The 124,994-nt window shown below is 42.4% G+C and overlaps 2 protein-coding genes across 4 annotated transcripts; both read right to left on the bottom strand.

Annotated features, from left to right (window-relative positions):
- Positions 1-26,897: 26,897 nt before the first annotated feature.
- Positions 26,898-81,912, bottom strand: LOC127584383 (scavenger receptor cysteine-rich type 1 protein M130-like). 3 transcript variants are annotated; one of them, XM_052041159.1, is made up of 6 exons: positions 81,508-81,912; positions 56,331-56,363; positions 55,357-55,671; positions 38,263-38,573; positions 37,028-37,345; positions 36,409-36,907 (listed from the first exon to the last, which is right to left on the bottom strand). In XM_052041159.1, exons 1-4 carry the CDS (start codon positions 81,512-81,514, stop codon positions 38,503-38,505), a joined length of 426 nt encoding a protein of 141 aa, XP_051897119.1. In that variant the 5' UTR covers positions 81,515-81,912; the 3' UTR covers positions 36,409-36,907; positions 37,028-37,345; positions 38,263-38,502. The 3 variants fall into 3 exon arrangements, with proteins under 3 accessions (XP_051897120.1, XP_051897119.1, XP_051897121.1); XM_052041160.1 differs by lacking the exons at positions 36,409-36,907; positions 37,028-37,345 and adding an exon at positions 26,898-27,011; XM_052041161.1 differs by lacking the exon at positions 37,028-37,345.
- Positions 81,913-97,656: 15,744 nt separating this feature from the next.
- LOC127584181 (deleted in malignant brain tumors 1 protein-like) lies at positions 97,657-107,845 on the bottom strand. The gene is made up of 3 exons (XM_052040762.1): positions 107,476-107,845; positions 104,901-105,218; positions 97,657-97,838 (listed from the first exon to the last, which is right to left on the bottom strand). The coding sequence occupies exons 1-3, from the start codon at positions 107,843-107,845 to the stop codon at positions 97,657-97,659; spliced, it is 870 nt and encodes a 289-aa protein (XP_051896722.1).
- Between the last annotated feature and the right edge of the window lie 17,149 nt (positions 107,846-124,994).

Genomic DNA, 124,994 nt, shown 5'->3' with positions numbered 1-124,994 from the left:
GAGGTCATGGTACTGAAAGCAGTTTATTAACCGAGTCAACAAATTGGATGAGCGCCAATGGCATCGAGAACAATAACCAGGTGTTGAACTTGGCAGAATTTTCACCGGAGTTTGATCTGGTCCACAGGCATTGCTTGTTCGAATTTATCGCTTTCAAGTTTAAAGACGATGGTACAAACAACATGTGCAAATTGATTTAAATACATGCAGCCTTGATTTCTCCTTCGATCTATTTAGAAATTAGTTTTCTTTCTCTGAATATTCAATGTAAAATTATTAGTTTTTCTGATCAACAAGTTGCATGGCATACAGATTTACATTGTAGGGCAGAGACCACATATAGAGTGTTTGAAATCCTTAGAGTGGAGGAGGATTTTCAGGAAACTGCTTAATGCAGAAACAATGCGTGAAAATACATATATTAACCAAAAGGAGAGCATTTTCCCCATAGTCGAGGTACCTGAACCGAGATGACAAAGTTTTCCGTAAAGAACTAAAAATAAAGCAGATATTTCTTGTCGAGAATTCTGTTGAGTTCTCCAGCCCGCGGGTGGGCGATGATTGACCTGAGTAGGTGAAGCAGAGGGAAATCAATTTTTGGGAGATCGAGGAAATTCGGGGTATGGAGATACGAGACAGAAATGTAGTTGAGAACTGCAGAGATATCAGCCACCGTCATATTAGATGGCGGGGTAGGCTGAGGAGCCTAATGGCCTTCTCCTGCTCCTGTTTCTTTAAATTTCTTGTGTTAAGAGGGTCAGAGAGCATCCGAACAAGATTCTATTTTCACAAAAGGCATGGATCGAACCTGGAACGCATTTCCTGAGTGGGACGTGTAGGCAGAAGTGTGAAGAGAAGCACTTCAATCACCAAGGCACAGAAAGCTACGGACCAAGTGCTGGTAAATGGGATCAGTGCGGATGAGTACTTGAGTGTCAGCCTATTCAGGGAGGACGAAGGTTCTGCTTCAGTGCGGTGTGATCTCTGAGTAAAATATTGTACTTATGTTTCTTCATTGCAGCAAATGTATTGACAATTGCCATCCTGTGCCGGGGAATGTGCGGGCTCTCCAGGTGTGTCACAAGTTACCTGGTGGCCATGGCAGCGGCGGATCTCCTCGTCGTCGTTCTCGACTTGATATTGCGGCACATTCCCATTGTTCATTGGGGAATATTTATTTTCCTGGAGTACATTCCCGTGTGTAATATCCACGCTGCGCTGCTTTTTGCAGCCACCGACTGCTCTGTCTGGTTCACAGTCACATTCACCTTTGACCGATTCGTCATTTGTCGAAAGAACATTAAAAAAAACAAATATTGCTTCGTGAGGACGGCGGTTGTCGTTCTGGGAACAGTGACTGTACTGAGCTGTTTAAAGAACATCACCTGGTATTTTATGTTCACGGTGGAGTATAGGTTTGGAAATGAACCTTGGTTCTGTGAAACGACAGCTGAGGTTCGGGGTTCTGAATTATGGGGGGCAGTTGAGCTTCTCCATTATATCCTCACCCCCACTACCCCGTTTCTTCTAATCTTACTTCTCAATGCATTAACTGTCAGACACACTTTAGCAGCCAGCCGAGCCCGCATGAGACTCCGCGGCAGAGCAGCGGGGAGAGGCCGAGGGACCCAGAGATGGAGAGCCGAAGGAAGTCCATCATTCTACTCTTCGTTATTTCGGGTAACTTCGTGTTCTTATGGGCACTGTTTATGATAGATTCAATAAGACAACGATTGTGGTATTTTAAAGTTGTTGGAAACTTTCCCCTTTTTCTCCAAGAAATTGGATTCATTCTCCAGTTACTGACCTACTGCACAAACACTTGTATTATGCCGTCACCCAAACTAAGTTCCGAGAGCAGATGAAGATTCTGATCAAATATCCCTTTACGGTAATTGCAAACATCATTCAATTATGAGTGTGACGGATCTTTCTGTATCTGTAAATAAAGCAGTGTTATGTTCTCGTGAAGCCTTTTGTGAGGTAACTTCAACAATGTGCCAACGCTATAACTGGTTACCCCATGTTGACCAAAATTCTAACCAACAGGTAATGAAGGAACCTTAATGAAGGTAATTTCCGTAATGAAGCCATCGCTTTCCGTCGGATTCTCTGATTCCGCCGCATCTGTTCTCAAGTTAAGGCTTTCTGATACAGGACCTCAGTCATGTCTTCCTTTGTCAGAATATGGGTCCTCCCCTGTGCTGCAGTTGATGGAGTACACATTCGCATTTTGTTCCTCTCTGGACGTCCGCTCTCACATCTCCCTAGAGAGATGAGACATAAACTTCCCTTTGTCCTTACCTTTCACAACACGAGCCTCCATGTTCAGCATCTGCTCTTTCGCCAACATGATCCCACTGCCGGTCACATCTCGCCCCTCCCTCCTAATCCGCCCCTTCTGCTCTCCACAGGGACCTCCCTCTCCTCCCTCCGTTTCCCGCACACCCGTTCACCTCCTTAAACTCCGCCACCTCTCCTCTCAACCACTCTCTTCTGCTCACAACGCGTCCCTCCTCCTCTCGTCCAGTCTGCTCATCACTCACCCTTCTACTCCAATGGCTTTGTCGGCCCTCACCTCTAACGCCAATCTCCTCCCAAAGCTCTGCACTCCTGCTTCTCCTCATTGCAATCCCTCCTCTCCGAGCCCCTCCTCTCAAAACACACTCCTCTCGGCACAACTCCTCCCGCTCCTCTCTGGATCCCTCTTCCCTGACCCCTCCCTCTCTTCTCGCTCTTCTCACCCACTCTCCTCTCTGCACCCCTTCCCTCTTGCCCCACTCCCTGACCCTTACTCTTTGTCCCAACTCTCCGGCAGTTGTCCAATCATCTGACACCCACTTTCCGTCTTGCTGTTCTCTGCTGCCCCTCTCTGCCACCCTCTCTGTGTTCACCCCTTCCATACCTCCCCCTCTTAAACAGCCACTATCCCGCACCTCGCCACTTCTCAACAACCTCCTGACCACCTCCATTCTGCGTATTCCTATTAATCCCCTTCTGTTCGTCTCTTCTTCTCAACTCCTCCTCTCTTCCGCTATCCTCTCGACCCACTGCTATCTGTCGCTTCTCTCGCCCCTCTCTCAGTTGAGACCTCTCCGTTTTACCTCACCCCCTCATCCCCAGCCATCTCCTCTTTCGGCATCTCTCTCCTCTTTTGATACCTTCTGCTCGCCTCTCTCAAACTCATCCGCAGTTCTTCGTCCTCTCTCAGGCCACTCTCACAAGGAACTCCCCGGCCCTCCTCTCTCGCCCCCTTTATGCCCACTCCTCTCATCTCAATACCACCCTCCCTTCTGCTCCCATCTCTCTCATCCGTTTCCTCTCCCACATCCCTTCCGCACAAGAGGGAATGTAAGTCAGGGAACATGGGAAACAGTGAAATATTTAGAATTGATCCAGGTGGATTGTTTTCTTCAAACAGCGTTCAATCTTCGGAATTCTCTGTCAGGGAAGTAGGTGAATTCCCAGAATTATATTCAGGAAGGTGGTATTTAGATTTGTGGACACAAAAGGGCTGCAAGTGGTAGAGGATCAGGGCTTGATCATGCATCAGTCACAAAACTTACAAATATCAGAACATTCTCCAAAGGCCAAATGGCCTTCAATATCCTGTGTTTCTAAGAGCTGCTCTCGCACTATTTATGTTAATGTAACAAGTTGTCCACCGGTGGCCGGTTGTACAGAGATGCCATCAGAGATATTAGTTTGTTTATTAAGTATTCCTGATCGATGGCGTTCCTTAATCACGTTCCACCAACCGTAAATTAACATATGCAAAGCTATTATTAACACACGAGAGCAGCGACAATGACATTCTTTCCTTCAGTGAAATTAGATGCCTTGTTTCACTAGAACAGAGATACACAGCTGTTTAGGAGGTATTACTGCAAGGCTTCAACGATCAACCTCCTTTGATTGTAAGTTATTCACCTGGGTGGAACTCCTGATTCTGTTCCAGTTATCACAGTGGGACATGTCAAATGAGGCTTTTTGTTCTGACCCGTTTGCTGGGAGTGTCAGTTACTGTGCAATTGCATTGATATGTGTCACACATGGTAGTGGATAAGCTGAACCAATGGCTGTATTACCAGGAGTGTGCGTCACTGTGTTATTGTACATACAATGATCATCTCAGATCACCCAAAACAGACAAGGTGCATTCCAGGAAATTCTCATCATTACGAACTTGAACAAGGTTTTGATCAATATCCAGAGTGGATGAACAATTCCATTGACCCTTCAGGACAAGGATTGATACACATAATACAATGGTACTTGTGTACAATACTCATGGTTGTTTTGCCAGTTTCTGCTCTAACTCTATCTACAAGTTTGCAGATGATACCACCGCAGTGGGCCGTATCTCAAACAGCGAAGTCTCGGAGTACAGGAAGTAGAGAGAGAGAGCTTTGTGACACGGAGTCATGACAACAACATTTCCCTCAACGTCACCAGAACAAAAGAGCTAGTCATTAACTTCAGGAAAGGGGGCGGTATACATGTACTGGTCTACATCAATGATGCTCAAGTCGAGAGGTTTGGGAGCTTCAAGTTCCCTGAACATCGCCAACAACACCTCTTCTGGTCCAACCACTTTGACGCCACGGCCAAGAAAGCTTACCAGCGCCTCTGCTTCCTCAGAAGGCTGAAGAAATGTGGTATGTCCCATCTGACACTTACCAACTTCTATTGATGCACCACAGAAAGCATCCTATGTGGATGCATCCCGGTTTCGTATGGCAAGTACTCTGCCCGGGACCGTAAGAAACCGGAGAAGTTGTGGAAACAACCTAGCACATCATGGAAACCATCCTACCCTCCATGGACTATGTATATACCTCTCGCTGTCATAGTGACGCAGCCAGCATAGTCAAACACCCCACCCACCCGGGTCATTATCTCTTCTCTCCGCTCCCATTAGGTAGAAGATCCAAACGACTTAGGGCACATACAACCAGGCTCAAGGACAGATCTATTCCACTGACAGTTTAACTGTTCCTTAAGACGATGATATGGACTCTAAATCTCACAATTAACCTTGTTTTGACCTTACACCTTATTATCTACCTGTACTGCACTTCCCTGAAGCAGTGCACTTTACCTTGTATTCTGTTACTGTTTTTACCCTGTACTACCTCAATGCACTGTTGAATGAATTGATCTGTACGAACTGTATGCACGACAAGTTTATCACTGTGCCTCGGTACAAGTGGCAATAATGAACCAACACCAATACCAATACTTCTGTGTTTGTCACTACCTACGTTGAATGGGCTGAACCACTAGACTTTTATAACTGGACTGTCGGTCACAGAATAATTGCCCTGTGTGTGTGTTACAAACAGCAACGAATAGAGTGAAACACTGGCTGCGAATTATTGGATTGGCCAAAACTTTTCGGCAACTTCTGACCCAACTGGAATGAGTCATGAAAGGTTGGATATTTTTCTCAAAGAGGGTCTGCTATAGCTAAAATTTTCTGTTTGTTTGTGACTAATTACAGGGGATGACCAAGGAGGTTGCCTTTCTTTCACTGGATTATCTCTCACTGCAGAATTATACTCGATGCTGTGGCGAAGTTGTGTGAGTCACCACAGCAAGAGTACGTGTATCACGGGGAGTGCATGTTCCGGTAACGTTCTCCTCAGTGTGGAACAGTAATGTAAGCAGAGAAACGGAGCCAGCGGCCGTACACTGCTGGTAGAACCTAACACTGTAGAATTGTACTCCGGAGGGTGCAGAAACTGGTGTGGAACATCGGGGCAAATGACCGTGCATTATGGGAAGAAACTATCACCGTAGAATTCTACTCGTTCGGGGTTAGAATGGGGTGGAACCAGCTGCCAGATGAAGTGGTTGAGACAGGTACACAGTGTCATTTAAGAAGCACTTGGACAGGTTCGTGCAGGGGCGGGGCTTGGAGGGTATCGGCCTTAAGCAGGACACTGGGACAAGATGGGTGGGCAGCATTGTCAGCATGGACTGGAACATAGAACAAAGACCATAGAACATTACAGCACATTATGGGCCCTTCTTAAATATCCCTAATAATTCTGCCCCACAACCTCAGCAGGCAGTGCGTTTCACGAAGCCACCATTCACTGTCTAAAAAAAACTTACCCCTGACATCCCTCTGATATCATTCTCCAATCACCTTAAAACTATGCCCCCTCGTGTTCGACGTTGTCGCTAAAACAGGCTCTGACTGTTCACTCGATCTATGCCTTTTATCATCTTGTACAACTCTATCGTCACATCTCGTCCTCCAGCTCACTCAACCTATCCTCATAAAACTTTCTCTCCAATCCAGACAGCATCCTGGTAAATCTCCTCTGCACTCTCTCTAAAGCATCTACATCCTTCCTATAATGAGGAGGCCAGAACGTAGCACTATACACCAAGTGTGGTCAAACCAGAGTACTATAGAACTGCAACATCACCTCTGGAGTCTTGAATTCAATACCACGAGTAATGATGGCCAACACACCAGGCGTCTTCTTAACTACGCCTTTCACCTGCGCGGCCACCTTGAGGGATCTATGGACGTGGACGCCAACATCCCTCTGTTCCTTCACACTGCTAAGAGTCCTGCCATTAACCTCGTATTCTGCCTTCAATTTCGATCTCCCGAAGTGTATCACTTCACACTTTTCGGGGATGAACTCCATCTGCCACTTCTCAGCCCTCCTCTGCATACTATCAATATCCTGTTGTAATCTACAACAACCTTCCGTACTATCCACAACACCACAAGCATTTGTATCATCAGCAAACTTACCAAACCAGTCTTCCACATCCTCATTCAAGTCATTTCTAAAAATCACAAAAACAGGGGTCCCAGAACAGATCCCTGCGGAACACCACTGGTCACCGACCTCCAGGCTGAAAAGGCTCCATATACCACCACCCTCTTCTGTAAGCGAGCCAATTCTGAATTCACACAGCGAAGTTTTCCTGGATTCCATGCCCCCTTAATTTCTGAATGAGCCTTCGATGAGGAACCTTATTAAACGCCTTAATAAAATTTATATGCACAACATCCACTGCACTACCTTCATCAATGTGCTTTCTCACATCCTCAAAGAATTCAATCATGCTCGTGAGGCATGACCTTCCCTCACAAAGCCATGCTGACTGCCCCAAATCAGCCTATGCTTCTCCAAAATGCCCATAAATCCTGTCTCGATGAATATTTTTCCAGCAATTTGCCCACCTCTGAAGTAAACCTCACTGGTCTTTAATTCCCAGGTTTATCCCTACTCCCTTTCTTAAACGAAGGAACATTTGTCAGCCTCCAATCATCAGGTGCTACTCCTGCGGCAGCGAGGGCGTAAGGATCATCGCCAAAAGCGCAGCAATCTCTTCCGTCTCTTCTCCGCAATAAACTTAAATAAATCCTTTCTGTCCCCGGTGGCTTATCTATCCAAATGTTTTAAAAACTTCCAAAACATCCTCTTTCCTGACGTCGACATGCCCTAACGCATCAACGTGTTGTACTCCATCATCACAGCTGTCAAGGTCTCTCTCTCCGGTGAATACTGAAGAAAAGTATTCATTGAAGACCTCATCTTCCTCTTCCGACTCCAGGCACATGTTTCCTCTTTAATCTCTGTTCATTCCTACCCTCACTCAAGTCATCCTCCTATTCTGCACATACGTGCAGAACGCCTTGGGGTTTTCCTTGATCCTACTCGCCAACGACTTCTCATGCCCCATTCTAGTTCTCCTGAGTCCATTTTTAAGCTCCCTCCTGGATACCTTGTAACTCTGCAGAACCCTGTCTGATCCCTGCTTTCGAAACCTCAGGTAAGCTTCTTTCTTCGTTATGACAAGATATTCTACATCTCGTGTCAACCGCGGTTCCTTCACTCTACCAATATTACCCTGCCTCAATGGGACAAAAAAATCGTTTGCCCCATGCAGGTGTTTCATAAACAACCTGCACATTCCCGGTGTGCACATCCCCAGGAACATCTGTTCCCAATTTACGTTCCCAAGTTCCTGCCTGATTTTTATCATAATTCCCCCTCCCCCGGAAAATACTTTCCCATCTCGTCTGCTCCTATTGGGCATTCTATAGTGAGGGGAACGGATATAAAATTCTGCGATACTGACAATGAGTCTCGGATGGTGTGTTGCCTCCCTGGTGCCAGGGTACGGGATAGCACGGACCGGGTCCAGAATATTCTGAGGGGAGAGGGTGAGCAGCCAGAAGTCTTGGTACATGTAGGTACCAATGACATAGGTAGAAAAAGAGAAGAGGCCCTGGAGGAGGAATACAAGGCATTAGGGAGAAGGTTGAGAAGTAGGACCTCAAGGGTAGTAATCTCAGGATTACTACCAGTGCCACGTGCCAATGATAGGAAGAATAGAAATCTCTGGCAGATGAATGCGTGGCTGAGTGACTGGTGCAGGGGGCAGGGCTTCAGATTTTTGGATAATTGGGACATTTTTTGGGCGAGACATGACCTATTCGCTAAGGATGGGTTGCATCTAAACTTCAAACGGACCAATATCCTGGCGGGAATGTTTAATTTAGTTGTAGGGGAGGGTTTAAACTGATCTGGAAGGGGGATGGAAACCAGGATGTTAGGTTAAAAGATGCTAAGGTAAGGGAGGAAGTTTATAGAAACAAGACCAATGAGGATGGCAAGAAGGACAGGCAGGTGAGAAGTCAGGATAATTTGCTGAATAATAGAAGTACAACAAATCAGGATGTTAGGATACAGAATGTTAGGATAGGGGATGAGGTATATAGGAACATGTCTAAGGTAGTATGTAGTGAAGATGGTAAGAAGGATAGACAGGTGGAAAGTCACGATAATCTGCTGAACAATAGAAGTACAACAAAATCAATAGCAGATACCGGACTAAACGTACTATATTTAAATGCACGTAGCATTAGGAATAAAGCAGATGACCTAGTGGCACAACTACAGGTTAATAAATACGACATTGTGGCAATCACCGTGTCATGACTTTATGATGGATGTGATTGGGAACTTAATGTCCAGGGGTACACAGTGTATTGGAAGGATGGGCGGGTAGGCAGAGGGGGAGGTGTGGCCATGATGGTTAGTAGTGATAGAAATCAATAGAAAGGAAGGACATTGGGTCAGAGGAGGTGGAATCCTTATGGGTGGAGCTAAGAAATAGCAAGAGTAAAAGGAAAATAGTAGCAGTCATATATAGGCCCCCTAATAGCAGTCAGGCAGTGGACGATAAGTTGCAGTTTGAGATAGAAAAAGCATGCCAAAATGACAATGTGAAGATAATCATGGGGGATTTTAACATGAAGGTGGACTGGGAAATCCAGCAAGGCGGTAGAACTCAGGAGAGTGAGTTTGTGGAATGTCTAAGGGACGTTCTTCTAGAGCAACTTGTTGAAGAGCCCACCAGGGGATCGGCTGTTTTGGATTGGGTGCTGTGCAATGAACCGGAGGTGATTAGGGAACTAAAGGTAAAGGAACCACTGGGAACCAGTCATCACAATATGATTGAGTTCAGTTTCAAGTTTGAGAAGGAGAAGCTGATAACTGGTGTATCAATATTTCAGTGGAACAAAGGAAATTACAACGGTATGAGAGAGGAGTTGGCCCAAATTGATTGGAAGAGAAAGCTAGCTTTGAGGGACGGCGGAGTAGAAATGGAAGGAATTTCTACAGGAAATAAGGAAAATGCAGGATAGATATGTTCCCAGAAAAAAGATGGTTTTGAATGGATAAAAGGCACAAATGTGGATAACGAGAGAGGTGAAAGCTAAAATAAAAGCAAAAGGGGTGGCGTACAAAGAAGCAAAAATTAGTCGGAAAACAGAAAGCTGTGAAGTTTTTAAAAACCTGCGGAGAGAAACTAAAAAGGCCATTAGGAAAGAAAAGATGAATTATGAAAGGAAGTTGGCGGATAACATTCGAAAGTATACTAAGAGTTTTTTTTAAATACATAAGGAGTAAAAGAGAGATACGGGTTGATATAGGAGCAATTGATAACGGTGCAGGAGCTATTATAATGGACGATAGAGAGATGGCAGAGGAATTGAATGAATATTTTGCATCGGTCTTCACCGTGGAGGACATCAGCAATGTGCCGGTTAGTCAGGAGTCTCACGAAATGGAACTGAGTTCAGTTAAGATTACTAGGGAGAAGGTGCTAGGAAAACTAAATGGGCTAAAGACTGATAAGTATCCCTGACCGGATGAGGTGCATCCCCGGTTTCTGAAGGAGGTGGCTTTAGAGATAGCGGAGGCATTGGTGATAATTTTCCAGGAATCGATATATTCTGGCATGGTTCTGGAGGACTGGAGGGTCGCAAATGTAGTTCCGTTGTATAAGAAAGGTGGGAGGCAGCATAAAGAAAATTGCAGACCTATTAGTCTGACGTCAGTGGTGGGAAAGTTATTGGAATCTATCCTCAAGAATGGGGTGACGGAATACCTAGAGGCGCAAGGCAAGATAGGTCCTAGCCAACATGGTTTTGTGAAGGGAAGATCCTGCCTGACCAACCTATTGGAGTTTTTTTGAAGAAACCACAGGTATGGTGGATAAGGGAGAGGCGGTAGATGTTGTGTATTTAGACTTTCAAAAGGCCTTAGATAAGGTGCCTCACAAGAGACTGATTAATAAGATGAGAGGTCTTGGAATTACGGGTAGGATAACAGAATGGGTGGAGCATTGGCTGGTTGACAGGAAGCAAAGAGTGGAAATAAAAGGATCTCGTTCTGGTTGGTTACCGGTTACTAGTGGTGTGCCGCAGGGGTCGTTTTTGGGGCCGCTCCTTTTTACCTTGGACCGTAACGATTTGGATGATGGAATAAATGGTTTCATGGCTAAGTTTGCGGATGACACCAAGATAGGTGGAGGAGTAGGGAGTATTGAGGAGAGAGGATGTTTGCAGAGAGACCTAGACAGTTGAGGAGAATGGGCAAGGAAATGGCAGATGAGATTCAATGTTGAGAAATGTGCAGTTGTGCACTTTGGAAGCAGAAATAAGCGGGCAGATTATTATCTAGAAGGAGAGAAAATTCAAAGTACGGAAGTACAAAGGAAGTTGGGGGTACTCGTGCAGGATACCTTAAAGGTTAACCACCAGGTCGGATCGTTGGTAAAGAAAGCGAATGCTATGTTGGCATTCCTTTCGAGAGGTATAGCGTATAAAAGTAAGGAAGTGTTGATGAGGCTCTACGGGGCACTAGTGAGGCCTCATTTGGAATATTGTGCGCAGTTTTGGGCCCCACATCTTAGGAGGGATGTGCTGACGTTGGAGAGGGTTCAGAGGAGATTTACGAGGATGATTCCAGGAATGAAAGGGCTTACGTATGAGGAGCGTTTGTCGGCTCTTGGACTGTACTCACTGGAGTACAGAAGAATGAGAGGTGACCTCATAGCGACATTTAAAATGTTGATAGGAAAGGGCAGAGTAGATGTGGCTTGGCTGTTTTACCTTGGTGGGTGAGTCCAGGACCAGAAGGCACAATCTTAGAATTAGAGGGTACAGTTTCGAAACAGAGATGAGGAGAAATTTCTTTAGCCAGAAGGTGGTGAATTTGTGGAACTCCTTGTCACGTACATCAGTGGAGGCCAGATCAGTGGGGGCGTTAAAGGAGGAGATAGATAGATATCTAAATAGTCAGGGTATCAAGGGATATGGGGATAAGTCCGGAAATTGGGATTAGAATAGGTTGTTTTTGTTTCCCCCATCCATTCCACATTTCTCATTTCTTTTTTACCTTTTCCTTGGAGCAGACTCGATTGGCCGAATGGCCTGCTTCTGCTCCCTTGTCTTGTAATCTTGTGGTATGGTGAGGGTCAAGGCGTCATGGTGACTATCTCCAAAATGCTCTCCCACCGAGAGTTCTGAAACCTGATCAAACTCATTGCCTGGTACCAGGTCGAGTATGGCCTCTCCTCTAGTCGGCCTTTCCACACACTGTATCAGGAATCCTTCCTGTACACATCGAACAAACACCGTACCATCTGTCCCCTTTACACTTAAGAGGTGCGAATCAATATTAGGGAAGCTGAAATCACCCGTGACAACAGCCCTGTTATTTTTGCACCTCTCCAAAATCTGTCTCCCGGTCTGCTGCTCAGCGTCTCCGCTGCATTTGGAGGTCTCTGCAATCCTGCTAATGGAGTGATCGCTCCCTTCCTGTTTCTGACTTCCACCTAAAGTGACTCAGTGGACGATTACTCCAGGACATCGTCCCTTTCTAGAGCTGTGAGACTGTTCCTGATCAGCAAAGCCACTCCCCCACCTCATTTACCTCCGCCCCTGCCACTTCTGAAACATCTAAACCCCGGAATATCCAACAGCCATTCCAGTTCTTGCGACATTCAAGTGTCTATAAGGGTCACCACGTCATAGTTCCACGTACTTACCCGCGCTCTTAGCACATCAGCCTTGTTCCTGATACTTCTCACATTAAAGTACACATTTCAGCCCATCCAACTGACAGAAATTTCGACCTTTCCTTCCTCGCAGTCTTTCTACACCCTACATCTACTTATACAATAAATTAACCCAGCTCTGACCTATCACTGTGTTTCGAAGACCACTTCCAAACTATTTAAAACCCTCCCCAACAGTTCTAACAAACCTGACCGCAAGAATGTTGGTCCCCCTCCAGTTCAGGTGTAACCCGTCCCTTTTGTACAAGTCGTATCTTCCCCAGAAAAGATCCCAATTATAAACAAATCTGAAACCCTGTCCCTGCACCAATTTCTCAGCCACGCACTCATCTGCCAAATCATCCCATTCTTACGCTCACTTCCACTTAGCACAGGAAGCAATCCAGAGATTACTACCCTTGAGGCCGTGTTGTTCAGCTTCCTACGCAACTCCCTATATTCCCTCTTCAGGACCTCATCTCTTTTCCGACCTATGTCATTAATAGCAGTATGTACCACGACTTCTGACAGTTCAACCTCCCCGTTCAGAATTCTGTGGACCCGATCCGAAACTTCCCTGACCCTGGCACCAGGGAGGCAACACACCATCCTGGAGTCTCTTTCACATCCACAGAATCTCCTGTCTGTTCCCTTAATATTGAATCCCCTAACACTACTGCTTTCCTCTTCTCCCCCCTTCCCTTCTGCACCACACGACCAGGCTCAGTGCTAGAGACCTGGTCACTGCGGCTTTCCCTGATAAGTCGACCCCAGCAGTATGCAAAGCTGTATACTTGTTGTGGAGAGGAACAGCCACAGTGGTCCTCTGCACTACCTGTCTATTCCCCGTCCGTATCCTGAGGGTCACTCAGCTACCTGCCTCCTGAAGCTTCAGAGTGACTTGCTCCCCGTACTCCTCAGTATGTACTCCTCAGTTGCCCGTAGGAGCCTAAGGTCATCCAGCTGCAGCTCCAGTTCCCTAACACGGTCGGTAAGGAGCTGCAACTGGATTCACCTCTTGCAGGTGCAGTTATCATGGAGACTTGATATCTCCCTGAATTGCACATCTCACAAGCTGAACACACCACTGACCCTCGATCCATTCTCACTACTCTGCACTACAGGGAACACCTAATAAAAGAAAAAAAAGAAATTTACCGGTGAGCTACCTTCGCCTCTTCTCCACGAAGCCTTTTGAACCAAAGCCTCAACTCTCCGCTCTGGCACTGGTCCATTTACACAATGGCCGCTCCCAAAATGGCCGTTGCACTTATTCCTGCTTTACCTTTATTTGCTGCTGTTAATAAGCCAATCAGCAGGAAACAATTTGCAAATATGCCTCGTTCAGACTCTTGCAAGGTGAAACTCACAACCTCAGGCACAGAGACTCACCTCTTTTCGAAGGTCCCACGACAAATGTCGCTCCAGTTCCCGACTCTCAATCTCCGACTCCAGGCTCTCTGTTCCAATACTTTTGATCTACACTTCGAATTCTATATTACCGTGCACCATGTGAGGAGGAAGGAAAAGTGGTGGGTGTTTTCTGCTTAGATTTTCAGAAAGCATTTGATTGGATTCCATCTCAGAACAGAGTGGGTAAATTAAACGATGAATATGGAAGAGGCACAATATTAGCGTGGATATTAGACCATTTGACTAAGAGAAACCAAAGAGAAGGGCTTTTATCAGGTTGCCAAGACGAGGCAAGTGTTATGCCACAAGCATAAGTGGCGGAATCTCCGCTTTCGCTCTTTCTGCAAACGAGTTGGATGAACGCATCTAATGTATGGTTGCTGCGCTTGCTACTGCAAAGATATGAGGAAAGACAGTTTTGTAGAATACGTTACAGCCACTAGATATACGACATAGAAACAGCACGTTAGTTGGTAAAGGTCTGGCAAATGGAAAGAATGTGGAGTGATATGAAAATGTCCATTTTGACAAAAAGCTTAAAAATGCACGTTACATTTGAAAGCTCGAAATTGCAGGATGCTCTATGTGTTATCGTGCTTTATTCGCAACAATTTGGTCTTCAAATAGTGAAAATAATAAAGAAACCTAAGAAAATATTATTAGGTGTTGGGCAGGGAAACAAATACACAGGTGTGCAGCACATACTTCACTTCCAGGGAATGACAACGTGTGGACAGTGCCTCCAGTACTGATCTCCTCCTTTGAGAAATGCTGTTGATGTGTTTTAATGTAATTCAGAAAAGGCTTCGAGGCAAACTCTTGAAATGCGAGGTGAGATTGAACAGGGTTATTGGATTTACAGAAGTACGAAAAGGACCTTTGTCATCAATAAGATATCGAGGACTATTGAGCGGGTGAATCTGAAGAGGTGTTTCTTCGTGTGGGAGAATTCGAAAATGGGGCAAGGTTTTTGGAAAGATAAACGCTTGTACATTTAATACAAATCTTTCACGGAAATGTTGCTTTACTGGGAGCGGTGCGAGGATTTGGAGCTTTCATTTTCAAAGATGATTAAGGCAGATGACTTTATTATCCCAGGTCAAAGTTAAACACATCCCACGGAAGCAAGGTGCACATGATTAGCGGGGTTGCCCAAAGTGTGGGTTTGAAATTGCATTTAGAGGAGGCGCAATCTCACTGAGTTGTAATGTGGCGATGACGGGCCGTTTTAATATGGGACAATCTACCAAACTAATGCCTCAATCAATGCACAAAAATCGCCCAGTCCGTCTTCCAACCAGCTAGCGAAGAGCTCCAAAGATGTCCCTGTCATTTGGGATTACCTCGCTGACTAAAGCAAAACTGCCAAACAGTGTGAAGTTCAGAGATGGGACTGATGGTGTTTTAAACTATGTCTTCTTTGTTGGAAGAATGCCGATCCCCATTTACATCCCTCAGCATCCTCACAATTTCTCGTCCTTGGTGTTTCTCAGTCACGTCCCTTAATTAAATCAAATCTGTCACAGCGGCGATTTCACTTGGCTGATGTAATCGTTTTGTTAGTAATTTTAACATCTCTATTTTTAACTGTCGAAACGTCATTTTCCCCAGGGAGAGCTAAATGGTATAAATCTTCAGCTTCAATATTTTTCCCAGGAATTACCTACAACAAAAGGGAACCCTCGCTCTCAGAAAAAATGCTGGATAGATATTACAGTGTTGAAGGAGTATTGTACGTGATAATTGCAGCCATTGGAATTCCTGGTAAGTGGACAGAATGTACAAGTTTTGTAACTCCATGTGCAATACAGCTTTGACCTTTGACATCATGTCGTAAAACTGCATTTTATTCGCTGAGCAAAATCATAAAGAAGTGGGATTGGTATTGGTTTATTATTGTCACTTGTACTGAGGTACAGTGAAAAACTTGTCTTACAAACCGATCTTACAGGTCAATTCATTACACAGTGCAGTTAGATCAAGTTAGTACAGAGTGCATTGACGTAGTACAGGTAAAAAAAAACAATAACAGTACAGAGTAAAGTGTCACAGCTACAGAGAAAGTGCAGTGCAACCAGGTGCAAGGTCACAACAAGGTGGATCGTGAGGTCACGAGGTTATAGGTCATAGTCTATCTCATTGTATAAGGGAACTGTTCAATAGTCTTATCACAGTGGGGTTTACAGTGAATTCACACTTCAATGTTATTATTTTTAGCCAGCGGAAAATCAGCCTGCATTTATTTTTTGAAATCTCGGGATCCACCAAAATGTTTTTTTTTTGCTTTTGCTGCCTTGCCCAAAGTTTTACTACCGCTCGGAGCAGGCAGCTCTCTGGTAAAAAGTTACCGGGAGGGTTTGACATTGTGGTTTTCCCTGTTTCTGAGTTATGGATCAGAGTGGTGCTGTGGATGCGTCTCACTGTGGAGGCTGTCACAGTGGGATTCCACTACCTGTTGGTCAATAATTGGAACCGATCACCTGAAACAGTTTTCACAGATCTGCTACCGCGTGTTATTATCGAATGGAACTCACTGTGTAATCAATCCATTGATGTAGCAACTCGACCGCCGGATAACAAGATGTCCCTTCCTTCCGCCGAAAAGTCTGCTTGGCTTAATCAGATGCCGAGTTTCCAGAGTCCTGGTCGACCACGGATGATCACTGTTAAGTCTGTGAAACCGGCTCCATCAGAGACTGTGAGCAGGATTACTTGTTTGAAAAGGGCATCCCAAGTGGATGGCTGATCCTTTCATTCCCTACGTTTACCCAACCAATCGCCTTATACCTTCGTCATTGAAGCAGACTCGTTGTGCACAGATGTATCTGTGTCCGAAACTGATAAATTTGCAACCACGTACTGACTCCAACACTCCCGACTTTTAGCTGAAACCCGAGACTCTGTTCGGACCTGGTGAGAGTGTTCAATAATGCCCAGTGTCTGTTCTCTTCTCTTTCTCCAGTTAATTTAATAGCGATCATGATCCTGTCCCGGAGCAAGTGCGGCCTCTCCACCTGCACCACTCGCTACCTGGTGGCCATGGCAGCGGCAGATCTACTGGTTATTATCACCGAAGTCATTTTCTATCAGATCAATTACCTGTACTTTCCGATGAACTTCCTGGACATCACCCATGTGTGCAGCCTTAACATTGTACTGACGTTTACATCTACCGGCTGTTCCGTCTGGTTCACTGTGACCTTCACCTTTGATCGATATGTGGCCATTTGTTGCCAGAATCTGAAAACAAAATATTGCACCGGGAAAACTGCGGCTGTGGTTCTCACAACATCCGCTATTCTGCTCTTTCTGGAAAACATTCCCATGTACTTCACGTATGAACCAACTTCGATCATCGACAACGTACCGTGGTTCTGTGCACTGATGGACAGTTTTTACACTGACCCCCTGTGGGTGGCATTTGGCTGGTTCAATACTGTTTTAACTCCGTTAGTCCCTTTCGCTGTAATTCTGCTGCTCAACGCTCTGACAGTCAGGCACATTATAGTAGCCAGTCGGGTCCGCAAGGGGCTAAGGGGTCAGAGCAAGTGTGAGAACCGCAGTGACCCGGGGATGGAGAGCAGAAGGAGGTCTGTGGTTTTACTCTTCACCCTCTCCGGCAGCTTCATCCTCCTCTGGCTGACATATGTAGTTGAATTCGTCTGTTATCAGATCACAGGAACTGAAACAGATCGTAATGTGTCTGAATGGATCTTTCACAACGTTAAATATTTGCTGAGGAATTTCAGCTGCTGCACGAACACGTTTATTTACACGGTGACTCAGTCCAAGTTCAGGGAGCAGGTGAAGAGCGTTGTGAAATACCCGGTCAACTCAGTGCTTCAGTTGATTAATAAAGTCGCGTCCTGCGCGCAACCAAGCGGCTTTTTAAATGGTCTAAAATGTGCAGACACAACTACTTTGTGCTCCATTGACAGGCGGGCATTAACCAGATAGGTCTGAATAATCAGGCCCTGCGGTTATCGCTCATGATTGGGATCTTCACAACTCTTTATTTGATGCTCCTTGAAACCACCCCATCTGTTTTCCTGTGGAAATTGGCAGTTTCATCCTGAGTGAAGACTGGTTAATAAACGGCCGAGCGCATCTGTTTGTATCCCTTCTTTCCTGATATGAATTTCCCGGCCTGTTTCTCCACAGGCTCTGCATTTATCTGAGGCACGGTCTACCTCTTCTGTAGATTGTAGAACTTCCCACTCTTCATTTTGATTTTTAACGCAAATTTCTACTCGGAACCCACGTTCTCCCTTTGAATGAGCCAGTCGGTCTTGCACAGCTCATTCCTGAAGTATTTCCTTCCCCGGTCTTCCACCAGCCCTTGCCACATCTTATGACACACTTTTCAGTGTCACGTTATCCTTGACCTCCTTTGTCAACCGCGGAGTTTTATTCTTTTTCACCGGATCCCTCTTTCCAGGTGAGATAAACTTCCGTTCAGTGCTGTGAACTATTTTGTGAAATATCTGCCACTGTTCATCATGTGATCATCTCTTTCGTTCTTTATACAGTCCACTATGGCAAACTCCACCTTCATGCCATTGCAGTAGTCCTTATGCAAGTTGGAGAGACTGGTTTTGGACCAGCGATGCCAACTCTCATTCTGCACATGGAATCCGTCAGTGCTATGCATTTCCCTGAGGATTTTTAACCACAAGATTTCTTACTAATTCTTCCTGCTGACCACACCCAAGACACCCTGATCCCGGGTACGTTCTGCAATGCACTGCTTGAAACGCAATCAATGAGGTACAACGCAAATTCTTCTTCTGCGATACCTTTACCGTACTGCTTCTCCAGTTAACAAGTAGAATAAAAGTTCCTTCATGCATGTTTCTGATAGTTCCCCATTCATTCTTTGCCCTATCGAGCAGCCGCATTTGAGTTTGTATTTGTGAATCCCATCAGTACCCCCTTGTTACTTACTTTTAATCATTTTCACCCAGACGCATTCCACATCACTCTCCACTGCATCATATCGCGGCTCAGCAACACTCCGACTCTTTCTTCAACAAAGCGACCCTTCCCCATTTCTTTTGGCCGATTCGAATGGAACACCGTACAATGGGGGCACTGAGCACCAGTCCGGCTCACCCTGCAACTAGAGCTATTCCATCATACTCATGTCATTCAAAAATAGAGTTAAAAACTCCCGAGTTAAAGCTGAAAATCGAGCCCTGTTCAAACCCACAGAAGGTGTTCAGTCATGCCCAGTGTCTGTTCGCTCATCGTTCTCCAGTGAATTTAGCGGCGATTGTGATGCTGTCCCGGGCAAATGCGGCCTCTCAACCTGCAACACTTGCTACCTGGTGGCCATGGCGGCGGCGGATCTGCTGGTCGTTCTCACTGACGTCATTTCGTATCGTATCAACAATCCGTACTCTCCCGTCAATTTCCTAGACATCCCCCATGTGTGCAGGGATATCCATGCAATGAAGGGCGTCGCTACACACTGTTCCGTCTGGTTGATATACAGCTGCGCATCGCACCTTCACTTTCACCTTTGATCGATTTGTCGCCATTTGTTAGCCAGAAGCTGAGAACAAAATATTGCACCGGGAAAACTTGCGGCTGCGATTCCAGCATGAACCGGCGTTCTGCTCTGTCTGAAAAAAGTTCTCCCGCTACTTCACACGGGAGCACAGAGTGATCATCGAAAACGGAACGTGGTTCTGTCGATAAAGGAGAAGTTGTGACACTGGCACCAGGTGGGTGGCATTGGACTGGTCGGAAACTGTTTTAACTCCATTGCTCTCTATCGCTGTAGTTCTGCTACTCAAAGCTCTGGCAGTCAGGCACGTCTCAGTGGCCAGTTGAGTCCTTCAGGGGCTTAGGGGTCAAAGCAAGGAAGGGAGCTCAGTGACCCGGAGATGAAGAGCAGGAGGAGGTCTGCAGTTTTATTCTTCACTATTACCGGCAGTTTCGAACTCCTGTGGCTGACGTATGTTGTAGATCTCTATTCTCAGAAAATAAGTGCAGCAGGTAATATTTATTTTAAACTGATTTTTAAAGACATTGGGTATTTTCTGAGTAATTTCAGCTGCTACGCGAACACACTTCTTTACCCGAATTTTATGATTCCCAGTGTTGAGAAAGGGTCCATTATTGGTTACATGACTAAAAATGTGTACGCCATTCCCCAAAAAGTTTAAAACACAGTCTAAGAGCAGTCGCAGAACACGCAAAATCAGCATGTCACTTGGTTCACATTGTACTTTCGAATGAGTCCCAGAGCGAACAGAACCGCAGAGGCACCACTTTCCCAGAATGTATGTTTTGTTTTAGGAAACGAAATGCTGAAAGCAAAATGTAAAAAGGAACATGAAGCACAATCCAGGTAATAATTCGATTTACAGACAATAAGTTCCTACGGGTATGGCAAAGATTAATATCACAAATAGCGTTGAGATAACCGCAGAAAACTGCGAGTATCAGATCATCAGGGCTTCCGCCCATCACGAACTGACAGTCTTGAGAGTTAATGGTTTTACTCTCAGCACCGTCCATATCTGTAGAATATGAAGCAGAAATTTTCTTTGACAAGACAGAATTATATTCCTGCAAATCAATAATTGCCTAGCGAGCTTCGCAGGATGAAATACTTTGTTGTTCTTGTGATGTCCATTTGGACAGAAGAAGGATCTTGAACCTTGCCGTGGTATGAACTACTGAACGGCACACTTGGCCTGCTCACTCATTTCATATTTCAAAGCCCAGAATGCGCTGAGAACAAACAAACAATGGCAAATGTTTTGATTAAATGCACAGATGGCTGCAGTCGAGAGATTAGTTGCTTTTTCACATTCAAACTAGTTCATAGTTTCTTTTAACGTAAATCACTTACAAAACATTAGGCTCAGTTCTCTGTGATTTACGACGTGCATTTTCAGATAGATTCTGAGTAAAGCAGAATAAAATAATAAAAAAATGTAAAGCAAAAAATTCAGCAAACCAGGAATTCTGGGAAAGTGTTCTTTAGAAGTTTCTTGTCCAAAAATCGTGCCATCCAAAGGGTTGGTGATGTAATATTCTACCTGATTGATGGAATCAATTGAACCAGCGACTAGAAGTAAATACAACTGAACGTTAATGAAGAGATTACTTTGTACAGTGGAACAGAATTCATAAATCCTGCATGAAAACAGTGAAAGTATCATGGTACATCACACAATACAATTGCGGAATAGCACATAGGTACTGAGATTTAGCCATGTTGCACATCAGGCAAATTCCTGATCTATGCTCGTGTTCCGTCAATATGTTGACCAAAGATAAAACCCAATATTGGTAGAAATGTCAACGGGTCAGGTGGCATTTGTTGAGATGTAAACAGAGTTAAATGTGCAGATCGAACGTCTTTCATCAGAAACGAAAATGTTCGGAATCAAGGCTGGTTGAACTTGAGGGGAACAGGTACGATGGATGGACGAGAGAGCAAGGGGGATGTCTGTATCAGGGTGCAGCAACATGACGAGTAATGAAACAAGCTTAGAGAGAGGAGTGAAATTTCATAAATAGCAAGCAAACTCTGCTCCCAGCAATATCTATGTCATTCATTCTCTTCCTCTCCACTGTGGCACAACCATCTTAGTTCTATCAGTCCTTCCAATTCTATATCCTTTAAATCATCTATTTTCTCTCGGTTCTTATCAAATATAACTAATATGAGACTTTCTTAATCTTTTTACCGTCGTTGTCTGACCTCCCACTTCTCCCTCTGTCTGTCTGTCTGTCTGTTTCTATCTTTCGCTTTTATTTCAGCTTTTTAGTATGTTCTTTCCTTCTTCTTACACATTGTTGATTAATACAGTTTTTAGACTGGAGACGATAATTATCATTTAAAGGGGTGATTTCAAATACAGATACGCACCTGACCCATGCTAATCACTGAAAGTATTGCTTAGGAGTGTATTCTCAATCTCTTCATAAATTGCTGGTGAAAGCCAACTGGTGAGCACTTGCCACACATCCTTGCACTTGCTGAAGAGAGAGTTGAAAAAGACATTCTTATTTGTATGATTCAACATTAACAGATAATCCTTTGCGCATAAAATGCAAGATTGAGGATTGTCGATGCTAAATATCAGTGAACAGGAACATCGAAGAGTTCGACTGCACAGATAAATGTCTTCCAGTCTGCACAGGAAATGTATATCAACATCAGGAAGATCGAAAGCGTGATGTATTAGTGAACATCAATTCCAGCTTTTCGCTCCGTCATAGTGACATGCCACACTTCAACTGAGAAGGTGGGTAACATGACTAGATACGTGGGATAGGATCAGTATGGAAGCAGATAACGAGGAAATGAGACTTCGCCAGGCTTGTCAATTTTGGAAGTGGCAGAGAAGCATTGTGTTGCATCAAGCAATTGTAAAGAGGACGTAGAATAACTAATTCCTATTTTATAAAACGTGACGAAAGTGTTTACTTTCAACATGATGGACAGAATGTGATCAGAATGCTCGAGGTTGTGCCACGGCTCCAGGATATTGAAATAATCAATGTATTCAATGGATAGCTGAATCACAGTCAAACGAACAATCAAGTGGGCATCCAACAACCTAGAATTGAACATTTCCGTTTCACTATCACAAGTGGCAAATTCTCGTGTGTCGGCTTAGCAGCGACAGAGGAAGTCAACATTCTAAATATGTTCGCGAATTCAAGTCCATGACCACGTGATAAACAACATTGCTTAATATTCATTCTTGTTAATGCAAACAGATTTTCGAAGTGTGCTGTTAACAAGAATCTCGCCAAGTTATGACATATCCGAGGTAATCCTCCAGCCTATGATATGAACCTTACCTCTTCTTGTAGATCTACGCCACATAGTCACATCAGTGCTAGTAACTCACCGATAAGGATGATACCAAGGGTTATGCAGACGACAACCATCATGGAGGGGTTCTTATATCCCAAACCTTAAACAGAAGTACAGAAATATTCAAAACAGACTCTGCAGGTCCAGTGTGTAAATGTTTGTGGCGAGCTTTTATGATATTGAAGCACTGCTCGAGTATCTTCATCCGTGAGGAATTTTGCAAGCACCAGGCGTATGCATTGCACGAGGTGAATAGCTGAGTGGATACCGATACGAATGCTGTTTTCCAACCAGGCACCATCCCTGTCAGTGTTCAGGATTCTCTCCAAGCCACATGATATATCGTGAGGCCGAATGAATTTGTTGTTGAATGTCATTCCATGTCGCCGCATAATCCTGCATTTCGGACTGTTCCTTCACAGGAATACTTGAACATATCCAAAGAGGCAAGGCCTGCAAACATGCTGGGAACATTCAATTATCGTGGCCAAATGTGGCGTGACATTTTAGAAATATATAAATGTAAGACCAGGTCTGGGACTTGATTGAAGAGAACAACATGAGGCAAAAGACTCACATTCATGTTTCCAACAGGTTTTGTTATTTTTTTGTCTGCCCATGACCACCGTTTTAATTGACCGACCGTGAAGCCAGAACATATGAATTACCACCTCCAAGTTTTCTCGAGGGCTCACATTATATTGATTCGAAGAAATGCTACCATTCTGCAATTACCGCTTTCTATAAATTCGGGAATCTCCACTCAAAGCTCCATAGATGTTCTGCCATTTTATGGAAAACCATATTTCATTAAAGACGCTTATCAACATCCTCTCGATAATGTTAATAGAAAGGCAATAATCTGCTGTAACCCCCTCAATAACCTCACCCCGTAACGCCACGGAGATATTTGGGTTGAGTTGGAGAACGTAGTTTTAGGAATATTAATAGTGCTGGTAAACACGTGGCAAGGCAAAAAGCAAGAAGCCAAATTGAAAATGAACCAGCTTGTCCTCAATAACAAACGAACATCAAATCTATCAATATTGATTCATACTCAGTCAAAAGCCCATTTGTAATTCATACTCGAATACGTGGAGAGAATGGGTGGCAAAAATGGGCCTGCGGATATTATTGCACAGACAGTTTAGCAACTTCATTTATTTAGGATTCCACTTCAAAATAAAACGATTAGGAAATGAAATAAAATAATTACGAAATGAACGGATCGTTTGGACGGATCGTGGAAACTTCCAAATGACACGTACCGGAACAAATGACAATTACATCTTCCTTGTGATCACAGTCATTTTGACCTCGTGTCGAGGAACGACAGCTGAATAGAAAAGATTCTCGTCCGGTGCATTTCACTTCATCCAGCCAGATAGCAACGTCGCTATGAGCAAAAGTAGGCGTTCTTGGTGTCCAACGAGCCGAGCCACAGCCTGCAGATCACATTGGCATCGGCCATATCCCAGGAGTCATCACATTCCGTGCCCCAGCTGTTATTGTACAGTATCTCCAACTTTCCGGAGCAATTGTTGCTACCCCCAGCCAGATGCAACGGTAGTTCTGAGTATAGCAGAAAATAAAATCAGTGACTATGAATTCATTACAAGCCGGAAATTGGCGTCGTGAAGTCATTGTGGCATTTCCTACAATGAATGACCTTCTAAACTGGCAGCTTCCGATTCAGTTTCATCGTCACAGACCTTTACCGTTTCGAATGTCTGCGGTCCGTTGACATCTGTTAACAAGTGAAACAGGCTGACGTTATGATATATGCAAGTTTAGTTAAGTTCAAAATAATGGTCGCTATTCAATGGCTCCCTTGTATTACCTGTACAAGCAATACCTGCATCTTCCCAATGGACACAGTCATATTCTCCCCATGGGGAAGATTGGCACTGCCAAAGCGTTGACTCGTGCGAAACACATTCCACATCATCGAACCATATGTGGCCAGTACCTTTTCCATATTTTCTGGTGTCAAGTTCAAATGATCTGTAGGATCCACATTTTAGTTGCTTACAAATCACGTCTGCATCGAATCTATCCAGTTTGTCGGAGCACACTGTTCCCCATGTCCCATTGTACAATACTTCCACTCTCCCTTCACATCGATGCGGACCATTCACCAAACGCAGTTCTTTGTGCTCTGTAAATGAAGCATGTGAGACACAGTTCATGGCAGCATATTCATAACACAGAAAGGAAATACACATTTCGAAAATTATTAAAAAGTAAACATGCTATATATCTAAAACATAAACAGATTTTGGAAACACATCAAGGAAAGGTTGGTAAAGTGGAGAGACGGCGAGGGAATAGAGTCGTGCTGAAAATGGATTGGGGGACAATGTTTTAGGTGGCGGACTCACGTTTCATCTCCGTAAAATTGCCAAGGATCACACGTTGAATGGGGAGACTGGTGGGGTGGAATGTAAAGAATAGGCATCAATCTGTCTGCGAGAGCAGAGATGTAGGACATAAATGAGATGCGGAAGGGCTCTTTCACTCATAGGAAAGTATAACTCACAGTTGAACATAGAGTGCTCTGTTCTTTGGATCCCACCTACCATTCTGACTTATGCTACTCCACCACACAGCTGCAGGATATGCGCCGCAATTCCTTTCCCCTACTTTCTTCCTATGGTCTAGAGATACAAATAGCCTTTCTAGGTGTAGCAGCGATTGATTTGCTCTTTGTTTGCCCCTCCCCCCATTTTTTCCATTGCATTCTCTTTTCACAATGCAGTCAACATGACATTGCGTTATTGCTTTGTCGAACACTTGAGTTCAGTCTGCAAGAGTGCAATTCACCTGATCGTCCAGTTGCCTACCACTTCTTGTGTTCATTGGGACTCAAGATCAAATTCTTCGGTTTAAGGGAATTCAACCTTTTTGTATCTCTGGATCAGAACAGGCCATTGATGCTTGTCATCATTTTCGTTCAGTTTTCGTTTTCTGTTGCTACAGTCTGGCCGGTTGGTCATTACCCACAGCTTTATATTAGCAGCACATTAGAAAAACACAAAATAATCTGATCAGAAATATTCGTCAAATGGCCACATGAACTCATTTACTGCCACCGCATGAGAAATCTTCCCTTTGTTCCCCATCCCAGCCCACCTTCTCTGCTCCTGACAAAAAAACAGGGCGTCCCCTCTTTCCTAGCTCTCATACCCGAAAATAAAAATGATTTTCTTTCCAGAGATTGTTTTGACAATGCTTCTTTTTCACTACTTGCCAGCAGCCAGCAACACGGTCAGGAAAGGATTTCGAAGCCAACAACGGGGATGTGGCGGACATCAATATGTCTTTAAAAACAGCAATAATAATGCTTGGAATCCTAACTGAATTTCGTGCATACATGGTGAGCGAGGTTAACTTTAAGTTTTATTCGGAGAAATGTTAATGAACCGTTTTGGATGAGCTGCAACACATGGAATCATGACTGAAGCCAGAGAAATGTCAGAACATTAGCGGGGGCGGGCGGAATAGATGAGTCGTAAGGAAGAATAAAATAAAATAGTCTCAGATTGGCGGAACATGGGAAGAGATTTGAAATTTCTGGTATCTCTGATGGAAATTGAACTTTAAAATAATGGGACCTAAAATGGGAGTTTAAAATAGTTAGAGAGAAATGGAGAGACCCCCAATATCTCCCCGATAAGAACAACATTATGATACTGAGCCAAGAGAGTACTTTATATTTTCCAGAGCATTTGATTGGGTTTCAGCGTGGGTTTTCGTTCTGTAGACCGTTCACTTGCTTGTTGCAGATGTTTGAGAGGCAGTCATCAATGCAACCGGGAGATTTACGGTAAGCGACATCACAAATATATTTTCCGTGAAAGTAAGGAATTAGCAAGGGAGAAATGAACAAGGAAACGTATGTTTTTTTTATTGGGCGAAAGCTCACGCACGGCGAAAACTTTGCATAGCTCATACAACGTTCTTCTTGTTTGCGGTAAATTCTTTCTATAATCTTCTGAACGAAACCTCCTTTTACATAACGTAGTAAATGAGCAGATTGAAAGTATCCTTACCAGAAGATGTTACTGTCACATCTTTCTTATGACTGCAGTCGTGTTCGCGCCACGGTGCTGAGGGACATTCCCAGAGATATGATTCGTTACACGAACATCTCACTTCATCCAACAAAACTGGGCCAGTACTTCGTCCACAGTAACCAGGATGTTTATCTTCCAAAGCATATCCGCAAACTAGTTGCCTGCATATCACGTTAGCGTCAACCAGATCCCAGGAGTTATCAAAAACCGTGCCGCAAGACCACGGTAATAAATCTCCAGTCGTCCAGCATATGCATCTCCACCCCCGGACAAACGTAACTGCAAGTGGTCTGTCGAACAACAATACATAAGTTTAATCATTTTATTGCAACTTGAACTCGTCACCCAGTTAGAGTTTACAGGGCTGTTTCTAGAATTATGTTTTGCAAAGAATTGCACAATGCTGTCATCGAAATTCTGAAGATGCTGATGTTCCAAATCTAAAAACAAAACTGAAAAGGCTGGAGGGATACAACATGCTATGCAGCATGTTTCTGCGTCTCCCATTGAGGGTGGCGGTCAGTAATTGGTGTCCATCTGAACCCAGGTGCGGGCATTCTACCTTAGAGCCGTGCAGAAATATCTGTACGTTGAATATCTTCGTAAGTGCGATGCAGTGATGCCGTACTTTTTTGGCCGTGCCGCTGCTTTCATGTCCACATACGGTTCACAGTGGAAAGCGTTGCCATGCCTCTCTGAAGGAGTTGCGTCATTTACCGGGACATTGTCACCTCTAGCTGTAGGGGGTGGGTGGGTGTCTCGGCTCCTATGGTAGCTGAACTAAGAGATGGGCCAGATGTTGGGGAAGCTTGCAGCATGCACTTGTGGCTCGTGCCCAAAGATTCCGCCTGTCTGGTCACAAGCGGTTTCCCTGCTGGGAAGTTCAAGGCAATCCCCCGGATGTGACCACCAGCTCGGCTGCAGTTGCTTATTGGTCGCAGGCCCTGAAGTCCTCAGGAGCCAGTCGCGCAAAACATGCAGCATCTCTTGGAAGTCCACAGATGCGTTTCATGTACGGGCTGCTCCTGCACAATCTCCACTGCTCACCCTCGTCTGTCATCTGTACATGGCGTGGTGGTCCATTCTGACAACTGGAACTGAGGGGGTCCACAGTCGAAGTCCCTATAGGAAGTCGCCCGCCCATTTACATCGGGCTCCTGGGCCGGAGAGTGCTACACAAGTGTTGCAATGCAAAGGTTGATTGACGGATTCCCAGGACGATTGCCAGTTTTGTGGATAGGAGGAGTTCGTGTTTCATGTATATATTTAATGTGGGAAGTTTCACACTCTATTTGCTTCATTGAAATGGCTTTCCTCAAGTTACTGTTGCACTTCAGCCCTACTCTTTGAGTAGCAGATGCACTGGACGAACGAGTTGGTGCGGAATGTCCCAGTTTGTCTGCTCTCCAGCTTGGCCAATTTGGCCAGTCAACGGGTTCGAAATGATTCCACCCGGTCCAACTGTCTGGCCCTTTCTCAAGGATATGACCATGTCTGTGTGTTCCTAAAGAAGGATAATGTTTTGTCCATTGGCTCTGTGGAGGCCTTCTATGACCGACAGCTGTTGCAAGGGCTGGACGGCATCCTGGACAAGGATGGGTATTTTTAGTTTGCTCTATGTTGTGTGAATACTGAATTGAAAACTTTGAAACCATTTTAAGAATGTTAATAAACTGTTTGTAAAGCATTGACTGGGTGGCTTTACATAGGAATAAGCAAAATCTGTCAATTTTAGCAGGTTACAAGGATGGGATAATGAGTAGAGATTAAAAAAAAGGAACGTCTGTGATCAGAAAGATGTAAAATGGCACAACATTTGCTGTGAAAAAGCATGGTTAAGACATTCCTTAACTGCAGATGATCCATGAAGACTCCACGTATATATACGTAGATGAATGGGACAAAGGTAAAAGAAAGAGCAATTCCGGATTCGCTTACCCTCTCCACAAACGCCTTGCGTTACTCTGCCTTCTCACCCAGCGGCTGCAGTGCCATTCCATATCTTTCCTCAGAATGCGTAGGAAATTTGGCATGTCCCTTTTGATTTGCATGATTTTTAGGAGATGCACCATAGAAGGCATCCAATAAGGATATATTACAACTTGGATGGCAAATGCATTGCACAAGACTGCTAAATTGTGGAGCGTTGTGGACACAGCTCAGTGCATTACAAAAACATGACCTCCCTCAATGGACTCAGTCCATACTTTTTGCGGCCTCAGAAAAGGAACAAACATAATCAAAGACATTCCCACTTCCATCGGACAGAAGATACAAACGCTTGAAAACACACACCAGGCGCCACTTGACCATAAGATATAGGAGCAGAATTAGGCCATTCGGCCCATTAAGTCTAATTCCCCCATTCTATCATGTCTGATTTTTCTTCAATACCATTCTCACATCTTCTCCCCGTAACCCTCAACCCCCTTACTAATCATGGCCCTATAAATCTCTGCTTTAATTATACCTAATGACTTGGCCTCAACAGCCCTATATGGCAAAGAATTACACGGATTCCCCACCTTCCAGCTGAAGAAATTCCTCGTGTTCTCAGTCTTAAAGTATGTCCCTTTCTTCGGAGACTGTACCCTCGGATCTTCGACTCTCTTACTAATGGAAACATCCTCTCGACGTCCACTTCCTACAGGCCGCTCAGTATCCGGTAGGTTTCAATGAGATACCCCCCCCCCCCTTTTTGCTTCTGAACCCCATCCAGTACAGTCCCAGAGACATCAAACGCTTCTCATATGTTAAGCTTTTCATTCCTGGTATCATCCTTGTGAACAGGTTCTGGACTCCCTCCAGGGCCAGCACATCCGTCCTTCGATACTGGACCCAAATATGCTCGCCATATTCCAAATGCGGTCTGACCAACGCCTTATAAAGCCAAAGCAGTACGTCCTTGCTTTTATTTTCTGGTCCTCTCGAAATGTATGTAAACACTGCATTTGCCTTCTTGACTAGCGACTTAACCTGCAAATTAACCGAGAGGAAATCCTGAACTAGGACTTGCAAGTCCCTTTTCCCCTCAGATTTCTGATTTATCTCCCAAGTTGTCAAGTGGTCTACGCCTTTATTATTTCTTTCAAAGTGTATAACCCCACACTTCCCAACGCAGTATTACACCTGCCACTTCATGACCGCTCTGCCAAACTGTCCAAGTCATTTTATAGAGTTCCTGCCTCTGCGAAACTTCCTGGGTCTCCATCTACTTTGGTATCATCTGCAAAATTCGATCAGCAAACAATGCCATTAGTTTCTTCATCCAGATCATTGATGTATAAAATGAAATGTTGCAGTCCCAATGTTGACCACTGAGGATCTCCACTAGTCACCGGCAACCATCCTGAAAAGGACCCCTTTGTCCCCACTCTCACTTCTGTCAGTCAGCCAATCTTCTGTCCATACTCGTACCTTGCCTCTAACTTCATGGACGCGTTTCTTGTTAAGCGGCCTCGTATGTGGCACCTTGTCAAAGGCTTTCTGAAAATCCAACTAAATAACGTTCACTGACTTCCTTTTACCAAACCTGTTTGTGACCTCCTCCAAGACTTCTAAAAGGTTTCTCAGGGAAGATCTCGTCCTAACGAAATCGTGCTGACTTCGTCCCATTTTATCATATATTTCCAACGACTCCGAAATTTCATCCTTAATAATGGACTCTAAAATGTTAGCAACCACCGAGGTCAGGCTATCCGGCCTATAATTTCCCGTCTTTTGCATCCATCGCTTCAAAAGAGCAGTATCGCATTCGCGATTTTCCAGTCCTCTGGCACCCTCGCTGACTCCAGTGATTCTTGAAAGATCATTACGAATACCTCCACGATCTCTTAAGCTACCTCTTTCAGAACTCTGGGATGTAGTCCATCTGGTCCAGCTGATATATCCACCTTTAGGGCATTCAGCTTCCCAGCACCTTCTTCTGAATAATGACCAATGCCCACACCTATGCCCCCTGACTCTCTTGAATTCCTGGCATGTTCCTGGTGTCTTCCACTGTGAAGATTTACACAAAGTACTAAGTTATTTCTGTATTTCTGCAGCGTTAATTTCAAGTGGTCCAATGCCCACTCTTGCCGCTCTTACGCTCATATGTATATACTATATATATTATGATTATAATGTGTGTGTGTGTGTGTGTGTGTGTGTGTGTGTGTGTGTGTGTGTGTGTGTGTGTGTGTGTGTGTGTGTGTGTGTGTGTGTGTGTGTCTATATATATATACTCCCCCTCGTATTTCATCTGTTCCTCCCTTCTAGATTTAGTTGTCCTATGTTGGCTTTTATAGGCTTCCCGATCCTATGACTTTCCACCAATCCTTTCCATATTGTGTGGCTTCACTGTTGCTTGCATGCTGCCCGTGACTTCCAGTGTCAGCCATGGTTGCCTCGTCCTCTCTTTAGTATGCTTCTTCTTCTTTGGGATGAAATTCAGTTACCTCCCGAATTATTCCCAGACATCTCCGCCAGTGCACCATCTTCCCTGCTGGGGTTCCCTTCCAATCAACTGTGGCCAGCAACTCTCTCATACGTCTACTGTTACCTTTTCTCAACTGTAATGCCGTACATCACATGTCACCTTATCACTCTCAAACTGCGGGGTGAATTCTATCATATTATGGTCACTGCCTGCAAAGGATTCCTTCACCTTAAGATTCTGATCAAGTCCTCCTCATTACAGAATACTAAATACAGAGTTGCCTGTTCCTTAATGAGCTGCACAACAAGGTACTCTTGAAAGCTGTCTCGTAGACATCGTACCCGCCAATTTCGATCTGCGCTGTAAACTCATTTACCTTGTTACATATAGTGCGTGCATTCAAATATAACACCCTCAGTCCTGTATTCAATATCTCCCTCTCAAAGTTATCCCTGAGTTGACTTTATAAACTATGTCCTATTTTCTTTTAATTCAATATACTTTAATATCTTCTCCTGCGCTCTCCTTCCCTTTAAACTTTTCTTCAATTTTCCATGCCGTTGAACCCACCCTCCGAACTGTTTAGTTTAAAGTACTACCTGTAGTCCTAGTTATGCGAATCCCCAGGACTCTGGGCCCAGCATGATTTAGGTAAAGCCCGTCCCATCGACGCATCACCCTCCTTCGCCATTGCTGGTGCCAGTGTCCTCCGAATTCAAACCCACTTTTCCCACACTAATCTTTGAGTCTCGCGCTTACCACTTTAATCTTGTTAACTGTGCGTAGCTCAGGTAGTAATCCACAGATAATTATCATTTTGCTTCTGCCTTTTAATTAGTCCCTCGCTGCTCATGTTCCTTCAGCAGAACGTCTGTCCTTGTTCTACCTAAATCGTTAGTGCCCACGTGGACCAGGACAACTGCACTTTACCCTCCCTTCAAGTTCCCCTGCAGGCAAGATGATACCGCCTGAACCTGACACCAGGAAGGCAACACAGCCGTCGGCACTGTCGATCTTGGCGATAGAGAACAGTGTCTATCCTCTTGACTATACTATCTCCAGTAGAAACTGCATTTCTATTCTGTCCACCGTCTTTAATGCTACCCTACAACACTACTATGGATAGATTGTTCATCCTTATTACAAGCGTACATTCCTTTCCACATAGGCAGCTATAATATCAAACCTGTTGGCCAAGTTCAAGGGCTGAGCCTCCTTCAACACCACCTCCTAGATTCCTCCACCTGCCTCACTCAAAGGCACACCCTCTTATCCCTGTCCACTGACCGAATTTGATGTTCTTAATCTGATGGTTGACTACCTCCTGAATCACAGCGTCCAGGTAATTCTCTCCCTCCCTGATGTGTCTCAGTGGATGAACCTCAGATTTCTGCTCATCGATTTTGAGTCAGAATTCCTCAAACAGCCAACACTTGCTTACAAATATGGTTAGCAGAAACAACAAGGGGGCACAACTGCTGCCTAATCATGCTGCAACAACTAATCAACTGATCCTGTATCTCCACTTCATTTAATTCGTAATAATGTGTTTTTATATGTGTCTAAATACTTGCTATTATCAAATTGGTATTGCTTGAACTGCACTTCTCGGACTAATAAGCAATTTTAGGAAAGTAACGTTAAAATACCTTACCAAATTTTACCTGGGCTACGTACTCAGCGTCTTCACGCCAACGCGTCGCCAATTACGCACGAGCTTCTTTCAACAATGGCCGCTCTGCTATAGCCTGCCTCCTTTGCATTGGCTGTTTGGGCTCCCAGTTATTCAAGACAACTGCTTCAATACTCTGCTCCTCCTCTTGCCTTGGAATTTGCACCAGTCAGCTAAGCTGGTGTACTAATAGCGCTCTTTTGAGGCTCAAGGACAGTTTCTATCCAGTGGTTATACAAATCTTGAACTGAGCTCCTGCTCATTAAAGACGAACTCTTGTTTATGCAATCTACCTCTTCATGGCATCGCACCTTAATGTCTACTTGCACTGCACATTCTCTGTAACTATAACACTATATTCGGCAGTATGTTTTTGCTTTTCTCTTGAACTCTCCAAGTGCATTTTTGTTTTGAAATGATCTGCATGGAAGGCATGCAGAACTAAGTTTTTCCTCGGTATCTCGGTGCATATGACAATAATAAACCAATTACAATTCCAAATGCTGCTTGGCTTGCGATGCATTTCTCTAATTTTTCATCTTATTTTGGATTTCGAATGTATGGAATTATGGAATGTTCCAAAGTTTCGAAGTTCTGATGAATATTCAGAGGCCGAAAACATTTCTCCTTCCAGAAGTACTTCCTGACCTAATGCTCATATCTAAAATGCTCTTGGAACCGTGTCATATGTTCTTTCAGCTCCAGAGCCCTATGTTATTTTACACAGGCGTTCTACTTTGCACTGCATTTAATTCATCTGAGGTGGCTATATTCAGTAGTTTGCCAGTTTTTCCAGGAATGAAAAGTATATTAAAGTACATACGCTTTTGTCTCAATTTATATTCACATTCCGTTAATATGAATCAGGAGTCCCATCTGAATATACTCAAAATGTCACAGCATTTTTGGATGCAGATGCGGCAATGACATCTCTTTTTATCTATCAATAAACAATAAGGGATTGTTTCATTGAGGTGACACATAGGGTATTACAACAATGTTTATTTAACGGTGAACACACAAGGAAACTTGAGAAAAGACACTCTTAAGGAAATAAACTTACGAACGCATCAGAGCAACAATAAGAGCTGGAGGACGAGTGTTAGAAGCTGCTGCTGGGGAGACACGCCGAACTGTTGAACACCCAACTTGGAAACTGGCTGAGCTGTGAATGTTCCTCTTTGGTTAATTAATAGTGGCTATCTATTTCACCTGCGTCTTCTTCTCATACATCATTTCTTTTTAGGAGGAGGTACAGTAAAGCAGAAGTTTCTTTACTGATGAATTGCGCAAAGAATTGAGTTCTTGCAGTTTAGCAGTGAAATTGATGCACATTCTGGACACTTAAACCCATTACCACACTCTCACTTGGTGATATATTTCCGTAAGTTATGGGACAACTAATGTAACAGGAATCCCTTCACAAAAATACAGATTCTGCAGCAGCTGACTGACTGGCAAACACAGAAAACACGTTACTACATTCTCATTGGTCGATCAGAAATTCCGACTTCAACGTGTTTAGTTCGTATCTGTGGGTGTTTTGCTCTTTTTCAAAATCATACAGCATGGGAAATGGGCTTTCAGCCTGCAGCATCATGCTGACAGAAACGAATCCACCTATACTCATCTTATTCTAACGCAACTTTTCCTCTGGCAATGCCATTAACCTTTTCCCTGGCCCCCATTTCTCTTTCACCCACATCCACGAGGGGCAATTTACAATTTCAAAATAATCTGTCGATTAGGCTGTCTTAGATCTGTATGAGGCCAAAAAAAAATAGTGTCTGGGAGGCACTCTCTCGGTCACAATAAGTATGTGCAACTTCCACAAAGACAGTATTTAAGGGCAGAATTAAACATTAAACCTGGGTCTCTGTAACTGTGAGGCTGTTCCTTTCCTGGTCTCATCATTTTCGTTTCAGTAAATTAAGCATAGAACGCACTGTTTTAACGTCCCCACAATGTTAATCCGTTCGAACGTCAACACATAAATCTGTTAAGACAAGGTCTCAAGAAAAGAGGAGCGGGATTAGGCCACGAGTCACCTGAAGCCTGCTCCTCCACAAAATACGATGATGGAGGATCTATGCAGGCCTCAACTCCTCTTGCGTGCCAGCTCCCTATAACCCTCGGTTTAAACAACTATTTGACTCAATTTTAAACATATGCACTAATGCATACTCTTTCACCCTCCATGGAAGTGATTTCCAGATATTCACTGCCTCCTGATAGAAGAAATATCTCTGCAGCCCAGTGTTATTTAACCGGCTGCTTATCTTCTACCATGTCCACTGCTTTGCTGTTCATATTATTGAAAAATAAACAACGTTTACCCTGTCTTGGCCCATAGGATATTGTATGTTTGAATAAGTCACCACATCTTCTGTCTATAAGGAAATTCCAATCGGTCAAGGCAGTTAAGTTTAAATTGTAATTGCACTAACGTTGAGGTGGAGTTATTGTGCAGAATTAATCTAATGACAAATGTCGTGAAGTTCTGGTTGAAGTGTAAATTTTACTCTCCCTCCTCTTCTCTCTGCACTTCAAATTGTCCGGACAGTTCAGTGTCAACTTTACACAAAGGGTAACTTATTTTCTTTTTCTGTGTTTTCAGCAACAATGTCGTCTGTGCTGTCGTTTTCACTGACCCGATTTTCATACTCTGCCCCATGCGTTAATATTGAACTACCTCCATATTGAACTACCTCGTATGATCACCCGGGTTGAACATCAACAGCGTTTTCCATTTCATTGATTAATAGGCAGTTTGCTTCCCGCGTTCTCAATGGGCACTATCAAATTGTGGCTAATATTCTCTCATGGGCCGAGCAAATGCCAACACGATAGTTACATTCATCAAGTATGCTGGACTGACTGAACAAGCGAGTTAACCATCCAGCTGCTGAATTATAACGATGTTACTTTTCATATTTTTGGGTTGATATTTCTGCACCTCCTACACCCTGCCTATAGCACTGGGATAAAACCGTGCTTTGCGCGGATGTGCGAATAGCTGTGTACAGCTAGTGTTTGCATTTCGCATGACATTTACCATTATTGTTCCTGTCAATGCAACGTTCGTTCGCAGTTCAGATTCCTTTACCGGCACTTTTCTATTCACCATATTTATGTATGCAAGCATACTTCACTTTTTTGAAGATTCACCGTATTCACCAGAAGGCAAACACCCAATGTGTTCTGTTATTATTGTTACCCTGTACTACCTCAATGCAATGTAATGAATTGATCTGTACGAACGGTATGCACGACAAATTTTTCACTCTACTTCGGTACAAGTGACCATAACAAACCAATACCGATACATACAAACTGGAATGTCAGAACAACTCACTGAATTCATCAAACAGTTTATTTTGGTAGGCTATTAACACGATGAAAAGGAACTCGCTCCACCGCTGTCACCGACTACACAACTTGATGAACAAATCATAGAAAACTATTGATGTCAAAACTTCAGCGCACACTAATACATATCATAAAAAACTTACTTAAGTACTTCGCCAGCAGATCCACTAGCAATTGTTGGATAAACACTGACAAATCTTGGTGTCACATTGCAGCCTTTTGAGCCTCCAACCCCAAATGGTTCAGCGCAAAAATAATTCCTGACTTCCGTAACATCGCTTAATTTTCCTCGCTTCTTGGAAGGTAAGCTGTTGAAACACTGTTCTTGTATCCACCAGGTCCGACTTGAACAACTGGAAGTTTTTTTTTGTCTGCCATCCTGCAGCCTCACATTATCCAAAATTCCGCCTGTCTCACCCTGGAACAAGCCGCAATCCCGAGTACAGCCATGTTCGGAGATTTACTGTGCTTCAATATTGACAACTTAAATCACCCTTTCACAGGTTAGAAGGACCACTGACATGGATTCGCCTCACCCTGCTATTTCAACATTTGCAAGATGAATAAAGTTGAACAAGAAATCCTTCATTTCCCAATCTTGTCCTCCGCTGCACGTTGCCTCAAATACAAATGTGTTTTGTAGTCTGCGGGGCATGGGTGCGGTGGTAATTGTGGGGAAATAAAACGAAAATTCTGCAAAAGGGGTTTTGACTGTTTGAGCGGACCTGGTGACCAAATGTACAGATACTTATTTGCATGTCTGAATGACTCTAAATTTACCGAGTTATTACTAATAGTCACACCAGATTACAAATTCTTATTTCAACCTTTGTAACAATATTCACCTGAATACATGACACCAACGCCGATGCTGTCAGAAGAAGACCGACTGAACACTGATGTTTTGCAATTTCGGAACTATGATTCGTTTCATTCACACTGAACTTCATTCACCCACACGGGCTGTTCACACTCTCCATACCTTGAGTAGTTGTAGGCGGATATGGCGAAGCCGCAACCCAGCTCTCCACAGACCATGTTGGAATCATTAATGTTCCAAAAGTTATCCTGCACTCTTCTCCAACTGCTATTATATAAAAAAAAATCCACTAGGCCGTCGCAGCGGCTTCCCCCATTGGTCAGCCTCAGGGACCAACTAGCATCTAGAAAACGAAACATGTTTGGTGAAACCGTTGAGCTGAAACCAAAATGTCCCATTGGTTATCAGTTTTCAGCTGGTCAGCAAATAGTTGCAATGCCTTTTATCTGCACTAATTGGTCACATGTCATTCTGGCAGTCGAAATGTATCAAACACCTTCCTCGCTCGATGTGTAAAACAATGTCGGGAGCTTTCTGTACCTAATCTATGGAAATCGGTCCAGTAACAAGAGGTAGACAGTTTATTGAAAATCAACTGGTTTATAATAACCACGCATATGTACTAACTAGAACAGAATGCATTTGTCATTCTGAGACCTTCAAGTCCCATGATGGTTGAGTAGCTGTCCTTCGGAAGTCTCGCTTTAGTTTATTCCCCAAAAGTAAAGTAAAGCATCCCTGAAGCAATTTCGTGTTATGAAAAATACTTGTCGCTCCAAAGAGAAAAAAACGCGAATTTGAAAATGATAGACTTAACTCTATTTCACCGACTTTACCGTTTATATCATTCAGTTCCTGTTATCTCTCATCATTCTTCCAGTAAAATCTGTGAATTGACACATCTTTGCAGCAAATATACTTTCTTTAACTCCGCAGATTTTTGCGGCGCTCCTAAAAGTAGAAGCCTGCGACATCAATCGCCATCGTTCTCTACCCTTATGAATATCATTTTTTCCAAACTTCAGAGTTCTGCACTGCACAAAGATTAGTCTGTCCATATATAACAGCACCGAGATAACCCAATTATCCTATCGCTGGGAGGGGTTATGGAGAGAAATAAAATAATTTCCTTCTAAAACGAAAACATGAATAATTGCTACAAAACGACCAATTCGGCCAATGGCTTAAAATGCCGCAGCTGCGAAAATCTCACCGACCAGAGAATAGCTTGTTTCAGTTCAACAAACTTTGGCGACTCACCTGAGCAGTCGATCCCGGCGTCGTTTCTGTGTGAACAACAAATCTGACCCCAGTCTGAGAATGGACAATCTGCTAATCGGGACTCGTTTCCCCGACAAAGGTATCTCTCCTTCCATATAGGCCTGTTCCTTCGCCAAAATAAGCACCTCCGGGAGTTGCGATTACTGCACCGCACTGTAGCTCTTCACAGAGCACAGCAGCATCTTCCAAGCTGAAGTACACATCACAAAGGGTTCCCCACTAGTCTCTGTGTAGAACTTCCACCCGGCCTGAGCATCTGTTCTTCCCACCCACAAGTCGCGATCTGGACCCTGTTTCAATAATAAATGAAGACAGTTAATTACTCTCAACAAAATTAAAGGAAAATAGTAAAACGGAGAAACTGCTCTTATATTCTTCACACGACGGCCTTCGAACCGCGTCTGTGCAGCAATAAAAAAAACAATAAACTAAGTTCAGTGCAGAATTTTTGTTTTAAATCACAGGGGGCCTAAATCATTTGTTTTCGAGAGATAAGTGTTAAATCCTGTTAGAATCTTTTAAGATCCCGTCTAGGATGCACCAGACTAACGAAAACCGTCTGAAAAATGACATTTTACAGGAGACACGAATGTTTTCTTGCACGTATTTTAAAAAGAACTCATCTGATCTCATTGTTGCTTCCTAATTCAATGTCCTTCAACATTTATTTTCTTTTATATCGAAGAAGACAATCTAAATGTTTTAACATTTTGTTGTCTCCTCACGAGCTGGTACGTGTCGTTCAGCAGCCCCTTTGGATGTTCAGCATTGCTCACATTCCCACTTAGTTACGTGCCAACAGCAATAATGTGTGATGTTATGTTTAGTTCCCATAGTGAAGTCATCAATATAGATCACGAAGAATTGGCACTCAAACATTGATTACAGCAGTGCCTCGCTGGACAGGGGTTGCCAATCGGTAAAATAACCTTTTTTTTATTTTATATCTGTTAACTCTCTGCTTGAATCACGTCGGTATGTAAACATCAAAATCGTTTGCTCTGCCTTGTCAGCAACCTCCTCTGAGGGATATTACCAAAAGCTTTCTTATTACCTGATAATTCAATTTCCAATGTTCCTCCTTGCTCACTGTGATAGATACTGAATATGCACAAAGAACTGAAAAGTGCTCGTCAAACATTACTTTACTTTCACCAATTTAAAACGACTCTGCTCATTATTTTCCAAGTGCTTCACTTCACGTACTGTTATATATTCTATTATTGTTTCAAGGATCGACGCCGGAAGAACAGATCGGCTGATAAAACACTATGATGCTGGAGGAACTCATCAGGGCAGGCAGCATCCGTGGAGAAAAGCAGGCGGTCAACGTTCCAGGTCAGGACCCTTCTTCAGGACTGAAGATAGGAAAAGGGGAAGACCAATATATAGGAGTGAAAAGCAGATCAGTGATAGTTGGACACGTGGGAAGGCGGGGTGGGTAAAAGTTGGTGATAAGCAAATGCACTTAACAGATAGTGATAGACAGGGGCGGAGGAGGAAGGGAGAGCAGGTGGGTGTGAGGAAATATAAGGTAGAAAAAAAAGGGAGATAGGCGAGGAAAAGAAAGGAAAGAAGAGGCATCGTTGAGGGAGGTGTGGGGAGAGGGTGGGTTAAGGAGATTACTTAAGGTGGGGAAATTCAAATTTCGTGCCTTTGGGCAGCAAGGTTCCAAGACGGAAAATGAGGTGCTGTTCCTGCAGTTTGCCCGTGGGCTTCTCCTGGCAGTGGAGGACTGACATATCTGTGATGGAGTGGGTGGGTAAGTTGAAGTCGCTGGCAACGGGGAGTGACTGGTTAAGGACGGAGCGTAGGAGTTCTGCGATACGGTCACATTGTCACCGTTTGGTCTCGCCAATGCAGAGGAGGCCACACTTGGAGCACAGAAAAGAGCAGATGATATTAAGTTAGGTGTGGTTAAATCCCTGTCTCACATGAAAGTACTGTTTGGATCCTTGGATAGAGGTGCTACCCCTGAACCATGACCCCAGCAGGGACCACCAGGACATTATCTCCCGCACCATCAATGACCTCATCACCGCGGGAGATCTCCCTCCCCCAGAGCTAACAACATGATAGTCCCGCAAACTAGGAATGAGCGCTTGTATCTTCTCCATAAAATTCATAAGAAGGACTGTCCCTGAAGGCATATTATCTCCGGATGCTTTTGTCACGCTGAGTTCGTATCATCGGTCCTCGACGCTATTCTGTCTCCTCTGGTCCAATCACTTCCCAGCTACGTCCGTGACACATCACACGCTCTCCAACTCTTCCACAGCTGTAAGTTTCCGGCACGCACAACCTCATCTTCACCATAGACGTCCAGTCCCTCTATGCCACTATTCCCGATTATGACGGCCTCACCCACTACCGCTTTTTTCATGACCAGAGCCAGGATCAGTCCCTTGCAGTAACACTCTCCTCCCCCTGGCTGAACTGGTCCTCGCGCTAAACAACTTCACTTTCGATTCCTCTCACTTTCTACAGGTCAAGGGCGTAGCCATGGGCACTCGCATGGGCCACGGCTATGCCTGTCTCTTTGTTGGCTGAACAATCTCTGTTCCAAGCCTACTCCGGTCCCATTCCTCAAAGGTTTCGCCATCATATCGACGACTGCATTGGTGCCACCTCTTGCACCCGTACTGAAATCGACAGTTTTTTTAAAAATTTCGCCACTAATTTTCACTGTGATCTGCAATTCACTTGGACTATCTCTCACACTTCTGTCTCCTCCCTCGATCCCTTCCGTCTCAGGAGATTCCTTATCCACCGACATCTTCCATAAACCCACTGACGCGCACAGCTACCTCTATTACAGTTCTGCTCACCATGTTTCTTGCAAGGACGATAACCTTCTTTCTCTATTACTCCGTCTCCGCCTCATTTGATCCCATGCAGAGGATTTTCACTCCAGAACATCCAAGATATCCAATTTCTTTAATAACCGTGGCTTCTTCCCTGCTTTCGTTGAGAGAGCTCGCACCGGAATCTCTGCCATTTCCCGCACCTCTGCCCTCAGCCCACTCCTCCCAGACTCAAGGAAAATAGAGTCCCCCTTGTCCTCTCATTTCATCCTACCAGGTACATACCCTACACTTCATTCTCCGCCACTTCCTCCATCTCCAACGGGACCCCACCACCAAGCATGTCTTCCCCTGCCAATCCCTTTCGGCCTTTTGCAGGGACCGTACTCTCCGCGACTGCCTAGTTTACTACACCCTACCAACCCATACCGCTCCCATCCTGGGAACATTACGCTGCCTACACCATAGGTGAAACACCTGCCTCAAGACGACCTCCCTCACCTCTATCCAGTGACCCAAACAGCCCTTTCAGGAGAGACAGATATTTACCTGCGCATCTCCCAATATAATCTACTATATTCGGTGCTGTAATTGTGACTTCCTCGACATTAGCGAGACCAAACGCAGAGTAGGTGACCGTTATGTAGAACTCCTGATCTCCGTCCGTAACTGCGATCTGTATCTCCCCGATATCAGTCACTTCAACTCTCACTCCCACTGCATCACAGGTCTGTCGGTCCTCCCCCTCTTCTACTGCCAGGAGGAGTCCAAGGGAAAACTGGAGGAACAGCACCTCATTCTCCGTTTTGAAGACTTGCAGCCTAACGGCATGAACATAGAATTCTCTTACTTTAAGTAATCCCCTCAAATCACTCTCAAACCCCTCCCCCAACATACCTCTTCTTTTCTTCCTTTCCTCGTCTATTTCTCTTTATTCTACCCTATTTCCTCCTTACCTTTCACGCATTTCCCGGTGTATCTTCCACCCCATCTTTCCTCGCCCTTACCTATCACTCTCTTTTATCTGTATCTATTTGTTATCACCTTGTGCTCACCACGCCTCCCCTCTTTTCTCCCCTGATCATTGCTCTGCTTTTCCCTCCGAGATATGAAGCTTCCCTTTTTTCTATCATCAGTCCTGAAGAAGGGTCCTGACGCCAACCGTTCACCATCTGCTTTTCTCCACGGTTATTGCCTGGCTTGCTGAGTTACTACCGCATCTTCGTGTTTTTCATCTAGATATTCTAGCATCTATAGTCCTTTGTTTATCTGCAATATATTGGCTCTTCCTCGTTTTCTCTTCCCCTTCTTTCTCAAAGTGTGAATACATATTTTTTCCCCTCTAACCCGCAAGATCCCTAGTAGAACCGATGTACTATTGGAAAGTGATATCAGTGCATTCATTAACAATGAAGACAATTCTTTCACAATGGTCAGGTGTAGATCATTAAGTTCATGAAGTTTACGCGTCTTCAGGCTCATTATCCTCCCTGCTATTATTTTGTCACTGAAATAATCTACCCATTTTCAATGAAGTTTTGTTGTCCAGTATCTTAGAAAGTTGGTACTTGTCTTTATGAAGAAAGTGCCTTGCAAACGTTTGGGCACCCCTGGTAAAAATCCTGTTACTGTGAATGGTTAAGTGAGTAGAAGAAGAACTGATCACCAAAAGTCATAAAGTTAAAGACGAAACATTCTTTTCAACATTTAAGCAAGATTATGTGTATTATTTTTGTTTTGTACAATTTTAGAGTGAAAAAAGGAAAGGACCACCATGCTAAAGTTTGGGCACCCCGAGAGATTTGAGATCGCAGATAACTTTTACCAGGTCTCAGACCTTCAGTAGCTTGTTAGAGCTATGGCTTGTTCACAGTTACCGTTAGGAAAAGCCAGATGATGCAAATCTCAAAGCTTTAGAAATACCTTGACTCCTCAAACCTTGTCCCAACAATCAGCAGCCATGGGCTCCTCTAATTAGCTGCCTTGCACTCTGAAATTTAAAATAAATGATGCCTAAAAAGCAGAGAAGGCTTTAAGAAGATAGCAAGGTGTTTTCAGGTAGTCGTTTCATCATTTCGTAAAGTAATTAAGAAATGACAGTTAACAGGAACGGTGGAGGTCAAGTTGAGTTCTGGAAGGTCAAGAATACTTTCCGAGCGAACTGCTCGTAGGATTGCTAGAAAGGCAAATCAAAACCCCCGCTTTACTGCTAAAGACCTTCAGGAAGATTTAGCAGACTGTGGAGTGGTAGTGCACTGTTCTGCTGTGCAGCGACACCCGCACAAATATGACCTTCATGGAAGCGTCTTCAGAAGAAAGACTTTCCGGCGTCCTCACCACTAAAATCAGCGCCATAAGTTTGCAAAGGAACATCTAAACAAGCCTGATGCATTTTGGAAACAAGTCCTGTGGACTAATGGAGTTAAAATAGAACTTTATGGCCGCAATGAGCAACGGTATGTTTGGAGAAAAAACGGTGCAGAACTTCATGAAAAGAACACCTCTCCAACTGTTAGGCACGGGGGTGGATCGACCATGCTTTGGGTTTGTGTTGCAGCCACTGGAACGGGGAACATTTTACTGGGAGAGGGAATAATGAATTCAATTAAATACGAGCAAATTCTGGAAGCAAACTTCACATGGTCTGTAAAAAAGCTGAAGATATAAAGCTAAGTCTAGTAATTTATAGGGTAGGGACATGTTCAGCACAGCTTTGTGAGCTGAAGGACCTGAATCGTGCTGTAGTTTTTCCATGTTTCTAAGATGAAAAGAGAATGGCTTCTACAACAGGATAACGATCCTAAACACACCTCAAAATCCACAATGGACTACCTGAAGAGGAACAAGCTGAAGGTTGTGCCATGGCGCTCACAATCCCCCGACCTAAAAATCATCGAAAATCTGTGGATAGACCTGAAAAGAGTAGTGCATGCAAGACGGCCCAAGAATGTCACAGAACTGGAAGACTTTTGCAAGGAAGAATGGGCAAAAATGCCTCATACAAAAATTGAAAGACCCTTAGCTGGCTACAGAAAGCATTTACAAGCTGTCATCCTTGCCAAAGGGGGTGTTAGTAAGTACTGACCATACAGGCTGCCCAAATCTTGCTTCGGACCCTTTTCCTTTTTGGTTATTTTGAAACTGTACAAGATGGAAATAAAAAAGTAATCTTGCTTAAAATATTAAAGAAATGTGTCATATTTAACCTCATGCCTTTTGGAAATCAGGTCATCTTGTACTCGCTTAGCTATTCACAGTAACATGAATTTTGACCATGGGTGCCCAAAATTCCTGTGCAACGTTCTTATTTCATTTTTAAGGGTCCCTGCACATTTCGGTACGATACATTACTCTTCTGTGCCAATCATTTCCCGTCTTTTTTATTATTTCTCCTTTGGTGATTTCTAAAATGTTCACATTCATCATGATTACTGATTCCTCTTGTAACCTTAACTCCCACTATTCAATTTCCTTGTCCACAGTTTAAGTTTTCCAATACACGTCGGTAAAGGCCCCGATTTTCCCCTCTGAGAAAAATACGAAACACAGTCATGATAACCACAATTGCATAAATAATTTACAGACAAGAAGTATTGAGCTCAGCACACATATGGTGCTGAACTCAACGGTGTTCCAGTCTGGTCATCTATCTGCATTTGGGATAGTGAGATTAGCTTTGTGCGTGAGAAATACAGTCTCATGACATTGATTGCGTTTATCTGAAGAGGTGACCCAAAACGCACAATCAATTTCATGAGACTCCATTTCTCACGCACAAAGCCAATCTCACTGTCCCAAATGCAGAATATGAACATTTTAGAAATCAGCGAATGATACATAAGATCCCATGTTTTATCTTCTTCCGTCCTCCTCGGTACTTATTTAACTCTGGTGGAATCAATTTGGTAATGGACCGAACAGTTTTCACTCCAATGTTGAAAGGTGACATTGTATGCGCAGTAACTATTCAGGGCAGTTTTGATGAAGGAATATTGTTAAATCCCATCTACCCACCTGTCGACCATAAGTGCGTTCTTTCTAAACATATCCTATCCACGCACCTCTCCAATTATCTTTCAAATGTCGTAATCGTTCCTGCATCTACCAGTTCCTTCTGCAACTCCTACGATATACCCATCAACCTCTTCTGTGGAAAATGTCGCCCCTGATATCCATTTAATTTGTCCCCCTCTTTCTTTAAGCCGTCCTCTCCAGTTTTAGATTCTGTTACCCAGGGAAAATTACTGTGAATACTTGTATATGTCCCACGTGATTTTATTGGCGTCTCTGAGGTCACTTCTCAGTCACAGACTATTCAGTCTTTCATTCTAATTTGAGCCGTCCAGTCCTTGTAGCATCCTTATGATTCTTTTCTGTACCCTCTCGAGTTTAATAGCATTTCAGCGTGGCGTCCATAACTGGACATAATTCACCAAGAGCAATTTCACCAATGTCTTGTAGATCTCTAAAATTATGTACAAACTCCTGTATTCAATGCCTCGATCGATGATGGAAAACATATCATTTGCCTTCTTCACCACCCTGTCTACCAGTGTCCTCACTTTAGGCGAACTATATTCATGTACCCCTAGGTTTCTCTGTTCAACAACACTCCTCAGGACGCAAGCAATCACAAAGTATGTCCTGCCCTTTAAAACTTCCCAAAATGCATTACTTCTCACCTATCCAAGTTCCATCTACCATTTTCTCTCCACTTTCCCTGGGCAGCCTGCATGACGACCGCTAGCATACCACTGCTCCCAGGTCTCGAAACTGAAAAAAAAAACTTTCAGCTTCCATCTTCTGCTTTATACCTCCAAGCTAATTTTGTTTCCTATTGGCTATCTCACTCCTCTTCTGAATAACACTCGATCTAACCTTCCAGACTAGCCTGCCATGCGGAAATTTTCAGAACACTTGCTAAAGTCCATGCAGACAACGTCTTCCATCTTTCCCTCGTTGATTTCCTAGGTCACCTCTTCAGAAGCAACGCAATTAATTTCATGAGACTCTATTTCTCACTCACAAAGCCAATCTCACTATCCCAAATGCAGAGAGACGTTGTCTCTCAGAATCCCCTCCCAGGCGTGAACCTGCCACAGATGTTAGGCTCACCAGTATTTCCATGGCTTGTACTTGAAGCGCTTCTCAAATAAGGGCACAACATTTGCCCCCTCCAGTCTTTCCGTACCTCACCCGTGGCTCACAAATGTACACAAATCTTTGACCAAGCCCCAGCAATGTCATTTATTGCCTCCTACAAATTCCCAGGATATTATTGAAAATTATGTCATGTCAAACATTTACAAATATGGCAGGAAAGAACTAGTCAAATTGCTGGCTGCAGATCACAGTTTGCAAGTAATCTTTTTTGCATCAAAGCAAGTTAATAATGTCATGAAATACAAATGCCATTGAATTAGAACTTAAAAAAGCAGGAGAAACGTGTAGAAACATGAATACTGAGCGATATGATTTCATATATGGGTTATAGTTATAGTGTCATGGAATCTGGCAGCACAGAAATTTGCCCTCCATCCCTCCATATCCACGCTAACCATTTCGCATATCTTCACTAATCTAAACTGCATACATTTAGACAGGCACTTGATTAAGCAAGGTTTACCTCACTTAAATAAGTGCCTGTCTAAATGCCTCTTAACGTCGTGATTGTATCTGTCCCCACCTCCTCCTCTGGGAGCGCATTCCACTTGTCATTCGCTGTCTGCCTGATAATTGTCCCACCAAATCCCCGTTAAATCTGCTCCCTTCCAATTTATACACATACTTCTTCTCTTTGATACACCCAGCATTGGAAAAAAAAAGATAATTAGATTCTCTGTTCTATATTTTCTTCTCATGAATTTACATACCTCTGTCAGGTCACTTCTCAGCCTCGGTCTCCCAGGTGCAAACAAACCTAGCCAATCCAATCTCTCCCCATAACTAGATTGGTCTATTGGAAACAAAATTGTTGTCAGTCTTCTCAGCTCCCCTTCGAAGACAAGACCCTACCCACCCGAGTCATTCTTCTCTCCTCTTCCATCAGGTAAAGATACAGGAGCCTGAGGACCTGTACCACCTGACTTAAGGGCAGCTTCTACCCCACTGTGATAAGATTATTGAACGGTTCCCTCATACGATGAGCTGGGCTATGAACTCACGATCTACCTTGTTGTGACCTTGCACCTCATTGCACTACACTTTCACTGGAGAACATAGAACATAGAACAATTACAGCACAATCCAGGGCCTTCGGCCGACAGAACATGTCCCTACCCTAGAAATTACTAGGCTGACCCAAAACCCTCTAATTTACTCAGCTCCATGTACCTATCCAACAGTATCTTGAAAGACCCTATCTTATCCGCCTCCACCAACATTTCCGGCAGCCCATTCCACGCGCTCACCACTCTCTGAGTAAACAAACTTACCCCTGACATCTCTTCTATACCTACGCCACAGCACCTTAAACCTATATCCTCTTGTGGCCACCAATTCAGCCCTGGTAGAAAGCCTCTGACGATCTACCCTGTTAATACCTCTCATCATCTTATACACCTCAATCAGGTCCCCCTTCATCATCTGTCTCTCCAAGGAGAAAAGCCGAGTTCCCTCAAACTGCTTTCATAAGGCATGCTCCGCATTCCAGGCAGCATCCTTATAAATCTCCTCTGCACCTTCTCTATGGCTTCCACATCTTTCCTGTAGTGAGGCGACCAGAACTGAGCAAAATAGTCCAAGTGAGGTCTGACCAGGGACATATATAGCTGCAACAACACCTCATGGCTCCTAAATTCAACTTCCCGATTGAAGGACAATGCACCATATGCCATCTTAACCACAGAGTCAACCTGCGCAGTCGCTTTGAGCGTCCTATGGACTCGGACCCCAAGACCCCTTTGATCCTCCACACTGCCAGGAGTCCTACCATTAATACTATATTCCGCCAACATATTTGACCTGCCAAAATGAACCACTTCACACTTATCTGGGTTGAACTGCATCTGCCACTTCTCAGCCTAACTCTGCATCCTATCTATGTCCCTCTGTAACCTCTGACAGCCCTACAAATTATCCACAACACCCCTAACCTTCATGTCATCCGCAAACTTACTAACCCACCCCTCCACTTCCTCATCCAGGTCGTTTACAAAAAAAACAAATAGTAAGGGTCCCAGAACAGATCCCTGAGGTACACCACTAATCACCGACCTCCACTCAGAATACGACCCTTCAACAACCACTCTTTGTCTTCTGTGGGCCAGCCAGTTCTGGATCCACACTGCAATGTCCCCTTGGATCCCATGTCTCCTCATCTTCTGGATAAGCCTCGCATGGGTACCTTATCAAATGCCTTGCTGAAATCCATATACACTACATCTATTGCCCTCCCTTCATCGATGTGCTTAGTCACATGCCCAAAAAATTCAATCAGGCTCGTAAGGCAGGACGTGCCCTTAACAAAGCCATGCTGACTATTCCTAATCATATTATACCTCTCCAAATGTTCATAAATCCTGCCCCTCAGGATCTTCTCCATCAGATTACCAACCACTGAGCTAAGTCTCACCAGTTTATAATTCCCTGGGCTATCCTAACCCCATTCTTGAATAAGGGAACCACATCCGCAACTCTCCAATCTTCCGGAACATCTCCTGTCTCCATGGACGACACAAAGATCATCGTCAGAGGCTCCACAATCTCCTCTGTAAAATGTCTGTAACAATTTGCTCTGTACTGTTATTGTTTTTACCTGTACGACATCAATGCACTTTGTACTAACCCAATGTAACTGCACTGTGTAATGCATTGACCTGTACGATCGGTATGCAAGACAACTTTTTCACTGTACCTTGGTACGTGACAATAATAAACCAATATCAATACCAATACCGATCGTGCGCCCACCGGAACTTCACACAGTATCCAAAGTGTGGTCTAATCCGTATATTCTAAATTTGTGATGTCGTGTCCTCTGAATGCAAACGTGCTATATGCCTTCTTCTGCATTCCACCATCTAGCTGTGTTGCCACTTACAGGGAATTATGGACTTGTACCTCAAGAGCTTGCTGTTCATAAAGATTCATCAACAGTCCTTCCGGCCCTACTGTTTACTGCGTCTGTCCTTCCATTGTTTGATGCACTGCGTTGCATTATCTTGCACTTGTTCGGATAAAGTCCCACCTGCCAATGCTATACGGAGCTTTTCATTGGATCTATATCCGCTGTATCCTTGGAAAACGTCTATACTATCCCCGGCACCACCATTTTGTGTCATCTGTAAACGCCGCTCCTGCATTCACATCCAAGTTGTTAACATATATCACAAATAACAGCTTTCCAAGCACCGTACTCTGTTATACACTAAGAACAAAAGCATTACTCCACCATTATCTTCTGCCGCCGATCATGCAGCCCATTTTGTAACCAAATCGCCATCACCCCATGGATTACGCGTGCCTTCACCTTTTGGACCAGCCTATTATTTTGGACCTTGTCAAAGGCCTCACTAAAGTTCTGTTATACAATGGTTACTTTTCTGACTTCATCAATATTCGTAGTTACTTCCTCAAAATTCTCAGTCAAATTAGTGACACAGGATTACCCCCACATAAAACCACGCTGACTCTCCCTATTCACCCCTGACTTTCCAAATGTCCTTCTCCTGCTTGAATACAGATGAGAAGTAATCATTTTGGTATTCACCAACATCCCCTGTCTCCAGACATAGATTTCCTGTTTGCTCCCTCTGGGGAGCCACTATCCCCTTCTCTAATCTGTATATTGACACATTTATAGACTGGCTTGAGATTGTCCTTAATTTTATCTGTCGTGATATATGTTGGCGACTACTTTTTATCCAAATTTATCTCTTAAATTCCCTCCCGCACCGCTTTATTTCTTCAAGGGACTCATTCCATTGCACTCGCCTTAACCTGTCATGTGCTTCTTTATCTCCTGATCGAACCCTCAAATCTCCTTTATCATTCCTTAATCTTGCCATTTCGCGTTTCCGCCTTGCCAGAACATGCTGACCCTGAAACTTGCTCGTTCTATTTGGAAAGACTCCTACTTGATTCATGTTGCTTTACCCAGTGTTCCCAATCTACATTTACCAGATCGTCTTTTGTTCTATTGAAATAAGATTTCATCTAATTTAGGACTTTAAATTGAGAGACAACTTTATCCCCTTTCCCTTAATGTGGGGAAACTTGCAGAATTATGGCCACTGTTCCAAGTGCGTTCCCACAGCAACACTTCCTTGGCCGGCCTAGATTCATTTCCGAAGAAAAGATCGTCTGGAGCTCATCTCTTGTGAGATTATCTACATATTGTCTCCCAAATTTCCCTAGAGCCACTTAATAAATTCCACCCCGTGCACTGTGGCTATTCCATTCAATACTGGGGAAGTTAAAAACAACCACAACTATAACCCCATCGCTCCTACATCTTCCTCTGGTTGGCTTACGTATCTGTTCCTCAATTTTCCACTGACTACGTGGATGTCTACATTATGACCCAAGAAAAAGTATCGTCGCTCTCTCATACCTAAATTATATTTATAGGGCTCCATTGGACGATCTACCCGATATCCCTTCGAATTACTGCCGCGATATTCTCTCCAATGCATTAGATGACTCATCCTCCTCTTTTGTAATCCCTTTGTCACGTCTGAAACTTCAGTCTCCGGTGCATTAAGCTCACATTCCTAGCCTTCCCTCAAACATGTTTTCATGATTCGAACAACGCCTTAATTTCATATGCAAATCAACATTCTAAACTCGTCGGTTTTACCTGTATTAAAATGCATGCTGATAAGCATACAAGCTCTAATGGTAAAGATACAAGCTCTGGAATGCTCTTTATCCTGCCTGCAGATGGTGGACTCTCTTGATTCATCCTCTAGATTTGTTAATCTTGTGCACTAGTTGCAGTGCTGCTGTTCTTCCCAGTCCCTGTTAAAATCGTTTAAATATTTGCTAGTAACATTAGCACGTGCAATGTTATTCCAAGTCTATTGGTTCCCTTTTCATTAAAATACAGTAGATTTTTGGGGCAGGATCTACCTGCCTCAGAAGAGTTTTCAAATAAATAAGTGTCTATAACCTTCTTCGCTGCCAGAGCTGCTTAGCCATGTATTCAGATCTCCCCTGTTCCTTGTTCTATCATTACTGGCACGTGGCACAGTGAGCAATACCGAGATTACGACCTTAGATGTCTTGCACTTTATCTTTCAGCCTTACTCTTATGAGCGTACGAATTGTTATGGCAGAGATTCAAAATAGCACAGGCGGACCCACATATCTCACTTAATTAATGGAAGCTGAACACTTTTTGTTTAGTTTTCCTTGTTCTACAGTAATGTCATCGACCTGAAGTATTACCGTTGTTGCTCGACATATTGCTCCTGTTTTATCACAATTTCTCAATTGCTAATTATTCTGCAGCAATAATGAATGTGCAAATACACGCAGAGTTTCATAAAAATAATTCATTTTCTCCCCAAATGATGTAGTATTATTGTTTTCATTAAATATAAACCTCAAACTTCTTGTTTCAACGCACCAGGTCTGTGTGGACCTTACCACCACCTGTAATCACCGCCGGTTCATCTATGCATGCCCCCTCTCCTAATCCGAAAGCAAAAACCTGATATCCTCGCCAAATCTGGGGTCAAACAGCCTGACCTCAGATGTCGTCGTCCCGAGTCCACACCCTTTGCGGATATTGACAGACGGTAGAGCCGGGGTGGAAGATAGCTTCCCAAGAAAGCTCAACCATGGTTAACAGTTTTAGAAAAAAGTACTAAATTAATTAAAATCAATTGAAAACCTAAAATCAATTGAAGTCATGAGAAGAATAAATTAAATCTAGGTAATTAAAAACAACCATTTACGTTAGTAATTCGGTAAGACGCGAGATCTCCTGACATACACCAGGTCTGTCAGATGTAAAATATCAGCAGAAATTTCGCCGTCTAACGCGAAGGTTCCCAGCTGAACACACTGCCCTACTGAACTCAACATGCAGTCATGTTCTGCCAACTCGTCCTGACTAAACTCGACTTGGTCCCACGGGACAGGCTGAGCAGAAGAACAAGTGGCCACAGCAAGGAATATTCGACCAGACTACTTTTCACAACACCGCGTCCTTCTTACCATTAGAAAAAGTACCGCAGCTCACAGCGAGCGCTAATGGAGAGCCAAGAGCATGATCAATCTTGCAGTTTGCATTCATATTGCAAAACAAACCATTCAGCCATTTCTCAGGTTTTCCCGAGGTGGAAAACCCTCCTTGTCTGCTCCCTGGCTGCTCCCCATGCAGTCATTCGCTCTATCACTCGTACACCTGACTGCAGTATGCAGCCTCGACGAATTACATTGCATTTACCCTGAAGGGTTGCTAAAGACACAGCCCTTCACTCAAGAAAGAAAAGAGGCAAAAATACATTAGTTCACAACAAACCACTGATCCTCAGCTGAGTCACATATCACACTGAAAGGCAAATATTTCCTCTTTCCTTCATCACACCGAATACATCTTGGAACCGTCTAATTAAAACCAAACAACGATAGCAAGACAAACTGGCGGCACGCCACTGCACCTCTCGGGAAATTAGTGATGCGTAATTGATACTGATCTTCTAGCAACGTTCCTGAAAAATATGTGTTAAGAAGATTCACTTGGTGACGCATAATGCAATGTCGGAATATTTAAGCACACTGCAGCTGCTATACATCTAAATTGAAAACAAAAAACAAAAATTCTGGATATACTTATCAGGTAAGGCAGCATTTGAAGGGACAGATGCAGATTTACTATGTCATATTTGGGACCCCTCGTCGGAACTGGGAACACAGAAGAAATATTTTGCAGGGAAGATGGAGAAAGAAAGGCCTTAACTCGGTTTCTCTCTCCATTGTTGCTGCCTGAGGTGTTCATTGATTGCAATGTTTTTGACAGTATTTCATACTTTCACTATTTGACATTTTCTTATTGTGAGTTGCTCTCCATTGATGGTGCTGACCGGGTGCACTGTAATTGTGGAGACACCAGGGAGTTGTGATCCTTCTTGAGGTGTATGAATCATGAGGAAAAAATATAGGAGAAAATACACGATTTTATTCTCAGGGAAGGGAATCAGAAACAAGAGGGTTACAGATGAGAGGGGGAAATTTTAAAATGATCCTGACGGGCAACTTCTTCACTCAGATTATGGTTCGTCGATGAAACGAGCTGCTGGAAGAAGGGGTTGAGGCAGGTACAAGAACAATATTTAAATGCATTTGGACAGGGAAACGGATAGCAAACTTTAAGAGGGATACGAAGTCAAACATGGGCAAATGGTGCCAGCTTAGATTCTCATCTTGGTCGGCATGGACAATGGACCTGTTTCCGTGCTGAATAAATCTACGAATGCAGATTCTGGCACCTGGAGTAACTAAAATAAATCAACTCACAAAGTGCTGAAGGGACACAGAAGGTTAGGCAGTATCTCGTGAGGGAAATTTACAGTCGATGTAAGACCCTTCATCTGGACTGAAAGACAAGAGGGGAGAAACCCAGCACAATAGGTTGGTCGGAAGTGGTGGAGAAAGAGCTGGTAGCTGATTGCTAGATCCAGGCAAGGGGCGTGATAGACTTGTGAGTGAGGGGGAGAGTTGGAATTATGTCAGAAGCTGTGAAGTAATAGCTGTAAATTACAAATGGCTGAAGATTATGGAATCTGATAGGAGAGGAAAATGGGACATGGAACAAAGGGAGAGAGGTGCGGATTGGAACCAATGGAAGGAGTGTGTGGATGATGGATGGAGCGGATTGGGGCGGGCAAAAATTTACAGTGATGGGGGTGAAGTAGGTCAGAAGAAGAGAGAAAACGAAACAAGTACAGAGGGACAGCCGTTTCCTGAAGTTTGAGTATTCAATGCTCATGCCGTCAGGATGGAGACTGCCCAGGTAGTATATGAGGCGCAGTTCCTCTAATTTGCATTCAGTTTCTGCTTGGCAGTAGAGGAGGCTGACGGCAGACATGTCGGTGTGGGAGTAGGAAGTGAATTGAAACGGTTGGCCACCGGGAGATCCAGGCGGCCACAGCTGGCTGAGAGAAAATGCTCGGTGAAGCGTTAAACTAATCTGCTTTTGGACTCACCGATTTAGGGAAGGATACAACAGGAGTATCGGATGCAATAAATAATAACGCGGGATTTTCATGTGAAAGACTGCCCCACCTGGAAGGGCTGTTTAGGGCAGTGGATGGTGGAAATGAAGGAGGTGTAGGTAAGGTGTTACACCTTTTGCAGTTACAGGGAAGAGTGCCTGGGGAGGGAGGGATGAGAAGAAGCGAAGCCTCAGAGAAAGTTAACCCTGCGGAAAACGGATAAGAGAGGGGAAGGTGCAATAGGTGGTAGGATCCCGTTGTAAATGACGGTGATTTCGAATAATGCTGTGCCGGTTACGTAAGATGGTGGGGTGGTAGGAGAATACCATGGGATCCCTATTCTGCCTGGATGTTGGAGAGTGAGATCAGCGCCTAAGTGCAGGAAATAGAGGAGATGTGTGTGAGGGTTCAATGAATGGCAGTTGGGGAGAGGGGCGTCCCGTTTCCTGACAAAGGAGGACCCCTCGGGTTTCCTGGAGTGCAAGTTCTCATCTCGAGAACAGATGCGATGGAGACGGAAGTACTGAGAAACGAGAATGGCGTCGGAGCAAGTGCAAGGTGGGAGGAAGTGTGGTCAAGATAGCGCTGGGATTCAGTGGGTTTGTAGATGAACGGCCTCGACTCGAACAGTCATATGTCGATTTCCATCTGTAACTGCTTCCTGACCCTCTGAGTTCCTGCGGCGTTTTCTGTGTCGCTCCAGATTCCAGCATTCGCAACAAAATAAATCAAACTATAAGGGAACTCAGTAGGTCCAGCTTCATCTGTGGGGGAAGAGCATTGTCGACGTTTCGCCGCCAGATCCTGCAACGGTCCTAACGACAACATTTCCTGTCCCACCACAGATGTTGTTCGACCGCTGAGACCCTCAAACAGTTGTGCCGCGTGTCGGTTATTTAATACACACGGTTGTAAGTGTTCAGTTAAAGTAAGAGTTTGAGTTCTTTCACACAAAGTTTGATCGGAACATGACGGGAATAATCGCGGCACAAACTGGATTTAGTTTCACAGCATTCTACTCCGGTCAATCCGGATTATTTTACATCCAGGACATCCTGGAAATCACCAAACTGGCCGGATCGAAGAAACAAAAGGCTAATTTTCACCTGCACAAATAACGCCGGCATCGTAGTCGTGTGAAGTGCAATAGTGATCCCATGGATATGATTCACACTCCTGCAGGACGGCTTCGCTCCCGTGGCAGTGAACATTCCACGTCACAACGGGTCCGGACCCTTTCCCAAAATGTGCACCTATCGGGGCTTTCAACGCGGCGCCACAATCTAGCTGCCGACACACCACAGCCGCATCCGGAAGGTCCCAGTCGTAACTATTCACAGTCCCCCAGTCGCCCTTGTAATGAATCTCCAGTCTCCCAGCGCATCGACTACCCCCATTCACCAGCCTTAACTTCATGCTTTCTGAAAAATATCAGAAAATAAAATATCAAACCTTAACGCTGATTTAAGCCGCGGGTCAGGCAGCTCTCCGCACAATTCGCTCCCTGCCCATCCTCTCCCCAAAAATTTAAAGTCTACGCATACCAAGTAATGACCAACCGGAATATGAGGTTGTGACAGACCCCGAATGAGCTGTTAAACGTGCGAAAAACATGCAGTGGTATTAAACATCCGGAAAACCTGGAGACGCCTTCACATTCCTGGGAACAAACCAGTTCCCAGAAAAAAAAGGTAAGCTGCAGGTTTGTTTTCATTTTCAGAGAGCGGCTAATAGGCTGCTGAGGTCACTGGCCCGCTTCTCATCAACCGGATACTGGAATCCAAACGTTGTTTGAATCGTGAAGACATTCCTGGCCTGGGCGCCAAAGGAGAAAGAGACATACTGATCCTTCATGTGACGTCAGCCTCAGCCGACAAAGAAGGGACCAAGATTGGGAGCTACTTTTGAGTTTAGAGACAAAGTCAGCAGGTCGTCTCTCTGCCGACTGCTCTGAAAGGACCTTAATGATTGTCGCGCCGCGTGAAGGCAGCAGTCACCTCTCAAGTGGAAATAAAGATCTTCAGAAACAATCAGGCTCAACAAATCAGCCCTCGGCGTAATCAAACTTAAGCGAGATTACCTGACGGGTCAGTTTGACAATTCCCGGGGCGGCCTGAAATTAGAAAAATAAACAGAATTAGGTTTGGCTGTGGGAAGACTGTGGAGAGATGGGATTAGAACTACCTTCACGAGATGTGGGAGCGGAGGAGGCCATGTGAGGCGGAGCATCAATTTAAGGAAATTACCAGTGGGAAAGGTCTCAATAATAAACTGAGTCAGAGTATACGGAACCGTTACAGAACAGTGGTTTCACCTTCTCATCTGTTTGTTTACAATGAAACTCTAAATAAACACCAGCAGCTATTAATTCGCATCGTGCCTTCTTTGCAATGGAAGTTGTTTTCAGATCGAGGCACAACTTCTCCTTGTCACGTATCATTAATTCACCTTCTTTTCAAGACCTGGGGATGGCTGCTGATTGATCTATTGCTTCTCGATTCATGGAACTATGCACCAGAAAAGTAGGCCTTTCGGCTCATTGTAACTGTCGCTACCCTTTTGTAACATGAATTAGGACAACTTCACTGGCCTTTCGAGGTCGCCCCAGAAATTTGTTGTGATCCCAGTCTAATTATTTGCTCCAGTGGGAAGATGCCTTATGCAAACAGTGGTGAAGGGACCTCTCTTTGTTCCCCTACATTGCTTTTGTTTATGGCGTTCATTTTGTTGCGTGCTCCCACTCTCATTTCAAACTTTACATTCCAAAGGCAAGAGAAACTGAAATGATCCGTACGTCAGACTCGTTCATTTTAGCTCCCTGCTCGTTGACAGTCATTTGTCTACCGCGGTGACAAATGACCAGATTATATTGCCTATATTAGATCTGCAAGATTCAATCCTTGTTCGACACGATTTACTGCATGTAAGGTAATAGACGTTATTCCAGACTACTGAACATAATCTGCGCCGAGATATACTACTTTCCAGTCTCTCCATTTAGACACGGTGACTCCAATTTATGTTTTCAGATTTATTTGTGGCGAGTGATGCAATGATTTTCCACCCTTACACGTTGGTTTGTTCAAACGCTGGGTTACCCAGCAACAGCAGAGTGTGAGTTGCTCCCACACCTGAGTGTTCTTATCAACTTTGCTCCAGTGATAAGCAACGTCTCATGTATTGCCGTTTTTTTTTGTAACCTATTTCTGGGAAATGGGAAAAGTACGTTTATGTTCACAACTTCAAGGCGACTGTTAAACTTCGTGAACCTTGTTCTCACTATTGCCTCCTGTCCAGTTCACCTACTCGCGTCAACACAGACTGTGGACAAGGAAATTATTGATCATCTGCAAAGCACGCTCAGTGTTGAATGGTCATGTTTCAATAAATCTTAATTTTTAGAGATCGTCGATCTGAGGACGGGAAATTATGGGGAATATTGCTTGTTGGCATGCGTAAAGATTATGCAATGGTTTAAACCATTTCATGAAGTATCATCCCACCTCCTACTGTTGTTGAACTCCACAATAACGTAAAGCCAAACCTTTTAACTTCTTATTCTTTTATTATCTAATGTCACAAACCAGCAACAAAAGAAACACACTGAGCATGATTCAGTGTTAAAAACTATTTTATTAATCACTACTTATGATAATATGTAAAATAAAAGTAAAAATGTTAGTATGTTAGAATTCAAAAATGTTAAACCTCGAACGTTAACCCCAAAACTAAACTCTTCGTGTGTGTGTGTGACAAAGTCCAAAACTCCCAGTTCCTGAATGGTTCTTAAAGTTCAGTTCTGCAAGCCATAAGGTGAAACATGAGCAAGGGCTTCTTCAACAACCACCGTTGTCTGAAGATAAGATGTAGATGTAGAAAAACATAGAGAGAGTACATACGAAATCCAAATGTTCCACGATGGAACCCAAATGACACTTCAGTGTTTACTCGGTAGTGACTTCCTCACCCCGAAAGCATCCGAACCGTGGTCGTCCACACACAAATACCTGTTTCCTTCTACAGGTCAGCAACAAAGTGAACTCCACCGGATTACTTCCAACTTCCATACATGGATTTCAGTGGCAAACACAGTTATTGTTTCTCATCCATCGATAGAGAAAACAAGCAGGCTGGTGTCTCTCTCCCTTCTCTCTCTCTCTTTCTTCTTCTTCTTCTTCTTCAACGTCATTACGTCCTTTATCTTCTATTGACGTAAGCACGCCCCACACACACATACACACACACTCTCTATCTTAAAGGGACTTTCACTGAGTCCGTAACACCTCCCACCTAAAAAAAAAATTTTCCCAAGAAAGTTTTAACCGCGCATACAGTTAGTAATGTTAATAATTATCATGTTACACAACTACAGACTATCAGATTAGTACAGATACATGTTTCCCATTTAACATCGGGAAAAACAATCAGCAATCACATTATCTTTGCCTTTAATGTGAGTTATCATGAGATCAAACTCTTGCAAAATTAAACTCCAGTTTAACAGCCTTCTGTTCTTGTTTTTGACTCGGCTCAGAAACACCAATGGGTTATGATCTGTATACACAGTCAATGGTTGCTGAGCGGTGCAAACATATACACTGAAATTTTGCAAGGCTAAAACAAGCGACAGTAATTCTTTCTCTATGGTGGAATAATTCTTTTGATGCTCATTAAATTTCTTTGAAAAGTAAGCTACAGGATGGTCAATATCATCAAGGTCACCCTTCTGCAACAACACAGCTCCTGCAGCTTCATCACTGGCATCTACTGCTAATGAAAATGGCTTTTCAAAGTCAGGTGTTCTGAGCACAGGATGGTAGCATAAAATGGCTTTCAGCTTCTCAAATGCTTCTTGACAAGAATCTGTCCAAACAAACTTTACTCCCTTCTTCAGAAGATTAGTTAGGGGAAGAGCAATATCAGCAAAACTTTTACAAAATTTTCGATAATATCCAACCATTCCCAAAAATCTTCTAACAGTCCTCGTACCTGTGGGAATAGGGAACTCAGATATTGCTTGAACTTTTGCCTGAACAGGAGCTTGCTTGCCTTGACCTACAACATAACCAAGATACGTCACAGTGGCATGGCCAAATTCACTTTTAGCCAAGTTAACTGTAAGGTTAGCCTTGGAAAGTCTTTCAAACAACCTTTCTAACGCAGAGATGTGATCTTCCCAAGTATCATTCCCAGTCACTAAGTCGTCAATGTAGGCATCTGTATGTTTTAACCCATGAATCACTGAATTAATCATTCTTTGAAATGTTGCCGGAGCATTTTTCATTCCAAATGGCAAAACATTGTATTCATACAATCCAGAAGGGGTTACAAAGGCTGAAATCTCCCTTCCTCTATCTGTTAATGGAACACACCAGTACCCTTTTAATAAGTCAATCTTTGTAAGAAATTTTGCCTTTCCCACTCTGTCTATGCAATCATCCACTCTAGGAATAGGGTAAGCATCTGACTTTGTTACAGCATTCACTTTCCTGTAATCTGTGCAAAATCTAACAGTTCCATCAGGTTTAGGTACAATAACACAGGGCGAACTCCAATTTGAAGTAGAATGTCTAATAATATCATTTTCCAACATGTATTTTATTTCCTGATCAACAAGTTTACTTTTTTCCACATTCATTCGATATGGGTGTTGTTTGATTGGTTTTGCATCCCCAACATCAACATCATGGGTAATTATCGATGTTCTGTTTGGAACATCTGGGAACAGAGTTTTAAATTTTAAAATTAATTCTCTCATCTGTTGTTTTTGTGAAACTTGTAAATGGTCCAACTTCGTTTCAAGGTTCTCCAGGATATTTTGGTTTTTCAGTTTCGATGGAACAATATTTGGTCTAAATTGGCCTTCCTCAACATCAACATCAGGCATTCTAGAAACAACCTTTTCACCATCCACCAAGGCCACAACTGAATCCCTCTCATAATAAGGTTTTAGCATGTTTACATGACAGAGTTGTGTTTTCTTGCGTCTATCTGGTGTTTTGATTATATATGTTAGATCAGTCACTCGAGATTCAATAACAATAGGGTCCAGAAAAGCGAGCTTGCAAGGGATTATTTTGGCTAGGGAAAAATACCAACACCTTTTGCCCCACTGCGAATGTCCTAGGCCGAGCACGTCTATCAAAATATGTCTTCATTCTTATCTGGCTTGTTTTCAAATTCTCTCTCGCTAGCTGGCAGACTCTCTCCAACCGAGTTTTAAATTTTTGGACATAGTCCAACAGACTCAAGTGAACTTCCTCATTAACCCATTGCTCTCTCAACAACTCCAAAGGTCCTCTCACCCTATGTCCAAACACAAGCTCAAAAGGACTAAATCCGATTGACTCCTGGATCGATTATCTAACGGCAAACAAAAGTAAATGGATACCTTCGTCCCAATCCTTGGTGTTTTCAAAGCAATAAGTCTTCAGCATATTTTTGAGAGTAGAATGAAATCTCTCCAGAGCTCCTTGAGATTCTGGGTGATATGCAGATGATACAATCTGCTTTGCTCCCAGCTCATAGACTATTTGTTGAAAACTTTTTGACATAAAATTACTACCTTGATCAGATTGGATTTCTTTTGGCAAACCAAACAAGGTAAAAAATTTTACAAGAGCCTTTGACACCGTCTTGGCCTTAATATTTCTAAGGGGTATTGCCTCTGGAAATCTAGAAGTGGCACACATGATGGTTAACAAATACTGATTTCCAGTCTTAGACTTTGGTAAGGGGCCAACACAGTCCACAATCACCTTCGAAAAGGGTTCACCAAAAGCAGGAATTGGTTTCAAAGGAGCCACAGGGGGTTTTTGATTTGGTTTACCTACCATCTGACATGTGTGGCAGGTTCGACAAAACATCACCACATCTTTTCTCAAACCAGGCCAATAGAATTGTTTCAAGATCTTCCCTACAGTTTTATTCACACCAAAATGACCACCCAAAGGCATACTGTGGGCCAGGTTTAAAATCTCATCCCTATAAACTTTTGGAACCACAACCTGATGAATAACTTCCCATTCCTCAGTAACAGGAACATGAGGAGGTCTCCATTTCCTCATTAACACTCCATTTTTGACATAGTATCCAGTTGGCACCTTTTCAATCTCCTCACATGAGAGAGCTTTTTCTTTCAATTCTGTCAACTCAGGGTCCTTTGTCTGTTCCACCATAAAATCCTTCCTCGACAAAGACAAATCTTTAAATTCAGGCTCACTGTAAGGATGTTGATCCTCCAGTGAAGACAGAAAAGTCTCAGATAAGGCATCAAAATTTTCTTCCTGTTTAGGACTGTCACAAGGAACTACATCAGACTGCACCGGACTGTCTGTCTTGGCTAATTCTTTAGCTCTAGCTCGAGTCACCGCACATGATGGGTAAACATCTGAATCATCCTCAGACTCATCAATCCTTGGTTTGGTTGTTAACCGTACCACAGGATCACTTTCTCCATTTGCAAGGTCATTTCCCAATAACAAAGAAACTCCTTCCACTGGAAAACTAGGTCTTATCCCTATCTCGACTGGTCCTTCTACGAACTTTGACTTTAAAATCACCCTGTGAAAAGGGACAGACATGGTCTCACCTGTAACGCCTCGTACTAGATTTACTTCACCAGTGTCACTTTCTTCACCAAAATTTAAAACACTGTCCAGCAAGAGAGATTGACTAGCCCCAGTATCTCTAAGAATTTTCACTGGCACCTGGGGTGACTCATCATTCAGTGAAACAAAACCCTCTGATACATACGAACGGAATTCTTTTCTCACCTCCTCCAACTTTTCCGCTTTTCCCTCTTGCAAGGACTGATCTTTAACAGCATCTCCTAAACCTTTTTGATTTTTAATTGCCTGAAAGCAAGCATTGGGCCCAGCTTCCTTCTTTTTCTTCAAAAGGGCACAATTAGATATCACGTGGCCAGGTTTCCTACAGTAATAACAAGTACGCTCAACAGGTTTCTCCAGCCCTGGCTTCTTTTCATCTTTTCCTTTTTGATTACCTCCCAATTTAATCTCTGGTTTACCTGGATTGTCTTTGTAACTCTTTTGAAAGGTTTTAGGTTGTCCCCATTTGGATTTATGGGTTAAAGCATAATCATCTGCCAACCTAGCAGTTTCTTGTAAAGTTTCCACTGCCTTTTCATTTAAATATGTTGTTAATTCAGCTGGAACACATCTTTTAAAGTCTTCCACTAGTATCAATTCTTTCAATTTATCAAAATCCCCATCTACATTTTTAGCCATGTACCATCGTTCAAAACATATTCTCTTTCCATCTGCAGATTTCCTCAAGTCTCTGAATTTTTGTCTATAAGCCTCAGGGACCAATTCATAGGCCTTCAATATAGCTTGTTTTACCTTGGTATAATCAGCTGCATCCTCAACAGACAAAGCAGAATAAGCTTTTTGAGCTTTACCTTTAATCACACTCTGTACCATAAGAGCCCATCCTTTCCTTGGCCAGTTTGAACTCACAGCAACCTTTTCAAAATGTTGGAAATACTGATCAACCTGATCTTCTTCAAACGGAGGGACTAATCGAACCTCGCTGCTGGCTGAAAAACCATCATCAGAATCAGATTCCGAACTCCTACGCTTCATTTGTAACTCATGCTGCCTCTGTTTCTCCTTCTCCTCACTATCCAGCTCCATCCTCTTCAATTCCATCTGCTTCATTGCTAGATCAGCCTCTATCTTCATCTGAGTTATCTTTTGTTCTGCCTCTAATTTCTCTCGCTGTCGTTCAGCTTCTAATATATTTTGTTCTCGTTCAGCCTCTATCTTTGCCAGCTGCACCTGTGCCTCAGAAATTGCTATTTCACTGCCAGGAAACTGTTTTAACACTTCCTTCTCAAACACCTTCTTTTCCACATAATGGCCAGCTATCAGTCTCTGAATATCTGCCTTTCTCATAGACTGCTTTACTTCTGTAAGGTTTAGCCTTGTAGCAATCTTTATCAAATCATCCTTTTTCGCCACCTCCAATCCCTTTTGGGTTGGTGACTCCAAAAATGCCTTAATATCCATTGCTGCTGGTTTCCACACACACAAGCCAATTAAAAAGAATTTATCAGACCTCCCTCAAAAATCTTTGGATTGGATCCCGAACAAATCTCGTCAATCTGGGGTACAATCCCAGACGACACTCGTTAACCTTGGGAACTATCCCGGACGAGCCCCCAATTTTGTCACAAACCAGCAACAAAAGAAACACACTGAGCATGATTCAGTGTTAAAAACTATTTTATTAATCACTACTTATGATAATACGTAAAATAAAAGTAAAAATGTTAGTATGTTAGAATTCAAAAATGTTAAACCTCGAACGTTAACCCCAAAACTAAACTCTTCGTGTGTGTGTGTGACAAAGTCCAAAACTCCCAGTTCCTGAATGGTTCTTAAAGTTCAGTTCTGCAAGCCATAAGGTGAAACATGAGCAAGGGCTTCTTCAACAACCACCGTTGTCTGAAGATAAGATGTAGATGTAGAAAAACATAGAGAGAGTACATACGAAATCCAAATGTTCCACGATGGAACCCAAATGACACTTCAGTGTTTACTCGGTAGTGACTTCCTCACCCCGAAAGCATCCGAACCGTGGTCGTCCACACACAAATACCTGTTTCCTTCTACAGGTCAGCAACAAAGTGAACTCCACCGGATTACTTCCAACTTCCATACATGGATTTCAGTGGCAAACACAGTTATTGTTTCTCATCCATCGATAGAGAAAACAAGCAGGCTGGTATCTCTCTCCCTTCTCTCTCTCTCTTTCTTCTTCTTCTTCTTCTTCAACGTCATTACGTCCTTTATCTTCTATTGACGTAAGCACGCCCCACACACACATACACACACACTCTCTATCTTAAAGGGACTTTCACTGAGTCCGTAACACTAACGACAAAAAATACGTCATGCAACCCCTTGGATCCATGTCGAGACAAGAACAAGCTCATTAGTTTCATTATTGCTCTCCTTATTTCGCTTCATCCTGTACTTTTTTCCTTGGGAATGACCATCAAATGCCCTTTGTTTCCTTTTGTCATTCCATCAAGGAATAATTTACAGCAGCCAATTATCCTACCAACCAGAAAGTCATTGGTGTGTGGGAGGAAACCAGAGAAATCGCAGAAACCCGTGCGATCGCAGGGAGAACCTTCAAATTTCACGTAGACATCACCGGCTTTTGGAATCAAACAGTGGTCTCTGCAACTGTACGCTTGCAACACCGCCATAATCGGGTGGAAGATACTTCTGGTATGATCAACTAATAGACCCACTGAATAAAGGCACCAAAGATTTTGTTTCAATCCTACCTCAGGTGCTGTCTGTGTGGATTTTGCACATTCTCTTTGTGACACTCCGGTTTTGCCCACTTTGCAAAATAGAGCGTTACAATAAGTTAAATATCCACTGTAAGTCCTAACTCATATGTGGATGAGTGTAGAAGTCTGCATATGGATGCTGAGTAAGAGGTAAAATTAACAAAAATAGGATTAATTTGTCAATGGGTATTGTCGGTGGGCGGAAGGAGCCTTTTGCATGTTATTTGTTCCCACGACTATATAACTTTATTTTACGAAACCGAAATTATTTTCAACAAGAAATATAACGGAATAAAATGATGCCATTAAAAGAATCGCAGGCCACAGCATATTTAAATGCCAATGCATATTGCAAATTATGCAAACTCTACAATATTCAATTCGCATCATGCTAATTTAACGGCAAATTCTTTGCATTAGTGTGTTCGTCAGCGTCAAATTTGTACCAATGATTCACGGATGAACATTTCATATTGTTCTTTTCAGGTTTGAATGATTAATCCAGGAAGACAGGAATTTAGTATCCAACCGTTATTAAGATCGTTAATTCATGGAAACACATATGGTCAGAAATTTTACACATCTCTGTGCCGTATGGGTCCGTTTCCCTGAGAGATTAACATTTGCGATCGACATCTGCGATCGAAACGTAATATATGTCTTACGTTCTTTTTCTTAAAAAAAAAGAGCAGTTAGTGACAGAAATATTCATCAAACGAGCTGTTAGTCAAAAGCACTTGCCAAATTGGGTTGCATCTGCGGAAAGAGAAACAGAGATGAGTTTTATTCCGCTTTCCTTTCCAATAACGCTGCCCATCCTGCCTTAATATTAACTCGGTTTTTCATTCGTTTGATGTTGCTGTTGTCCTGAGGGTTCCCGTTATACAACGGTCTTATATTAAACATTTTACATAAAGTACGTGAAAGGAGATAAAGAATCCAGCCGCAGTTTTGTACTAAAATGCACATTATGCTTTCAACCCGTACGGAGTGAAAAGGAATGCAGAAAAAAATTCAAAGTCTCATGAACTGCGAACCTTCACAACCACAGAATGAACCGAGAACATTGTTTGTTGCTTTTCTTCGGACACAGGAAAGTGCAAAATTTAAAATTCAATTTGATATATAATATCACACATTTGAAGATGATTGATAACTAATTGAACTCCACCACTCTTTGGAAATTTCAGTGTCATCCTTGGTTTTAAGATTAATACCAAAATTAATCTTAATTTGCACAGTGTTTGCTCTATAACAGAATGATTTTAATGATGTAAAATGGTAAAGCCTTTCCAAAAACGTGATACCAAATATATGTTTTAAACTCGTTCACTTCACTGTATGACATGGTGGTATAAAGAGCTGGAATTGATCATTACCCGTTACATGAAAGTGTGAGCGGCTTCTGGCAGCAACAGCTGCAGCTGTGGGTGTTGTTCATACTCACTAAGTTATACACTCCGCACTCCGTTGCGTTGTTTTCCAAAAGTTACTGTTCTCCAGTTCTGATAAACTCAGATTAATAACCTCTTTGGAAGTTCAGTTCACAAGAGCCGCGGTTTGTGGATGGGGATTTTATGAGACGAAGGAATACACCTGCATTGTTGAGGCGCGATGTCAGTTAACTGACAGAAGTCTCAATGTCAATTTTAAACGGGTCAGTCCATATAATGAAATGGAAACAACATTGTGATCACGGGCTCATCTAGATTTCATCTAGGTTCCAGCATCTGCAGTCCTCTGTTTCTCTAACAAAATGGAAACACTTGTACTCTCACCGGCAGCATGGAATACTTGCTTACACAAGGGAAAAATGACAAATATTACAAAATAAATAATTAATTTGACTGCAAAGTAAATATCAAATTTCTATCTTCCAACTCCATCGTCATGAATTAGAATCAAATGGGCCGAGTTTCTGATCCATTGTGCCATTGTTCTTTTTATGAAAACACATTAAGCCTTGTTCTGCACAGGTGAGTAATTCGCAGGGGAACACATTTTCTACCGTTTTAATATATCAAGATTGTTTCATCACAACTTCCAAATTCCGGGACAAACAATTATTACCCTCCAGACTCCCCAACGTTCAGTTAGAAAGCTATTAAATTACGCGAATGTAGATTTTAATAATAATCAGTATGTGACTTGAGAACTGAATACTTTCCTTAATAAACTCACATTTCCAGATCTGCACCACAATCAGTGCCAGGTAGGACCGCAGCATTCTCCCACTGGTCAGTTACAGCGATGGCTCCAGAACTTTAACCGAGCAGACACTGTGGGCATACCATAGTCTCTCCAAAAACTTCTGACACTCCAATTAATCTGAAAGTTTCTTCTTTAATAACTGCTTTCCCCGGATCTAATGTTTCTCTCCAAACAATCAACAGGTTTTCAATGACTTGAGGCGTGAACTGCAGTTTGCTGCAATGCACCAATGAGGACGAACCGGCCCATAAATAGATTTGACTGAGATAATCTGAGAAGAGAATGAGTCACCGACCCGATATCTGCATCTAAAAAGCATTCAGTCACAGAAGCTTACAGCCTTGGAGGATATCATTCAGTGCATTGCAAAGATTATGTTCCAGCTCGCATGGGTGTTCTCTGTGACTACACTTATTCACGTTTCCCACAGTCCCACCACTACGTAGTTTGGCACTTCGGCAAATAGTTCCCTGATCCTAGAGAAACAAAGGACTGCAGATGCTCGAAACTAGATGAAAAACACAATGATGCTGGAGGAACTCAGCAGGCCAGGTAGCATCCGTGGAGATTTCCATAGCATATCAATGGATGTTGCCTGGCCTGCTGAGTTCCTCCAGCATCTTTGTGTTTTTCATCAGTTCCCCGCTCCCATCGCGTCCCCCAACATTAGCAGCTGTTTGAGAACCCCTCACAGTGCTGAAGGCCACTTTAATTCCTTTTCCTTGGTGTCTTGCATCTGTGGAAAAAAGAACAAAAATATTCCATTCTCTCGTCACCGTTAACCATCTGTTTCTTTCGATGTAACACTGATTTTTTTTTTGTTATTTACATACAAACTGGCCAAAGAACAATTGACGTCATATCCACGCGTAATAGAAACTACTTTGCAAAATAAATCTGAATCTCCCAAAGGGAAGAACATCCTCCAGCGCCCGTAATCATTTTCATGTGCCTTAAAAATATAAGTTACTTCCATTATTGTGAGCCCTGAGCATCCCTGCATTACTTTCGCTGCACTTGTAATTCCCCAGTCTGCGTAATGTGTTAATTCCCATGGCATTCTCTCTCGCTCACCCTGTCACTCACCCTGTGTTAAAATTTATCAATTCACTGTCTTAATTATTTCCCCTTGTTTTGAGTGAGTGGCAAAATTCTACAACAATATATTGCATATGAGAAAAAATATCCAAAATTTCCTCCAGTGCAGGGAGAGAAGTACAGATCTGAGGAAGCAAAGAGTCTCCATTTAGATATAAAATTATGAGTAACTGAACAAATGCAGCCAAGATGAGGAGCCATAACCGGTTCAAAGATTGTCTGCACGTCAGGACTTGTTTGCAAGGAATAGAAGAAAGGCAGACTGTATCTCAGCAGCCATTTTGATAGGGGCTGCTTTGAGATGCAATTGTTGCTGGTAGGTTAAAGTACGGGCTTTGGTGATCTCCGGTAAGTGCAAGGTAAGTTGTTTGTTTTTCCTGAATCGAACGAGATTTTGTTTCATTAATTGGGCAGTGAAGGTCGTCATTGAAGTTTTGTGCTCCTCCTGTCAGTTGTGGGAGATAGGAAACTGTCAATAATCCCTGAAGACTAAGACTGCACGAAGTGTGTCCTGTTGCAGCTCCTCTCAAATCGCATGATTCAATTGAAGCGACAGTGGGATACACTGAGGATCACGCAGTTGACAGAGGTAGTTGTTGATGGTAGTTTAAGGGAGGTCGTCACACCAATGGTTCAGCTAAATAGATGAGTGACCGACCGGAGAGGCTCTATGTATTGAAGGGATCTCCTATTGTTAACCACCTCTCAAAGAAAGATTCCATTTGGGATGGTGTTTGGGTGGGGTTTCCTCCCGGGGAAATAGCAACAGCAGGCAGCACACTGGCACCATGTCTGCCTCTGCTGCGTGGCAGAGTAGGACAACGTCCAGTGCAGAAAAAATGATCGGATATTCTATAGTCAGAGGTACAGCCAGGTTCGTCTATCGCCGCAGCAAGACTCCAGGGTGATATGTTGCTTCCATGATGCCAGGGTCAAGGATGTCTCTGAGCGGGCACAGGACATGCTGACAGGTGACGGTGAACAGCCAGAGGTCGTGGTCCATTTTAGTAACAATGACACAGGCAGGAATGGAAACGTGGATCTGCCGAAATAATTTTGAGGGTGAGGTATAAGTTATACTGCAGGAACTCCAGGGTCGAAATAACAGGACTACTACCTCTGCCACGTGACAGTAAATCAATCAATTTAAATATAGTACATTTTAATACATGTCCAAGCAGCTGGTGCAATATGTCGGGCTTCAGATATGTGGGTCATTGTGCTCTCTTCGGAAGCATGTGGGATTTGGAAAGGAGAGACGGTTGCACCCGAATTACAGGACTACGAAAATCCTTGTAGGAGAGTTCACTAGTTGTACTCTGAACTGTTTAAACTACAAGACTGGCAGGGGTTGGGAATAAAAAGGTACAGGTGAGAAGTTTGGGTGATTGATTGGAAGGTACAGGTTACGTCGTCAGTAAGAAAGGATCAGCAGACAGAGAAATATTAAGGAACATGGTGGGACTGATGGACTGAAGAGTGTCTATTTCAATGCGAGGAGAATAGAGGTAAGGCAGAGCCTGGATCAGTCCACAGAACTATGATGTTGTGTCCGTTAGAGAGAAACGAGTGGGAATGGATTGGCAGCTAGACTTTGGAGGACTTCGATATTTCAGAAGTAATAGAAGGGAAAATAAAAGTGGCGGATGAGTTGCATTAGTAATCAGGGAGGATATCAGAGCTGCACTCGGAAGAGTTCACCGATGTAATAAGGGTAGAGCTCATGAATAGGAAATGTGCATACACTCTGATGGGATGATACCATGGACGGATTGGGAAATACAGATCTGGCGATCTTCCTACCTCCAGGAATGACTGATCTACCGACACGACTCCTGCTCCCAGGACGGGGCCGTCCACGTGAAAATCTGCGATGGGTGAAGAGTCGACCCAAGAAGCTCGTGCCACGGATATCCGACTCCTGGTCCCCATTGGAGCATCTGAGACAGAGCCCCTGACCTGCGTGGACGTCCGGCGCCGAGGGCCGACGCCGGGGCCACTCCATATTGGAAGGCCATACCTGTGGAGCACCCGGTACCAAGTCCCGACGCCGAGGCCTCCCTATACGCCCGCAATTCTCTGCCTGGGCAGCCCACTCCTCTTCTGTGTGGGAACAGCATCTTAAACCACAGGCCAGCTGAATCCACTCCAGGTTTTCTAGGTCTGTAATTAAGTAGTCACTTTTATTCCAGTCCAGGTGGCTCCACTCCAGTACTTCCAGTGCCGACCAGACGCAAACATTTGACTCGGAAGCGTGGTCGGAGGGTTTGGCTGCAGGTGAGACTGAGATGGCATGGGTTCAAGAAATTAGCTAACATCCAGGCCATTGAGAACAACGTTGATGAACGAAGGGTAAGACTGGCCTACCAAATAGATCTGAAGGAAAGCTGGGGGCTATGTCTCACCGAAATATGACTAGCAACCTCTTTCATCTGACTGCGCCATACAAACTGCGACTTCTCAATTCACTGGAGGACCGTATAGCGTCCTTGCGAAAGATAGAGACCAATGGGTCTGCTTTTTAATCAACACCCCGTGATGTTCGGACGTAACGGTACTGGCGAGTTCCTGCTCATCCGGCTTTAAATATCTGATGGTGAAGTGTTTTCCATACTACCTGACAATGGAGTTCACCTCAGCTATCCTAACGGCAGTCTAAATCCCACCCCAGACAGACGTGATACCTGGACTCAATGAACTGAACTCTGTGGTCACCAGCATAGAAACAGGGTACCCTGAGGCCCTCTCCATCATTATGCTTGCTGGTGACTTCAACCAGGCCAAATTACAACCAACACGTCTCCTGTCCCGTCATGGACACAAACGCCCCTGACCATTTATATACAACCATCGAAAACGCCTATAGATCCACCCCCGCGCACACTTTGGTAAATCATGCCACCAGCCTATGCTCCTTCTCCCTGAATACAAACAGAAACTGAAACGGGAGGATAAAATGCAGAAAATCGGAGAGCGCAGGTCTGAGCAAATAAATAAGCTTCTCGGTGACTGATTTGAGTAAACTTTTCCATATCCAGAGATGCAGCACACAGCCTAGATGAGTATGTCAGCACCATCACTGACTTCATCAGCAAGTGTGTTAAGTAGCGTGTACCAAAGAGAACAATCCCGGTGTTCCCAAACTGGAACAATCGATGAACCAGGAGAGCCACTCCCGACTGAAGTCTCGGTCAGCAGCATTCAAATTATGTGACCCTGCGCTATACAAGAAATCGAGAGACGATCTCCTTAAAGCTATTGGCGATGCCAACAGACAATACCAGTCCAAAATCTAGTCCAAGACCACCGTCAGTTGTGGCAGGGATTGCATGCTATAACGGGCTACATCACTAAGATGGACAGCATCGCCGATTGCAGCGTATCCCGTCCTGATGATCCCATACTATTAACGTTTTGAAAGGAAGGGGATTAGAATGTAACCACCCAGCCCGACAGCCTCCAATGCACCTGACCCCACAGTCCCCAATGAGGACGTAAGATCAGTCTTCTGGAGAGTGAACCCACTGCTGGCATCTTTAAAGGATGGTGTACCCAGCCGCGTCCTTGGATCCTGTGCAGATCAGCTAGCAGGGTATTTGCAGAAGTTTTTAGCCTCTCACTGCTTCAGTCTGAGGTTCACACATGCTTAATGGAGGTACTTTCCCTCCTGGTACCTAAGTAAAACAAGGTACCGGCCGGTGGCTCATTCTAGTCATGGCAGGCATTAAATCCAGCTACCCAGACAGCCTTGACCCACATTTTTCACCTACTGCTGAAACAGGTCTACGGTGGACGCCATCTCTCTGGCTCTGCACTCTTCGATGGAGCATATGGGAAGTAAAAAAAAACACCGACATTAGCCTATTGTTTATTGACTACAGCTCCGCCTTCAATACTATAATTCCAAGCGAACTCATCGCCAAACTCCGGGACATGGGAGTCATCACCTCCCTTTGAAACTTAATCTTTGACATCCTGACCAACAGACCGCAATCAAGTAGGATAGGAAGCAACGGTTCTGCCATGATTATTCTCAACAGCAGTGCCTCAGAAGGCTTCGACCTCACTATCCGACTCTACTGCCGGTACACTTAAGACTGCTTGACCAGATTCTGCACTAACTCCATATACAAGTTTAAAGATGATACAACTGTATGGGCTGTATCTAAAATATGACGAGTAGGAATACAGGGAAGAGATAGAGAGCTTAGTGACATGGTGTCATGACAACAAACTTTCCCTCAATGTCAGCAAAAAAGAAGAACACCTCATTGACAACATGAATTGGGGCAGTGCACATGCTCCTGTCTATATAACGGTGCTAAGGTCTTTAGGGTTCAGAGCTAAAGTTCCTCGGAGTAAATCACTTGATGAATCCCCATCTGGATGCATGATAGCTTGCTATGGCAACTGCTCCTCCCGCGACCGGAAGAAACTGCACAGAATTGTGGACACATATTAGCACATCACGGAAACCAGCCTTCCCTCCACAGACTCTGTTCATACTTATTACTACCTCGCTGAAGCAGACTGCATAATTAAATACCCCACCCACCCCGGACATTCTTTCTTCTTCCATCTGGCAGAAGATACAAAAGACTGAAGGCATGTAGAACCAGACTCACGGACAGCTTCTATCTCGCTGTTATAAAACAACTGAACCGTTCCCTTGTGCGATAAGAAGGACTATTGATCTCACAATCTATCTCGTTATGGCCTTGCATCTAATTATCCACTGCACGGCACATTTACTGCAGCTGTTACACTTTATTCTGCCTTCTGATATTGTTTTACCTTGTACTATCTCGATGCACTGTGCAATGAATTGATCTGTGGGAACGGTATGCAAGAATAGTTTTACGCTGTACCTCGGTGCATATGATAATAATGAACCAATTCAAATTCCAATACCAAGCCTGGACAGGTGACTGACGTTTCAGTTGTAGAGGATAATGGAAAGAACGATCATAATTCCTTAAGTTTTATGACAGTACTGAACAAGGACAAGTCCAGAACTGGGGTAGAGCATTAAACTGGGACCGTGTAAATCACTGCATTGATATGTAGGCAGGAGCTTGGGAGAATACATTGGGAGCATCTGATCATGCAATGTGAACATATGACACGTGGGTGTCCTTTGAAGATCAGCTGACCAGAGGTCAGGATAAGGATGTTCCAGTCAGGTTGAAGGATAAAGATGATGAGGTGAGGGAACCTTGTATGACAAAAAAGCTTTTAAGTTTATTCAAAAAGAAAAAGCAAGCATCCGGAAGGGTTAGGGATCTAAAATTGAATAGGGACTTTGAGGAATACAAAGAAAGCCGGAAAGTACTTTGACAAGTAAATGGGAGGCCCAGAGGGGACGTGAAATGTCTTTGGCGACTTGGATTAAAAGAATACCAATGCATTTCTTTTTCATTGTAAAAGGACAACAATGGGGTGTCGACCGCTCAAGGATAATGGAAGTAATTTATGCTGGGAATCAGAGGATTTAGGCGAAGCATGAACTAAGTACTTTGCATCAGTAGTCACTAAGGAGAAGGAAAGAGTGGGCAGCGTGATCAGAGTGGGGTATTCTATTATGCTTCGGGATTTTGAGATCAAGACGGAAATGGTGTTAAGTGTTTTGAAGAGAATTAAAATGGATAAATCCTCAGGTCCTAATGGGATTTATCACAATTTATTGAGAGGGGATTGCTGGGGCTTTGATGAAAATATTTGTATTCTCTCTAGCGACAGACGAGCTACCGAAGGACTAAAGAACAGCCAATGTTGTTCCTTTATTTAGGAAGAGGAATGGGGAAATCCATAAAATCATAGGCCAATAAACCTCACATCAGTGGCAGGAAAGCCATTGGAGAGGAATCTAAGGGGCAGGATTTATTACCATTTGGAGAAAAACAACGTATTAGTGGCAATCAGTAAAGTTTTATGTGGCGCAGGTCATCTCTTACGAACTGCATTGAGTTTTCTGAGAATGTGACCAAGGTAATTGATGAATGGATGTTTCCTACATGGATTTTAGTAAGATGTTTGACAAGGTCCCTCGTGGTAGGTTGATCGTGAAGATTAAGATACATGGAATCCACGGTTACTTGATAGATTGGGTGCAGAATTGGCTTGCCCGCAGATGACAGAGGGTAATAGCGGAAGGGTGATATTCTGGCTGGAAGTCTGTGTCCAGTGGTGTTCCGCAGGGATCAGTGCTGGGACACCTGTTGTTACATAAATGGCTTGGATAAAGATGTAAATGGCTTTATCAGTAAGTTTGTGGGTGACACAAACATTCTTGAAGACCTGGAGAGTGAAGGAATTCGACAAAGTGTACAGCAGGATATGTATCATTTGCAGTTATTGGTGGAGAAATTCCAAATGGCATTTAATCTGGGGAAGTGCGAGGTGCTGCACTTTCGGAGGTCAAAAGTAAGGGGAAATTATTCAGTTAATGGCAAATTATCAGGAGCATTCTTGTACAGAGGAACCTTGGGGTCCAAGTCCATACATCCCTCAAAGTGGTAATGGAAGTAGAGAAAATGGAAAAGAAGGCAATTGGCGTCCACGTCTTAATCTCAGAGGGCAGAGTATCAGAGTCAGGAATTCATGATGCAACTGCATAAAACGTTTTTCGACTGCAACTGGAGGATAATGTTCCGTTATTGTTGCCCCATTAGAGGAATGTATGGCGGTTTTGGCGACACTGCAGAAGCGGTTTACCACAACGCTGCCGGGATTATCGGGTACGATCGATAAGGATAGGTTGTAAACATTTGGATTGTTTTGTCTGGAGTGTCCGAAGCTGAGGGGAGACCTGATAGAAGTTTATAAAATCATGACAGGCAGAGAGAGTGTCGACAACCAGAATCTTTACCTCATGGTAGAAATGTCAAACAAAGAAAGCAAACCTTTAACACCAGAGGCGGGGAGTTTAAAGTGAATATGCAAGGCAAGTTGTTTGCACAGAGAGTAGTAGGTGCCTGGAACACGATGCCAGGGGCAGTAGTGCAAGTAAATACAATAGTGGCGCTCAAGCAGTTTTTCGATTGGCAAATGATCATGCATGGGGGGGGGGGGGGGTGGAGACATATGAAAACGTGTATGCTGAAGAGATTAGTTTAATTTGGTGTCGTGTTCGGCACAGAGATTGCTATTGCTATTCGTATCTCTTTTATATTCTGTGTTCTATGCCGGATGCAACTGATGTTCTCGTTTTTTGTGCCTTCCATGTTTTCTCTGTCTCCATCATTGTTTTCTTTTTATAGCACACGACGAGGCACTCCAAGATTGTTTTCTTTATCTGTCTGTGGCTCCTCAGCGTAGCTTAAAGGGATTTCCACAGTATTGTAGCAACCCCTTCTCTGGATGGTGGCTGACCATCACCATCTCCATGCAAATTAGGCCTGGGTGAAATGTAGTCATGTTGCCAGCAGCTGTATCAGTTAGAATAACTGCTTTAACACAGATTTAAAGGAGAGATGAGGAGACTTTCATTGAAAGCCCTTGCAAGGTAAAAGGATAACGAATCAATATGAAGTGCCAACTGAAATGCTGGAAGCACTCAACAGTCTAGGTGGCACTTATAGACTCAGAAACAATGTTGTTTTTGCCTTGTGACTTCCTGTCTGCATCAAAAACTGTGATCAATGTGAAAGCTTCCAAGTAATTGCTGAGGTAAAGAAAAATGTAAAGGAAAAAGATAAGATAAGATAAGGAAAGATAAGAATTCTTTATTAGTCACATGTACATCGAAACACACAGAGAAACGCATCTTTTGCGAAGAGTGCTCTGGGGGCAGCCCGTAATTGTCGCCACGCTTCTGGCGCCAACATAACATGCCCACAACTTCCTAACTTGTACGCCTTGGAATGTGGGAGGAAACCCACGCAGACATAGGGAGAACGTACAAACTCCTTACAGACAATGGCTGGAATGGAACCTGGGTTGCTGACGCTGTAACTGTGTCACGCTAACCCCAGAACATTGTGTATGTCCCTACACCACCGTGTTTGCCCTTTCACCACTGTGTCTGCCCTTTCACCACTGTGTCTGCCCTTACACCACCCTGTCTGCCCCTTCACCACCGTGTCTGCCCTTGGTGATTTCTGAGGCAGTTAAATTTGAGAAGGAAACTCTTTCTCGTCTTTTGTTGGCTTTGTTACTGAGAGGCCATGTGTGGTGTTTGATGCTGCTCCCTGCATTTCTCTTGGCATTCTTATGTGGTAAAGACATGTTGTTGAGGGATGAAGGCATTAACTTCCCCTGGAAAATAACACAGATGTCACTAAGGCTGCTGGCATCAACGCAAAGGCTGCACTGAAATGCAGAAGTGTCACTGTCCATGGATATACCATTTTTCACGTAACTTTCAGTTTGTCAATTTCAACTTGTCACAATAAGCAGAAACAAACAAACTACCCCAAAAAAGGGAAGACTGAACACAAGTTGAGAAATGTGGAAATGAAGACAGATTAGACACTTGTAGAATTAATACTATAAATCTTCATCTGAAAATAGTAAGCTGTGTCTACAACCTGAAATTTATGAATTCAATATTGAGTCAAAAAACATGCAATGCCCCCATTGAAAATATGCGGCACAGATCCTCAAGATTCTAGTTAAATTCCTGGAACAGTTAAACTTCTCAATGAAAGTGAGTACAGAGGGGCGATGGAGAAGAGAATGGAAATTATACGTTCTGGAGCTCAGTGTTATGCTTTTGGAAAAAAATGCAGGGGGATCGAGAAGATGGGAAGTATTGTGGTCGGGATGGAGGATGAATTTACATCCATTTCTGGTAATTACCTCCCAATCTGTGCCTAAGCTAAGCACAGCCACTTTTATAACGCTTTTTCTAAATCTACTTCGCATTTTTCCAGTTTCAACAACATAACTACATGCATAATTATGATGCTTCCCAACACACAGATATCCTTGATAGGACAGTATCCTTAACATCATCTGAAAATTATGCTGACGCGATATATCACTAAGGCCAAGGCCACTTGCACCCATTTCACAAGATATGACTTCCTCTGCCAGTGTGAGAAATTTCAACATCATTTATCTTATCCACTCGTACCAGGTCACCACTAGGCACAATAACAAAGGACATACTACTCCAGTCCTGAAACACCCAGTGTAATTCTATTCCGAATTTCAGAATATCATTGGTTTCGTTTTCTTCACCAGATGCCGGTTGACTCTCGCATCAATCAAACGTCTGGATAGTTTCCCACAGCAACAAACCACACAAAATTCAAAAGGTATCACAACTCTTTATTTTTCCCAATTCTCATTGCATCAATGATACGTCAAAGTAAAACAGATTTTTTCCATTAAATTAAAATAACAATTTGGACAATTTTGATGCATTTATCCATTTGCAGTGAGCTGTTTGCTTATTGTCATATTTTATAATCGATTTACTCTGCTCTGACTGTTCTGAGAGATTGCATTTATTCCAAAATTTGCCACTGCAATTGATTTTGCCTAAACTTTCGCACTTAGAACGGCTTCAAAACAACAAGGCAAACTTGGACCGTTTTGAGTACTTATGAAAACTTACCACGGATTCCAGGAAACGTAGTCACTCACACTCTTGCAATGTAATACATTGATAGTTCCTCAACATAATTCAGCTGCATCTTGTTTTTCTTACAAAGAACGAGGAAAGAGTTTTAGAGATACTGATAATTGAACTTTGTGCCAAATATTTCCTTCCCTGTATGCAAAAAGTGCTTGCCACATTATCCAGCTGCACAGAACATCTCTGCAAAATTTGTTTTTTCAGTTGAGCTGGCAGGAAACACCTGCTCTCGTGGTATTTGCTGCACTTAAAAGATAAGATTTATTTTCTCATCTGAAATATTCATATGCCACATCTATGTTTCGTAGCTGGCTGTGCTCTGACTCAGAGGTCTTTTGGTCCTATTTGTATTCTGGACACGTTAACCAAAAAAAAAACGATGCTGGGATGTCAAGTTCAGTGCTAAAGGAATGATGGCATGTAAATCCCAACAAGCTTCAAATGATCAGCTAAGTGGAAACCCTCGACACCCTATCTTAGTGCTCCACAATATTAATGTAAAAAATCACATGGCCTGATTTCACAGAAGAAAGGAATAGGTATTCATGGTGTCAGGACTAAATTTCGCAGTTAATCAACATAATAATATCGTATTGTGTTTTTGCAAACTCTCTGCGCAGAATTTATGCAGCTGACATTGTTACTTCACAACACGTATGGACAGTCAAGACCCTAAAATGTAACTATCTTTTGAAAGTAAGTAATTGCCGGCCATAACCTTTTAGTAGTTAAATTGCTGGGCTGGAATCCCCAGGGCTGGAATGTTGTTTTATACCCAATCGCAGATGCTGCGCTATTTGAATTAAAGTAATTATATAAATCTAGAATGAAAACTTAGACTCAGAAATGAGGATTTTGAATCTACGATACTATTGTCGAAACCCATCTTATTGACTAATGTCCATGATCAACAATCCTTACCTGCACTTGTCTATATTTGACTCGGGATTATTTTCTCGCTCTGGAGTACACATCTCAGTGCAGTAGACAATCAGGAATGGCAAATAAATGATAGTTTTGTAACTGACATACCCCTCACAAAGGAAGATGCCTGTGGTTGCCTGAGGACAACCATCCCATCCCCAGGATCTCACTGGAGCAAGTCCTCAGAGGTGTGCTGTAAGCCCAATCACTTTCAACATTTTTTTCCTGGCCACAGAATGCTGGAGTTACCGGTTTCAAAACCATTTTACTTCCCCTCCTCTTCCCACACTGAACTATCTGTCCTAGGCCTGCTCCACTGCCATGGTGAGGCCAAGCGCAAACTAATGGAATAGCACCAAATATTCCCGGGTAGTCAAGAACCTGACGGCATGGAAATTGAATTCAACAGTTTCAGGTAACCTGCTCCCCCTTTCTTCGTGTTCTACCCAGTTCCTTCTACATGCAGCCCAAGCCCATTATCACACTGGTTATTTCCCTTCTTTCATCTGTTCCATCTGCTCATCGCCCACACACTCCTCTTACTTGGTTTGTTTCACATTCCTGTCCCATTAGACTCCATTATTTGGAGCCCTTTGTTTCTTTCCACCCATCATCTCCTACAGTCTGTCTTGAGTTCCAAACTTCCATCCTCCATTTTCCAATGACCCCTCCTCACAGGATCCACGTATCAGTTGCTAACTCCTGCCACACCCCTTCCCTCAAATCTTTATACAGGCTACCTCCCCTCTACCCTTTCAATATAAGTGAAGGGTCTGGCCACGAAATGTCGATTGTCCATTCCTCTCCACAGATGCTGCTTGACCTGTTGATTGCTTCAACCTTTTTTTTTGCTTCAGTTTTTCAACAGTGACCTTCATTCATCATAAAGTCAGAAACAGGGTTGGTCACCGATCAGTCTGCAAGGTTCAGTTCCATTCAACACAAACGTGAGGAACACGTCAACGTCCATATTCGGACTGTGCAGACTTATACACCTAATGTTGTATCTTCAACTTTCATAAAATGCTTTCCCTTTCATGTCCATAAAATAACTGTTCCTGCTGCCTTTTTTTCTTTTATTTTCCGCTCTGTTCTTTTGGGCATGTCCCAATATTACAGAACCACATCAAGAGCGCATTCGTTATATATCACCAGCCACTTGCCTTCATTCCAGTGGAGAAAAAAAAACTAGTTTTAGTCATAGTTCGCTGCTAACTAGATTCGATGTTTCTCGCTTTCTGAAGACTGATGAAGGCCACTTCATCGGAATAGTCAATTGTTTTCCTTCCACAGATAATAGCTGAATAGCACAGTTCTTCCCAGATTTTTCATTTTTCCTTCCTTTCATATGAGCTGAGTTTTGCTTCTCCTACTCATGAAGTCTAGCCTCTTGGGCAGATCCAAACGCAGCATGAGCAATTCATTACCCAGACCCAGAAGCATTATTTCCTTGTAACTACGGCCATTACGCCATTTCGACACATGCTTCCACAGGCACTCCGGTCCTTCTGCCCAGCCCTCGCCACTTGCTCTCCCACTGAAAAATAATTTCCATCTACTCTTTGCCGATTATGAAACGATATGTATACCTGAAACATGGACTGTTTCTATGGCTGTTGCTTGACCTCCTGACCCTCTCCAGCATTTTCTGTTTTTATTGAGCATTTCCAATATACGATGCTTTGTTTACATTTTTGTTACATTCCTTATCCCTGAGCGAGAAATTGCAAAAGAAAAGGATTTTTGTCTTTTGAGAGCTCTGCAGTAAATATGATGTTATGATACCATGCGTTAGTGGAATCCAGTGAAGGACCAGCCATATTGATTACCAAGTTGATATGACATAGTACTCATATAGCATTTTCGAAATGATGTGATATCCATGTGTTCCAGGTGGCCGAGGTCACAGATTTGGAAATTGATTTCAATCTATTCCTGGCAAGGTGCAGTAATTCATGCAATCAATTTTATACAGTACAGCCACAATGAGCAGATCGGAGGCTGTGGGGGTGTGGGACTCTTAAAATGTTGGATGTTTTGATGTTCAGTGGAACATTTACATTTGATTTTTGACAATATTCTAAAAGTACCCAGTCAAACCATTGCAGTGTAGCCCATCACATCCTTTGCAGCTGGTGGAACTGATTTGCTATTCAGACTGTGGATGATATGCTTGAGAATACACCTTTCCTGTCCTGCTCTTGTACGAACTGTGTTTAAATGAATGGTTCACACAACTTTCAAGTTAATGTTCGATTTTACAGAATTGAATGATGATAATATTAATGACAAAGGAGAGAAAGGGAAGTTGAAGTGCATTTCGACAATATCTTCGGACGTGTGAAATGAAATTCCCTTCTGAACTGTGATCAATGCGTCAATGATGTCCCCCTGTCTTACTGCAAAAGGGTCATGACTGCTTCAATACTTGAGGAACTGTGTACATGTCCGTACATTGTGCAAACGGCATTAAATATTTCCAATATATCATCATGGATTGAAGATCACACGGGTTCGATTGAAATTATTAGATAATACAAGTTACTAAATTTATGAATCCATGTGATTGTGTAGTCCCAATATTTACAAAACATTTATAAAAGTGAGTTAATGTTTCCAGGATAGAGACGCACTCTGTAATTAAAGGTCAGTTGCAGACAGTACTCCTGAAAATTTTGGATTGTGCATGAGATGCACCGCAATTTCTTTGAGATCCACTTCTCGCAGTTAGCAGGGGACAACGTGTCAGCTAAAAACATTAACAACCAAGGTCATCTCAGTGCGCATCCTGAGGTGAAACCTGAATGGCTAGTTTTGGATTTCTGATGTCAGAAATATTCAATTCCCATTATTAATCATAAATAATTATTACAGTAAATGTATATTTCACTGCATGCGTCAAATCATCCCTAATTTCAGTGCAGGTTACTGCATGAACACCGTTGTTTCTTTATCTGCTCAGGAGGTGGATCATGTGAACATTCCCATGGTAAATCGATTATCTCCCAAACAATACATTTTTTAGACATACAATAGAACATAAACACCATGGAAAATAATACGAAATAGTCCCCAAAGTAAACAATAAAATTAATTTTTCATTTTGCTCACCTTTCATTGCTAATTGGGGCCTTAATTACCCAGTCGATGATGTGGACAAATTTGTATTTGATCATGATCAAAATATCGAACATTCCAACACAGGAAAAACCCCTTCGGCCCACGATGTCTGCTCCAAACAATTTCAAGCAAACCGAATGCCATTTGCCTGCGAGAGATCGATATCCTTGATTCTCTGCCTGTTCATTCAACTGTAGAATTGTTTGGTCAGCATTTCCTTCACATCAGTTTTCAATCGCACCCGTTCGCAGCATGTTACAGGAACATGAAAGGCGCTCTGTAATAGAATCTTCGTCTCCTGAATCTACTTCAAACGCTCCGCCCTTCAGTTTAAACCTATAGTCTCTTGTGTTTGACATTTCCCTTTGATAATCTACTCTAGCTATGCCTCTCATATTTTTCTATCAGGTCTCTTCTCAGCCTCCTACGCAGCAACGAAAGAAATTTAACGTTGTCCAACTTTTCACTATACGTAATACTATCTAATCCAGGCAGCATCTCGGTGAACCGCTTCTGAAACCCCTTCAGTGTCTCCATATCCTTCCTGTAAGGCGGTGACCATAAATGCACAGATTACTCTAAATGCGGCCAACTCGAAGTTTCATTCAGTTGCAAAATGATTTCCCAATACTTATAATCGTTGCCCCGAGTGATGTAGGCAAGCATGACCTATGCCTTGTTTACCACTCTATCCACATGTGTTATCACTAAAATTAAATATATTGCCACTTTATGTCCAGTGTTCAACATTACAATAACTGGAACTACTGGTGTTGAAGTGAAATACATGAATTATCCCCATACCGGTGAATTGATGGCAAATTCCTCAAGACAAGAAAGGGAGGACATGTTCTGAAACTGATTACCACTTGTTGATATAAAATACCAAGCATTTCCTTTCACAAATGGAGCACAGTTTCTGTTCTAGAGATAAATCTGCTGTTTTATCAGTGGAGTATTCAGCTGTTAGTACCTAACAACAAACAACCACAGTTATTTAAGGTGAAAGCAACTTTGAACCAGACAGAACTCTCTGTGACTGCATAACATAGGACATTAGGTATGTTACAGATGGATGTGGAAAATATTAATTCTCACGTCCATTCGCAATCTTGCTTAATATTAGGTAATTACCAGTCGATCTGCAAATTGCACGGACATCAGAAAACCAGGGAAACCTTTGAAGACATTGCGCTTCCCACAACACAAGAACACAATTGCCAGTAAGTTAGCTGTAATGTAAATAAACAGGACAGTCATGCATCAAACTAAGAATAAAAACAAAATATTTGTTTGATGGATTGAAGTATGACATTTGCAGCATTGATTTTGACGTAAACTCTGTTAGAAGTTCTGCTACAGCTGCATAGATTTGTGGCACCGTAACTCAGAAACACTTGAGAGAGTACAGCGGTCATTCGCTGGAATAATACTGGAACAATGGAAATATACTGACAGGCTGCACAGGAAGGCTTGTTTGCCCTCCACGAGAAAAGCTAAAAGTTGATATTTCTCATGTATTTCAGATCAACCCAGATGATTGATGAGAGTCAACAGTGGAAGGCAATTTAAGATGAGCATCTTCACTTCCTGTCTATTTTAAACAATTTAACTGTCGTAGAGAGTGGACAGGACAAGAGATGCTTTAAGGCATTCCGAAACATAAACCGGATTGCAACATCAATGAAAGGACTTTGCATCAAATAACTCAAAGCACATTTGGAACTATCTACCAAAAATAGTTTCGCGGCTTGTTTCAGTTCTCTATATCTCCATGACTTGATGACATCATGGTTCTATGACATGGTTAGAACATTCTCCTACGTATTTACTATAGAAAACTTGGGCAGAGAATTAACTTGCCTCATAACCCATGGTGATCACACCATTGTGTACAACTGTTTATTCCAACCTCCCTGGTTCCTCTCCCTGCAGTGTTGTTCGTGGGACAGGAGTGAGCCCAATTCGGAGGAACAGATGGGTTTGTTTTCCTTGGAGAGCAGCTGCCTGAGCGGGAACGTGATAGAGGTGTAGAGAATTATGAGTGGTACAGGTAAGGTAGATGATATGGACATATTTTTCAATGGCAGAGTTGTCGACAATCAGACAGTGATGAATATACGGTTCGGAGTTGATCTGCGGAAGAACTTATCACCTGGAGGGCTATTTCTATCTGGAATGCACTGCTGAGGGATCAGACAGGTGGGACACTGCCATCACAACAATTAAGATGTATTTGACTGGGTACGTGAATCACCAGGGCGTAATAGGATTGGGATCACAGGCTTATAACTGGGATTGGTTTAGATAGGTATCTGATCGTGGACATGGGTATGGTCCGTCAATGGGCATGTTTCTGTGAAATATGACTCTATATCTCTATGACTGTATGATTTACTGGTGACTTTGAACATTTCAACATCTTCCCAATGGAACCATCCTGAGGCAGTGAAGAGACGTTCTCTGGCCCAGATATTGCTAATTGTCCAACGTCATTTTCTTTGCATCATTAATCAAAATGTAATATGGCAAGTCCTGGCTTTCCATGGCCATATACGGGCACCATCACACCCGATCTGTTGTCAGATGGGAGATCTGACCAAGCCTGTCTGGTATTTAATCCACTGGGACAAAAGGAGGTTGCTCATGAAAGAGAAAATTAGACAAAACGTTTTGAATTGAAGCCCTCCAGGTTGGGTAGATTCACACCGATACAGACCAGGAGTGTACTTTGAATGGAAAGACCCTTTTGATTTTTGCAGAGTGAGGAATCTGGTAGGTCAGAAGAATTCCCTCATCTGCATTTCACTTCTTTATAATTATTCAGTTGCTTAGGATTTGTTTCTTTTAATTTCAGTGAAATAAAGTTATCATTTAATGGAACTTTTCTTAAAGAAGGATAAACCTTACTTCGAAACCACGTTAACGGCAACATCGTATGGTCTGTATTCACGGTCCACATCTTCCCTGAAGTTGTGAACAATGGAATTTGGATTCCCTAAGGCAGAGACCAGCTACAACATTTTAAAACTAATTACCGTCAATTTCCCATAACAGCCAATTTGGGTAAACATATTAAAAAATCTTCTGATGCCTGTAAAAGTACAAATGAATAATAAATGGATGTGTTTATATCTGTCAGAGACACCTCAATTTATCATGCCGGTCATTCCTGCATATTTGTCGGAATTAGGGGGTTTGTACTTCATTTTCCCTCACTTTCTTCATGAAAGTTATGCTTAGGGTGAATGACACTTTTCTTCACAAACTGAATTGGAATTAACTTGTATATTTTGATGGGATAACATTTCACAATAGAACTACACAATTGCCAGAGGCTTCAAAGCTAATACGTTTCTCATTTTGTTATTATTTGAAGCTAATTATCTGTAATCGCTGTCCTCTGATAACCGAACCTGTTGCAGTAGGAATAATTATTCCTTTTTATTCCATGAAAGAAGACAGTTAATTTTCGCCTTTACTTCCTGTACGGTTTTCGAAACAACCTGTCTTGTCTCGGCATCGTGCCTGGATCATTCTTTTGGATCTCCTCTGCAGACTTTCCAAGGCCTTCACACAATAATGCACACATTAAATGCCAGCTCCTCTATTCAATATATTCAGAACTGATTTTTCTTAACATCATTTTCCTGCACCAACTCCTTATCCCTTGAATTCATTAGTATCACCAATCTGTCACATTTTTCCTGACATATGATGTACATCCAAACATATCGCGTTCACAATGCTACATATACACCCACATGAGGTTCGCAACAGCACACGCTGTGGGCTAAACAATTTGAAATACCACTTTCTATTTTCCCAGGAATAGCTATCTGGACAGTTAAATATATAAAGGCAAGTGACTGAGGTGTCAGTGGGGGAAAAATTCGGACCAGTGAAGGTAATTCTAGTAGGTTTAAATTAGTTATGTAATAGTGCAAATCTGGTCAATATGTTAAAGTTCCAATTTGGGACAAGACAATTCATGACGTTATCAGAGTCGAAATTGCAAAATATGACAGGAGTAGGTTGTTTGTAGGGAAACGAATGTCTGCCAATTGGGAGGAATTTGAAAGTGAGATAGCGAGCGTTCAGTATCTACATGTTACCCGTAGCGTGGAGGCACGGCTGGCAGGAGTATGAAACCCTGGATGGCGAAAGATATTAGGGTTCCTGCAAGGAAAAAGGACGACGCATGGGTCAGGCATCGGCAGCTGGGATCAAATTAATATGGGAAGCAGCAAAGGGGTTGAAGGAGTTTACTCAAGCAGGAAACCAGAAAAGCAAAAACAAAGCATGAGATAGCTTTGGCAGTGGATATTAAGGAGAATCCAAAGAGAGTTTACGTATCGTAAGAGGAAAAGAGTAATTCGGGAGAGAATAGGCGTCCTGAAAGACCAAAGTGTACGTCTTTGTGTGGAGACGGAGAAGATGGGTGAGGTCCTCAATCAGTATTTGTTTTCACCGTGGAGAAAGACATGAAGACTTCGGACCTCGAGAAAGTTAATGGGGAAGTCTTGGGGATAGTCCACGTTACATCAGAGGAGGAGCTGGATATCTTCAAACGTATGAAGGTAGCAACCATCGAGGGCCTGATCAGGTATATCCGAGAACACTATGGGAAGCCAGAGAAGAAATTGAGGGAAAGCTGGCTGTGGTATATGCGTCATCGTTAGGGACGGGTGAAATGCCAGAAGACTGGATGGCGTGTAATGTTGTACCTTAATTTAAGAAGGATTGCAAAGAAAAACCTGGGAACTATAGGCTATGGATTCTGATTGATAAGAAAGAAAACATTTGGTCAGAGGAGGGGTTGATTAGGGATAATCAGCATGGCTTTGTGCGTAGGGGATCATGTCTTAGGAGATCGATCAAGTATTTTGAAGAGGTACCAAGAATATCAATGAGGGCAGGCAGTAGTCGTGGTCTGTATGGACTTCAGTGAAGCCTTTGATCTGGTTCCACATGGTCAGCTGACATGAAAAGTTAGATCGCATGGGATCCAGGGAGAACTACCTGATTGGATGCAGATTTGATTTGATGGTAGAAAGCAGAGGGTGATGGTGGAAGGTTGGTTTTTGGATTGGAGGTCAGTGAGTAGTGGTCTTCCTCACGGCTCGCTGCAGGGACCATGGCTATTTGTCACCCTTATCAATGACTTGGATGAGAATGTACAAGGCATGTTTATTATGTTTGAAGAATTCACTAAAATAGATGAAATCATTGACTGTGACGATTGTTAACAGCATTTACAGAGCGATCTTGATCGGCTGGGTAAATGGGCCGAGGAATGGCAAATGTAGATTAATTCGGATAATTGCGAGGTGTTGTATTTTGGGAAGACACATCAGTGCCGGACATTCAAAGTGAATTATTCGGCTCTGGGGTGTGTTGGAGAACAGAAGGACCAAGGAGTGCAAGTACATGATTCCCTGAGAGTGGCGTCGCAGGTAGACAGATGTTGATGATGGCTTTTGGCATGAAGACCTTCAGCAGTCAGGGAATTAACAACAAAAAATGGGATGTTATGTTGCAGTTGTACGTCGCTGGTGAGGCCACATCTGGAATATTGCACTCAGTTGTGGTCACCCTGCTCTTGGAAATATGCCATTAAACGTGAAGGATTGCAGAAGAGAATTACAATGTTGTTGTCGGGACTCGAGCGACTGAGTTATGGAGAGAGGTTGAGCAAACTGGGAACTCTTTCACTGGAGCAGAGGAAATGCGGTGTGATCTCATAGAAGTGTTTAAGAGTATCAGGGACATAGATGGGGTGAATGCGCAGGGGTGGGTAATCAAGAACTAGAGGACAGAGGTTTACAGTGAGAGGGGAAAGATTTAATAGGAGCTTAAGAGGCAAACTTTTCACTCAGAGAATGTGGTTCAGTCAGGTAAATTACAATTATTTAGAAGGTACTTGGACAAGTTCATGGAAAGGAAAAGTTTAGAAGCATATGCTCCAAACGCGATCAAATGGGACTAGCTTAGTTAGGAATCTTGGTCAGCATGGACTAGCTTTGCCAAAGGCCATGTTTCTGTGATGTGTGACTCCATGTCTCCATGATTATTGTACACACTTTCCCAAATATTGGTTTGTCCTGTCCCTCAAATTCTCCTCCAGAATTTCTCCCACCACTGACGTTTGGCTCACCAGCTGGCGGTTCACTGGCTTGTCTTTCAGCTCTTCTTAAATAAAAGCACAACTTTCGAGACCCTCCAGTCTTCCAGCACCTCGCCCTGGGCAGAAGATGATCAAAATATCTCTGCCAAGGCGCATGCAATTTCTTTTGTTGCTTCCCACAATATCCGAGGATACACTTGATAAGGCCTTGGGGATTTATTCATCTTAATATTCCTTATTACAGCCAGCAGGTCTTCCTCTTTAAAGTCGGAATGTTGCAATACATCGCAATTAAATTCCCTAGCCTCCACGAACTTCTCCATGTTAAATGCAGATGAGAAATATTCTTTAAGTCCTCTCCCATTTCCTGTGGTTCCAATCATGCACGGCCACATTGTTTCTTAAGGGGACCTATTTTCACCCTAGTTACCCTATTGTCAGTCAATGTTACACAAATATCCAGTCTGCTCTCAACTGACCCTTAGATATCGCTTTGGACGATCCTGACAAAAGATGACGTATACCTGTTTAATATTTAATCTTTAATTACAACAGATAGTTGCTGTTAATCGACAGTATGTTGTTTTCCCTACGTAACAAGAATGAATAAAATACATCGACAGTCATAATCCTCGGAGTTGTCCTGATCTGTGTGAGATACTGTGTAAACACGAGACTTTACTGTGTTTTTTTTTCTAACCACAGATTCTGATTAACCCACCTCTATCAATTTCGGCCACTATGATAGCTCTCTGCAGGAATTACTACTGGGCTAAAGTGTATAGATGTGTAGATGGCTATTCTGGGAAGATGGAGTATTCACTGCACAGCAAAATGTAAATCAAACTGCTATACTACAATTGTCCGTTGAGGGCAGCTCCGGTCTGTATGGACAGAGCACAGAAGCAATTGACCTCAAGTTTCAGATAAACGTAATTCTCCTTGTTGCAGAAAAATTAAATTGGATGTGAGCCTCAGTTTGATTGGAATGAATAGCGATATGAACCCAGTGTTGTTCAGAATATGCACAAAAATGTATTCGAGATTTTGTTTTAATTCACTCTTTTTCTCTGGATCTCGGCAGAACAAGCAAGACCAGCGTTTATTCACACAACCTAATTGCACTTCAGAAGGTGGTGATGATCAGCTACTTTAATCGCTTTAGTCCTTCGGGTGAAAGTGCGCTCACAATGCTCTTGCGTGAACAGTTCCAGCGAAATTGAAGTACCAGAAATGTGTTTCCAAATCAAGTTGATGTTTGGCTTCGTGTGGGAAACCAATATGCGGTGATGTTCCCCTGAAGTTGCTGTTATTTTGCTTCTTGATATTAGAACTCATGGGTTTGATAGGTGTGGTCGAAGAGATAACTGTAACCACGGAGTGCTGACGGAGGAGGAAATAGATTAGCTGCCAATCAACGGAAATAATTTGACAGGTTGATGTCACGTTTCTCGATTAATGGTGAAACTTCAGTCATCCAGGCTTGTGGAGAACATTCCATCCTGCTGCTCAACTGGGCCACCTGGACCTTTGAAAGGCTTTGGTGCATCACGAGATGAGTTACTCACTGCAGGATACACAATTTCTAATCAGCCCTTATCGTACTTTTGTGGCTGGTGCAGTTGAGTTCCTGCACAGTGGGATCCCCATAATTGTGGAGATGGTACAAATGGTCATCCCATTGAATATCAGGAGAATGTAGTTACACCCTTTCTTGTTAGAGAGAGTCAACACATATTACTTATGGGCTACATACATTGATTGTCTATTTTCATATTTTGACAAAATCATGCCGAGAACCTCTGTCATGCAGGAATGGGTTGCTTCATTTTTGAAGAGTTGTAAATATAATTGGACAGAACAAAAATACATTTGCTACTCTGTAAGGAAGGAAGGAAGGAGGATAAGGCATCTGCAGATTCCGAGACACAGACAAATCCCTAAACATCTCCTGCAGTGTTTTCGTTGGATGGGAGGATTATCCGTCAATAACCACAGCCATCCTCTTTTGTACGAGATATGACACAAAACATTGGATTGTTTTCCCTTTGATGTTCAGTGATATCAGTTTTGCAGTACTCCTTGAATCCACATGTCGTTAAAATGCTGCCTTGTTCACAAAGGCAATCACTCTGGACTCATGTCTGGAATTCAACTATTGGCTCCATGTGGGACAAAGCATTTGATGAGGTTCTATAGTAGAGTGATTGTCTGCTGTGAATGTTGTTTGTGAAGTGTTGTCTCCATGTCCCTTTCATTTACACCAACCTTTTGAACAGGATTTATTGCAATTTCCATCTATTGGTTTGCATTAACAGTGCAAGACTTAGCTAAACTAAAATGCTTTGGTGTCATGAAGGCCCCAACTATAATCAAGAAAAGTACGGAGGGTAACCCCGTGGAGGACAGTATACGTAGTCTTTTTTCATTTTTCATTTTGCATCAGAAGAAAATGAGTTCAAAATACACTGCGGAGATGGCAGCAACAAAGCCAATGGTGGCATTGCAGTGTGGTGATGAGTGAGGTCGGTGAGTTCCTGTTGGATTTTAGACAGGATGCTTGGCAGAAGAAAACAGCAGCTGGAGCTCACATTTACATTCCATAGGTTCAGTGACTGCATGTTTATTGTAGAGGCCTGAACAAAAATGGAACAGCTGAATTCTTCCATGGGATATTGCGAGGATCAATTTCATTAAAAAATAATATGTTTCAAATGAAGTACATGTTAATTTTTGTATAACAAACACTTACTTCACTCATGATTAATAATAATTAATGTCGTCACTTCCGTCTGCCTTGTGATTCAATGTTACCCAAACTGAGCTTGTTGTTACCGTGTCATAGAAAATAGTGTTTGTACAATGTAATAGAGAAACCTTTACATATCATAATACTATATTTAGAAATAGTGGATTTCATAGAAACTGGAAGATCAACATTCAGAGACTGTCACTGCTCCAGAATAAGTTACTTATGTTGACGTTTATAAAGGATTTTTTCTCCTGGTCAACACAACACGTATGCTGCAGAGCATGCTGCCTGATCTACTTGACACACTTACATCGGAAAGGTTTAGTTCAGTGAAAGTTGGTGCAGGTGTCACTATTTTCACCAGAAAGCCTATTCATAAACCTCTAAAATCTCTTAAAGTCATTGGAAAATATCCACTATTTTTCTTCTTCATTGTCTCCACAGAAGTTTAAAAAATACTGACATGCAAAATATTACAAATTCATGTTAATCAGACCATGTGACAGTGCTTCGCACTCTGCAAATTTCAGTAATTTCCCTGCAACTGCTGTGAGACAGCGAGTTCTCTGTATCCCCATCTTCCAGCAGTCATTAATTAAATGAGTAACGTTTGAATTTTTCCCGTTCCAAGGCACAATTTACAGTATAAAAACCCATCAGAATCACAACTTACTCAACTAATTGATGTAATGAATGGAGTGTAAACCACCAATATACTAAAGAACATCTGCCATCCGTCAACCTTATGTCCCACTGTTTCCCAAATGCAATGTTTTAATTTTCTATATTTTTTCTTGCAAATGATTGTTGAAAGTACTTGATCGATCCTGCTTCTCCAGGCCCTGTGTTGAATGTCTTTGCTTAAGAGCGTATGGGTTTCGAAACATATTTCCATGTTATCAGCAATTTGATTAATTCCCCTCAATACAACTGCCATTCCGGTTAATACGACCCAAACTGCTGAATTTTTAGATCAGGTTTCCTGAGGTTTTCTTCATCTGCTGTTCCTTTTATCAACGCATAGTTCCATGGAGTGATATCAGATGCATTTTGCACCTATCAATTTAATGTTAGCCTGGTTCTCCGTGTTATATTCTTCAGCCTATGAAACTTCGCTTCATCACCTCTGTCGGGTTTGCAAAATTTTCGCATAAATTTTTAAGGGAGCAGGTGATCTAACCCTAACTTTGGTTTGGTGTTCCTCTATTTCTTTGAATACCATATTTCAAGAATAAATTTATTATTATATTTTAAAAACATAATATTAAAATTATTCTTGAAATAATTTTAATATTATGTTTTTAAATAATATTAATGTTGCATTATTTTTGCCACCACCCCAGATGTGACGCTGTCTTTTAACTGCTCAAGGTTACTTTGACATTCTTATGCACTGGCACTAGAAACTGTCAGATTGAAATTCTTCACCACAAGGCTCAGCCAGTAGATGGCCTACCAAGACCTTCGGATGTCCCGTACCCATCTTTCAAGTGGGTAACGTTGACCATATTGAAAAAAAAACTATTGATCACTTCTCAAGGACGTGTTTAAATTTTATGGGTTTTCAATTTTTTAAATAATTTATTTTGTCTGAACAGTTTGTTTCGGGCTATGGGAACTTCTTTGTTGAAATTTGATGACCAATTCGCAGAAATATTCTTGTTAATGGCCACACATGTATTAAGCTTGTTCACCCACTGGAAGGTCGCATGATCTGTATCAGAACATGGGCGACGCAGGTGCCTATTGGATCCATGATAGCTTGTCCTTGCTATGTGCATCCACAGAAGGCGCTGTGCTCTTCCTGAGGCCGAACCAATCCCAGTGACCCACCGTGATCACAATTTGCTTCATTGTCCACAGAGCCTGCTCACCTGCGCACAGCAGGGGCGGATTAGTGATCATTCCAGCGAATCAGTCGAATTTGAAAGACATCACCGAAGTGTGGAGAGGCCTCACTGACGGGCTCCGCTCAGGTCCTGGCCCAGAACACTAAAATCTCTTGGCAGGCATATTTTCTATTTTTACTGGGTTGGGGTTAAATTGAATTGATGGACGGGTGGAGTTATCCAAAGTAGCAGGGAGCAAATGAAAGTCTGCAAGTGATGCAGAAGTCAATGACAACAAGGTGAATAGACAGGACAGCCAGGAACACACCAGGGAGCAAGGGAAGTCCACTGGAATAAATTGTCGGTTTCTTGCAAAGCGAGATGTCTACGAAGCAAAGCAGATGAACTGCAGCCATGTACAGCTAAGTAGGAGTGGGATATTATACCCATTACAGAAGCATGGTTAATGTCGGAACAGGACTGGCATCTTAATACTTCTGGTTCTTCACGCGGGATAGAGGTGATGAAAGAGAGGATGGGGAGTTGCATTTTTGATGAAGGGGAGCATCAAAGCAGTAGTCAGAGATGAAATTACTGAAGGATCATCCAATGAAGTTTTCTGGTTGAAGTTGAAAAATTAGAAGGGGATTACCTTGATGCTGTTCTACTAGATCCTCCCGATTAGTCAACAGGAATTAACAGAACAAATATGCAAGGAGACTGTGGGAGAGTTGCATGAATTATTGGGTTGTCATAGCAGGAGAATTTAACTTTGCTAATAGAGACTGGGACTAATGTAATGTTAAGGGCTAAGATGGGTGCAATTTGTTAAGTGTATTCAGGAAACATTCCTTGAGCGATATATGGTGCCTCCTAGTGGGGAGATGACCAAGCTCTACCTACACTTAGCCAACAGAGCGGGGCAAGTGGGAGAGCTGTTTGTTACTAGTGACCAAGTATCTATTAGTTTTCTAACATAGTTATTTAAAGGGACATAACTGGTCCACAGGTTCAAGTTCTAAATTGGTGCAATTAAATATAGATGTATGAGAGAGGAACGTTCAAATTGATTTAAGTAGTTTGTTTGCGGGCAAAGGGACCTCCGTCAACAGAGAGCTTTAAAAGGTGAGGTAGCAAGAGCTTGAGGTTTGCAGACTCCTTTTGAATTGAAGAGCAAGGCTGGTAGAAGAAGGTAACCCTTGATGAGAAAACATATTGAGGCCCTGGCGAGAATAATCTGTCAGGTACAAGCAACCTGGATCAAGGGAATCCCTGGAGTCATATAAGTGTTGCAGGATTCTACTCAAGAAGGAAATCAGAAGGCAAAAAAGGGGCCTGAGATAGCTTTGGCAGAGATGATTAAGGAGAATCTAAAAAGATCTGATATCTATATTAAATGAAAAAACAACAACTAGAGACAGAATGGGACCCTTTGAAGTTCAAAGTTCCAAAGACGTACAGGTTAGGAAGCTGAGGGCATGCTTTGTTGGCGCCGGAAGCGTGGCGACACTTGCGGGCTGCCCCCAGAACACTCTATGCAGGAGAATATTTCACTCCGTCTTTCGATGTATATGTGATTAATAAAGATATCTTATCAAAGTGGACAACTTTTTGTGGAGATGCAGGGGATGGGCGAGGCCTTTAATGAATCTTTCTCCTCCATTTAACCGTGGAGAAAGACATGAAGACTTCGAAACCAGGAAAAGTTAATGGGGTGGTATTGGGGATAGTCCGCATGACAGTAGCGGAGGTGCTGGACGTCTTACAATATACGAATATAGACCAATATCCAGGATCTCACCAGCTATAAGTAAGAACACTGTAGGAAGCTGGAGAAAAATCTCGGGAGAATTGGGGAAATTATTTGCACTATTGTTAGTAACTGGTGCGATGACTGTTTACTTGAGGGTAACAACTGCTTTGCCTTTATTTAAGAAGAAGTACAAAGAAAAATCTGGGAACTGCAGATCAGTAAGTCTACCATGACTTGTAAGTAAGTTATTGGAGAGGATTCTGAGAGATAAGATATGCATGTATCTGGAAAGACAGGGTTAATTAGGTGTAGTCAGCATGGGTTTGTGCCTGGAAGATCATGCCTTAGGAAGTTGATCGATTTTTTTTTGATGATGTAACCAAAAGGTCAATAAGGGAAGGCAGTAAGCGTGGTCTACATGAACTTCATTAAGTTCTTTGATGCGCTACCACATGGTCGGCTGCTGTGGAAGATTAGATCACATGGAATCCCGGGAGATGCGGCTAATTGGATACACGCCTGGCTTGCTGGTAAGATGTAGAGGTAGATGGTGGAAGGTTGTTTATTAGACCGGACCGTGATTAGAGATGTGTCTCAGAGGTGATCTCATAGATATGTATAAAACCATAAGGGGCATTGATAGCGTGAAAGCAAGCAGCTGTTTTCCCGGGGTTGGGGAATCAATAACTATAGGGCATAGCTTCAAGAGGAGAATGGTAATATTTAATAGGAACCTGAAGACCAACTTATTTGTACGAGTGGTAGCATGTATCTGGAATGAACTGCCAAAGGAAGTGGTTGAAGCAGGTACCATAGTAAGTCTTAAAAGACCGTTGGAAAGGTATATGGTTAGGAAAGGATTTGAAGATTATGGGCCAAACAATTTTAAATTGACAACCTCGGATGGGCATCTTCGTCAGCGCAGATCAGTTGGGCCGATGAACATGTTTCCGTGCTGTATGTCTCTATGATTCTATGACTCAGTGTCCGAAAGGGGATAAAAGGTTTCTGACCTTTGAGAGAGGGATTGGGTGGGGTAATATGTATATATTGTTGTGAATGAAATGCTTCCCGTGATTACACTCTGTCGGGATATCGTTACCAGCACAACGACAGGGTTTGACAGCTTGAAAATTGTCATAACACTTTCTATGGAGTTGAATGTTTGACAAGGTTGTTCGGATGCAATGCGATAACGCTGTACTCTTGGAAGTGGAAATCCAGAGAGACGTGAAAGTCTTGCTCTGGATAATAGTAGATAATGGTAACGACGCAAGTGAGCCGTGTAAAGTGATTTTTGTGGTCATGGAGTTTGTTAATGTTGGGGGGAATGCATTAAAATTGTAATGGAATCATCAGAAATATATTATTGAGGGTGCTATTTATTTATCGTGGGAAAATTTGAGCTCCGGGAACTGTTTGCAGATGAAGAAACAACTGTGAGAACTTAATGACCTTTATAGAGTGTGAGGTGAAAACCAATCAGGAAAGGTATCCGTGGCAGGCTGGGAAAAGGATATTTTACTGTGTTATCTTTGTATGTAAAATTCAGAATTTCTGATGTCATCATCTTTGTTTCGCCTCCACTACAGTTACCCATTACCGACAGTGAAACCCCTGTTTTCCTGTTTAATCATCTCAGGGCCCATCATGGAAAACCAATGGCAACAATCAAAATAATGCTGAAGATTATTCAGTCCTGACCACTATACAGTTACAGATCTTATCAGCTAATAAGATTAATCTTAACTTGTTCCTTTCCCCTTCCGCAGTGTTGTAAATTGAAGTGATTATCTTAATTATTTATATTTCAAAAGACATAAATTCATTCGTCAGTTTATCCTGTTTCTCTCTCCCTTATATGACCACGATGAGTGTACTCCCGATTTTCTGAATGCACTTATGATTTTTATCTCTTTCTGCTAATGGCAACTGGCATTTTGTTCAAACACATTCGCGATATGACAAGTAGTCATATCATCTGTCGTATAATCGAAAGAACATTTATAAATCTGATAATGATAAGTATTAATCTGCTCCTCAGTAAAATTTCAGAATTGGAACTATGAATACGAATTTCTAGTCTGTATCTCTTGCTCATACATTGATATCATGAGCAACCAGTTGGTAGTTGTTTTAGTGTCTCTAGGTTTGGCATGCGGTGTCCGACAAAATAGGAACAGATTAATATCGATTTCCATCTGAAAAATTTATTACGTTTGTTTGATATTTACATTTAACAATGTAAGAATGAAACAATTACCGATGGTAACCATAGCAAAGTAAATCACGATAGGACCGAAAGTTAATTCATTTGAATTTTCCCCCGTCACCGCTCAACTCCTCTCCCATTAACCTCCCCCTCCCCTCCCCTTGGCCGGATATCCATAGCATCTGTCTGTACAGGATATCAAAAAGGCTGACAAAGAAAAAAAAACCCGATAACTCCTTCATCAACAAAGAATTGTCCTTGATCTCTCTTCAAGAGGAATGATCTGAAGTTATTTTTTGACTACACATGTCTAATAAGCAGAATATCGTTGTGAATTTGCAAGCTACAGGACAAAAGTCAAAATAAGTGGTCTCAAAAGAAATCAATCTCTCTGATGGTGATAATACCGTCACTGAAAACATAAAGTGAATATCTGAATGTTCATCTTTCTCGACAGCTGAAAAGAATATGCTACACAGTGTAACACAGAACATTTCAGATCACTTCAAGACAATCAATGGAAGAAGGAATCGTGGCCTTTATGCTAATTTTACCTGTGAAATAAATTCAGTGTCTAAATTGCAAACGCATATTGCAATCTCACTGAAAGTATTATTCTCCTTAAAATACATACCAAGCATCACGAAAGAATGTCAAATCAATATGAAAGTAAATTAAGTAAACGTACTAAATACATTTACTTTTACACAGTAAAAACGTAAGTACTTTAAACCAAATATATAGCATTTCCTCCCTGATTATATCTGTTCTATTCGGTATCACTGATATTTGAACACAGTACTCTTTGTTCTGTTTGAAAGTCCACCCTAAATTGAACATCTCTCCAATACCCACAACACCGGTGACGGGATAGGTACTGTGGAAACAAACAACGAAACGTCTTTATTCCCGTCTTCATGCTGATGATGTAAAGTTAGGGAATGAACCATCGAAGCATCCAGGTGCTGAAAGGGCTGCAACTGAGAATGCGCCGCCGTGAAATTTATCATTGTTGTCAGTAGAAATGGGAGCCGGGAGAGCAGAATGCATGAGAATCTGTGACCTCGTTTCTGTGCGAGTGAAAATGAATTAAACCAATTTCAATAGGCGACTAACAGCATCGTACAACGAGGACTAGGTAACTATTCAAGATTTACGGGGTTGTAATGATCATCAGTACGGATTCGTTTCTGTAAAATGACTCGTTGTTGCTGGCACATGATCTGAAATGGCTAATGGTGTTCACCACCGTTCCCGTGCAAGTTTGAAATGCAGCTCATTAAACAAAAATCAATGTGGAACATGCAATGTCAGAGAGTCACTTGGTTGACATTGCACAAGGAATGAAGCTTGCACATATTAGCAAAGAAATGCTCGTTGGCTACATTCCATAAGTGTCTTTTTTTAAAACAAATGTTTTAAATACAAAGATTGAATGCATAGAAACACAACCTGTGTAATAATTTGCTACACAGAGTTCTGGTTACTGAGCTCAGTGAAGAGAATAAACTCACCACCATTGTCGACAGCAGCGTCGACAATCGTCTTGAACATCAAAATATCATTTGTGCCACCGTCTATCACAAACGGACCGTCCGAGGAATCAATGGTTTTACTTACAGTACCGTCAAGATCATCAAGGACCAGATCTAGGAGGAAGTATAAATCATAACAATGTTCCTAAAAACAAATGTTGTACAGCGAGTTCCGAAGGAAGAGAGATTTTCTTCTTTGTCTGATTGGTATTTAGATGGAAGACGGATCCATGTCGTGACGACAAGCTACTTAATCGCAGACCAAGCCTACCACTCAGTTCACATTTCAAAGCCTACTATTCAAAGTGAGTAAAACAAAGAAAAAATATTTCATTCAATTCCACAGTTGTCAGCAGACGAGATTTTTTTTTCAAATTTGAACACGATCACACAACGGTCATGACACAAATCATGTGTCTTCATGTTCAACATGTCTCTTCTCTGTCATTTCTACATCTACGTGTCCGGATACTTGTACTTGTCCGGTTTTGATCACGGACAGAATGAATTAAGGTAGGAAAAAATGGAAAACAAAACATATACCAACCGCGAACACTGGAGGAGTTTCCTTCAGGATAATCTGGTCCAAGAACAGCGGCATCAAGAGGATCGCTGGTGTAAAATTCGATTTGATTGATGGGATCAAATGAACTGGAGACTGGAAGTGAGTGAAGGAGACAGATTTTTGGAGAAATTAATTACGGTTTAGAAGAAGAATTCAAAAATCATTCATCATCTGAGTGGTTACTTCGTACGACACAATTGCGAAATGTCGTCTAATGTAAGGACTGGGCCGTTTCAAGAGAAAGATACGCCACTGCAACCCGTTAACAAAGCAATTGATATTTGTAAACGAAATCCATTATTTTGATTACGGACTCAGAGAACTACGGCATGCCTGCTAGAACCGAAGGAATGCTAAACTAATGGTATTTTAAACCAAACGGATCGTCCATTCATGGAACAGTATAGAGCACTGAAATTGATCACGAATCCATTGCAAATACGAACAGAAATATGGACACAGTGATAACGTCATTGTCGGAGCAATTCTTCACATGAGAATAGTTCCTGATATCTGTCCGTATCCAGTCGATGTATTGAACGCAAAGAAAACAAATAAAATTGCTGCAAATCGTCAGTTGAAAAGGAGAAAGAGAGTTAACGCTGAAGGTCGAATTTATTTCATCGCCGTCAGAACCGTTGGGAATGAAGGCTGCTTGAAATTGCCGAAAATAGGTACAGTCGGCGAAGGAGAGAACAAAAGCAATGACCATATAGGGTGGAGAATTAGAGCTAGTACCGACACAAAATGACAGAGTTCGGTGAGGTTTTATAAAACGCAGGAGGGCACCGCCATCGCCAGTGTCACGGAAAATCATTCTCTTCTCTTCTCCATTTTAGAAAAAAAACAGCGTTTGTGTTCCCCCCATAATTCCCAATTCTCTGCAATTTCAAACATCCCTAACTTTTAACGTTTCCAAGATCTGATTAAAACTGATGGACAAGAAACACTACTTTTCCATTTACAGAACTTTATCTGATTATTACATTTTAATTTCAGCCTCGAAGTATACGCTGTTCTCTTTCCTTCGTATTGATTGATTTTAATACCGTTATTGAATGGAGGAGATATTTATCCGATGAAGAGTGTAAAGTACAGATTTTCACCTGAATCTTGTGTCTGAGTTAAATTGTTGCTCCGGGGAGTATTCTCAATCTCTTCATAAATTGTTTGGTAATATTTCGCTGGTGAGTCCCTGCCACTCATCAATGCACCTGCCGAACAAAAGTGTGATTGACAAGTTTCGAATTTAACAATTAACCCTTTGCGATTGGGAAAACAATGATTATCAATGTCAAGGCGCAGAGACTATGGTCTTTGAATCGTCCTAATGTAGGGATTAGTGTCTCCTGCAAATACTGTCGAACAATATAAACACCAGAAGGATCGAAATTAAGGTGCATTAGAATTAAGACATTCCTGATTATCGTGTCGTCACGGTCATACACCACATTTTACCCGATGATAAGGTGAATATCATTATTAGGTAGTGTGGACACCGTCTTTATGGCAGAGAGTGATGAAACTTGGGCGGACTTGTCAATTTAGGAATTTGCGGAGGATAGTGTTGCACTGAACGATTCTAAACAATGGATAATATGAAATTAAATTCTAATAAAACGCGAGAAAAATACCTCTTTTTAATGTGGTGGGCAGAAGCTAATCAGAATGTTAAAGGTGGTGTCGTGGATCCACGAAACGGAAATGAACCAGGTACTCAATGGATCGTCGAACAACAATCAGAAGAACAACCAAGCAGGCACCCAACAACCTATAATTAATTTACCGCTAATACAAAACGAAAATTCAAACAGGACCGTATGAATTGATCGATGTTTAAAGTCGACATTCTAAATATTTCAGCGAATTGAAATAAGCTTCGCATAAAATAGGGAAAACTTATTTGCAATTGCTGCTAATAACGCAAACCGACTTCCAGAAAAGAGCAGCGAACGGAAATCTCGCCAAGTCATGAATTATTGTCCGGAATAATAATTCAACGTTAAGTTTGAACGTTACCTCGTCTTGCTGATCGTCTCTGTATTATCGTCATCAGTGTGAATAATTCGCCGATGAGGAGGAGCCCAAGGATTATGCAGGCAGCATTTATGAAGGAGGGGGTATTGTTTCCCAAATCTTAAATACAAATAGATGGATAAATTCAAAACAGTCCCTGTTGGTTCAGATTTAAAACATTCGCAGAGGAGACTGGTAAATTTTAACTAATGATGTTCCTTCTTGTTCTGTCATAATTTTTCTCAATATTCCTCTCATTCATTGTGCCATATGAAATCCTGAGCGGAAACCAATACGAAGACTATTTCCAAATCAAACCTCCTATATCAGGACCAACCCTTGGACTCGTAAACATTCTCTAGAGGTGACATGATATGTCATCCCATCAGAATAAACACGCATGCAACAAGGTGTTGTTGAATTCTACTCAAAGTTCCCGCGCAGTCCTTGATTTGGAACTGTTCCCTGTTCACAAATACTTGGTCATATCACCAGAGAGAGCAGGGTAGAGCAAGCGCGTTGTATGACTTCAATGCTCATCACCAAGCGTGCCGCGATAGCGCCACTCTAAAAGAAGGATACGCATGTAGGAATGGGACAGGGATTAGTTTTATGCAAATGACACAAGGAATAACACTAATGGTTCGGGTTCTAACCTGATCTTTAACATTGTTTTCCCACGCCTACTGCACAGTGATTATGTAAGTAAAAGGACGTTGTGAAAGCAACGACATTATCTATCGTGTTTTGCGGAATGGGATAATGCAGAAGATCTATGTAAGCTCCTGACTCCTCATCAGTGACACCCTCTGTTAAACAAGCAGCTACAAAATTGTATTCAAGCATAATCTGCATTCAGACATCCAGGCAGACCACACACATGCCATGAATATAAAATCAGTGCAGTACGTAGGAAATGAAAGTTCAGGACCCAAATATCCGATTCTTTCTACATGGGTGCCTGATGGCAACAAAAGGTTTAACACTTGCAAAATGCATGGCACGTAACTTATCAAGGCTACTTCGACAGCACATTCAAATACGACAATTTATTTGCATTGACGCAGCAAGGACCCAGCATATGGGATCAATATCACCTTCATTTTTTCCCAAGTCACAAATTATCTTGGTTCCAACACAACGCACGAATTAATCAATAAACTAAATCTAAGATTACCAATACTTTCTCAAGAGCGCTAAGGGACGGGCAATATTGAAACCGTCATCCTGATGTCAGCATCCGTTAATATCACTTAAATATCTGTCTGGAATTGCTGACCATGTTTTTTTGAGAATTTTGCAAAGTCCTGGTTCAAATCTGTGGCGAGGGATTAATGATTACAGAAAAAATGTAAACTATCCATCATGCCCGATGCAATTAGAAAATAACAAGAAAATAATAGCACTGTAAACATAGATTCGGACTCTAATAGTAAAAGTCGCATAAATTTTCAATACCTGAATAGGTGTGACCAGAGGGCGTTAATACCGAAGCTGCGGACAAATTGGTAAATTGGTAAATCGGTTTATTATTATCACATGTATCAAGGTTAGGTAAAAAAAAATCTTGTCTTGCATACCTTTCATCTAGATAAATTCATTGCAACAGTGTATTGAGGTAGTATAAGGAATAAAAAAAATCAGCAACTTCATTTATTGAGGATTTTGTCTTTAAGCTGTTTATAATTAAGAAATTAACGAATCAATTGAAGAGAACATGGAATCTGCCCAACGACACATACCAGAACAAACGACAATGACATCTTCTTTGTGATCACAGTCATGTTCACCGAGTGGCGAGGAACGACAGCTAGACATAAATGATTCACTTCCGGTGCATTTCACTTCATCCAGCCAGATATTGCCGTCGCCATGGGCAATGGTAACAGCTCCTGGAGCCCAACGACCACTGCCACAGCCCAAATGTCTGCAAACTACATCGGCATCGGCCAGATTCCAGGAGTCATCACATACCGTTCCCCAGCTGTTATTGAACAATATCTCCAATCTTCCGGAGCAATTGTTGCTGCCGCCAAAAAGGCGCAATTGTAGATCTGAGTATTGCAAAATTAAATAAACAGATATACAATAAGTACACTTTCAAAATTGACGGCAGGCTGATAGAACATGGAAGAATACAGCACAGGAACAGGCCCTTCTGCCCATGGTGTCTGTTCCGAATAGGATCTGAAATGAAATTAAATCTCTTCTGCCTGCTCGTGATCTACACCCTTCTACACCCTCCATATCCATGTGCCTGTCTATAATCATTTACACACCACAATCTTATATGATTCCGCCAATACTGATGGCAGCCGGTCCAAGACACCCGCCACTCATCGTGTAAAACACTTGCCACTAACATTTCTATTGAACTTCCCCCTCTCGTGTTCAATGCATGTCTTCTCGTACTTGACATTTATCTCTTGGGACTATGATTCGGTCTCTTTACGCTATCTATACATGTTAATTTATGAATTTCTATCAGGTCTCACTCCAGCTTTGCACGCTCCATAGAAAGTAACACAAGTTTGTCATACGCCTCCTAACTGGTCATACCATCTAATCCAGTCAGGTACCTGGTAAACCTCTTCACTACCGTCTTCAAAATTTCCAAATCCTTCCAGTAACTGGACGACCAGAATTGCACGCAATTCTACAATTTTGGCTGAACGAGGTTATATAAGGCTGAAACATGACTAATTTACTTTTATATTCAGTGCCCCGACCAATGAAGGCAAACATGCCATACACCATATTTACCACCCTCTCTATCTGCGTGCCAGTTTCAGGAAGATATGGATTTGGATCCCAAGGTTCCTCTGTTCATCGATGCAGTTAATCGTCCTGCCATTAACTTACACTCTCCCCTTACATTTCACCCCCGAATGTGCAACATCTCACACTTACAAGGATTGAACTCCATCTACCATTTTTCTGCTCATATGTGTAACTGAACTATAGGCTGCTGTATCATTTGGCAACCTTCTTCAATGACCGTAACATCAATAACCCTTGTGTCATGTGTAAACTTACTCACCTACCCATCTATACTTTCATCCAAGTCATTTATATGCATATCATAAAAGGCGGAGGTCCCAGCACTGACACCTGCGGAATACCACTGGTCACGAACCTCCAGCCAGACTAACAGGCATCCATCAACACACTCAATCTTTTATGGGTAACTCAGTTCAGAATTCAAACTACCAAGTCCCCGTGGATCACATGAAGGTGAATCTTCTGCATTAGCCTGCCATGAGGAACATAGTCAAATACCTTATTAAAATCCATGAGACAATATCCACTGCTCTACGCTTATAATCAACTTCGTTACAACTTCAAAAAACTCAATCTAGTTTGTAAGAAATAATCTGCTTCACACAAAGTCATCCTGATTGTCCCCAATCAGGCCATACGTTTCCAATCGTGCGTTTATCCTATCGCCCAGATCATCGCAAATAGTTCTCCGTTCGCCAGCCAATAATATCCTGCATTATCCTTAGTTGCCTTCTTGAACAAAGGGAGAATATTGACAGGTCTCCAGATCTTCGGAAGCTTACCTGTTGCTAATGAGATTACAAAGATTTTCATAAAGGCCTCAGCAACCGCATTTCCTGCCTATTTCAGTTCCCTGAAACGTATCCCATCAGGCCCCGGGGTTGTATCCATATTAATGCTCTTCAAGAGACCCAGCAGCAACTCCTTCTTGATCACAAAATACCGAGAACATGAGCATGACCAACAGTGATCTCACGATCCTCTCTGTTCTTCTCCTTGGTGAATACCGATGCAAAGTACTCATTTAATATCTCACTCCCAGCATAAATTCCTTCCTTTATTCTTGAGTGCTCTTACCCTCTTTTTTGTTATCCTGCTTTTGATGTAAGTTTAACTTTCATTGACATTCTCTTTGCTCCAACTTGTCCAGGACATTCGTGGTACATTTTGGCCTTCTTAATCCTCTAAATTCTTTTCGGCTTTCTTGATATTCCTCAAGGGAATTATATGATTTTTGTCTTCTAACCATTACATATACTTTCTTTCCATTCTTGACTAAATTAACAACCTTTCTCAAAATTGAAGCTTCCCAGTCCTTGCAATGTTTGTCTTTATTCTTCACCGTAAATCCTTGTTCTTGAACTCTGAAGAGCTGGTTAGATCCAACTCTCATATGTCACATGTGGACTTGGCCGATTACAGCTACGCAGAATTAACTCCAATTAACACCCCTAACTCCAATGGAATAACGGGATGTTCTTCGCACAAGCCGGCACTTTACAGAAACATTCTGAGCCCTGGGGAATACACAATTCTAATTTTCCCTCCCTAATTTAGTACTGAGATTACAGCAGAGTTGTTTCATCCTAAATGCAACATAAATTATTTGATTTCATCCAGTCACATATATTGTAATTCGCCGCACTATTCACCTGTTATTCGGCGAGACTGAGATTCATTTCCTCCATCGCAGGCCTTTACGTTTGATATCCGAGGCTTGTCAGCTTCTGTGAACAAGAGAAACACGTCGACTATTTTATATATCTGTTTTATAATGTTATCTGCCATACAGTATAATGACTTCCTTATGTTACCTTCACATACAACACCCGCATCCTCCGTGTGGTCACAGTTGTGTTTTCCCCAAGGATTTGAATGACACTGCCAAAGAGTCGACTCGTGCGAAAAGCATTCCATCTCATCCAGCCATATAGGCCCAACTCCCTTTCCAAATTCACGGGAGCCAGGATAAATAAATTTTATGTGTCCGCATTTCACTTGTTTACAGATCACCTCTGCAGATTTTTCATCCAGCTTCTCGGAACACACTGTTCCCCAGGTCCCATTGTACAAAACTTCCACTCTCCCTTCACATCGGCTCTCTCCGTTCACCAGGCGCATCTCTTTGTGCTCTGTGAATGGAACAGGTGACACAAAAGTCTTCGCAGTGATTTCATGCAACAACAAGCAAAAATATTTTTGGTGAAAGGAAAAAAGACGCTGAACATACGTATATCTTAAACAAAGAAAAACACAAATACAGCTGGCAACCCTCAGCAGGAAGGAATAGGTGTGAAGGGATGGACGAACCGGAAATCACGCAGTGAGGTATTCTACCAAATTACTAAACGTAGAGTGGACCAGAGGGGAATGGCTTTCTGTTGCTGGAATCCCGTTTGAGTCAAGGAATCTGTGAAGTGTCAGGCTTTGAATGCGAAGTTTGGTGGGGTGGAATGTGAGGAATAAAGGAACGTTGATCTTTAGAGAAACAAAGAAATGCAGATGCAGGACTCCAGATTAAAAACGCTATGATGCTGGAGGAACTCAGCAGGCCAGGCAGCATCCGTGGAGCAAAGTAGGCTGTCAACGTTTCGGATCAGGGCCCTTCTTTGGGACTCAAGAAGGGTCGAGCAGGGTGCTGAACAAGGATGCTGACCCGAAACGTTGACGGCCTGCTTTTATCTATGGATGCTGCCTGGCCTGCTGAGTTCCTCCAGCATCATAGTGTTTTTCAACGTTGTACTTTCTGTGTCATAATGAGGAGTGTGATGAGAGCTGCCGCAAATAAATGTGGGGAAATGATCGGTTAATTGCTCTGCAATCTTTTAGGAAGAAAGGAGCACGGTTCAACATTTCTCACCATGTATCCATCGTCTGTTCTTGAGACCTCACCTACCAAATCCCAACGGATTGCGCTTTGTGATGCAAGTACATGAGATAATTTACTATATTTTTCATCTATGCTCTTCGCACGACCCAGGGACCAAAACAGCCTTTCCAGCTGAGGAACCTATTCATTTGCACTTCTTCCACTCTAGTGTATTGCAGGGTGGTGTAGGGGAGATCACATTGAGAACACCGACAATAACACTTGTGTTCAGTAAACACAAGTGGTCCTCCACTGAGCTTCTGGTTGCCTGTCACTTTACTTTGACATGCCACGTCTATTCTGCCTCACCCCCTGTGAAGTCCTTAACTGTCACAACTAAAAGCAACAGAAATTTGAATAACAACGCTTCATTTCACATTGCAGTCTTCCGGACTCAATATCGAATTATCCAAAGTTAGCTATTCAAATCTTTCTGTCTGACTGTATGAGAACTTGAAATATCTGCCTCTTATTATTTTGGAATCAGTTTTTTTTCTTCTGTTCTACCTATATAACCTGGCTGTCTGTGCACGACCCATGGTCTATCGATGAACAACATATTACGCAAACTAACAGAATAATCATTTCCAAAATGTGACTCTGACTGTAATATTAATTTGTGTGCTCTCCCCCATCAGAGTTACTCCTCCAACTCCTTTGCTGCTAAAAACGTGTAGCATTCTTTCATTCCCAGTCCTGCCGAAACGTCTCACATCGAAATGTTGATTAGTTTTGTTTCGAAAGATTAGTTTTCCCCTGATATTCTAAATACTTTGTTCAATCAGGAATATAGTTACCAAAGCACTTCGAAAATAATTGGTGGAAAAGAAAAAGTCAGCATGGTTTTAAAAATGGTCATGCTTGGAAACCTTTTCAATTTTACATGCATGGGCGTTTTGCAGGAATATTACACGTAATTTTTATCCATCAGCTTCGTTAGGGGACATTATGAAGAACTATGACTGAACTCAGGGAATTCAAAGTCAGAATAGCAGGGGCGGGAAATGTAACAGATAAATTCGTCTTCCACCAGCTATAGTGGAAATGAATGATTAAAGGCATGATACCTGAAATAAGAATGTAAAATCATCGGAGCAACTGGAAAGTATCAATTTCTGTTCCATTAAAGAGAAAAGTCTGAACTTGATGTTATAACATTGTTTATATATGTAAAAGTATTTGGTGGGAAAGGAAGTGGATGCGTTTCGCTTTTGATAGACGTTCCAACTACAGGCTATGTACGTAAGAGATTCGCTATTGAGCGCAACCATGAGTTTTCAGGGAAAGGTTTCGAGAAATATGAATAACTTCCGTGAACTTTTAAAATTGGCGCGGGGGAACTGATCATACATTCACGCGGAATGAGTTTGATGTGACTGAGTGGGTGTCAGAGTGAATACTTTACACAAATCACCGGGGGATACAGCTCTCCTTGGAGACTGTAAATTATTTGTTACATCTCCATAACGATAAATCTTATTCCATGCTGCAGAAACTGGGCAGATTGAATGTATCCTTACCAGAACACATCACTGTTACATCTTCTTTATGACTGCAGTCGTGTTCACCCCAAGGCGCTGAGGGGCATTCCCAGAGACAAGATTCGTTACCTGAACATCTCACTTCATCTAACCAAACTGGGCCAGAACTTCGTCCACAGTAACCAGGAAGTTTATCTTGCAAAGCATATCCGCAACCCAGTTGCCTGCAGACCACGTGAGCGTCAACCAGATCCCAGGAGTCATCACAAACCGTGCCCCAAGACCCAAGGTAATAAATCTCCAGTCGCCCGGCACATGTATCTCCACCACCGGTGAGACGTAACTGCAAGTGGTCTGTTGAACAATAATACTGGTATTTAATCACTCCATTACAAACTGAACGTATCATGTTGTTAGAGCTTCTGAAGCTGCTCTGGAAATTAATTTTGCAAAGAAATGTACAATCATGTCATCGAAAATCTGAAGCTGCGTATGTTATCAATCTAAAAATAAAACTGAAAATGTGAGAAGAACAAACATGTCATGCAGCTGCGTCGTCTATTGAAGAGGGCGGTCATTTGCTAGTGTGCGCCTGAAATCAGGTGCGGCCATTCGATCTTCATGCCCTGTAGAGATACCTGTACGCTGACTGCCTTCCCTGGTGGCTTGCGCTGGCCATTTACTTCTTTGGCTGCCCCACTGACGTCAGGACCACACACGGCTTACAGTTGTGAGCATCGGCAACGCTGCTCTGCAAGAGTTGCATATCATTTACCGGGACATAACCTCAAGTCAGAACGTTCCCCCACTGTTCATGTAGGCAGGGGTGCGATCCACTTCAATCTCAGCCGAATGAAAGGATAGACCAAAGGGTGTGGAAGAGAGCAGAATAACATTGTGGCTCTTGACCAAAGCCTACAGCTGTCCGATCACAAAGGATCTCGAGAAAACAGGTGAGTGCGGGACGATCCAGACCAAGATGAACCCCTCTCTTCTGGACTTACTTATTGTATTCAGGCCCGCAAATCCTGAGGAATCAGTCCTGCACAACATGAACCATCCCTCAGAAACGCACTCTGTGTTGTTCCACACTTTACGGAGGCGTTTCTTGTAATGCCTTGTCCTGCACTCTGTCTACCTTTCTCCCTCTACCATCTGGACATGACCTCCTGATCCATTCTGCCAACTGGAAATGAGATCTCCAATGCATAATTCCTTATGTGGAAGTATGTGGAAGTCTTCCCACTTTACATCGGACTCCTGGGCTGGAGAGTGCTGCAACCTTGCTGATATGCAGAAGGTTTATAAGTTGCGTGACCGACTCCCCCGACGTCTGTCAGTTCTGCAGCTTGGAGGAGCCAGTACGTCATGTATATATTTACTGTGAGAAGTTGTACACACTATTTGCTTATTTGAAGGGCTGCTGTTCAAGTTCCAATTGGATTCCATCAATACCCTTTGCGTATTCGGTGCAAAAGTAGGCGAGTTGGTGGGAAATTTCCTCGTTGCTCTTTTTTTGAGATTAGTTAAATTGTCCATTCAGAGTGCCATGCAGTGGGTCGTCAAGGATTCCGCCAGAACTGCCAAACCGTCGAGAATACGTCGATACTTGTGTGTCCTTGGAGAGGGAGCATGTGTTGTCTGTTAGCTCTCTTGAGACCTTGCGGAATAAGTGGGTGACGCAGGGGCTGGACTGCCTCCCGGACAAGGAGGGCAATGTATTAATTTGATGTTCATATGTAAACACTGAACTGAGAACGAGGTACGTATTTAAACATCTTTATAAACATTTTGTAAAGCTTTCTCTCAGTAACCTTTCATGAGAGAGAGACAGAGAGAGAGAGACAGAGACATAGAGACAGACAGAGACAGAGAGAGAGAGAGGGAGAAAGAGAGATAGCAGATTTTAGTCAGCTTCAAGGAAATGGGAAAGTTTAGAGGGAAAACAAAGCATGTCTGGGGCTGAAAATATGCAGAAGATATGATCGTCAAATTAATACATTGCCATCCTTGTCCAGAAGTCATTACAGCCCCTGCGTCACCCACTTGTTCCGGAAGGCCTCAAGAGTTCCAACAGACAGCACATGTTCCCTCTCCAAGGACACACACGCATGGACGTATTCTCGACGGTTTGGTAGCTCTGGCGGAATCCTTGACGGCCAACTGCCTCGATGAAAAAAAACATAGTAAAGACAGTTTTCTTAACTGCAGATGATCTACGCAGGGAATTAACTAAACAGATGGAGATGAGTAGAACTAAGGAAAAAAGAAACTGTAGCAGAATCGATTACCCTCTCCACAAACGCTGCCTAGCCGGCCGAGTATTTCTTTTTTTTTAGTTTTATTTCAAACTTCAAGCATCTGGAATTATAGTCTATTCTGAGTTCTAATGAAAGGTCAGAGGACTGAAAGGTTTCACTCTCTACACATATTTCCTTACTTGATGTGCAAATGTTCTGTTTTTCGTAACAGTTTCACCTGTTCCTTCAGATCTAGTATACTGTGTTACAACAGGCATCCTCCAATGTACTATATTTCAAACTACTAGCGTAACTTTATTCACTGGTATGCCCCTTTTTCCAGGAATTTAAAACACACAACTGTACATGCAGTTGTGATTCCCTTATTATTCACGTTCTGATCAGCTGTACAGGATTTCCATAGAAACCTGCTCTCGACGGCGTCGTTATAACATTTTGGATGGAGATGCGTCAATGACACCTTTATTCTCCTACCAATAAAGAATAAGCGAGGGCCTCGTTAAGGGTAAACTTAGGGTATCATAGTACTTTTCTTGAAGCGGTGAACACACAGGAAAACGATGAACATGCATTTGACACTGTCAAAGTAATGAATACACGAACGTATCAGAGCTGCAGTACGAGTTTGAGACCGCGTGTTATGAGTTGCAGCTCGAGATAAAAAAAAAACAAACTGTTGATCACCCCACTGCGGAGATGGTCTGGAATGTGATTGTTCCTATTTGATGAATAGATGCATGGCGAAATATTCGCCTGCCCGTTCCTCTCATGCATCACTTCTTAGGGCGGGGCTACAGTCAAGCACAAGTCCCTCTACTGAGAACTTCCGCATATAGTTAAGTTCTTGAAGTTTCACAGCCAAATTAATGTACACAGGAGAGGTTATTTTTAGGAAAAACCTCCATCATTGTGATGCTTTCCATCAAATGTGTGAAGCTTTCATCTGACTATAATCTCCACCGTTTTAATATGGCCGTGCTCCATATGTTCAAGTTCTTTCAGTTTCACAGCCAACAGCATATAAAGTCTGGATGCAAGAGATCCATTATTGCACTATCACATGCTAAGCCGATTCCATACCTTGAGGGCAAAATTCTGTAACCAGAATCCTTTTACAAAACTACAGATTCTTCAGCACCGGAATGACTGGTAAAGATAGAAAACACGTTACTACATTCCCAGTTGACCAACAGCTTTACCAGTTAAATGCGATTAGCTCGTATCCTTCGGTGGTTTTAGTCTGCTTATCCAGAATCATACAGCATTGGCCGAGGTATTTTGTCCTACCGCGTCCATGTTGACGAAAGAAAATCCACTTATACTCAGCCTATTCCAACGCCATGGCTTCTATTAACTTCGGCCCTTTCCCCATTCTACAGTCACCAGCCTATACGAGGAGCAATGCACAGTTGCTGATTAATCTGCACATTAGAATGTCTTAGGTACAGTATGTATGAGTGACGCGGGAGAAAATAATACAGACCATCCAGGAGAAACGCAGTTGATTACAGAGTGTACCTGCTAATTCCCCAAAGATAGTGTCTGAGGGTAGAATGAACCTGGGCTTCTGTAGCCGTGAGGCTTTCCTTTTCCAGGTCATCATCCTTTACGTTTAAGCAAACCAAACGTAGAATTCACTGCTTTAGTCTGCTTCCCTGTGTATCTGTTCCGCCGTCGTCGCCTAAGTCTGTTTAGAACAAAAGACCAGAAGAAAACAGGAGCAATAATAGGCGGCGAGGCACCTCAAGCCTGTTCTGCCATACACTAGCATGATGGCTAATCTATGCAGGTCTCATTTCCTCTTCCGTGCCATCTCCCCTTACCTCTCAATTCCCATTTTGTACAACCATTTGTTTATCTCCATTTTAAGCATATCTAATGATCTGGACTATTGGTCTCCCTGTGGCAGAGAATTCTGGATATTCACTGCGTTCTGAGAGAAGAAATGTCTGTGCAGCCCAGTTTTATGTGAGCAACCATTATGTTCTACATATGTCTCCTGGTTGGTGACCCTGAACAGTGGAAAAATCCCAACTTTTACCTCGTCTGTTCCGCTGACCATGTTCTGGTTTTGAATAAGTCACCCCATCTTCTGTACCAAAGTAAATCTGAATCTGCCGGGCCAGTTACGTTCAGATTATAATTGTAGTGATCGATCTTGACATAGAATTATTCTGCAGAATTAATCTAATAACACATGTTGTGAAGAACTGGCTGAAGTAACAGTCTGGTCTCTTCTGTGCCCAGCTCAAAGAGTCCGGACTGCACAGTGTCAACATTACACAGAACGACAACTGTTCTTCTTGCCAAAGCAATAATTACGTGTGTGTTCTCATCAGCTCTGTTGCAATTTGGACACTGTGCCCTATGGTCAGTATTGAATTACATTATGTTGTGGCTAATATCATTTCATCAGCCGTCCGAATTACACAAGATGGCTGCCTGCAACATGCAGGCTAGACAGACTAAGCAAGACAGTAATCTGTTCAGTGCTGAATTATAATGATGTTTCCCATTCCATACTTTTGTTTATTATTTCTCTGCCTCCCAAACTTAGTCTGTAGCTTTGGAACTAAATGGAAATGATCGGGGTATTGCTGGCTCGGAGAGCAGTCTAAAAAATAGTGTTTGGATTTGGAATTACTTTTTGTCTTTTCATGTATTTTTTTCTTGTCATTTACAGTTCAGATTCCCTTTATCGGACCTTCAATCTTCACATTTATATTACCCAGGCATCCTTTTTTTTTGTTTAGAACATTAGTACTTTATTCGCCAGCATGCAAGATCCCAAACTCCTCTCATGCACCATACCGACAAGAATATCAGAGCAACTTTCAGAATTGTTCACGCAATTTATATTGTCACAGTATACAGTAAATGCGACAAAAACTAACTTGGTCCACCACCGTTATTGAATATATATCTTGATGAACAAAGCATATAGAAATTATTTCATGTCAAACTTCAATGCACGGCAACAGAAACCATCGAAAAAACTAACCTAAGGTTTTGTTTTTCGCCAGTACAGCCCGGATCCTTCCGGACCCTCCCCTACAGCTCACTACCCAAATGCTGAATGCATTTGATAAAAGACATTAACGCAGCTTATAAACTTGATGGTTCACATCTCCAGATGACTGTGTGCGTGAGTTTTGCATATTCCCTCTGTGAATAATGCTTTTCACTCTGTGCTAAGGTTTTCATTCATATCCCCTAAACGCGCGGTCCGGTAGGTTACCTGTTCAAGGTAAATTGTCCATCATATTCAAATGAGTTGCGCAGTTTTCGTTTGGGTGAGGATGGGGTGAATTGTCGGGAAAATACAATGGAAATCGTGTAAAATGAGATTGAATTGTAGGCGCGTACTTGGTGAGCAAATAGCCAGATATCTATCTGCATGTCTCGTAATAATTCTCGAGTTATTACGAATCGTTGCACCAGATTACAAATTCTTATTTCAACCTTTATAACAATATTCACCTGAACACAGGACACCAACGCCGATGCTGTCAGAGGAAGACAGATTTAACTTGAATGTTCTGCAATTTCGGAGCTGCGACTCGTTTCCCTCACACTGAATTTCGTTCACCCACACGGGCTGTTCACTCTCTCCGTATTTTGACGAGTTATAGGCGGATATGGCGAAGCCGCAACCCAGCTGTCTACAGACTACGTTAGAATCCTTGATGTTCCAGAAGTTATCCTGCACTCTCCCCCAGTTGCCATCATAATAAATCTCCAGTCGACCGTCGCAGCGGCTTCCCCCATTGGTCAGCCTCAAAGACCAATTTGCATCTGCAAAATTAAACATGTTTGGTGAAACCGTTAAACCGAATCCAAAATATTCCACAAAATATCAGTTTTTTAGCTGTTCAGCCAATAGTTGCAATGCTTGATTTCTACACGCTTTGTCCAAATGTCATTCGGACAGTCCGTCTGTATTAGTAACCTTCCTCGCTCTAAATACAAAACAACGCCGAACAATGTTCCTGCCTAATCTCGGGAACTCCGTCCAGCAACAAGAATTAGAGAGACTATTGAAAATAAACTTGCAAATAATAACTACTCGTATGTACTAATTGCAACTGAATGCATTTGTCATGCCGAGGCCTGACCATCACGAATATCGTAGCTTGGTCAGACTCCTTTGGAAGTATCACTTTATTTTTCCTGCAACGGTGAAGGAAAGCATCTCAGGAGCCATTTAATGTCATGAAAGAAAACATTTGCATTTTCCTCTATCCAAACTGAAAGACGCACATGTAACAATGCCAGACTTTACTCCTTTTCACCGACTTTAAAGTTGAGGACATTTAGTTCATATTACCTCTCATCACTCTTCCAAAGAATCTAGGACTTGACACCTCTCTGCAGCAAATACAATTTCCTTATATCTCGGGATTTTAGCATCGTGCCGAAAATTAGAATTATGTTAAATTTATCGCCATCTTTCTCCACCCTTAAGAATATCTATGTTTTGCAAACTTCAGAATTCCACATGACATGCTCAAAGTAAGTTTATTTTCACATGAAAACACTGAAATGGCCCCAAGACCTATCATTGGTGAGATGAAGGGATGACAACTGATTTCCTTCTAAAACTGAAACTTAGATGGTCGCCACAAAACGCCATATTCGGTCTATTGTTAAAGATTCTCGGCGATGAACTCTGCACAACTGGAGAACAGTTTCTACCAATTCAGCAAAGTCTGGCGGCTCACCTGAGCAGATCACACCTGTGTCGTTGCTATGCGAACAGCTAACCTGATCCCAGGAGGAGACTGGACAATCAGCTAATCGGGACTCGTTTCCCCGACAAAGATATTTCGTCTTCCAGACGGGTCCTGTTCCTTCACCAAAGTAAGCACCTCCGGGAGTTGCGTTTACCGCACCACACTGTAGCTGTTCACAGACCACGGCAGCATCTTCCAAGCTAAAGTGCACATCACAAAGTGTCCCCCAGCGGTCTCCGTGTAGAACTTCCACCCGTCCTGAACATCTGTTCTTCCCACCCACAAGTCGTGGTCCATCCATCCCTGTTTTAAAAGTAAGTAAAATGGAGAAACCGTTGGCATACTTTTCACTCCCTGATACGACTGCCTTTCAAGTGCGTCTATGTAACAAAGAAAATCAATAAACACAGTTTAATGCAGCTGTGATCTTAACCTTGGAGGGCTGGGATAATTCGTTTTCAAGACGTGTTTCAAATCGCCTGCGAAGCTGTTAAATTCCCGTCTGGAATACACCAGAATAACAACCATGGTTTGAAACATGACATTATACAGATGGCAAGAATGTTTTCTTGCAAGTATTTTATAAAGAGCCTTCCCTCACTGATGGTCACTAATTTTACATCGTTCAACATTTATTTTCTTTTCTGTCGAAGAAGACAATCTCATTGTTCCATGTTGTACTCCATCGGTCAATTGTTGTCCACTCACTTACCGGTATGTATCTTTCATTGATCCCTTGGGATGTTCAGCATTGCTTATATTTCCATTTAGCTTCATGCCATCACCAAGACTGAAAATGTTACGTTTAGTTCTCCCAGTGAAGACTCAATATTGATCTTGAATAGTTGGTGCTTAGGCACTGTTTAATGTGGTGTCCCGCTAGACAGAGCTTGCCAATCTGAGAAGGACACTTCGTTTCAATTGTTAACTATCTGTTTGAACTACGACTGTGTATAATCTTCAATTTCATTTTTCTCAATTTATCAGTAACCTCCTGTAAGGGACATTATCAAAAATGTGCTGACAACCTATTAATACAATTTCCAATGTTTCTCCTTATCCCTTGTGATGGATAGATGCACAAAGGCTTTCAATAGATTCAACAAACATGACTTCACTTTGGCTAGTTCAGAACGACTGTGTTAGCTATTTTCCAAGGTTTTGACATCACAGGTTGATAGATAGTCCATTATTCTTCCATCGACCGATGCCAGTGGAATAGATATTCCCCCGTTTTCTCATTCACTACTTTCTCAAAGAGTGAATGCATATTTCTACCCTCTAATCAACAAGAGCCATCGCAGTGCCTATGGATTTTTGGAAAGTATTACCAAAGTATCCATTAACTCTGAAGCCAACTCTTGCAGAATAGTCGGATATGGATAATTAGGTTCTTGAAACGTAATTGCGTTCAGGCTCATTGTCGTCTCTGTTTCTTGTTTGTCATTGAAATAATTTTATTTGCTTGCTCGTTTTCATTGCGTACTTGTTTCTCCAGTATGTTGGCAAGTTTTCTTTTGTCTTTGTGAGAAAGGAAAAACGTATCTATAATCCTTATGTCTTTATTCCTCCCTTTACATTTTCCCGTCTAAGTCGGTAAGATACATTTCTTTTCTCTGTTACTATCTTTCCTTTTCTCTTACATATCCTTTGGTATCTTCTAAAATGTTCAACTTCATCATGATTACTGCTTACTCTGGCACCTTCAATGCACCATATTGAATTTTCTTCTTCCGCAGTTTAACGTCTGCTGCACATGTTAGTAATGATGACCTAGATTGTCGCCTCCTACACGTTTCCATTTTTATTCACACCCATAGTTCTATGAGTATTTAACGTTAGAATTCGTCTTGCTTACTGGTTTCATTTACGACTTTATAAGCATTTTCATCAGGAGTAATGCGATTGTTCAGATCTTCGGTTACCTAAGATTGGAGCACGTTTCCCTTTGTGCCTTTCTGCCTTCATGGAATTCATATTTATTGCAAGTTCAGTATCATTTCTTCATACCCTCGCCTTTCCTTTCCACTGTCATACAGTACCATATTAGTATCTGCCACGGCCAATCTACCGATCGTATCTTCATCATTCCTCTCTATTTATAAAGTCGGCTTCAAGATTGAAATATAATACTTTCAAACAAGTTCACATTCTTTCCCAGGGAGCCCTTTGCAAAAAAACATAACTATTTCTCATTGCAAAGTTCTGAAGTATTGTTGTCACTTCCTCAACGTAATAATGAAGAAATTCACACTGTCTCCATTTCAGGTATTAATCCCCTTTTGTGTTCGTGCTAAGGTTTTTGTGTTACATACTTCTGATGTTGATAAAATTTCCAATATTAATAGCATTGTGGACGTTTCATGTACCTCTCACATCGTTTTGTTATCCTGCCATACAAAACGCCTGCTATTCAGGGCAATAATCAACACCACGAAAGTTTCGGAACCAGCTGCTCTTTAGCTCCAACCAGATTCATTCGAATTCTGCACCTGGAGCTGTCGAAAAAACTTCTATCTAAATAACTGTTTTATTATCACCCACATTAACAAACCGATCCATACCCACTTAATTTTCCCTCTACTTCCCAGATTTCGAACAATTTCGAAGACTTAGTTCCCAGCTTTGGCTGTCATGTGACCACATTTCTATTGTATTGGCATTTTGTTGGCAATGAGATAATGCCTCCCTATGGCCGGTGGTCCTTTTAATTTATACACATTTTTGCGGAAGAACATGCATTCAGAGATATTTTCCGCAGATTTCGCCTTTTTCCTACTCTGAATTAATTTGCCGTTTGCCTTTATTTGCGATACTTGTATATTTTCTTAATACACTTTTACTTTTTACATCCACGTTTGTTGCCTTCACTCCAGAATCGTCTCTCAAGTTCACTTGCCGCTCTCAAGCTGGCGTAAACAGTCAAGAAAGCCACCAACGAAATGCTCAGACGGCTGACCCTAATACCAGGGAATTTGCAAGATCTCAGTATTTCAAGTAGCAGCGATGTCTTTGATTTTTCATTCTCAGTTCGGTACTGATCAATGCTGACTGCCGACTGCCAGTATACATAATTCTGAAGAGGGAATCGGCGATTGTAATGCCACTGAATATCTGGATGAAATTATATTTCTCTCTATGGGCGTGGAATAAATCTTGAAAATCGTGTGTCATTCACAATACTTTCAATCCATCAACACACTTCTTCGGTGTGCTTCCTTTTCCAAAGAAATAGAAATGTATCCAGACAAAATGCAGGAATCGATACATTGATTAATATCTAAGATATATTTCCATGCTACATTGACCAGCATTGATGATAGGCCATTAAGTTACTTGCTAAATCGTTTCCTCTCTGTCCAGTTACTGAAACTGCTGAGGATTTCGAGCATTTATTTGGTTGTATGCCTGTTGCCGGAGATGTCTCACACTTCAGTCTCATTGTTTTCTTTCTCAATTACGTTATTTTGTTTTCCTTCACTTTGGCGCGATACAGTCTCTGATTACATGTTGATCATGTTTTCGCAGACTTGTCAGAGTATTATTTTAGCGTTATACTTGCATTGCTAAAGCAAAGTAATGGATCGCCTTCTTCATAATTTTCCAAATTCCATTACAGATAATTGTCCTAGTTATTATGGTGCCACGTAAACAACAATACGTTTTCCCCTACAGAATCTCAGCTCAGTTTTGCATGTTTATCTTTGCGCATTGTTCTTGCAACTTTTTCTATCCGCTTTATCGATGGCACCGTCGTCCCCTATCTCTCCCGTCGATAAAATCCTACCAATGCTTTTTGCATAGTGCGAGCTCCTTTGCATTAAGGTAACTTAGAGGTTCAATACCGAGATAAATTTAGCATAAACAATCTGATTATTGTACGCTGTTTAACCTATGAGCAGATTTGTGAAGTTTTAGTGGCTGATTTTTCTTCAAAGCGTGGAAGTCGCCGAATCTACGTATTTTCAGTTTCCTACATCTGAACTTCATTTGGAAATCCATCATTACTATTCACTAACTGGAAATTATTTAAATATCAGTAGCCTGCTAAAACTTCAGTAAATATCACATTAAGTCGTAAAACTCTGAACTGCATTGATGTATTTTATAAGCGCTTAATAGAGGGAAATTTCCAAAACTAATACCTGTCTTCCAAATAGCATTAGCGTCTCATATAATTTGTTCGGAAACATGGTACTCACCCGAACAGATCACACTGACATAATTCCTGTGGTTGCAAAGGTAAGTTTCTGAAGACAGGTTACAGTCCGATAGTCTTGACTCATTTCCCTTACATTGAAATACATCGCTGTGCATAATCCCGGTTCCCTCTCCAAAATAAGCTCCTTTCGGCACAGATACAGCGACTCCGCATTTAAGTTCACTGCACACGACAGAAGCATCATTCATGTCCCAGTGCCGATCACACACGGTTCCCCAGGTTTGACTAATTTGCACCTCCAGTCTTCCTGAGCACTGGTCATTTCCGGAAACCAATCTTGGTAGTCCGTCACCTGAGAAAGATTTCAAACACGGTGATGATACTCACAAATATAATGACAATTACCAGGCAAATCCCACTGAGTTCAGCACAATTCTGGTGCTGAAATCAGTGGGGTTTCAGTCTGGTTTCCTACCGGTGCCAGGTTTTCCACTTTTCCCTCCTCCATTGCGTTTGTCCATTTTTGGTCAAATAATTTTTGCATCAGACAGAACAAATTACACTCATATGTTGAAAGCTGATATTGAACACACAGAACCTATCAGGGTCTACCTTGATGAAGGAATAATGTTAAATCCAATTTCAACAGACTCTCGACTATAAATGCGTACTCTCGCGTCGCCCTTTTCTGATTTTATCAACTTTAACATCAGGATGTACGAGAGCTGCGCTGAACATCCTTTATCAGCTTCCTCTTTAATGAAGGTCAGATCAAAGATAATTAACACTTTCCTCAGCTCCCTGTCATATTATCTGCAATACCAGTGCTGGAACCGATAGAAAAATGAACTCGCTGTGATTCTATATTCCTGAATCAACCTTCTCTGCATCCCTGTCCCACGTTCACACGCACTCTTTGATAATATCGTTAAAATAGTCACTCCCTTATTCCACTATATTTGCTCAGATTCACCATCACTCGTTCTTCTTTACTATGTCCATCGGCTTACTTTTTCGGCAATAAAGCCAGTGATTTTGCTCATCTACCTGCAAAAGTGTACCTCCTGGCATAATCCCGGCATCAAGTGATCGCTGTGGGGTTACGTAACGACGGGATGCCTATCTGAAGTTAAATGCTGTTATTCGTGTAACCTCATATCTTTGGCTGTTCTCAGCCGCAAACCGCTGAGCATTCTGTTGTCATCGATGGCATTCGCTCATTAATATTTACGTTCCGATTAAGAACAAATAATTTTACCAATACCCGGCTCATAGTGGCACCTGAACGTCTCCATTTTTAAGATTTTCAAATATTTGAAGGACTGTTCTTGGTTAGTGCAAATACATCTCCTCTTGTCTTCATAGTGAGAAAATATCAAGGATTTGGAAACAAACATATTGCTTAATTAGGAAAAATCCTGTACTTTTATTTTGCAGCATTAATCTGTCTTCATATCAGATTACGATCAGCCGCAATTTCTTACTACTCCTCCAGAGGGAAATCAGGGCAAAGGTTGTGAAAAAATAGATGATGTCACCTCCACCCCGCCGGTGCCGGGGAGCTGGATTCCAAGCAAAGTGATCTGTAAACAGGCTGCAGAGCATCAATCTTAATGCATATTTAATATAGGCACGCCTCACGGGAATAGCAGAGAAATACTCTCGCAAAGGAATAAACGAGTGATTTATGTTTACTATTTCTGCGAACTGATATGCGGGGAAGGAATAAAAGCACATTCCCAAAGTCACTGTACAATACCTCCTCGGAGTAATAATTAACATTGAGTAACATTTTGATCAGATTTCACAAAAAATGATCTTATTATAGAATCCTTTTTCAACTGACGAATTATTATTGGTAAAGATCACAAACATGTTGTGGTGAACTTCGTAGGAAGAACATAAGAAACAAAAGCAAATAGGACCTGTGGTCCATCGGGCCTTCTCTGGCCCTTCAGAAAAGCTTTTCTGTCGTAAATGCATATCCGGTGATTCCGGTTGTCATGGAGTCATCGAGTTATATCGCACGGAAAAAGAGGGCCTTCGAACTATCTCGTCCATGTTGACCAAGATGTCCCTCTGAGATAATCCTATTTGCTTGCGCTTGGCCCATATCACTCTAAAGTTTTACGATCCATGCCCCAGTTCAAATTTTGAAACTGCATAATCGTACCTCCTTCTACCACTTCCTTTGGCTGATCCTACCATATAACCACCAACCTCTGTGTGAACAATTTGGCCTTCGTCCCACATTTAAGTCTTTCTTCTTTCATCTTAAAACTGTGATCTGTAGTTGACATTTTCCAACCCTGTGAAAAGTACAGTGACAATCTACCGTATCAATATCTCTCATGATATCTGTATCAGGTCAACTCTCAGTCTACTTCGCAACAGAGAAAGCAGTCACAGCCTACCCAGCCTTATAACTTGAGTTATTCAGTCCTGGTAACATCCTTCTGATTCTTTTCTGTACCCTCTCAACCTTAAGAACATTATTCCAAAAGCATGTCGACAACAACTGCACAGAAGACTCCATGTGTGATCTCACCAACTTCTTGTGGAGCTGTAACATGACATCCCAGCTCCTGTGCTGAATGCCTCAGGATTCCTGAGGATCCAACCAATCACAGTTTATGACCTCCCCTTGTTTAAGTTACCAAAATGCAACACTTCGCACTTGTCTGAGTTAAATTCCACCGACTAAAAATTTTGACCACTTTCGCAGTTGAACTAGATCCTTTTGCATCCATTGTAAGCCTTCTTAACTGTCGACTACACCACCAAATCTTGTGTCATCTGCAAAGTTAACAATAATTCCAGCAGCATTCTCATTTATTTTTCAATATATATGGCAAACGGTAGGGAATCACTCCCCAAACCTATAGCACATCACTGTCTCGGTAGCAAAACTGAAAAAATCTCCACAACTACCTTCTGTCTCATACCACCAGGGAAATTTTGTATCTCATTGGCTAGCTCACTCTGGACAGCACCTGATCTAACTTTGCAGACCAGCCTGCCCTGCGAGACCTTGTCAAAGGCCTTGCTAACTTCCATGAAAGCAACATGTACTGCTTTTCCCTCGTCAATTCTCTCAATCACCTCTTCAAAAAAAACCCAATTAAATTCATGGGACGCAATTTATCACCCGCCAAGTTAATCAGCCTGTCCGAAATGCACATGGATGCTGTCACTCAGCAACCCCTCCCAGTATTGTTTCAACAAATGATCTTAGGCGCACCAGTCTGTACTTCCCTGGGTTGACCTTCCAGCCTGTTTTAAATAAACATACAACATTAGCCCCCTCAAACGTTCGGTGCCTCACCAGTAGCTAACAAAGATACACAAATCTTTGCCAGGGACCCAACAACTTTTTGCCTTGCTTCGCAAAAGGTCTGACGATGGTATTCAAAATTATATATATCTCTGCGATTAACAAAGCAAGGTGGTAAAGAAGCAAGCAGATCACAGGTTGCAGGTAATCATTTTTTGAGCAGCAAAGCAAGTTAATAATGCGATAAAGTAAACATGCCAGTTGGATTCGGATTTAAAAGAACAGAAGTCACCTGAAAGAAACAATACATTGGGCCATTTTGATTTCTTGAATAATTATAACTATAGGGTCACAGAGTCTTGCAGCACATAAATTGGCCTTCCGGTCCTCTAAATCCATGCCGACGTCCGCGGCCATCTTCATTCATCTAGATTTCCAGATAAGGTCAATTTTCTTAAAAAAACATTGTTTTTTTCAAATGCCTGCCTCAATGCATCTTAAACGTAGTGATTGTGTCTGCCTCCATCTCCTCCTCTGGCAGCACATTCAATATATCATCCGCTCTCTGCATGGAAAACTTTCCCTCAGGTCCCCTTTAAAACTGCTCCCTCTCAACCAAAAAAAGCTCAACTTCAACTCAACAAAACCAGCCCCTCTAATCCCTCCACATAATTAAAGTCCTCCATTTTATGCAACATTCTTGTCAATATATTCTGCTCCTCTGGAGCACAATCATTTGCGGCCACCAGAATGTACACAATATCTCAAGTGTGAACTAACTGGTGTTTTGTAAAGTTGTAACATCGAGACCTCTGACGATAAAAAGACCAAATGCCTTCTTCGCTCCCCCCTCCCCCCCATAGCAATCTACCTGTTTTACCACCTTCAGTGAAGTATGACGTACCCATGCGCATTTGATTCCTAAAATTCAGCAATGATCTATCGGGCCCTACGGTTTACTGTATATGTTTTACTCTTGTAGGCTGTACCAAAATGCATTTCTTTGAACTTGTAGGAATAAAATACCATGTGTCAATTCCCCATCCAACATTTCATTTGATCTATATTCGTCTGTAGCCTTAAATAAACTTGATAACTAACCAGAACAACATCACTTCTAATGTCATCCAGAAAGTTACCAGTCACACCTCTTACATTCCCATGCAAGTTGTTGATGCTGTATATATCACACAACGAAATTCCCAGTACCGTACTCTATGGTACACCAATAAGAGAATCATCACTACACTATTATCTTCTGCCTCTTATCACACAGCACAGAGTGGATCCAATTGGCCACCTTGCCGTGGATGCGGTGTGCCTTCAACATTTGGACCAGCCTATTATGTGGCGCCTTGTCAAAAGCCTTACTAAAGTTTCATTCGACAACTTTTACGGCTATGCCATCTTCAGTATTCTTAATTGTCTGCTAAGAAAACTTTGCCAAATTGGTTGGCGGCACGGTAGTATAGCGGTTAGTGTAACACTATTACAGCGACCTGGGTTTTACTCCCGCCGCTATCTGTAAGGAGTTTGTACGTTCTCCCTTTGTCTGCGTGGATTTCCTCCTGGTGCTCAGGTTTCCTCCCACATTCAAAAGACGTACAGGTTAGGAGCTGTGGGCATGCTGTGTTGGCATCGGAAGAGTGGCCACACTTGCGGGCTGTCCCCAGCACATTCTCAGTAACGAAAAAGACACATTTCACTGTGTGTTTAGATGTACATATGACTAATAAATACATATCTTATTTTATATGAGACGGGATTAGACCCAAAGCCATGCGGACTGTCTCAAATTAGCCACTGTCTATCCAAATTCCCTTCTCCTCGGTGAATACAAATGATACGTATTCAGTTTGGAATTTAGCACTTCAACCACATCCCCTGGCTACAGACATAGACTTCTCCTTTGTTCCCTATGCCGACTCACTATTTTCCTATCTACCCTCTGCATCAATGCACTGAAAACTACAGAAAGAAAAATATAAATGCACAAAGGAAGCTAATAACTCTGTTTCTTACTCCATAGTTGCTGCCTGAGGTGTTCTTTGAAACAGTTTCTGTCATTATTCATATTCAGACATCAACCTCCGCCTCATTGTTATTCTCTCTCCAGAGATGCTGCCTGAACGGGTGCACAGTAATTATGGAGACACAAGTGACTTGTGTACTAACAGGTGTAAATCATGGGGGGGTGGGCATAGATAACGTCAATTCCCTGTATTTTTTCAGAGAAAGGGAATCAAAATCTTGAAGGCAGCTATTTAAGGTGAGAAGAAAGTGGTTTCAAAGTTACCTGGGGGCCAGCTTCTTCACGTAGATGCTGGTAGTATATGGAATACGCTGCCACAGGAAAAGGTTGAGGCAGGTACAATAACAACATTTGAAATATATTTGGGCATGTACATGGATAAGAAATGTTTAGAGGGATATTGGACAAACGTGGGAAAATGAGAATTGATTATATGGGTATCTTGGTGGACACGGGTGAGATGGGCGGAAGAGTATGTTTCCATGTTGTATAACTTGCTGACGCTATGATTACAGATGCTGCAACCTGGAGCAATAAAATGCAAACTATGGATGTACTCAGCAGGTCAAACAGCATTTGTGGCGAAGACGAATTGACTACGATTCGTTCCAGACCGTGCATCATTCCTGATGACGACATTCCCTTGCCAACCAACTGAAAGCTGTTTCAACTAAACGTCAGGTTATTAAAATTAATAAACCAGATGGTAACTACACGGTGGATCATGAAAAAATTAATAAATCTTTTCAAGAATTTTATAGTTCTTTATACCAATCAGAATTCCCTGAGTATTCTACATTAATGCATGAATTTTTAAGGGACCTGATGACTCCGGAATTATCATTTAATGAACGTCCAATATGAGATGCACCCATTTCGGAGGAAGAAAGAAAGAAGCCATTTTTTTCAATTAATTCGGGTAAAACACCCGATCCTGATGGATATACAGTCGTATTTTTTGAAAGATCCTTTTCTGATCTTCTTTATCCATAGTTAGGAAAAAAAATAAAGATAGCCTATCAGTGGGTAAACTACAGCAATTCTTTTATTAAGCAACGATCTCTTTAATTCTTAAAAAGGAAAAATATCCCACCGA

This window comes from Pristis pectinata, chromosome 29 (genome assembly GCF_009764475.1).
Source record: "Pristis pectinata isolate sPriPec2 chromosome 29, sPriPec2.1.pri, whole genome shotgun sequence".
Lineage (NCBI taxonomy): Eukaryota > Metazoa > Chordata > Chondrichthyes > Rhinopristiformes > Pristidae > Pristis > Pristis pectinata.
The sequence above is the reverse complement of the archived record's forward strand: the minus strand, read 5'-3'. Positions and strand labels throughout refer to the sequence as shown.

Excerpts from the sequence above, each read along its gene's own strand:
- LOC127584383 (XM_052041160.1), bottom strand. Across the intron at positions 55,672-56,330 it reads TTGTCAAACTGACCCGTCAG|AAAGCATGAAGTTAAGGCTG; the intron begins GTAATCTCGCTT and ends GATATTTTTCAG. Across the intron at positions 38,574-55,356 it reads TGCCGGCGTTATTTGTGCAG|GGTCCAGATCGCGACTTGTG; the intron begins GTGAAAATTAGC and ends TTATTGAAACAG.
- LOC127584181 (XM_052040762.1), bottom strand. The coding sequence starts at position 107,845 with ATGATACGTTCAGTTTGTAATGGAGTGATTAAATACCAGTATTATTGT. Across the intron at positions 105,219-107,475 it reads TGTAACAGTGATGTGTTCTG|AGCACAAAGAGATGCGCCTG; the intron begins GTAAGGATACAT and ends TTCCATTCACAG. Across the intron at positions 97,839-104,900 it reads TGCGGGTGTTGTATGTGAAG|ATCTGGTCCTTGATGATCTT; the intron begins GTAACATAAGGA and ends ACTTCCTCCTAG.